Source organism: Ochotona curzoniae, unplaced genomic scaffold, assembly GCF_017591425.1.
Source record: "Ochotona curzoniae isolate NIBS_2020 unplaced genomic scaffold, NIBS_Ocur_1.0 contig_21, whole genome shotgun sequence".
NCBI classification, from domain to species: Eukaryota; Metazoa; Chordata; class Mammalia; order Lagomorpha; family Ochotonidae; genus Ochotona; species Ochotona curzoniae.
Genome location: NW_024465322.1, coordinates 6,672,856 through 6,813,484, shown reverse-complemented (window position 1 = coordinate 6,813,484; position 140,629 = coordinate 6,672,856). Strand labels below are relative to the sequence as shown.

At 48.6% G+C, this 140,629-nt stretch overlaps 2 protein-coding genes across 2 annotated transcripts in view; one reads left to right on the top strand and one right to left on the bottom strand.

The window, feature by feature from the left end:
* The window catches only part of SH2D4A (SH2 domain containing 4A), an 18,702-nt gene extending 4,573 nt beyond the window's left edge, over positions 1-14,129 (top strand). The window contains exons 2-8 of the mRNA XM_040971375.1: positions 1,840-1,999; positions 5,009-5,078; positions 7,979-8,090; positions 9,219-9,408; positions 11,858-11,988; positions 13,383-13,609; positions 14,037-14,129. Of these exons, the coding sequence (XP_040827309.1) occupies positions 1,840-1,999; positions 5,009-5,078; positions 7,979-8,090; positions 9,219-9,408; positions 11,858-11,988; positions 13,383-13,609; positions 14,037-14,129 (983 nt within the window). The remainder of the gene's footprint in view (positions 1-1,839; positions 2,000-5,008; positions 5,079-7,978; positions 8,091-9,218; positions 9,409-11,857; positions 11,989-13,382; positions 13,610-14,036) is intronic.
* Positions 14,130-19,084: 4,955 nt separating this feature from the next.
* CSGALNACT1 (chondroitin sulfate N-acetylgalactosaminyltransferase 1) lies at positions 19,085-75,173 on the bottom strand. Its single transcript, XM_040971306.1, has 8 exons — positions 75,012-75,173; positions 52,043-52,878; positions 35,708-35,924; positions 29,154-29,255; positions 28,319-28,497; positions 27,477-27,571; positions 22,386-22,467; positions 19,085-19,454 (listed from the first exon to the last, which is right to left on the bottom strand). The coding sequence occupies exons 2-8, from the start codon at positions 52,614-52,616 to the stop codon at positions 19,165-19,167; spliced, it is 1,539 nt and encodes a 512-aa protein (XP_040827240.1). The 5' UTR covers positions 52,617-52,878; positions 75,012-75,173; the 3' UTR covers positions 19,085-19,164.
* Between the last annotated feature and the right edge of the window lie 65,456 nt (positions 75,174-140,629).

The window sequence follows — 140,629 nt, the reverse complement described above, 5'->3', positions numbered from 1 at the left end:
CAAGTCCTGGAAACTCTGCTTCCAATCCAGCTTCCTGCTGATGCGAGGGTGGCCCAAGAACTTGGGCATCTGCCACTCCTGCGGGAGACCCAGAGGGAGTTCCTGGGCTTGGGCCAGGCTCAGCCCTGGCTGTTGTGATCATTTGGAGAGTGAACCAGCAGATGGAAAAGATCCTTTTTTCTCTGTCTTTCCCTCTCTCTGCTACTCTGTTTTTTCAAATAAATTCGTCCATTCTTTTAACAACCTGAAAGCAATGCATTTATACTCAGCACACGCAAAACTCTTTTTTTCTCACCCTTCTTAAACAGTACAGTATAACGGTTACATAGCATTTGTATTGTATTAGGTATCATTATGTCATTGAGAGATGATTTGAAGTCTATGGGAGGATTGTGAAGGTTATTCATGCAAATGCTAGATCATTTAATACAAGGTAGTTGAGTGTCCCACAGGGGATCCTGAAGCTGGTCCCCTGCTCTGGCTCCACCCTCATTCCCAGGGATGTCAGATATGAATTTGCTGCCACATCCCAGTACCATCCGATTGAAGTACGGTGGTTTCTTTTCGCTGCTGCTGCCCAGCCTTGGATCAAAAGCGATCAATTCTCTCTCTTTCTGCCATGCCCCCGGTGCTGTGGTTGTCCTCACAGGAGCCAGCCAAGGTGCAGGTGCCGACTCTGTGAATGGTAGCATCCATCCAGGAGGACTCCTGGTGCCCAGCCCTGCGTCTGCATGGCTCAGCCTCATGGGCACCTGCTGTCCCTACTGTGCAGCAGCAAGCGGTCACTGAGGCCGACAGGGGCGCCACCTCTGTCTCGTGTGATACTTTGTAGCCGTGCTTCAGCCCCAGGTTTATAGTGTAGTCCCAGATGGGGGACTGTCTGAGACCTGAAGGAGCACTTGTCTGCTGGATGAGGTGCCGCCGTGTATCTCTGCCTGGTGTTCTTTGTGCTATGGCTCACGGGAGGGTGGAGTCACTCGGCTAGGGTACAGAGCATGACGTGTGTGTGTCTGCGTGTGTCTGTGTGTGCGTAAATGCGCTGCTGACCATAAAGTACAGATGCCATCTGGTTTGAGAACGGGAGAGGGAGGTTCAGTGACTCAATGAAAGTGCTCCCATGAGACCTTGCCATCCTCTGATGAAAGAGCCTGTGTCACTTCAAGGGACAGTCGATACCCTCCTTCCTTAAAGAGGCACCGAGGGTGGCACAGCAGCTAAGACTTCAGGTAGGACCCTCATGCTCTGTATCAGAGTGTCTGGCTCAAGTTCACGTTCACGTTTCTGCCCGTCACAACTTCCCCAGGCGCAAAATGGGCACACACAGAAGCCATGCCCACAGGTCCTTTAAAAAATATATTTATTTTTATTTGAAAGTGAGTTGCAGGATGAAGCAGTAGATTTTCCATCTACTGCTTTACTCCTCAAATGGCTGCAATGGCTGGATCTGAGCCTACCCAAAGCTAGGACTCTCCAGTCTCCACTGGGTGCATGGACCCAAGACTCAAGCATGTTGCTCCACTCAGGGAGAGGGATGGAAAGTGACAAGAGAATAACTGGTGTCCATGTGGAATGCCTGTGCTGCAGATAAAGACTTAGCGTGCTATGCTACACTGTTCCCATGTGTCTTGAGGCAGCTGCGACTGTTGCAGCCACTGCTGGTGCCAGCGCTGCTCCTCCCACCCATGGGTGCCCTTCCTGCCAGAGCAGTTGGAAATGCATGACTTTCCTACGTCCTGCAGGGACCTTCCCTCCCCACTCCCCGATTAGTTCCAGAGACAGGAAAAGAGGGCAGTCCGCACACAGACTGTTTTCTCAGGCTGTCGTGCTTGTGTCTTGCAGAGAATGGCAAATCCGTGCACTGGAGGCTGGGAGCTGACCAGGAGGTGTGGGTGTGGGTAATGGGTGAGCACCCTCTGGACAAGCCCTACGACGTGCTGTGCAACGAGATCGTGGCGGAGCGGGCCCGGAGGCAAGCAGAGCAGGACGCCCAACAGCTCAGGTAGGAGGCCGCGGCCGTGCCAGGGCACTCTGCAGAGAGATCATTGCTGGGATAGATGGTGCAGTGAGCAGGGACTGGGGGAGGCAGGTGTCGCCGGGGCTTGCTCTGCAAGGTTTCTGCATGCTTTCACGGACGCCCTGCACCCTCGTTAATGAGTCTGCTGCTTCCCCACCCTACCCCAACTGTCCCCAGCTCAGAGCTTGGCAGGTGTGTGCTGCCTGCCCGAGGGGTCAGTTTAGAGCAGGTCCACACAGCAGAGCCCCAGGGGTCTGCGAGGCAGGCTTTGTGTACTGAAAGGTGAACAGAGAACCCGGGCTGCAAAGGAGAACCAGGCCCTTCGCGGCTGGCACGGGCTGTGTATGAAGTATGCTGTAATTAAGGTATCCTTGGAGGATTAGCCCCGCTCAGGCAGTAGGCTTGTGGTTCTCATCCACGGCCGAGGTGAAACCGAAGCTGAACCTGGAAAGACAAGGCCAAGTTTTCCAAGACACAAGGTTGGGCAGCAGGGGGAAGTGGGTTGTGGCCAGGAGCCCTACCCTAGCCTTGAGTGCCAACAGCACTCTGGGGAGTGTGAGTTGCTCAAGTGTTTTGTGTGTGTGTAGTGGAGGAGGGAGGGATGGAGTTGTAGCCAGGGTACCTTGGATGGCAGCAGAAGGAAGGCTTTCTTCTTTAAAAAATGGTTTGTAATTCTTCTTTAAAAAAAATGATTTGTAATTAAAAGCCAGAGTTGGGTTAAGCTGAAATGAAAAGCCAGGAGCTTTTTCCGGGTCTCCCGTATGGGCACAGGGGCCCAAGCACTTGGACCTGCCTCTGCAGGTTCATCAGCAGGGTACTGCATTGCAAGCGGAACAGTGAGGGCCTGAACAGGTGCTCCAGTGAGGGATGCCGGTGTGTGTCCCAAACAGTGGCTTAACGGGCTGAGCCACAAGCCAGAACCCAGTGGGGGAGGCGTTTTTTTTTTTTTTTTTTAGATTTACTTATTTTTATTGGAAAGTCAGATATCCAGAAAGGAGGAGAAACAGAGAGGAAGATCTTTCGTCCGTTGATTCACTCCCCAAGCGGCCATAATGGCTGGAGCTGCACCAATCTGAAGCCAGGAGCCAGGAGCCTCTTCCAGGTCTCCCACACACGGGTGCAGGGTCCCAAGGCCTTTGGGCCATTCTTGACTGCTTTCCCAGGCCACAAGCAGGGAGCTGGATGGGAAGCAGGGTCATTGGGATTAGAACTAGCGCCCATAAAGGATTCCAGGTGTGCAAGGTGAGGACTTTAGTCGCTAGGCTGTCACATTGGGCCCTTGGAGAGTCTTTTGACACTTTCAAATTTGGTTTATCTTCAGAAAAGCACCCTTGGAAGCATCTCCACAAGACACAGGAGGCATGAAGTCACAGCACTGCGATAGGCCAGAGCCAGGTAACAGGGAGGCGCCAACTGTCCCCGGGAAAGCAGTCCGGCAGGAGGGTCCGGCCCAGGAATCATGCTCGACACCCATGGCCACGGAGGACGAGAAAACCAAGGTGAGTGGCACTGGGCTGGCCAGGAGTAGACAACGGACTTCTATAACTGGTGGAGAGAGCGCATGCATGGATAAGGTCCCAGGCTTTCTCCAGCTGGAGGATGACAGCCCCAGCTGGTGTCAGGGTCCTGCCGCTCCTGGACGTTTGGGAGGGGGACTTGACTCTGTTAGTACTGGATGAAAAAAGGGAAGCCTTCTCACCCCTGCCTGAAGGTACGGAGGGAGAACTCTAGGTGGGCATCCCAAAGTGTCTTCCCTTGTGACTTGTCTGCTGTGACGGATTCAGCAGCTGTGTCTGCATCAAGGGGACTGTGCATGGCAGCTGGACCAGTGGGTGAATGGACTTGGCCTGGTGGCCATGGACCTTTAGCGACAAGGACAGGCAGAGCACACCCGGCAGTTCTCCCCGTGTTGCGTGGGCTCCCCAGCTCCCTGGCCTCGGGGTTCTCACAGTCCGCCTGGTATCCCCCCAACATGGTGCTGCTGTGTACCCAGGATGGCTGTGAGTCAGGTGCAGTGTGGAAGAACTGTTCATGGAAAAATGTAACGGAAGGTGTGAGTTTCTGGGCTGGCATGGCAATATAGCAGGCCAGTTCTCAACCTATGACATGGGCATCCCATATGGACATGGCGCAGGATGGCATTGCAGGATGGCCCAAGTGCTTGGGACCCCGGGAGTCCTGAAAGAAGCTACTGACTTCAGATTGGCCAAGCTGCAATCATTGTGGCCGTTTGGGCAGTGAGCCAGCAGATGGGAGATCTCTGTTACTCTGCCTTTCCAATAAAAATAACTTAAAAAAAAGTAGGCATGCAGTTTTTAATTTTCATATTATATGGGAAAAAACATGCCATGAAAGACACTGTATGCATTTCAATTATTCCCACAGATCTGATGGCACTGAGCAGGGCACGGTGAGAGAGTGAACCTATTGGATGCTCACACACTGCATTCTATCTCCTTGAGGGGTGGAGGAGGAGCCAAGTGCTCCTGGGGGAAATTTCTGTGCATGGCAATATCTTAGACACTGGATGGCACCTACAGAAAGAGAGGAGGTGACCAGACCTGGCTCCCAGGTATTAACACTAGCATTCCCGGCATGCTTCCAAGTCTGGGACAGAACCAGGTATTGGGCAATGGGTACCAGAGACCAAGGTGTTTATCTGGCCCGAGTCGAGCGAGATGCAGAGAATAATACGTTGAAGGAGGGAAGTAACGCTGATGGCCACAAGTCATCCATCAAGGTTTACCAGGGCTGGATGGGGAGCCTGGTGCACACAGCAAGCCAGCAGCTCCCGGCTCCTGGCCAGGCTCCCCGTGCCTGCTGCCAGTGCTGGAATTAGATCAGGGGATCCAGGTGCCATGGGGCAGGGCAGGAGGGAAGGACAGCGGGAACACACATTAGGAATGTGGGTGCACATGTGAGATGATCTGAAATTGCATCCCAGCTCCCAGTGCTATAAAAATGTGTCTCATTTGATTTTTAGTCATCCTCCAGTTCTTCAAGGACTATTCAGCAAATGCTGGCAGATTCTATCAGCCGTATGAAGGCATGTGGATTTCAACAGGTAAAAAAGACTTAACATTCCATCCTCAGGGGCTAAGTGCATCGCCGCCTCTGCTGCTGGCTCACAGACGAGCTAATTAGTCTCCCGCAGAAAGGCGGTGGGGCAGCAGAATGCAACATCTGCACGAGCTTCAGACTTGGCTGTTCATCTCTCCCTCTTTATCTGGACCCGGGCGTGTACATCTAGAATGTCACAGAAGAAACAGGTGCTGAGATGGAGCTGCGAAGCCCCTTCCCTGGAGGCCCAGGGCAGAGGCTGTATCTTGGATGCTGCATACTTGAGGGGACTGATTGCAGAAAGTGAGTGACAGAGCCCGTGGCAGCAACGGTGAATTCCCGTGAAGTCACATGTGTGCTCAGCGCCATTGCAAGCAGGACCCTCTCGTGCCAGCTGTGCCAGCTGTGCCAATCTCCTGGCAGGTGTTCAGGTCTCTTCCGGGGCCACCAGATGCGTCCTCCATCTGGCTAAGCTGTTGTCACCTCACACCTCTCTGGGAACACATTAGGCAGCCATCGGCACTTGGAAATCACCCTAGGACTGTGCCCCAACCCCCCCAGAAGGTCAGGAAAAGCCAAGAGAAGGTTGTGAATGAGAGGGGGCTGACAGAGGCTTGCATTCCTGTGGGACCATCTGGTGCCATCGGTCGGCTGCCTGCCTCCACTTCAAGCAAGGTGTACACGCTGGAAGAGCTTGCACTTCTGGGCCTGCAGATTAGCCTGGTGAACTTGCATCACTGTAGACCCTGAAGGCATTTCACTGACCCTCTGTCATCTGACGCAAGCTGGGAGTGGAAGTTGCTGAAGGCAGATCCTGGGTCTGCAGTGGACACCGGTCCCCTCAGCTGTACAATCTCATGGCCATCTATTGGACCTTGACGTCATAGGCACTGGCAGAGATGAGTTATCCAGATGTGCTTTAGCACCTGTGGGAGGCTATGTGCTTGCTGTACAGTCCATGCCATGCCATGCTGTATAAAGAACTAGGCCATCGGCCCATGCTGGGGTCCGTGGGCTTTGGAAGGTCAGAACCAATCGCAACACAGGCACCTGTAGGCAACTGTACTCGCCTTTCTGAAGGTAGTAAGGGTGGACTGATCTGTAGGGAAGGCATCAGTAACTCCCTTGGATCCCAGGACTCCATTTTAATAGAAGATGGTAGAGAGAAAGCAAGGATGTGTGTGTGCGCGGGCATGCAAGCATGCAAGTGCTTGAGGCACTACTCGGGAAACTGAGACCCACTTATGAACAAGCAAGATGAAACTCATGCTCTCCCCTCCCCCAGGGAGCTTGTAGTCTGCGGAGAAGACAGATGGACAGGCAAGTAGATGTTCATGGGTGCAGAGAGGAAAGCTAAGGCAGGGAGAGGAGGTGCCGGGATGTGGAGGACAGAAGTGAAACTGTAGCTCCCATCTGAGGGAAGGAGCAGAGGGCACAGTGGGCATTGGGGGAGAGGGTGCTGCTGGCAGAGGGTGCAGCAGGTGTGTGGGGAGCAGAGGCAGGGTGCTCACCACAGCCATGGCCAAGGATGATAGTCAGCTCACGGAGATGCAGGAGGAACAAGAGCGCCATTTCCTCCATTCCTCTGAGACAGCAACCCAACTGTGGGTTCCCTGTTTTGGGGGGACGGTCAGGAGGTAAGGGGCACTTTCTGTGTTGCCTCAACTGCCTCATTGTCTGGTTCTGCAGACTGAGCACCTATTGGCAGTGTGCTTTGCCAGCCTTGGGGTTGCCTGGACCAGGATCTGATCTGGGTGTGCCTTCCCTCCATCCACAGCCTTCTTCTTGCTCTGCCCCCTGGCACTCATGATCCTCAGGTTGGACCACCAGGTTCCCAGCAAAAGTGCTCTTGAAGAGGAAATGATTGGTTTCTGGGTAAAGGATACTAAGGCAAGGTTTTTGAAGATTTCACAATTATGTGGTTTGGGGAGAAAATCCTTGCGGGGACTTGGGACATATTCTCAAGCTTCCCGACTGCTTTGCCAACACAGAGGGATCGGGGCCAGATGTGTGTGCCTCTGGAAGGCTTGTGCCTTTTGCCTGCTTTCCTGCTGGATCTGTGTCATGGACAGGGAGCAGGCTCACAGCATGGTGCACTGTTTAGGTGCTGGGATGACGTCCCTTTAGCCAAGTCCCCCCAGCATAATTTTCTTAATGATTTTCCTCACGTGGATTCACTTTGTCAACCTCAGGTCCTGAGTAGCAGCATTTGTAATCATTTTCGCTTGGCTTTCTAACAGCCTATGTCCTAGTCTGGACCCGTGTGTACATGGCAGATGAACTTAACTCAACCCTCATGTCTTTCCTGCATAACCTTGAAGGTTGCCATTGAGCCTTGTGAATAAGCTTCCATAAAGGATGGCAGATTTTTAAAATGTTATTTACTTACATGAGGATCAGTGAGAGAGATTGAGTGAGTAAGAGTTCCTATTGATTGCTCATTCCCAAAACACCCACAAAGGCTGAGATTAGGGCTTAGTGACAGCTGGGAGCAGGCTCCTATCTGCTGGTTTCCTGCTCAAATGCCCACAGTGGTCAGGGCCATGCCCAGGCAGTGGGGACCTCGCTCCACATCTCCCATGTGGGGCCTGTTCCCTGTGGCCATCCTCTCTGCCTGCCCACGGTGGGCATTAGCAGGAAGCTAGAGCCTGGTGTATGAAGAATGAATGAAGCCAGGTATATTGATGGGGAACCTTGGACACACTTTTAAAGTTCATTAAGCCTTGCGTTAACTAAGGGAGGAAAAAAAAAGATTTTCCCCTCTTAGTACTGAAGGGGGCATGGCCAGAGGGAGGTTCCATTCCTGGCCCAATTGCCAGACATCAGACATTCCCGTCCCCTGGCAGGAAACTCGGCCCACCGGGCTCACCTATGTTTGTTTCCTTGTGTGTGTGTTTCCAACAGAAGAAAGAACCTGTGAAGAAACAGGAAGAAGAGGAGGTCAAAGAAATAGATGAAGAGAGAACCAAGCAGATTTACAAGAACTGGAAGGAAGACTCAGAGTGGCAAGCGTCGTGTGAGTATGGAGGCTGCCCAGCCCCTCGGCCACCTCCGCTGCCTGCAGAATGTTCTGTCCAGGAAGCAGTCAGAGTGGGCCGTCCCATTGTGTCTTAGCACAACACTAGTATCATTTAAAAATTTATGGAGTTATTTTGACAGGCAGAGAGAGACAGAGAGAGAGAGAGAAACAGAAAAGCTATCTTCCATCTGCTGAACCACTCCCCACAATGGCCAAGATTGGGTCAGGCCAAAGTTAGGGACAACAAACTCCATCCAGGCATCCCAGAGGGTGCAGGGCCCCAAGCACTTGGGCTGTCCTCCATTGCTTTCCCTAGCAAGGAGCTGGTCGGAAGCTGGGACTTGAACCAGCACTCACAAGGGATGTCTGGCTTGCAGGCTGCAGCGTAATTAGCTCTGCCCCAGTGCCAGTATCTTAACACTCAATTACTGCTCGATGCTTAGGAGATACTATGGGATGGTAGATTGGCCATCTGTCTGTCTTGGTCCAGTCAAAGCGGTGATGTATGTCTGTGCTGGAGAGCTTTATAGGGAGGAATTGCATGCTTGGGAAATGGTTAGTAACCTTGGAAAACATTTATAGCTCCAGCTTGGAGAAGATAGTAAGTTCCGTAGTTTGAAAAATGTTTACAAAAGGCTATGCATCTGAAGGAAAAGAGCTCAGAAACTTCTAAGTGTTCTTGGGGAGGTGGGATTTAACAGTATTTGATTTTTTCTTCTTGCATGTTCTCCTAATGCAAGATGGCAGAAGCCTGACCTAGCAGCCTAACAGGAGCTGCCCATTCCTGCCCGCAGAGGGCACACAGACTCTTGGTGACCTCCAGCCGTAGCTCCTACCTCCGAGTCTGCACTCGTGTCCCATGAGAGCAGGCACACCAGGTTCACTGGAAGTGGCTCCGACGGCTTTGAGCTATGCCAGCACCTTCTCTGGCCACCCTGTGAATTTGTGTCTGCCAAGCCGTGTTCATCGAGGCTGAATGCGGCTTGTCGATCTTGGCTTGGCTTGCTGGGAGCCCCTGTGCACACTGGAGCCTGACCTGTACCCAAGGGAGCGGGCGTTGCTGAATCTGAGTAGGGCTGGAAAAAGAGTCCCTTGCCGCAGACCCCAACACCATTTTTCTTGCAGTGCGGAAATCCAAGTTGGCCGACGAGAAGAGGCGCTCTCTGGCCAGACAAGCGCGGCAGGACTACAAGAGACTCTCTCAGAGAAGCCGGAGTGGGCAGGCGCCACAGACCCCCGCGAGTGTCCCCCAGAAACCCAAGAGGCCTCCTCTGCCCCCAAAGCCTCAGTTCCTAAGCCCAGCAAAACCACTCAGGTGAGAGAGGCCAGGCTCCAGGCAGGTGGACAGCTTGGTCCGCTGTGTGCTTGGGTGTGTATATGTGTGTGTTGGTAACTGCATTGGAGATCTGTCATCTGGAGGTGTGGTTTCTCATGCTTGGGTCTGTGAGCTTGGGACATGCTCCCATGTGAATGAATCTATTATTAATGTGGTGGTGACAGAGGCCTTTGCCCCAGGGGCCACAGGAAGAAGAATTTGAGAAATGCCCAGAAGAAAGTAGCAGGAAAGCCACCATTCTCCATGTTTCCTGATTGTATGATAATTTTTCTCCCCCGAATAGTCAAAATGTCAAAAAAAAAAAAAATCAAATAGCGCCCTGGGACAAAGTAGAGCTGCCTTTAGCCTTGCCTTGTAAAGCAGACATTCTGGTCAGCGAGGCATGGACACACACACACACAGCATTCCCCCACTCTGCTCAGAGCCCACAGTTATTTCAAGGTCTCTAATGCCAGAGTCATGGGCACAGAGGAAGCACAGAGGGGGACCTGCTTGCCCTTGGTCGTTTACTTGGTTGATGTGATATAAGGTTCCACTTGGGGATGTGGCACCAGCACTGGGTGACCACATTCTGCAGAGGGACCCTGGAGACTGATGGCTTGACTTACGAACAACAAAACCAGGAAGCAGTAAGGACACAGGGTGGCCTACAACATTTTGTTATTCGGTCAGGAAGGTGCCAGGGCACCCCCCTGTGCCCACGCCTCTGCACCAGCCGACACCTCCCACTCCCCCACTGCCCATCAGGATCTCCCAGGGTAGAATGGGAATCGTACTTTCAAGGTGTCTGTTGGCCACCGTATTTGATTGACAGGTCCATGCTGGTGTTATGCTGTGCTGAGTTAGCTCATTTTCCAAGCCCAGGTACTGTGGGACGAGCTTGTTGAGGAGTCAGACTGGTGGGGATGGGCCGGGGGGACCCTCAGCAGTGAGGACCTGGTCAGGGACAGTTGGAGGATGCTTCATGGAAAGAGCTGGGGACAGGCTCCTCTTGTACCTTCAGAGTGCTTGAATTCCGAGGACACTCCAGAGAAAGTATCTGCTCTGGACGCTGAATGTGGGATTGTGTCCTGTCACTGCACATGTGTGCGATGTCCATTTCCCACGCAAGTCCAGTACCAAAGCATGGCTTCCTCCAGGGTCCTTGGAAGACCACGGGGGCCCTTGATGGACGTGCCGATTGCACATGTCCCAGGTCTACCTGTCCATCCGACATACACATCCCATGCAACCGGCGGCAGCACGCACCCTCCTGTAGGGTTCTACGAAAAGCTGTACAAGGGGCTCATGCAGGCTCCTGGCTGCTTTGGAGGGCTGCTCTGCGTGAGCAGGCGGGCTGCCCAGGAGAACTGGAAAATGCCACAGTGCCGCCTTTTGTAGTGGAAATTCGCTCATGTCCCTGAACTTAGACTCTGCTACTGACTTGCTCTCAGAACGACTCTCTGTCATCCCAGTCTTCAAAGGATTCTCTTCCTGCCCTGCATGTTGCTGAGGCTGTCTTTTATAGCAGGACTCAGCCTCTTCCAGGTGTGAGCGAGCAGAAAGCAAGGCAGGGAGATGAAGGAGCGGCGAAAGGGGAGCGGAGAAAGGAGGGGGCATTGGTACATCTGCTAACAGGTTAGAGAAGAAGGGTATCTTTTTGCATTTGATTTCTTTTTGCTTGCAGGTGCACGGTCCCCAGGAAGATAGTACCTGGGGAAGTGTGTTTTACTTGTTAATGCTTGTTTTCTCAAATTTCAATTGGAAGTTAATGGTGCTTCTATAATTTGCAGTAAATAAATGGTGCTTCTATAATTTGCAGTAAATAAATGGTGCTTCTATAATTTGCAATAAAATTAAATTTAAGCCTCTGTGTCAGCACAGCCATGTCCCATGCCAGTCACAACCCTTTGGATGAAGGGGCAAGGGACAGGTTTGCACTGCTGCCTCTTGCTGCCCTTCAGGAGTTTGCTGTACATTGGAAATGTGTAATAGGTCCGACTGCCAGTGGCTCAGCCCTTGGGATTAGATCTGGAATGACATGTCATTTGTCTCTCTCAAGCACCTGTGTGCGTGTGCCTACAAACACATCAGCACACATCTGCACACACATCACCTGGATCCTTGAGGAAGTTCCTGGGGAGTGACATTGAAAGATACATTGATTTTGATGCAAGTAATTCTTGAAGTCTGTGTCTGCCAGGGGTCTTTGAAAAACTCATGAAAGAAAAATACATGCGATGCGGAAAAAAGAAATCTAGGCATGGGGTTTTAGTGTGTTCGCACCCAAGCAGCCATACCTTCCAATTGTGTTTTTCTATGAAGTTTTTGAAGGAATCTGTGTGTGTGTGTGTGTGTGTGTGTGTGTGTGTGCGCATTTGAAAGACAATTTTGTAACTGATGCTCAGATCAGCTAGCCAGGATTCAGGCACCTGTTTACCAATCCCAGGACTCAAGGAGTGATGAGGACGGCATCCAGTTTTGGCCAGGAGGACATCATCCGCTGGTTTAAGGAGGAGCAGCTGCCCTTCCGAGCAGGCTACCTGAAAACCTCTGACACTGTCGCCCCCTGGTTCCATGGTGAGTTTCACTGGGTGACTCTGGCAGGCACCTGCTAGTCCCTCAAGAAGGTGGGGAAAATCAGAGCTCTCTCGCACAGGTGCTGCCCAACAGGATGCTTTCCAATCCTCTTCACTGGGCAGCTCTTCATACGCTGCTAAGCAGGCTGCACCCCCTCTGCTTTTTGAGCAGCTTCCACAGACTCCAATACAAACCACAGCACACATAACACACAGGCTCTTGGCCGACATGCGGTCAGCCCTTGTGCAAAAAACGGGCTGTCCAGCAGTATGCTTTCTCCTAAAGGGCTGCTCTCTCTGTCGGCATGATCCAGCCGCTGAGTCTGCCTTCTCTCCAGGACTACTTCCTTGGTGACTGGGCTCCCAGGTCAGGTGGCCAGCCTCCCTCCTCTCATCCCTGATGACAGGGGCCTTAGGTTTTGTCACAGCATGGAGCATGCAATTGAAACTGGTGGCGGTTGTCCTTTAAAAGTCCCTGTTCCCCTTGAAAGAGCTACTGAAGGCCCAGAAGGCAGAGATGGACCAGTAATCTAAGGGACACCTTGGTGAAAGATATTTGACTTGAAAAATTGTTGTATTTACTTGAATATCAGAGTTACAGAGAGAGAAGGAGAGACAGAAATCTGCCATCTGCTGTTTCACTCCCCAGATGGCTTCAATGGCCAGATTGGGCCAGGCTGAAGCCAGGAGCCAGGAACTTCATCCTGGTCTCCCACAGGGAGCTGTCTTGGATATGGAATAGCCAGGATTTGAACCAACATCCATGTGGGATTCTGAAACTCTAGGAGGCAGCTTCACTCACCATACCCCAGCCTGGGCCTTGAATTACCTGTTAAAGATATTGCCTTGATCTCCTTATACTTCACATCCCAAATGTGACTGGGGTACTGAGCCTATACCGAAAGTCTGGGGAGGGGTTCAGATTCCCCAAGGATGTAGACGTCAGCCAGCGGAGAGAGAACCCCCTCTCCTGCCAGATCCCAGACTCAGATCTCTGTATCCACTTACAGTTTCTAAATGTCCTGCTCTGGGTGCCTGCTGTGCCCGTCCACCCCAAGCTGCTTGGTTTAGGTGTCATGAAGACTTCCCACAGGCTGGCACAGGCTGTTACCTTGAATATCCATGGCAGGGCCTGTCCTCAGAGGCAGTGGCAATTTCAAGGACATAGGAGTGTTCAGGGTTACAAAAGGTTTGTAGCCTTCTGAGTGTAGGAGCCCAGACATTGGAGCTGTTTTCTGCTGCACCCTGGCAGGCAGCAGATGGTCGCTCAGGTGCTCGGTGGGAAGCTGGGATGGGCCGCAGAATCTGGGCTGGAATCCGGGCACCCTGGTATGGATAGAGAGCAGAAGTTCCAGAGGGGGATTAGCTGCCACACCTGCTCTTTCTCTCCACCAGGGATTCTCACTCTGCAGAAGGCCAATGAGCTGCTGAGTACCACGGGTGTGCCTGGCACCTTCCTGGTCCGGGTCAGCGAGAAGATCAAAGGCTATGCCCTCTCCTACTTGGCGGAGGACGGCAACTGCAAACATTTCCTTATTGACGCCTCGGCTGACTCTTACAGCTTCCTGGGCGTGGACCAGCTGCAGCATGCCACGCTGGCTGACCTGGTGGAGTACCACAAGGTGACACTCATGGACACACGCATACATCACTCGCAGCCCTTACCCGCTCCATGTGCCTCTCGGGGAGGGGGGCTGCCATCACCCAGGTAGTAGGAGACCCTTGCTGTGGAGCTCAGGTGGTGGGGGCGTGGGGGAGGCTGAGGGCGTTGAGTGGCATCCCTAAAACAGAGGGCCATCTTACTGCTCCTCAGAAGGTCCAGGAGGTGCTGACCTTGAACTGTGTAGCATGCTCTGATCACATCTGAGAACTAGGGCCTTGGAGAGGCTGAAGGTGTGTGTGGCAGGGATGACCCTCTCCAACTTCACACAGAGCCCCTACAGCCCTGTGGCCAGCCCCAGATGGAAGTGGGGAGGGGATGTGGTCTTAGCACTCTATGCACCTTGCTCACGTGCAGCCCGACCTGCCCCTGTGCTTTGTGATCCACAGGAGGAGCCCATAACCTCCCTGGGCAGAGAGCGCCTTCTCTACCCCTGTGGTCAGCAGGACCAGCCGCCGGACTACCAAGAGCTCTTTGAGTGACAGCCTCATCAGGCCCTCCCTCCTCCTCCTGCTGGAGCCGACAGCACTGGTTGTGCATACGTGTGCGGAGCCAGGATCCTCCTCCCATTCCCACCCGTCTAGGCCCTGCCGCAGAGCTGGTACCTGCCAGTGGGGTTCTCCCTGATACCCCCCACTTCTGTACAGCGCTGGCGCTTGAAGGTCCGGAAAAGTGACTTCCACGTCATGGATACAGCCCACAAGGAAAGAGAGAGAGCACCTCCTTGCAGCAAGTACCCTGCAAAGCCGGCAGAGACAGCACAGCCTGTGGGAATGAAGGTGCACTTGAGAGCTGGGTGGCCTTGTTCTCCCTTGTCTGTGCCAACTTACAGTAAGATCTGCAGGCCACATCCCGTACAGTTCTTCGCCAGCCTTCATGGATGGCCAGGACGCACCTCCCCTTGTGAGAGAGAAGCCATGAATGTGAAGAGCTAAGAAGAGGATATACGGATTTTCTAAATATTCCTTGTGGCTTGAATTGTGTCCCCACCTTGAATCTACCTCCATGAATGAGGCCTTCTTCGGAGATGGGGTAGGGGAAGGTCTTGGCAAATGTAGTCAAGTTAAAGTTATACTGGACTGGGTGAAGCCCTACAACCAACACCTGGCATGCTTGCAAGAAAAGATAGTTGGAAATGGACTGTACACACAGAGGGAGGCTGTGGGACCCGGAGACAAAGGCAGGGTTGACCACAGGTGTCACCCTGGGTCAGCGAGCCTTTCCCAACGCACTGGGAGGTGCTGGAGGGACATGGTGGGTCTTCCTAGAGTCTAGCAAGGAAACCCAGCCCTCCTAGTGTCTTCATATAAGACCCCTGGCCTCCAGAAGCACAAGGGAATAAATCCCTATTGTTTTCAGCCACTTGGTTCATGGTCATTGTTTTGCAGCTACCCCAGGGAACTAATGTAGTTTACATCTTAGATAACCTGACATGTCACTGACCCTTCTGTGGCATGGATCAAAAGGACTCGAGACAGTTGCTGAGAGTCGTGATTTAGACAGAATGCCCATGGGCGGCTCCCGAGGACTCCCAGCACACATCCAATACCTGGCAGCTCCCTGCCACCCACTGATTATCACCCCCTTGCACTCAAAGCTGTTTCCCCCAGCAGGGTTCAGTCTTGGCTGTGGCTGCCAAAATCCGAGGGGCCTGTGCCAGAAGATTGGGGCTTTGGGGATGGGGCGGGGGGTTTCCAGCACACATGGACTGTGTCCTTTCCTGTCACTAGAGGTGCCTTTCAGAGTTTGCCTGGTGCTGTGTCCCCATGGCTGGGACTGTGCTCTTTTATTGTGCTCTTTTATTGTCACCCTGGAGATTTAGCAATTGACCAGGCTCTGCTGGGGACTTCCCCAAACTTGTCCTCTAATAGGCAGACGTCACATAGGGAGGCTGGGCACCGCTGGGGATCTCAAGTTCAGCGGTGCCCCAGGCAGCCTGGTACAGTGACAGTGATGTGTGCACGCCGTGGCTCTGAGACTTGGCCCATGTGGCTTCTAATTCCATCTGAGAAACTCTGAGCATGCTGGGAGGGCACTGTCAGACACAGGGAACATACCATGAAACTCTAGGAATTGGAATGAAAACACACCATTTGTTTTTGAAACCCACATATCATGGCTTCCCTTCCTAACATAGCTTTCCAGAGGCTTTCTGAAGATTCCTGGAATGCATGAGTTACAATAGTAAAAAAAAAAAAAAATTATTTCAAAGGCAGATTTTACAAAGAGAAAGAGAAGGAAAGACAAAGATCTTCCATCTGTTGGTCACTTCTCCAATGGCCACAATGGCCGGAGCTGAGCCAATCCTAAGCTGGGAGCCAGGAGATTCTTTTGGGTCTCCCACATGGATACAGGGGCCCAAGGACTTGAGCCATCCTCCACTGCATTCCCAGGCCACAGATTGGAAGTGAAGTAGCCGGGACATGAACCAATATCCATATGGGATGCTAGCATAGGTGGAGAGTTAGGCTGCTACCCCACTGTGCAGGGCCCCTGGGGGTTTCAACATTTTTGCCCCGTGATTCCCTTACTCACCAAATCACAATCCATGAGGACTTGTGCATTGAATAGTAACCAGACATAAATACTAGCTCCCTTCTCGTTTTTTTTTTAGTCCTTCCTTCATATTAACTCATTTCATTTTTACCATAAGGCGACATCGAGTGACACGCTGACATTCAAGCATGTCGTGAGGGTCAGAAGTGGAATTTGAATCCAGGTTGTCCGGCTGCACCAGCCATGACGCCATCTCCTGGGAAACCCTGACCCCTGATGCAGTTAGACGCAGGGATGGAAGAGCCTCTGCTGTGTAAGAAGAGGGCTGGACCCTCAAGCGGGGGGCGGCTGGTGTGTCCTCTGGGAATGTGTTCCTGGGAGGCAGGGCACACTGCAGTCGCAAGGCCCTGGAAGGCAGGGAGACCTGATGGGCGGTCTTTGCCATTGCCACTTGCCTGTGGTGTAAACACCCCTGCTGACTGCATGAGGAGTTGTAAAGATTGGGTGGGCAGCGCCTGGAAGAACCCAAGCTCTAGAAGGTGAGGGGGGCAGTGGGAACACAGGGAGCATGGGCACGGAGGGGAGTTAGTGGCAGTTAAGATGACAAAGTCCTCCGCCTCAGCCTCTCGTTAGTGTAAACCCCAGCCTGCTGCATGGGGTGGTCGCGGGGGCGGGGACTGCACTGTCTTTTTACATGATGCACAGCGATGGGGTGAGATGCTCCCTTACATGTGCTTTAAGGGGCCTGTCTCCTTCGATGAGGCCATCCCACTTAAGCTTTACGAAGGAGTGGTTCAAAGCCATGCTGCATCCTCTCATCTCCCTCAAGGACTAGGGAGACTCAGCTCTTACCGTGGATGGCTGACCAGCTTCCAGAGTTACAAGGCCCAGGCCCTAATTCCAGGGTCAAAATACTTGGTGGCCACTGGAAGCCGTGGTAGGAAGGCAGCTCCCGAGGCTGGGAGAGCAAGGAGTGGGCACTGGCAAGGCAGTGACTGCGGTCATGCCAGAACCATGTGGAACTGTGCCCTGGGCGACCCAGGATCACCATGGCACACAGAGTTCAAAGTGGTCTGGGACATGGTTTTTCAACTTTATTCTAACACAAAAATTTGAAAAAATCTATCAGTGGTTTGGGTGTCTTATTTTTTCTCCTTGTAGCCCAGCGGTTCTCAACCAGGGTTGATTCCTCCCCAGGGACATCTGGTGGTGACAGGTGGCACTTCGGGGTCAAGGCTGATTGAATGGGGGTGCTCCCGACACCTTGTAGGCAAGTGGCTGAACTGGTCTATGGGACACAGGATGAACCCCTCTCTGCCAAGGCAGGGGTTGCATGCCTCTAGGTGCCAGCAGTGGCCCTAGTGGAAGAACCCTAAGCTAGGCACAGAGATGGAGACTGTAACATTATCACCACCAGAAGACATCAAATGCACAAATCATACTTTATTAGCTGTGCCATACCCCCTTGCACCCATGTCCTGTGTTTTAATTAAATTTGATGATCTACCAGCACAAATCAATACAATGCCTTTTCTTTCTTTTCCCCCCGACATCAACAGCTTGAGTGTTCTCAAAGCTTTTTCAACAATGAGCTGACTGTGGGCAAACAGAAGGCAAGGACTCGAGAGATAATTAGCTCATGCATCTGGTGCTAGCTAATAAATAAATTTCACATGAGTGTAGAAACCGTTCCATGTGAACTGTAGTTTTTGTTTTAAAAATAGTTTCTGACCGTAATAAAAGGCAGTTCCCCGAAGCGGCGCGGGGACTGAGTCGAACTGCTTCCATTTTAAAAATAAGTACAGTCACTGCTCCCCGAGTTTGGGGCAGCTGGACAGGTAGCAAAAACTGTCTGCCCTGCTGGATTCTTCAGGTGGCTGGATTTTTCACAAAATATAGATTTTCTGCAATTCTTCTCATGGAAGCCAGAAGCCAAGAAGAGCACCCTGCTTTGAAAAGACATCGTTTGGTCCATGCAGTACACTTTGGTTTATTTAAACAGGTAAGAAATTGGTCCCCACCTCTCTGGGGGAGGAAGCATCTTCACTGTGACCTGCGTTGAGCTCTGGCCAGTCTGCGAGAGTCTCCGCTCCTGTTAAGGTGGGGCGCCACCTCCTCTTCGGCTCCACGGGCAGTCGCTCCCCAGGATCGGCATCTCCCATTTGCTCTTGCTCTCTGTAGTCCCAAACCAGCCTCCTACGCGTCCAGGGCTCTGCCACAGCTGGGCTGACGGCAGCTCGGGGGACTAGCCCCTGACCTGCCCACTGACCATGACATCCATTTGATGCTGCATATGGAAAGTCTCATACATGCATCCCGAGAGTCTCTTCTGCAGTAAATGCCAGGTGTGTGCCAACCTGTGCTCTCTGCACAAGGTTTGCAAATCAGCAAATTAAATAAGCAGCTACAACTTCCAAGCAGGGGGAAAAAAGTGAATTTTTAAATAAACAAACAGAGATGGTTTATAATGACAATGAGATGAGAGGGGGTGACTTTTGCTTGATTCTGACGGGGAATGACGGGGAAAGGGTGCCAGGTCCATGGCCTCCTTCCTGGTCCTCCCATGCGATCTCCGCTGTCTTCCACTGCCTCCTGATGTGTTAGTATTCCTGGCAACTAGAGCCACGCGGGCAGAGTCCCACTCACGTGGGGGAGCCACGTACTTACCTAAAGACCCTCCTGCCAAATGAGTCTTCATTCATGAATATTTCCATGAGCCCAGAACACAACAGGCCCCGCACACTCAGGCTTCCGGGTTGCTCCCGCACTCACTCTGCCTTTGTCAGATGCTTCGCAGGTGTGCCTACCAGTGCAGGCAGAGTGGAGACTGAATTCCTGTCCCAGGATGCCCAAAACGTAAACGGAATGTGGGAGGGGTGTCCTCCTCACCCGCTGTAAAAGTCTTCTCCCAGCTGCAGCCACTCTGGTAGAAATCGCCAAAAGGAAAGAGGGAGAGAGGACATGCTTGGCCCTGACCCTTGGCCCTGACCGTTCCACCCCAGGGAGGGGTGACCGCGGATGTCATGTCTTCCTGCTGCTCGCCTTCTGTTTCTGCTTGCGCAGGTGAGCCTCGATCTCGTGTCTGAAGACCAGCATACCCAGCTGCCCGTGAGATGCTTCGTTCATGGCCTTGGACTGCATGCACATCTTGTACTGCTCGGGGGTCAGCTCGTCCACGCAGCGCTTCTCGTGCCACAGGTGGAAGAGCCCACGCACGGGTGTGCGCACCACGATGAGGTTGCTGTGCAGGTACTTCCGGTACAGGTGCACGTCCTCCCCGCCCCAGCCCTTGATGTCCAGGTCGAAGCCACCTGCGGGGAGGAAGGTGCTGCTGAGCCATGTGGCCTGCCTGTGGGTGGAGAGCTTTCTGGGAAGAGGCTCTTGGTGGGGTGGTGGGGGCAGGAGATCAGGGTGGGATGAGAAGGCCCACATGGCAGGCAGTCCCCAATCTTTGAGAGGGGAGCACTTGCAATGGACCCCCCCCGCCATGCACCTGCCAGGAGCTCCTGAAAACTAAGGAACAGCGTGGCTTGAGCATCAGTGCCTCTATCTAGAAACCTCCAAATCAAATCCTAGGGTTTCTGATTTGAAATAGCTACCTGCTTCTTTCTTATTTATTTATTTGAAAAGCAAAGTTACAGAGAGGGACACACACACACACTCCCCACAAGGCCACAACAGCTGAAGTTGGGCCAACCTGAAGCCAGGAGCTGGGAGCCTGGAACTCCATCTAGGTCTCCCATGTGGGTGCAGAGTCCCAAAGATTTGGGCTGTCCTCTACTGCTTCCTCAGGCTACAGAGAGCGGGATGGGAAGTGAAGCAGCCAGGACACGAACTGGTGTCCATGTGGGATCCCGGTGCTGACAAGGCAAAGACTTAGCATTGAGCCATCATGCCTGGCCCCATTTATTTATTTTACGCACACGGCACACAGCACTGGCATATCAGAAGCAGACCAAAGTCTGGGTTCTAAATGGAAGCCCAGGGCTCTCTAGGAGGTAAAACAGTGGCCTGTCCAGTCTGCTGGGAGCTCTCATTGTCACTCCATCCATGGTTAGGAACATACATCCAGAAACCCCAAATCTGACAAACACACACATCATCAGAAAAAAACAGTCTATCCCTGCGGGTGCGCGGTGAGCCTAGAGCTTGCGGTGTCTTTGAAGATGCCGATGTCCCAAGCTGGAGTGCCTGGACTCAAAAGTCAGCTCTGGCTCCTGCCTGCAGCTTCCTGTTCTTGGTACCCTGAGAGGCAGAACTGAGAGCTCAAGCAAGGAGGGGTCCTGTCACCCACAGGGGAGACCTGGACTTGGCCCCACCCATTTCTGGACATGGTAAACCACAGGGTACTGAGTCAGCGTAGGGGAGATCTCTGTCTTCCTGTCAAATAAACAAATCCATAAAAGTCTTCTTGGGGGCTGCCACGATGCCGCGCCGAGCTTGCCACCACCTGCAATGCTGGCGTCCCATACGAACACTGGTTTGAGTCCTGGCTGCTCCACTTCTTTTAATTAATTACTTTTTTTTATTGGAAAGGCAGATATAAGAAAGAAGGAAAGAGACAAAGAGGAAAATCTTCCGTCCGTTGATTCACTCCCCAAGCAACCGCAATGGCCAGAATTGAACTGATCCGAAGCCAGGAGCCAGGAACTTCTTCTGGGTCTCCCACACAGATGCAGAGTCCCAAGGCTTTGGGCTATCCTCGACTGCTTTCCCAGGCCCCAAGCAGGGAGCTGGATGGGAAGCGGGGTCACTGGGATTAGAACAAGCACCCATATGGGATCATCAGCACGTACAAGGCAAGGACTTTAGTTGTTAGGCTACTGTGCCGGGCCCAGATGCTCCACTTCTGATCCAGCTCCCCTGCTAAAGTGCCCGAAAAAGCAGCAGAGGATGGCCCAAGTACTTGTGTCACTGCAGGCATGGGGGAGATCTGGAGGAAGCTCCTGGCTTCCTGTGGCCCAGCCCCAGCCGCTGCAGCCATCTGGGGAGCGAACCGGAGTTTGAAACTTGCTTTCCCCGCTCCACTTTCATGTGTAACTCTAGTTATATTTTTAAAAAACCTTCCCTGTACTAAAAGCCAAGGAACAGTTTTTCAGTGGGCATTTTTGCCATTTCGGCAGTTTCCTTTACAGCTATTTCTTCCGCCCTGTCTCTCTCGGGCGACGGCTGGGTGTTCGCGAAGCACCAGCCCTCCGAGGCGGGCGCCTGCCTCTCTGCTGAGTCTTGCAGGACCTGACTCGGACCTGCTGGATTTCATTCTCCTCTGACCCCAGCGACTGCTCTGAGCTCCTGTTGTGTCTGTAGGCGGCCCAAACCCTGGACAGAAGCAAGCCCACAGCTCCTGCGGGTTGTAGAACAAGGAGCCTTCATTCTCCTCTGACCCCAGCGACTGCTCTGAGCTCCCGTTGTGTCTGTAGGCGGCCCAAACCCTCGACAGAAGCAAGCCTGCAGCTCCTGCGGGTTGTAGAACAAGGAGCCTTGGCCTCCATAGAGAGTGACCTGGAGGCAGCAGGACTATTCCGGGGTCCTTCCGGGCTCTGGATACACCCCCCAAAACACTGAGAGCCAAGTCCTGGCCTGTTCCTTCATGGTCATCCCCACTGCTGTGCCAGGGCCCTTCACCTTGGGCACCACCCTGAAACCAGAAGGTCCTGCCTTCTCATGCTCTGGAAACCCACTGGCACGCACATGTGTGTGTGCATGTGTGCATGTGGAACACACATGAGCACATGCATGTGTATGCATGACCGTGCCATGCAGCCATGACTTGCATTGTACACACTATGTGTACTGCCTCTGTGTACATGTGTGTGTGTGCATGCAAACGGGAGCATGTATGACCATGAGCACACATATATGTGTCTAAGTGCACGTGTGTTGAAAGCCATCGCACATTCTGGGCTTGAATGCGTAGTCTCAGAGGTGCAGCGGAGACGAGCCCCGGTCTTATTTGGAGCCAGGTTCCCTTACGGCTACACGTGCAGAAGCGGGCTCTGCAGCCCGGCCCAGCTGGAAGAGGACTCACCAGGAAGCAACGTTGTGGGCCTGAACCACATGAGGGTTTGGGCAGGCAGAAATGCCGCTGGAGGGCCAACATGCTGTGCCCAGCACACCCCACTTGGTCCAGCTCTGGTCCGTGACACAGGAAGGACATTTGTGGCAGGGGGTGAGCACCTCCATCAGAGAGCTCCTGGCTCCGCTCGTGTAACAGGGGCAGCAGAGCTGCAAATCCGGCTTACCTATGTTGATGAAGTCCGACCGGTACTGACAGGTCATCCCAAAGCCGAAGTCTCGCCAAAACCCGGTCTCCTTCTTTATGACCTGCAAAAGGAAGCATGGTCATTGGAGGAGGGGAAGACGGGCCAGCAGCGCCTTGCGCACGTCAGCGAGCAGGGTTTCTGGCAACCAGGCCCCTGGGAGGCAAGATTGGAGTCCTCGTCCAGGCCAGAACCCAGGAAGCTGAGCCAGCCCCTGTCCACATGGGTGCTGAGACAAAGGGAAGGCCCGCGCCCAGAGGAGGGGGGGCGTGTGTGTGGGCGTGTGTGTGGGCGGGAGGGAGGTGGAAGGTGCAGTGGGTCCCGTGGGTGTGGAATGTGGATGGCCACATTCCTGCCTGAGGCATCTGGCGTCTCTACTTTCTTTCCCATAAAATCAAGGGCTGAGCTGGGTCATCCCTGAGCCCTAACACCACGTGTTTATCTCATTACTGTTACTGTTACTCATTACATCTTCCCAAAGCCACAGCCCACGTTAGATCTGACACAGCAGGAGACTTCTGAAGAGGTTCGCTCCCCGCCCAAAATGGAATTAGAACACACACCCGATCACCCTTTAGTTTGAAACAAAAACCTTAATGAAATCTGTGCCCAGCCTTTTCATAATACCCATCATTTTACAAACTTTTGGTAGAACCTTCGAATGCATGCTTTCAAAATTTATTCTGTCACCTACCTAAACCTCTTTTATTCCATTTTACAAAGCGGCTGTGTGAAATGGACTTCTGCAAGACTTGCAAAAGGACTGATGAATCTTAAATTCTCTTGTATTGCTGCCTAGGAAGTCATCTTTACTTGTACCCCAAACTCCACGAGGGCGTCACCTGCAGCATTCCGATTGCCCCCCCGCGGATGAACACAGGCCTGGGAAGGCGTGCCAACCTGGGGGAGGTCTTGGCATCTGCCCCCTGCTCCTGCTTCCCAATGCGGGGCCAAGAAACCACGTCTCCCAAAATGACAGGGCCGTTCTGTTGGTATCAACCGGAGACTCTGCAGGCGGAAACGGCTCCAAGCCCTGCCAGGGACAGGTTTTCTTCACAGCTTTCCCATCCCTGTCTGGCCAGGCACACCATTTCTGTTCAGACACAGCACACCCTCCCTCCATCCCCACCCCCAGGCCCAGGCCTCCCGCTGCCCAGCGACGCTCACATGGCCTCTAAACCCCTAAATGGGAACAGGGCCTAAGAGATGTGCCAGGATCCAAAACTCAAGGCGCATGTGGAATTTCAAAGAGAGAGTTCTCAATGGGGAAAAAAAAAAAAAGACCTCATTGGGGCATGGGAAGAAAGGCGAGATGAATAACAAGAGGAGGGTGCTCCAGGAAGGAGGACTCCCCTGGCAGCCTCCCCGGGATGGTATTCTGAGCTGGGCAATGGGCAACAGAAATGCTTATGCAAGTCCTGTTTCCTTTTTGAATTAGCGGAGAGATTTAGACAAATGGCTGCCATCCCGTGGTTGGTCTCTCCAGTTGTCCCCAACAGTTAAGGGGGGGAGGGGAGGAGACAGGCCAGAGCCTGAAGCCAAGAACTCAAAGCAGGCTCTCGTGTGTGGGTCACAGGGTGTTAGAGCTGGATCTGGGGGTTGGCACTACGACATAGCAGGCTAAGCCTCTGCCTACAGTTCGTGTCCTGGCTGCTCCACTTCCCATCCAGTTTCCTGTTAATGTCCTGGGAAGGCAACCAAAGATGGTCCAAGTCCTTGGGACCCTGCACGCCCATGGGAAAGCCAGAAGAAGTTCCTGGATCCTGGTTTCGAATCAGCCAAGTTCAGGCTCTTGTGGCCATTGGGAAGAAGGATCCAGCAGATGGAAGATCTCTCTCTTGGCAAATCTTTCAAAATAAAAATAAAACAAAAACAAATGCTGGACTCTGGAGCTGAGCCTGAGCTGAGGCAGGAACCTAGGCACTCCAAGAGGACGCCAGCATCTGAACAGATGAACTGAATGCCCCTAAGAAGTTGACTGTAGGCCTGGCTCAATGGTTCACTTGGCTAATCCTCCCCTTACAAGCGCGAGGATCACACAGGGGCACTGGTTCATGTCCTGGCTCCTTCACTTTTCCAGCTCTCAGCTTATGGCCTGGGAAAGCAGGGGAGGACGGCCTAAAGCCTTGGGACCCTGCACCTGCATGGGAGATCTGGAAGAGGCTCCTGGCTTTGGATTAGCTCAGCTCTGGGCACTGCGACTGTTTCAGGAGTGAACCAGCAAATGGAACAGCTTTCTCTGTCTCTCCGTTTGTCTGTAAAACTGACTTTCTGAATAAAAAAAACAAGAAGTTGACCCTAAAGCTGACAAGGCATGCCGGACTTCAGCTCTTTACAGAAACTGGCTCACACGGCACAGCACTCGGAGCAAGGGGCAGCTTGCTATTGCAAGGCTGTGTCCTCACCGCCGCGTCCAGAGCTCTGAGGGTTCTGTTCACAGAACGTGAGCAGCTGGCAGAAGGACAAGCCGCATTCCCACCGACACGCTCCAACCTCGCCATCTCTCATTCTCCCTGTGGTCTGCAGGGAGTCCTGCTTTCCGTTCCCCAAGTGCTCCAGGTCCCTAAGCTGCACTCTCGCACTCTGTCCTGCCTGGCCCATCCCTGTCTGTTCACCAGGATCGGTGCACCTGTCATCTAAACCACCCCCCCACCCCACACACACCATGTGGCCCTTGACATGGCTGCACTGGTTTCCTTCCCGGGTGACACTCCTGACCTCTGAAACCACCTTGCTGGTACACCTGCTGCTGTCTTGGCTGGTAGCCTGCATCCACCGCCATCGTCAGTTCGTGGCTGTGGTTTCATCCGGATCCAATATCTCCAGTATACAGAATGAGGGCTTCTTAGCTGCATGCGTGGGGAAGCAGAGCGATTTCAAGCCCGAGTAAAAAGGCATGCTTCAGCGGGAGACCCTGGCCCAAGGGACACAGCACAGGCCCGGGACGTCTGGGAGCGGGGGGCTGTTAGAAACGGACCACCGGACCATGTGGAGAAAGGACTTTGCTGGGGTCTCAGGCTGAAGCCTGGTGCACCCTGAAGGTCCAGGGCTGCTACACTAGAGGAGGAAGGAGGCACCAAACAAAGCCTGTGCTTGAAGAGTGACTCAGCCCCATCCGCAGCCTGCGCTTGCCCGCTGAGGTCTCCCACCACCACAGAGCACCACCAGGCTAGGAGGTTCCCGGAGGCCTGGCCCCTGCTCTGTGAGCCGCACAACCGACGGGGTGGGGCTGGTGGATCATTAGGACTGAGATGCAAGGCACACACCAGCGTCTCCCCCCAGGGATGTGGGGAGGCGGCAGCACGCTCGTCTGCCTTAATGGCGCCGACTTGGCCGGCTGCCCGTGAAACAATCTGGACTCTGCAATAAAATAAATAGCACATACTCCGGCAGGGCGTTTCTTCCCAATCCAATGGATGTCTCCCAGGAAGGCCGGCTGTGATCTACTGGGCTGCCTGCGCATGGGGCTGGCGGATGCGGGCCTTGCCTCCGCCCGGGATGCCTGTGTATCAGGCCGGCTGATCGGGGGTGTGCCTCCCACCCTGAAACCAATGTGTCCCGAATGAGGGCTTGCATCTTCATCTCGCCCTGGGTAGTGCCGATTCCACAGCAGCTCCTGACACTGGGACCCCTGGGTGCCCTTAACCTGTGCCGAAACACACACCCCCGCCCTGACTTAGGGTCTCTGAGCCCTCCACTTCCTCATCTGGGGGGCCGGGGAGTGCCAGCCTGGGGAAAAGCCTCACCAGCGCCCTCTACTGGGATTAGCTTTGGCTGTTTGGCACAGCTGCGCTTTCTGAATCAGTTAAGAAATGAAGTGCAAGGGTGCGTGCCAAGTTCTTTGCTCAGGTGTGGTGGCGTTTTCCATCTGATAATGGGCACAGGCGAGGGCACCTTCAATGGCTTGTGAGAAAAATGGATTTCAGAATTTTTAGGGACTGGCATTGCAGTGATGCGGGTCAAGCCTGTCAGCTGTGCCGTGGCATCTCCTGGGATCCCTGGTTTGAGTCTCGGCTGCCCCCTTTCTGATCCAGATCCATGATAATGTACTTGGAAAAGCACGAGAGCCGGCCCAAGGGCTTGGGCCTCTGCACCCAAAGGAGATCCAAATGGAGTCCCAGGCTCCAGGCTGCAGCCAGATCCAGCCCCAGCTGCTGCAGCCATTTAGGGAAAGAACCAGCAGCTGGAAGCTCTCCCTTTGTTCACTTCCCTTCCCTCTTCTCTCTTCTTCCTCTCTACTCCCTTCCTTCCTTCTCCTCTTCTCTTTGTAACTCTGCCTTTTCAATAAAAATGAAATAAAATAAAGCTTTACAAAAATGTACAAACCAAGGTTATTTGATGGGACAAAAACTTTGGGAAATTCAAGCAATATTTTTTCACAGTACACATTTTTCACAGATTAAAAAAAAAAACTCACAAACATGAATTTCACATATTCTTGCCGCACCGTAAGCATATCTTTTATTCCATGTTTCCAGAAACTTCCTAAAAATTATTTATTTGATTCAAAGGCAATGTTGAGAGGGAGCTTTCAGACCCCGTCTCACTTGTTTCTCTCTCCCAGCTGTGCACAGGGGCCCAAGAGCCTGAGCCATTTTCTGCTCATTAGTGGGAGCTGGCAGAGGCTGGCGCAGTCAGGACACAGGCCGGTGTCCCTACGGGAGGCCAGTGTCACTGGCGGCAGCTTAACCTGTTGTACCACACGACCATCCCCTTCCATGAATTTTCTGGAATGTTCTTAAACCTTCCCTCTCGGCAAGATTTATTGACAATAGACAAAATGTTCTTTGTTTATAAAGGCATGTATACCAGTTGCCCCCCCCCCAAAAAAGAGAAGAAAACCACAAAGGTGTGAGATGACCTTCCTGTATGATACCGTCCCTATAGATTTATCTCGCACTTTCAATGAACACAGCACAAGAAGCTGAGGCCGGGTTGTCAGCTAAACCTCAGGACCCAGAAGGGCTTCGACTGACCCCTGGCTACCCGCTCTCCATTTGCCCTGATGGTCAGGTGTCCCTGAAGGAAAGGCATGCCACAGACACACCCAGACAGCTCAGCGCGACCACTCACCAGCTGCTGCTCCAAGGGAGGGATTGCGTCATGATGGCCATAGATGATGCCCGGGTTGTACTGACTGAACAGCACGGGGTAAAAGACCTTTTTGCCTGCAGATTGGGGAACAAGACATCCACAGTTATGGCACCTGCTCCAGCCTCGGGCTTGCGGTGAGCATACGCTGCTCGGTACAGCCCCTTCTTCTGCAGAATAAACGGCAGAATAAACGGCAGAGGCCACAGTCAGCCCTAACTATTCCCAACCTCCTGGCGCAGGACCACTGGACACAGGCCCACGAGAGGCTCTGGTCCTGGGCATCCCTCGGTAGCCCTTGGCCTTGACGACATTAACTCTTCAGGTGCCAGCACACAGACAGTTTAGATGTTTCCAGGCTAGCCGCATTGTCTTGGGCAGCACTAGTCCCCTAGGAGCGGTCAGGGTCACTACTGCCCATCAATTTGCTCAGAACTTCTGCGTTTCAGGAGCTGCCATGGCCATATCAACTATAACCCAGGCCTGCCCCAGGCTCAGGCTGTGCAACTAACTCAAGCTACCAGTTCTTTCCATCCATAGCGCATCCTAGTCCTCTCCTCTAGAAGGACTTGGGGGCAGCTGTCCCAGGTCCAGGCCACAAAGCTTTCTCTTGTGAACATTCACCCAATGTGACCTCCCAGCTTGGACAACGAGCCAGGAACATGAACTTGGCAGATGGCCCTGGAAGTAAGGAGGAGGTGGTGGGAGGTTGATGAGGTGGCGGAGCGGCATCGGAGGAGAAATGGAAGGCATAAACTCGGGCTGCTGACAGTGGGGGAGTTACTGGGATGCACTGTGAGAGGGCACTGGGGACAGACGGTCACCTGGCTGCGTGTTCAGCCTGCACGTGTTGAGGAACTCGGACGTGAAGTAGATGTCGACATCGCAGAAGAAGAGCAGGACGTTGCTGCCCTTCCAGAAGCGGGCACCCACGTCCAGGCCCTTGCCCCGGGAGAACTCTCCGTTCAGCTGGATAAAGGTGAAGTTCCTGAAGTTGGCGGCTCTGGGAGGGAACAGCAGGCAGGCAGAGTCATTCACTGACGCTTGCATCGCAGAAAAAAGTCATGGCTAGGGCCCCCAGCTGCTACACAAGTCACCATGCTTATTCGCTAAAAACTCGCGTGGGAGAGAAGGTATCAGGCATGCCCAGGAAGGCTCTGGCACCAACTACAATTTCTGGTTTGCTATTTCTCCTCCCATGCTGCAGATGGCGCTGTCTTCTCCAGAGAAATTATCTGTGACGCTGAAAAGCATAAACTGACCTCGGAAGAGATTTACCTAGCATCTCCCCTGGCATGCCCGGAGAGGAAGCCAGGCAAAGGGCTCCAAGTGTCAATTCTAGAAAAACAGTGCCATTCAGCCATCAGCTGAGCCTTGTAGGCCGCAGTGTCCAGCAACACCCCCTTTTCTTGCCCATACTCCAACTTCTGTCCCACCTAGATGCTTCCCAAGGGGGCAGAAGCCTGCTTCTATCACTGGATATTAGGGCCATAGGCTCCGTTTTTCAAAGGTGGGCAAAAGTCAGCCTCCCCCCAACTCCATCTGCCCATAGCATTAAGGAAAGCCAACCCACGTGGAGGTCTCTGCCCTGGGTACATCTTCTCCTGAGCTCCATGACCATGACGCACTGCTTTGTGCCAGCTCCCACGTTGGACTCACCTGGAAGTGTTTTCAAGTATTCCTTTAACTTCATTCATTTCTTCTTTCCCAAAGTAAACAACGGTGAGATGAATCCGCCCATCCTGCTGGATGCACATCTCCCTGCAAGAGAAGCCACACGGCCATCGGCCTCCTGTTTTCACACGTACCTTTGCTGCCATGTACCAAAGGGGCGTTGTAGGACACCGGGATGGAGACCCAAGATGGGGCTGCTGTTGCTTCATCACAGAGCATCAGGTAAGCAAGGTCGTGCAGATGTGCAGTTCTGGGCAATCAAAACTCAGATGCAAAGAATCATAGGCCTAACCTGCCCCAGGCCAAGGAAAGAGCAGTGAGTTCTCACTTCCGTAAGAAGCTCCCGGAGTACAGAAGACACACAACTGGTAGGAGAGTCTTCTACTCTTTGAGTAACGTGATCCACATCGAGAGGCAGACATTTGGCATCGAGCCTAAGCCACTCTTTAGAATGTCTGTATGCTGTATCCTAGAGCCTGGGGGCTTGAGGCCACCTCGGCTTCCTGTGTGGCTTCCTGCTATTGTGTGCTCCCCAGAGGGGCATCGGGCAATGGCCTGGGCATCCCGCCACACATGTGTAAAAACCTGGATTGAATTCCTGACTCATGACTTTGGGCTGCCTCTATCGCAGTTGTTCCTGGCATTTAGGGAGTGAACCAGGTCAGTGGAAGATTCCTTCTCTCCTTCTCTCTAAGGAAGAAAGAAGCCATTGAGATCAGCTTTCCAAATCTGCTCGATTCAAGATCATGTTCCAGGGAGCTCTCTCTCCCCAGGGGAGTTGTTTCCACACGGCCTGTGAGTCCAGTGAAGGGGACGCCAGCTTCTTCTTCTCAACCCCAACAGGGAGCTCTCCTTCACGTGGGGTGAATGCCAAGGGTGGACATCTTTCACGTGTGTCAGTCCTACACTCCCCTTGTCACATCACTGGCGTGGGAACGGAGAAGCGGCCCAGGTTGGGGTAGAAGGGTTTGAGGGGAATGGAAGAGGGACTGTGCCACGCGCCACAGGTTGCTCTCTCTTTGGGGAGCTCAGAGATAACCAAGAACTTCTTTCTGTCTAATCTAGACTTCTGTCACCAACAGACCCCAGCCTCCCTGCCCCGTTCCAGACTCATTTCAGTTCCCAAGATCCTTCAGTCACTGCTTCAAAAATATTCTCAAAAGTATCCGGAATCATCTTCAAGGTTCTAAGACAAACAGGAATAGAAGTCAACGAAACACAAGTCTGAGATTTCCCAGACACTGCGTGAAAATCTCCTGAAAGCCTGGGCAGGTGAAGAGAGAAGAGTCAAAGAAGAAACAGCAGAGAACATTCTAGCAAACATCCAGGCACATCTGAAGGGGCTGGTTCCCCGTCCAGAGGGAAGTTGTCAAAACAGGAGCTGCGCTAACTTGCAATGAACTGAGGAAGAGTTTTGTAAAGCCACGAAGAACATTTTCCGTAAAAATCCGCCCCCCTTCCCTCCCCGTGCCCCACCCTGGAAGAGACCGAGAGATAAAGACCCAAAGATGGATAGCTTTGTAATAGAGGTTTGTCCGTCCCTCGCCAACAGCACACAATCAAAGAACAGATGCGCCTGAAAGCAGGAACTTGGAAGCCACGAGAAAATAAGCAGCCAAAAAACCCGAATGTGAGGATGGTTTCCAAGGCAAAATGAGGTGATGTGAAAGAGCATGAGCAGGTGGGGCTCGGCCCACACAAGAACACCGGGAAAGCTTGGTGGGGAATGGAAAGCAAAGCTTTTTGTTTTTTTTAAAGATTTATTTTATTGAAAAGGCAGATATACAGAGAGGAGGAGAGACAGAGAGGAGGCAAAGTTTATTTTGGTGTGAAAAAACAAAATCAAAATCTATCCCTGGCAGGAGTCTTGCACAAGTCAGTGGAAAATGCTGGTTATGGGGGAAAATGAATGCATTTTGAAAAGTTTTACATCCAGGGAAACGTATTGTTCACGTTCACGAACTCATGCAAGTTTCCCTGTGTATTCCTGGACTGCAATAAGGGCCTCACGGGAACTTTCCCTCTTCCCAATCACAAGAGTCTGCGGGGCCTAAGAGAAGTTTGTGGGACATTCTGGGGAGAGGAAATGTCACGAGAGGCTCCTGAGGTTCCCCTGTGAGCTATGGCAGTGACAGCCAGGGCAGAGTGCGCATGTTCAAGTGGCCAGTAACCCAATCTTCACAGTCTCACAATGCTTAGGAGGCCCTCTGTACCAGGAGCAGAGCCAGCTGCATCCCCTCCAGGAGGGCAGTGCGATTTGTGATTCTTACTCAGGGAGATGATGATATTCAAGTGCCGGTATCTTGATTCCTTGTAAATTCAGGCCCATCATTTACTATGGACCGGCTCCTAATGGCAGGCCCTGCGTGGTCTGAATAGCATTCATCCCCATGCTGAAATGCAATTCCCAAGAGAACAGTACTGAGAGAGGGGGTGGGCTCTGCCCTCTCGCTGGATGAATGGCTCTCTCAGGGAACTAAGTGAGTACTCCCAGGAGCGAACTCCTGCTGTTGTGGGACTGGTCCAAAGAACAGACGGAGACAGAGAGCCTTCGTGTCTAGGAGACGGTGCAGCTTGTCTCCTCCAAGCGCAAACAGGCTGCCTTCCCTTTCATAGTAAGAGACGAAGAGGAGGTCACCTTTGCTGTGCCCTCATCTCTGACTATTGTAAGGCCCGATGTTTCTGATGGGGTTTGATGATTTCTGCAAGTCCCACTTTCCAGGTACGTCCGTCCCCTTTTCCACATGGTCATAGAGTTGAGCTTTACCAAGCTGGATTTGTTAAGTTTGCATTCTTCTGGGCCAGTGCCATAGCATTCTCTGCCTATGGTGCCAGCATCTCATTGAGACATGAGTGTTCTACTTCCTACCGAGCTCCCTTCTTATGGCCCAGGAGAGCATGACCCAAGTCTTTGGGACCCTTCACCCATGTAGGAGACCTGGAAGAAGCTCCTGGCTCTTGCCTTTGGACTAGTCTACCTTTAGCCATTTGTACCCATTTGGGAAGTGAACTGGCAGGTGGAAGATCACTCTCTCTCTCTCTCTCTAAATCTGCCTTTCAATAAAATACATCTTCAAAAATTGTATTCGTTTATATAGGAATAACCTTTAAGGTTTGTTGAGATGACTACAAGAACATCTCAAAAAGTTTACGGAAATTAAAAGATTAACTTCTTTGGGAAAGAGAATTAGAAGTAGAAGACATTTAGAAATCTATGCCACGTCTTTTCATAGTATACATTTGCCATGGAATTGTTGAAGATCCCTTATCATTGTATGATAATAAACTGAGGGAAATGAAAAAGCTAACGAACATCCTAGCCATGTACTTGGGGCAGCCAGGAGCCACTTCTGTCCCCAGGAGCCAGGCCCTGTTGCTCACGGCCAGCACCTTCCACCTGCCCATCCAGTCTGCTGAGCCGTTCTCAGATCCCACGTTCCCCAGGGGGCCCTTTGTGTCTCCTGACCAGGTCGGCTTTCTCCAGGGAATGCCATGTCCAATGTCTAACCCTTCTGTCCACAAAGATGTATTTGTCCTAAGGCGTAGACGGGTGAGCCTTTTCTATGTGAGTAATGATGCCGGAGAAAAGGGACCTGACACTCCCTCTAGCAATCAGCACAGAGCAACATGTCCATACCAATACCTCCACCTTCCGGAAGGTGCTGCGAGTGACCTACGTGAAGCCACGTGGGCTCTCGGATATCAGGATACGTGGCATGACATTTCAGAGCAGCAACACTGCATGGCTAATGTTCTTGGCAAATTAATCTCAAAAAGTCATGATTGTAAGTCATGTTCCCAAATGGTAGAAAATGGCAAAATTCTTGTTTCTAATAAAGGGACCTAATCAGCCACTTAAATAAACTTCACAAAAAGGAAATCAAGCGGAAAACACACTCAGACTCTTGCTTAGCCTCAGGTGGGTCATGGCTCCAGCGACAGCCTCTGGAAGTGAATGCCACTGTCTGATGATACCAGCCTGGACGCTGGTCTTTAGGGAAAGGCCCATGTGTTCAAGGCCTGGTTCTCAGTCTGTGCAACTGGGAGAAGACAGAGCCCTTTGGAGATGGCAATTGCTTGGGACCTCCTTAGGTCAAGGTCACTGGGGGTGGTTTTCTGGAAAGATCATTTTGTGCAATCTCCAGAGCGCTTGTGAGACAGGTCCCCACTCCTCCTCCCTGCTTTTTGGCCCCCCATGTGGTCTATATACTTCTGGCCATCACCTGGGATGTTCTCTGGACTTTTGACTCCCAAACTGCATTAAACAAACGCCTCCCTCTTTCCTAAGCAGCTTGCATTGGGCATTTCATTGTAGTCATCCACAGCTTACTGACGCCTGGAGATCATGCCGGAGGTATGGAAGTGGCTGAGCTGCTGAGAGCTGCCTGGGAGGAACTCAGGAATTCTGCCCTCAACGCAGGACCATGGCTGGCCCGTATCTGCTGGTTCACCTCCCAGGTGTCCACAGAGGGAACTGGCAACTCCACCCACATTTCCGCTTAAGCCATTGCTGCAGCCCTTCATGGTGTGTGCCGGCAAGAAGCAGTAGGCAGGGGCTGGAGTTGAGACGCAAGGCCAGCCAATGCTACGTGGGACAGGGAAACCTGTCTTCATAATGTCAGATACATTCTTTAATTAGAAACAGAATGCAGAGCACATCTCATTTTGCACTGAATTATTCCTAGCTAGGCAAAGGAATAATTTAGTTTACAAGGAGCCTAGAATGGTGTCGCCTAATGTTAATGATAGCTGCATCCAATCGGTGGCACTCAGATTGGGTTTTAAATCAATTTCTTCATGCTGTTCTACCTTGGTTACACAGCATAGTGTCACCTCCCCAACTAAAAAGCTATGCCTAATTGTGAAAGGCAAAATTAATCTCTCACTGAGTTGTTAAACTATAAAATGTACAGTAGGTCTGTAGAAGTTTGGAGAGCAGAGATAAAGACGGATATAAAAGTCACACCTGATGTCACCTTCAGCATCCATGGCTTCATCTTCATGCAAATCTTGTGAGGAAAAAGACTTCATAAAGATAACATCGAATTAAACAGCCTCCTGGTTTCTTCCCAGTAATTTTACAGTGGTATTAATTGTGCTTAAATAGTTAATGGACTGACAATACCTGGGGTTTTAGGTGTGAACTAAGACCCTGTTTTCTTTTCCCGTCATTTACTCGGTTCACACCCTCCGCGCCCTCTCTCCGCCCACGAACGCTGTGCCTACTGAGCAGGAGGCTCTCACAGGCCCTCTCGCCTGTCCGTGTCTCAGCTCAGCTTCTGGTTCTGTGTTAGCAGTCTGCACCTTCCACAGAGGTGGGGGCTGTGTCTATTCCTTCCTTCCTTTCTCGTTCCTTCTTTCCTTGATTCTTCTCCCTTCCCTTCCCTTCCCCTCCCTTCCTTTCCCTTCTCTCTCTGTCTCTCTCTGTCTCTCTCTGTCTCTCTCTGTCTCTCTCTCTCTCTCTTGCTTAAGAGGGAGAGGGAAAGAGGAAAGAGGAGACAGATCTTCCATCACTGGTTCACTCCCCAAATGCCTACCAGTTGATGCTGGGCCAGGCTGAAGCCAGGAGCCTGGAATACCATCTGGGTTTCTCGTGAGGGTGACAGAGCGCACCATGGCAGGAAGCTGGAGTTGGGAGCAGAGCAGGGACCAGGACCAAGACACTCAGACTGCAGCATCTAAGCTATGGGACAAACGCCAACCCCAGTGCTGTGTTCCTCAACTTCAGCGCACTGGCTGACCCACAAATCATCCCTTCCAAAATCCCACCCCGCCCTTTTTACTGCTACACAGCAACATACAGACGGATATTAAAGTGAAGGACAAATGTCCTAGAAGTGCTGTACTGTCAGAGAAAGAGAGAGAAGCACAGTTCATTTGCTTATCTTCACCCGAACGGCTTATAAGCCACTACTCTGATTTCCTCAACAATATCTCCCTACTAGCTTTTTAAAAAAAAAATTGATACTTTATACTTGTTCACGACCACCTGTCTTTAACAACTACTTATATTCTTCATGATACTATGGAAACAGACGCACTTATACAAGGGACTTCAAAATATATGTGGAAAAATGCACTTAAAAGTCTGTGCCCAAACTTTTCAAATCCAGCTACAGTTTTTCCCTAAAACACATTTTCCATGAGCTTTTTGAAGATCTGTGTATTTCCAGGAGCACCTGTTCATCCAGGCCCCTGGGTCCATCACACAGCGATGTGGCCCTACACCAGAGACAGCACCAAGCCCAGGCTGGCCAGGGACAGGCCTGTGTGGTGCAGCAAAACACTGCGCCTCCACCCGGCCAGCTCTGGGCAGCTTCCCAGACACAGTCACCTTCTCCATCACACACCTACACCCAGCCTGTCTGCAGCCCAAGTCTCCTGCTGTGACAGTTGCCTGGGGCAGCCATAGCTCCTGCAGTTCTCATGGGGTGGCATGCTGCGGTCCCAGAGGAGACAGGGAGAATGCAGACAGCTAGGCTGTAAACATTGGGACCAGGGGAGGGTCAGACCCTGGCAGACGTGTGGCTGGCCCCCACCTGAAGTTCTGCATGAACTGCCGGAACTTGTCGGCCCTCCTGGCCAGCGGCACGATGACATTGATGAGCGTGTGCGCCATGTCTAGCTTCTCCTTCTTCACCTTCAAGATGGGGCCGAAGGGGCGGAAGAGGACGAGCCGTCGGAACTCATGCTTGTGGTCCCCTCTGAAGGTGAGCTCGTACAGCGTGCCTTTGTCCCTCTCCGTGCGGTAGATCCCTGCAGGAGAAAGAATGAAGGATGGCTTGTAAACATTCCTCATGGATGCCGAGTGCTTTGTTGGCACCCAATACTTTAAAAAAAAAAGTTGTGTTTTTTTTTTTTATTAAAGGTGAAGATAAAATCTCTACATCTAATAATTATCAGAAGGCTCAAAACAGCACTCCTTAAAACTAGCAAAAGTGAGGTTGTGCACAGTGGGTTGAATCACCATGTGTGACAGAGACAACGGTCCTGACCGCCCTGTTACTGCGTCAGGGTAGAAATGGTGGCCCGGTTACTTGGGTGGCTGCCACCTGCGTGGGAGACCCAGATGGAGGTTCCTGGATCTTGATTTTAAACTGGCATTGGCTTGGTCTTAGTGGCCATTTGGGGGTGAACCAGTGGATGGAAGATGCAGGAGGCCAAGGGCTGGGTCATCCTCCACTGCTCTTTCAGGCCATTAGTAAGGATCTGGATAGGAAGTAGAGCAGCCAGAACTCGAACCGGAGCCCAGAGAAGGTGCTGACTCTGCGGGTGACGGCTTACTATGCGATGCCACAAGGCTAGCCCCTTTATTTCTTTTCTTTTTAAAAATTATATATTCACTTGAAAGACAAAGAGACAAAAAGAGGGACTGGAAGAGGGATGAGAAGAGAGAAAGAGAGCTCTACTTGTTTCACTCCCCCAAATGGCTGCAATAGTCAGGGTGGATCAGGCCGACACCAGCAGCCAGGGCCTCTATCTGGGGTCCTAACACTTGGGCCATCTTCTGCTTTCCCAGGCCATCTTCGGCTTTTCCCAGTCCCTTCTCAGAGAACGGGCTCTTTTCCTTTTTAATTTTGTTTTTTACAGCTTTGTTTTATTTATTATTTGAAAGGCTGAGCGACACAGAAAGGGAGAGACAAAGATAGCGTTCGTGCCCGACTCATTCCTTAAATGGCTACAATGGCTAGAGGTGGGCCAGGCTGAAGCCAGGAGCCAGGCGCTTCATCCAGGTCTCCCATACGAGTGGCACAGATCCAGGTACCGGGCTACCTTCTGCTGCTTTCCCTAGCTCAATAGCAGGGAGCTGCATCCGAAACGGAGCAGGTGGCACTCAATGTTTAAGGGGATGCCAGCGTTGCAGGTGGTTCCTTAGTTTCCTGTATCACAATGCTGGCTGGGCCAGCCTTAGGGGTGCACCTGTGTGACTGAACCAGGCTGCCCAGCCCCTGACCCTTGATGGCAGCAGCCTAACCCTTCTGCACGTGGCAATGAAGTTACAAACGGCTGCTGGCAGCTGAACCTGTAGATGAAAACGTGCGTGGGTGGGTGGCTTGTTTTCACAGGAGTCACCCTCTTTCCCAGCACTGTGATAAGGATCACGAACTTTCAAAGACGCAAACCCACACGGCTGAAAATACAGACAGCGAGACGCTCAGATCTGTCCCACGAGAGGGACCTCTGTTGGCAAAAATCCCAGGAAATGGGGGAAAATTCTACCCAGTGATTCCTCTAACCACGGGGATGGCTGTAACCTTTGTGGTACCCGCAGCATCCACCCAACATGACGGGGGCATGCACTGCCAAGAAGGCATGGGAGCTGGTGGTTCCCCGTGCAGCTTTATGCAGGGCTGAAGTGGCTTGCTCACGGCTTCCCACATACCACGCTAGGCTTCAACCGTCATGACCTCAACTCTTCAGCACAGCTTCCCCACCCTCTCATTATTTTAATGATGTCTTGTAGATCTGATTTTAGAGCCCTTGATTTCACCTCTTTAAAATACAATTTACTTAAACCTCTCTTGCAACTGCATCCACCCACCCTCTCTTTTTCTGTCTCTCTCTCCCTCTCTCTCTCTCTCTCTCTCTCACTCACACACACACACACACACACACACACAAGGAGGCACACCCACAGTCAAGTCTTTTTCCAATACAAAGGACAGCACTTAAGGAATCCTTTTGCCTCCTGCTTAAAGCTCCAGGGGTGATGGGGTCTAGGAAAGGTGGAGTCGGAAGGGGAGGCAGAAGCATCCTGGGACAGCAGTGGTCATGATGACCCTGTGAAGGGCAAGTGCAGGAAAATTCAGCCACGTGGGTGCCTTCCTGGGAATATTTGATGAAATGGTGGCATTTCACATACTATGCAAATTAGAGGTCAAGATAAGTACTTCGGAGATAGCTCGGATCTGCTCAGATGCCTGGCTGGCCCCTCTTACCCCCTTCCTGTCTCCCACAGGTGCTAAAGGCTGCTCTCCAATTTGGTGCCCTAGCTCTCTGTACAAGCACCCCACTCTGTCTCCCAGGGGCCACACTCTAGAACTTCTACGGGGGTAGCGCACCTGCTGCTACCCACAAAACATCCTTGTAGTCAGCCCCAGAGAATCTTCCTTCAGTAGCAACAGGCTCACCCAAGGGCAGGTGCCTCTGTCTGTCTTCAGCTCCAGACCTGGGGAAATCACGATTCTCACGAGCCTTACTCAACACGTGCCGGCACACAGGCAGTGGTGAGTGGTGCATGGCCAAACCCCGACCTCCTGCCTGCAAAGTGTTTTCTCTTTAATCTCAGGAGGTCCGCTCATGCTCAGGCATTCTCAGCTTTCCACATCAGAGGTCCTGACTCTCCCACATTCCCACACAAGCCCTGGTGCTGCAACCCTCTCCCACCTAGCCCCTGCCTCCAGGCCCCATAAACCTGCCTGAAGAGCACCTCTCAGCATGCTTTCCCCAGCTCGGAAGCCCCTGACAAGCTGCTCATCACCCAAGACACAGGTCCTGTGTTCACAGCACGTCATGCTCCTGCCTCGTGTGATGCTGGCAGACAGAAGAGCACACATAACTCCTCTATAGAAACTAGGGCTCTTGTGTGCTATGGCTGGGAATGTCCGGTGGCACAGCCACCATGGAAAACAACTCCCCAAGCAGCTGCAACAGCCAGAGCTGAACCGATCTGAAGCCAGGAGCCTAGAGCCTCTTCTGGGTCTCCCATGTGAGGGCAGGGTCCCAAGGCTTTGGGCCATCCTCAACTGCTTTCCCAGGCCACAAGCAGGGAGCTAGATGGGAAGGTGGGCCACCGGGATTAGAACCGGTGTCCAAATGGGATCCCGGCTCATGGAGGCGAGGACTTTAGCCACTGAGCTACCATGCTGGGCCCTCTTGCAACAATTTAGGCAGTGAGGCAGTGGTTGGAAGCTTTGTCCATCTGCACATCTATCTGTCTCACACTGCATCTATTTATATAAATTATATAATAATAGTGGCAAGATGGGATTCTTTAGGACCATCCCTCTACAGTGCCAAGGAGAAGATGAGAACAACAAGAATAAAGCCACATGGTTTAGCAAGAAAGGAGAAGGGTTTGAACCCTGAAGTGGCAGTGAAGATGAGGGGAGGCGGGAAGAATTCAGAGCCTGGCATGTAGGGGAAAGGGGCTTACTGATTCTGTGATGGGTTAAGTTCTGATGTGATCTGAGAAGTGTGAGTCAGCCTGACGTTCAGACGCAGACACCTGTGTCCAGGCTGCCTTCCCACGTAGGTGAAGACATCAGACGGGGTGCGTAGGAAGGGGTTGCAGGATCAGAAGAGGGAGCCAGGACATTTAAAAGTTTTCCACACTCTCGCATGTAGTGGTGTACTCGCAAACAGAGGCCAAGGTGTGTGGATAAAGAAACATACTGCACAAACACAATGAAATACTGCTTAGCCTGGAAGCCAGGCCTCTGCGCACGTTTCTCCCTTGGGACTGTCTTGAGTCGGGCAGACCCAGACTACCACCTGTTCACAACCCCAAGTGCAGAGATTCTCTCATGCATCTTCAAGGGCTGTGGTATGTGTGTGTTCAAAGAAACAGCAAACTATTTCCATATTCTAAGAAAATGAAGGTTAGAAAGATGCCTCCCTGGACACAATGGAGTCTGAGGGGGCAGGTGGTGAGGGCAGAGGCGATAACAGAAAGAATTTCAGAACAGACATCCGGGAAGTCAGAGCACTACCAGGCTGCTTTTCTCAAGAGTTGCAGGACTTCCCCTCAGGACCCAGGGGAAGCATCCAACAGGATGTTTGGAAAAGCAGGCAGTGTATTCCATAGGCTGTGCTAAGGAGCAGGTGTTAGAAAGTCAAAGTCTCAGCTATTGTTTTAGGCCAACCATTAATCTTGCCCATGCACAATTCCTTAAGTAACTTTCCACCAAAATAGAGAAAGGATATAGAGTCTGCAAAAAAGTTCATAGAAAATGTGTATGAAAAACTAGGCATGAATCTCATTGGGGAGGGGGGGGCACTAGACTAAACTTATCTATTAATTTCATCTTTTTTTCTATGAACATTTTGAAGGTGCTTTGCACAGCTAAGTTGAAATCTGCATTGCACCCGATGGGGTGTGTTTTGCAAACCACATTCACAAATGTTATCTAGATAAGAAAGTACCAGTTAAAAGCTCTTCGCTAATTTCCTTTTATAGATGGGTGAGTTGATGTTTTGGAGTAAGTTAAATAAGTAACTGGTCCAAGTTACTTGTTCACATGATATGCAGGCTGATGGAGATACGGAACTGTTGCTTTCAGAGCAACACCCTGGTAAAGCTTCCTGCAGATTAGTGAACCTTGACATCAGAAACAAGTCTATAACTATATTCTGTTGACTTCCTTTTTTTAAAAGGAAATCATTTGTTTGTTGCAAAAGCAGTTATATAGAGGCAGGGAGGGACAGACATTCTCCATCTGCTGGTTCATTCCCTAACTGGCTGCACTGGTCTGACCCAGGGACCTGGAACCCAAGTGGACAGCAAGGGCCTAAGTACTTGGATCACCTTCTCTGATTTTGCAGGAGAATGAGCAGGCAGGTAGCAAGTAAAGCAACTAGTCTTGAACCAGCAACATTATAGGATTCTGGCATCACAGGTAGTGTGTTAATCTGCCTGGACTGATTTTTGATAAGAGGAAATCAAGGGACTGTCACTGGTATAGTGGGTAAAGGGACACGTAGACACCAGTTCAAGTCCCACATGCTCCACTTCTGATCCAGCTTCCTACTAATGAGCCTGGGAAAGCAGCAGAGGCTAGCCCAAGTGTTTGGGCTCCGGTTCCTAGGGGGGGGAGACCTGATAGAAGCTTCTGGCTCCAGGTTTTAGACTGGCTGTGGCAGCCATCTGTATCGTGAACTGTACATGAAAGATCTCTTTCAGTCTCTCCCCCGCCTCTAATTTATCTTTCAAATAAATAAATCTTTAAAAAGGGAAATAAAGATGTCTCAAAAATTAACATCAACTTTCTCTAAGGTGTAACAGAAAACAGTATGAGAACTTAGCTCCGAGAATAGGATAATTTACTGATTTGGTTCAATGACATTAATTGCTTTAGGATACAGGATGAACATTAATATCTATTTCCACATAGGGCTATTGTGAATATTAACTCCATTAATCCATGCAAAACAAACATGCCTGGTATACAGGAAGTCCTCTATGATGCGAGGAATAATAAGCACTCTTATTGCCATTATGATGATGATGTCATTACGTTTTGCTCCATTAATCATTTAATGTATTACTGCCCTTAGTCAGACATGTCAGAACTAAACTGGGAGCACTTCCCTCGCTGTACTGGCATTAATTAACCACGCTTAAAAACAGAATCCCATGACTCATTTCTTAAAGTTGCCACTGTGAGCCCAAATATCTGATATCACAAATTAACATACATAATACCAGAGTCAGGCTGATGCTTTAGCAATGTCATAATACGGTTTGTTTACCAGCTGTTGCTTGGGAAATCCATTTCCACTAGCAACTGAAAGTGCCCCTTCTCCTCATAGACCATGACCTTCCATCTGACTGTTAACTACCCATCCAGGTTAGTTACAGTCTGTATCATGTCATACTAAAAGAGGACTTTCCAGACAGTGATGGCCAACAGCCTATGCCAGAGATTTCCAGTTTAATCCTGGTTCACACTGACTTCGTAGCAACTTCAGTAAGATAGCTAATGGCTTAGGGTCCTATGCTGTGGTCATAAGAACTGGGTCACAGCATACTTTCAAAGCATCAATATTAACTGTTTTGTGTCTCAAAGAAAGCCATTAATTGCATCTCTTAGAAGCATTGATTTTATTCAATGGATTCATCTCATTAGTCAGTGGTGGAAAGTGATTTCAACTTTACAAATAGGTTTAAGACTGAATTGACTGGCAGTTTGGGGGAAAACTTGTGTGTATTCCTGAGGAAATTCTAAAATATAGCAAAACCAAAGCAAGCTGAAGATAACAAACATAATCCTAAACCTACAAATGGATCCCAGCATGCTACCACACAAAATATTACTCTCCCTGGACTCCTCTGTGCCAATGGAACTAAGATAACAGAACCTGGGCTAGGTATTGTGTTACACCAGTCACTGCCACTTGTGATAATGGAATCCCTTCTTGAATTGCCGGTGGAAGTCTTGCCTGTTCCACTTCCGCCCCAGATGCCTGCTAATGTAGCATTTTTGGAAAGCAGTGGAAGGTGGCCCAGGTGCTGTCTTAATAGCTGCAGCATGGGTGTGTGGAATTCCTGGTGGGCAGAGGTTCAAACAGTATATTACCTGACACACCAAGGTGCTCACCACAAACAGACATAACATAATGTGTCGTGGTGCTTGTAGCATCAAACACATGCACCGTAACACAAAGCCACCCAGCTTCTGCCTGGGACAGAGGGATGACCATTTCTGGGATAGGACTCAGATCTTCCTCAGAAGAAAGTTCCAGGTCCACTACACACACACACACACACACACACATACATACATGGATGAGACCCCCCCACCAAAGTTCCCACAGTATTAACATAGCTACAATGAATCTTGCCTAGAAAACTTAAGTGCATAATACTGGATTCCTATTTTAGCCACTAAATCAAGAGAATTTATAAAGACCTCTTGGTCAAGTACTCATTGATAGTTATTTTTAATTTAATCTCTTAGTAAACCCTAAAATAAAAATGCACTTCGGTTATATAATTACTTGCCATTGTAGACATAAACTCTAACACACCAGTAATTATCTTAAGCCTAAGTGATCCATATGTACCAATTAAAGAAGAGAAGTGGATTTAAACAAAAAAAAAAATACTGTTTACAAGAAACTCAGTTCAAAACCAACAACATAGCCAAGCTAAAAGAGGAGGAGGATATACCACCTAATCACTCACTTTAAAAAGAAGTGGTTATGGGGTCCCTGGGATGGTTGGGAGGCTGGGTGGGGCTTCTTCCTTTGTCTCTCCTTCCCCCAGATACAGGAAGGAAAAAAGAGCATGTGGAAACAATGGTCTTACCTACTTTCCTGTCCAGAACTATTGGGGTGCTGCTCTTACCTCTCCCCTTCTCCAGCTATGCCTCTAGATGGAGATACTCTCAATCCATGGTCCTAAATGGCTCCTGGGTCTGTGGAACTGAGAACCTGCATTTTTAATTTTATCTTGAGGTTTTGCATCCCAACACCCCAGTGTGGTATGGTACGATTGGCTCTCTGTGCTGGGCAGCACACCGTGGGTCACGTCTGTGCTGTGGGATGCCATTTTCTCTACTTCCTTCTCTCGTTCCCTGCCATAATCTTCCTTCTGCCCCCAATGCTCCACTAAGAACATTCTAATCCATTCCTCTTTAGAGAGCATCAGTGACTTCCTGGAGATAACTTCTAGTAGCTTCCTAGAGGTAACAGCTTCTCACCTCGCTCGATCTTGCCCCAGCAAGATCATGCCCACTTGCTTTCTCATCTTGGCTTTCGAGGTGCCTGTTGCCCCTGGCATTCTGCCTCCCTCCCTGGCTTCTGCCATACGGGCTCTCCTTCAGAACTACGTCCCTGTGCCCATCCCCGAAGTAGGATTATCTACATAGACACAGCCTGAGGTCTCTTCACGCTACAGTTATTTCCACACAGACTTTCATCCATCTTCCGGTTGAAGCTTTCAGCAAAGCCCTCATAAGTCCCTGCTCCAGATGCAAACCCATATTCCCACGGTCTGGGCCATCTTCCTGAGCACTCGCACCTCTTGCAAATGCCTCTTTTATTCCCGGGTCGGTCAAGGGAATCCCCTGTTTTTCAACTCTGTGATTTTCCAGTTTGGCTGATGGCTATTACCTCTGCCAACTAGAACAGAAGCTCTGTAAGTCAGGCTCTAGGCCTGGGTTTTCACTTGTGTATTTCCAGTGTCTGGTACACAAGGCGTGCTGGTGATACTGTGGGATCAGCAGAAACCCCAGGCTGCCTCCCCCTCAGCACCTGTGTGAGCCAATGCAGGGACTCACAGTATTCCTCCAAGGAAGCCCAGGCACAGAAATCTTTTAATCATTATTTTGGGAAAGAGGGTCAGCCTCCACTCAGATGCCAACTCCAGTTTTTAGATAACACTTGCCTTCTGAAAGAATTAACTCCATTTTTTTTTCCCAAACTGACAAGCCTAAAAAGTTTAAATTTTATTTCTGAAAGCTTCTGCCGTAACATTGACTCATGTTCTGCCCCTGAGGCCCATTCATCATGTTAATATCCTAAAATATAGCGCTGCTGTAGAAAGACAAATAATCTCACTCCAGCCAACATCCCAATGAAATCATCTCGCATCCCAATGGCCTGAAGTGATGAGTTCTCGTTCCTGCTGCTCTTGCTTAGTCAAGCCAGATCCTGAGCCAATGAGTGTCGGTGGCCACCTAGGGTCCAGGACGGGGAGGTCCCAGGGATACAGTTGAAGGTAGAGCAAGGGTCTGCCCAGCACACAGTACTCCAGGTGCCAAGCCCCTGGTGTGGAGCCTGAGCAAATGTCAGGGGTGAAACTGATGATGAACTCGGAGCTCAGAAACTCAAACCTAACAGCCATCAGTGTGATGAATGCCAAATCAATAGGAATGATGAGTAAAGTGCCAGGGAAGAAATATCATCATCAGGCTTTGGAAGGCTCCACTCCAATGGAAACTGTGGCCTGGGCAAGGTTGCCATCAGAAACTTGATAAGATGCTGGCTTTGTGTTCAATGTTCACAGGGGTGGTTTGACACCAAAGCGCCTTCCTTCAGGTCCAGGGTACAGCCTCCCCTAAACTGTAAAAACACTACAGAGATCCCCCAGTCACTGTGCTTTGTGATCAAAGGTGGCTTGGGTATTTCAGAGTAGAAAAACGAGAAGGAACAATCTCACACTGCCAGGCACACCACAACAGACTTAAGTACAGATGGAAATTCATTCACAGTCAACATGCCCCACGTTATACACTTCTCAAAAAATGAATTCTCATCCAAACACTCTCTATGTAGAAAACCATGATTAAAATGCTACAGATACTTCCAAATGACATGGGTCACCATAATATTAACACAGTTAAGAGCATAATGCCAACCTATGAATGAAATGTGTCAGAACTTCCTTGTTGATAGGGGCCAGCATTGTGCTGTGGCAGATAAAGCCACCACCACCTGCAGTGGCAGTACTCCATGTCAACACCCAGCTGCTCTGCTTCCATTCTAGCTCCCTGCTAAAGGCCTGGGAAAATCAGCTGAGGACGGCCCAAGGGTTTGAACCCCTGTCACCCACGTGGCAAAGCTATATGAGGCTCCTTGCTTCTGGCTACGGCCTAGACGACTGCTGTCTCTTGTGTGCCTTCTGGGGAGCAAACCAGCAGATGGAAATCTCTCTCTCCTTTGCTCTCATTCTCTCTGTACCTCTGTCAAGTAAATAAATAAATCTTAAAAATCTGTTAAAGAAAAAAAAAACCTTTCACTGAAAACATTCAGTTTATAGTAAATGATGTATTTACTGGAGATTTGAGAAAATCCAGTGTTTATTTCTGAGGGTATGAGGAGCTAGAAGGAAGGAGACTTAGGCGGTAGAGTTAGGATGCTTTGGGATCAGGGGTTTCCTGGGACACCCAGAGTGCCTGATTCAAGTGCCAGGCACCACATACTTCCAATCTAGCTCTGAACAACACATCTGGGAGGTAGCAGAAGCTGGCCCAAAGTACTTGGGTCCCGTCACCTACCCATGTGGGAGACCTAAAAGGTGCTCCTGGCTTTGGCCTGGCCCAGCCCCGGCTGCTGCAGGCTTTTAGCAGGTGAACCAGCAGGTGGAAGGTATTCCCCTATTGCTCCATCTTTTAAATCAATACAAATAAGGAAAAGACACTGACATTTCTCTCTGGGGTAATATAAAAGCATCCAGGCCTACCAACTTTCAGAGGTTCTGGCTTTCAGTTCTTAGTCTGTGTCTCAAAAGAAAAGTTCATTACGATTCTTCTCATCACCCTTTCCTTTGGTTTCAGAGGACATCTTCCTCCTCTCTCAGACCTGTGCTCTAGTCCACACCTCCATTAAATGTTCTGTGATCATTAACCTAATTAACAGCCACACTCTAGGCACTCTGCTGGTGTGAGACCTTTAGGGTGTTATATGAAATGACCCCTGGTCTCAGCGCAGTGTGGGGGGAGGTGGTCCCGCTTAGTCAACGAACACAGAGCACAGATGCTATGGACCGGAAGCAGGCGGGTGCACTGCGCCACCCGCTCTGCCACCTTGTACCTTGACTGACTCCCTAGACAATGGTATCTTCCCCGAGCCCTGTGAAGCATGCTCTGACATGAAACTCAAATCAGAAAACACTCCTGTAGCCTTTTTGCTAAGAATACCTGGGCAGCCAAACTGGACCACTATGATGACACAGTCACACACTAGCCCAGTGTGTCCCTACCAACGCCTCTTCCCACACGGGTTCATCAAAGGACCGACTGCCTCTGTGGACAGATCACTGCATGGACCTGCTATCTTCATGGCAGTGACCATCTGTCACCACCTGATATCCCCTCGCCAGAACATCCCCCAACGTCTGTGATTTGGGGATGCCAGCCAGCGCCAGTCAGAAGGCAGTCCCCATCCGCAGCCCTGCTCTCTCAGCTCATTTCCAAACTCCTCTTTGGGTCGCGTGCAGAACACTGCTAATTTTAGCACTCTAAATATACAGCCCAGAGTGCGGACTGAGCTGTAAATGGAAGGCCATGGATGCTGGAGGCTGTGGCAGCTCACCCTGGTTTCACACACTGACTGCCGGGTGTATTTTAGGAAAAGGAAAAGAGAGGGGACAGACAGACTAGTGATACAAAAAAGGCTATTATGTGTGTCTTTTTTTAGAGGAGAAAGGAAGAGGCATTCTGCCCTCTTTCCTCTTGCCATGTTCATTGGTAGCTCACTGAAGGACACCTGGGAGGGATACAAAGATTAGGAGATGCCACAGGAAGGGAACACTGTGTTCCCTGCCAGGTTCTGCCAGGCCTGGTTCTGCCAGGCCGGGGGCCACAAGCACACAGAGCCCTGACATCTTCTGCAGGGGCCCCTGGAAGGCTGCACCTGCTCCGACAGCCTCCACCACAGGGACCAAACAAACCATCCTGACAACGGCAAACATGGGGTGCAGGCTCCAAGGGGTTCTGCTGAAAAGGCGTTCAAAAGATTTTCTTCCTAGAACAGGCACAGCTACGCAGGTGGTCTCCCCCAGCCTGGTTATTTAGACACTGGTTAAGCCTCAGTTGTGACCTGCAATTTATTATTTCCTTTGTTTTCTTTCTTTCTCTCTCCTTTTTCTCTGTAACTCTGCCTTTCAGATAAATAAGTCCTGCAAAAAAAAAAAAAAAGAAGGAAAAAGAAAGAATTATGGGGCAGGTGAGAGAGAAAAGGAAAGGCCCATCAGATTGGAATTGTATCTATGAGCTATGCTGCATTTATTAAAGACCAACAGAAATACTAAATCTCTCTCTAGATGGATAGATAAATATAAACTAGGTTGTTGTAAATGACAGTTCCCCACTGTATGTAGTACCCTAAAACTATCCTATTATCTATCTAATCTACTATCCAAGGCTCCCCTTGTGTGATGACAATGGACTTTCCCACATCTGGCTTATTTCACGGATTACAATGTCCTCCAGTTGGTACAATGCAAACCAAAACCCTCCGGAGGCATCTTCTCATCCTGGTCAAAACGGCCAAAATCAGGAAAGTAAAAACCAAACAAAAACAGTACATGCTGGTGAGGATGTGGAAGACAGGGAACCCTGACATATGGCTCATTTGCATATGAGAATGCAAATTCAGTACAGGCATTACAGAGACCAGGATGGGGATCCCCCAGAACCCTAAAACCAGAGCCAAACAAAACGCCAAGAGCCCATCGCAGGGGAAACCCCTGGCCTCCCCTGAGATTCACTGGCATTCACAAGGACCAGGCTGCAGGAGCGCTGCAGGCTTTCAGCAGCAGAGGGCATGGTACATGGTGAGACATTCGTCAATCATTAGAGCAGGGTCCCTCTCAGGCTTCCCTCTTGGCATTTCACGTGTGTCTGTGCTGTCCACCGATTCTCAGAGGACATGACTGATTCTAAATAAGTTTGTGACATTAACTGAAGGGCAGCCAAAAAACACTCTTAGATTCCATCAGCTCTCTATGCAGCCAATGAGTCTGCCATTTTTCATCAAATTCCGGTGCAATTTCATTGTGGGCAGAGGTTACAGAGATTAATGCTTTCATTAAGCACAGAAGGAAGGCCAAAGCACACAGTGTGCTATTAATAAACTTTACTTATTGACCATAAACATATTCATAATTCAAGGAAGTTTGGTCATGAACTTGAAAATGAATAATGTGTTTACACTGTAATTTTATAGGAACATTGGTAACTAGTGAGAATTCTTCAGAAAATATCTAGAAGTTTACAGGATTTCAGAAACAAAACGCAAAGTGCATCGGGGGCAGGGAGCACCTGTTTGGAGACGCACTTATGTTGCGTGAGAACACCAGCTCCATCCTAAGATCAACCACACCTGCCAGTATAGAAATTCAGTGTCTCCTGAGTGGATCAGTATCCCAGAGGAGTCAACTTCCTGTCTCCTCAACTATCTGCACGTTCTGGTCTCCATACTCAGAATGCACCTGCTATGAGTTTTCTGGGATCTAATACGAAGCCCCAACCTCCTTCCGGAACCAATCCATTTGAGCCAAGCAGGTCAGGGACCCTGCTGGGACCCGCTTGCTGACTGATGGCAAGCTTCTCCTGGGTCCTTCCTGATGCCCCCCGTCTGACTTGGTCTTGCCCTTAAGGCTTTCCTGATTGGCATATTCCACTCCAACACCAGCTGGAATCCCAGTAGTGTTCCAACTTGAGGCTGTCCCCTCCCTGTGCCTGTGCCTCCAGCTGACCAGTGCCCATATGCTGAAATGCTAAGCCTCAAAGTAGTGGTAGCATATTTGGAAAGTGGTTTGCAAGTTCAAAATTCATAGCCCTGGTCGTCAGTTGATGATGACGGCAAACAACATAAACAGATAATTTCTATAATTTTTGTCTGTTGAAAATTTTTATAGTGAAAGGAAGACTCGGGTCTTCCTTCCTTCAGCAGTTACCCCACCTCTCTGCTCAGTGTGGGTGTCCACATCAGAGGCTTATGATTCAGCATGCAAGTAGTGGGAAAGGCCTCTTCTTGAGAAAACCATCTTACCAGTAACATAAACAAACCTCTGCATTAATGGCCGTAGAAGCCTGGGACGACCACCCTTCTTCCTCTATACCTGGTTGGACAGTCAGTGGAGATCAAGGAAAATGAAAATAAGAAGCCTCTTCACTCAAAAAACTATGAAGCATGTCAAGGTCTCCTGTGACACTGGTTCTTGAGTCCAGCTTGGGATGCTTCTAGTCTCAGACTCCTGCTGGAGAAGGGCGGGGGCCTGGATTCCCAAGGCACCGGGTGACTTTCTGTGATGCTCTGCAACAATCTGCTCTACGAAGTGAAGCCTCAGGTGTAGACTCCTAGCTCTACATTCACACGGACAGCACGGTGGCGGTCATTCCAGAAGACCTTGCCCAGGGATGCTGCCCCACCCACTTACACACCACTTCCCTTGAAGATACAAGATGAGAATTAGTTGTTAAAGATCTTTCTTATTTACAAGGCAGAGTTGCCAAGACAGGTACAGAGAAAGAGAGAGAGAGAGAGAGAGAGAGAGAGAGAGAGAGCGAGTCTTCTACCTGATGTTTTATTCACTCAAACAGCCACAATGAGTAGGGCTGAGCCACAACAAATCCAGGAGCTGGGCACTCAGTCAGGATGTCTTCCATGGTTGGCGGGGGCCCAGATGACTTTGCCATCCTCCACTGCTTTCCCAGGCGCATTAGTAGCAGGGAGCTGGAGTAGAAGTGGAGCTGGTGGAAGCTGGCTTCGATGTGGAATGCCAACATGAAAGGCAGCATCTTAACCTGACGTATCACAGTGCAGGTTGAGCACCATGAGGCCTGACATCCTCAGGCTGGCCCACCTACCGGCAAGTCTGATCCTGCCGTTTCCCCCAAACATGTGTGGTCACCCACTGTGCACAATCGCACACTTCCTTATCTCAGTACCAACATCTGAGTGTTTGCTGTCCTTATCATAATAGTCAGGGTTCCCACAGGTGTCCTGTTTTCCTGTAAAACTCTGGGAGTTTTAACCTGAAGCCTTTCCATGGGATGCTGTAATATTGTTCCAGCTCTTGGCCAGTGGAAAATAGATACAAAATCGGTTTCTCTGGGGTCGTGTTCACAAACATCAATTAGTTATTTGAGAGATACACTTTACAGTCTAAAGGTCTCCATCAAGTGTCAAACCATTACAGAAGGCAGATCTCAAACCAGACTTTTACCACTCCTTCTTTCTCCTTAACTAGGGACAGATAAAGAACTGTGAGCCAGGATTGAAAAAGGTCCTTGAAAGCAATTTAGTCCAACCACTTCCCTGAAGAGAGAAACAGGAGCTATAACTTCAGGCCACTGTTCATCCAGTTGATGATAAAATGCCTCGAGTGCCAGGAATCCCACTTTGCGTTCAAGTGTCACTTGTCAGAGGGACTCCTACAGCTTGCCCTTGCTGGTAGCATCTCCCACAACGCCTCACTTTTAGGAATCAAGACCATCTTCATGATCATGTGTTACTGACATGAATCAAAGAAATGACACAAGCCATAATGCTTAGGACAGCTACATCCATCTAAAAAGGTGTAAAGGGTTTTTGTGATAAAACACAGCGGTGTGGACTCTTACCAACCCTGGAGGACACGACTGGGTTATCTGCCTCGAGCTGTCTGCAGTGTGTCCACACCTCAAGCAGCACGGGCAGCTGTCACAAGAGGCTCACATCGCAGAGAAGGGGCACAGGGGCAAGAGACTGACACCTGCGCTGTGTGAAAGAGAGGGCTTGTGGATCCTGATACGGACACAGAAGAGCAGGCAGATGTTGAATATGCAGGCAGAGTGAGACCCTTAGAAGCAGGTGGCGCTGTGTATGTTGGTGGCTCCAAATTGCACATGCCGGGGGACAGTGGGAATGTGAATTTTTTAAAATAATGTGATGATCTTCCCCAAGGATCAGCTAGCAAGGCAATCTATGTGGAAACACTTCAGAAACCAGAAGCACAAATTCATGTTCTGTCCCATCATCATCTTCTCAACCCTATTCAGAGCTCACCATGTGTCTCTACAGGTGGAGGCAGGGTATACCACACCTTTGCAGTATCTCATGAGAAATGGGTTAAAACCTGCACACTCAAAGCTTACTCTCATTAAAGACTTTTAAAGATGTATGCATTTATTCAAAAGGCAGAGTGAAAGAGTGGGGGAGAGACACAAAGAGAACTGTGTCTGCTGGTTCACTCCCCAGGTGGGGCTGCAACAGCCAGGGCTGGACCAGGCTGAATTCAGGAGCCTGCAACCCTATCTGGGTTTCCCACATCGGTAGCAGGGGCCAAGACTTATTGAACTGGCTCTAAGAATCTGAAAGATCATAATACACCAAAAATATTCAGCTTAAGTAAAAAAACTAAATATCTTAAGACAGAAAACTATTCAGAATCGAGGCCTAATTGTGGGCAGACGGGGTTTCTGATGTGTCTGCCTTGCCTACAGCCTTGGGAGATGGTGGTCTCATGACCCACAGAGGAATGGGGTTAGATGAGCATACCTGAATTAGCAAGAAACAGATGTCTCTGAAAAATAAAAAATCTGCTTCTTCCTACTGGGCACCAACCATGCCACAGCCCAAGAGGGCTGATGTGAGCAGGGACTCAGAGTGGGGACCCCAGGGCACCTCCCTTGCTGCTCCCGCCCTTGCCCACATGTTCGCACCTTCTATGAAGTCCTGGGCCGTGTAGGGCCTCCGATTGGGGCCGCTCTCTGCGGGGTTGTTGAGGGCCTCCACTGCCGACTCCACCGCTTCCACCAGCTCATCGCGCTTGTCCTTGCGCACCGGCTTCTCCTCCGGGTGGCGAGTCAGGCCGGTCTCCAGCTGGTACACCTTCTGCAGAGTGAAGCTGTCGAAAGGCACGGCGGCGTACTCAGTGGCCAGTTTGACGCCCGTGTGCACCTCGGCCTTGTCCACTTGCGCGCGCAGGAAGGCCAGCAGGTCAGGGCGCTGCGGTGGCGGAGGCGGCTGCTCCACGCGGCCCTGCAGCTCCTCCTTGAGCTGGGCAATCTGCCGCTTGAGGCTGCTCACGTAGTCCCGGTGCTGCTCCTCCCACTCCTGCAGCGCCGCCTGGTAGCCTTCCTTGCCCGTGGGGCCATTGGCCCTGGGAAGCCCCAGCCGCTCATCACCACCCTTGGGGGTGCAGGCCAGCATGTAGAGCACAGACAGGGCACAGCACAGCAGCACCAGCAGCAGTACCAGCCGGGACACCCACGCCAGCACCCAGCGGCGGACCATCGTCACTCAGGAGGCATCCCCGGGGGGTCCGCGTTAGGCCTCGCAGGAGAGTGGATGCCGGGGTAGCCATGCGCGGGCTCCATCCATGTCCTCCTTCTAGAATGAGCTCCGGGCCCTGGAGTGAAGCACGCCGCTGCACAGCTCTCCTTGGGAAGCACTCTCTTCCTCCAGGTAGCAGTCTTGCAGGAAGCAGAACCTGTGCCCGTGCACCTGCATTCCTGGCTGGCCTAGTTCTCTTGTGGAGCCTCAGACAGGGGCGCACCTGCGTAACAGACAGAAAGGGGCTTGATGAAGAGGCTGACGCCATGACCGCGGGTCAACACACCTCTCCCCGGAAAGTGCTCCTCCTCTGGAAAGTGCTCCAGGAAGACAACCCGATACTGCTCGGTGTAAATCAGAACGCAGAACATGGTGCGCACAGCTGGGGCGATGCACGAAGGAGGCAGGGGAAGGAGGCAGACACGGCAAGGTGTGAACAGCAGGTCCCAGGCAGACTGCTTAGCTTCACACCTTACGTGCATCGTGTACATTCTGCAACACAGCCAAGTACGGGACAGTTCAAAGGGAACGAGCAAAACTTCAATGACCTTGTAATTACAGTCGGGGGGGGGATGAGGGGAACCTGTCAGCCAGGGAGTGCCCAGCAGGAGTGCAGCAGCTCTGTGAGCCTGCATTGTATTCACCTGTGTGCACCCCAGAAAGAGCACTGGGGTTCCCCAGGCTTTCTAATGAGGGGCTGGAGGTCGGCATCTGTGAACTCAAGGTGTGAGGGGGTACAGTAAGAAGGCATGAGCGGTAGATGTTCCAGCTCACCCTCCAGGTGTGTGTGTGCAAACACAGATGACGCCATCGTGTGTGTGTATGTGTGTGTGTGTGTGTGTGTGCAAGGGAAGCTGAGGGAAGTCCAGAGACCAGAAACACCGTCATGCCAGGCTCCCACCCCAGGCATATCACCTCTCCAGGCTCACTGCCTGCTCCTCAGAAGTTCTTAGGAGCCGTGGCAGAGCCGGTTAAACCACCTCTTCCGATGCCAGCATCCCATATGAGCATCCATTTTTAGTCCTGACTGCTCTACTTCTAATACAGCTCCCCGAGAATATGCCTAAGAAAGCAGTGGAAGATGGCCTACGTGCTTGTGCCCCTGCAGCCACGTGGGAGACCCGGGGGTAGCTCCAGGCTCCTGGATTCAGCCTGGCCCAGCCCAGGCCATCGGCAGGCATTTGGGAAATAGACCAGCAGATGGGTAAATAAATCTTGGAAACTCTCACGTCCATCACAGGGCCTTTCAGACTCCACTGCTGACATGCTCAGTCATTGCCATGATAACTCAGTTCTTCTTTGCGTACTTATCATCCAACCCAGACATCCTCATTCCGGGCCAGCAGTCATCTCAGCTTTAGCTTGGCTGTTCTGTTTACTAACAGGAAAAAGGGCCGGGCTTCTGGGCAACTCAGCCCCTGGGAGGAGAGAGAAAAGGGCTCCCTGGCCATTCTAAGTGAAAGACACGAGAAGTGGTAACAGGCACCCTTGTGGTTATCTGAAAATTCACCTGCTATGCCGGTGCCCTCACATGGGGGATGCTATTTTGTGACCCAGCAGAAATGCATCTTGCAGAACTGCTAGCAAGATGGTGCGATGCTCAATTTCCCATACAACTTCAACGCTTAACCTCTCCTCTCGAGTATCTCCCTTGGCCCAAGGATTCTTCCTCCAATAGTTTAGAACAATACATGATTATTAGTGCTCTGTTGAAACTGCGTGCTTTAGCCCTAGAAGCCTTTTTTTGCCTGATGAAAATCTTGAGATTTGTATAATTACTATAATTCTGTGATTAAAAACATCTCAGCTTTGTTGTTCAGGCACCTTGCTGTTTTTAATGAAATCTCTCATACGCACTCCTTACAGCTAAGTATTAAATTAATGAAGATATGTTACCATATTATTCTGCCACTTAAAAGACGTTTGCTTTAAATAGGTTTTCATTAAAGGCAAAATAAGCAAATTAAAAAAAAAACAATATGGAATGTTCAACTTGATTTATTTATGGTGCAGTCTTCTTAACAGTTTTAAATGGAATAACTGTTTGTGCATAATATGTTGAAATTATTGGCTAACTGAAGCAATTTATTAAGATTCTACTTAGAGAAATTACTACAGTGGCCAGCATTGTGGCACTGCGGGTAAAGCCACTGCCTGCGAGGCCAGCATGGGTGCTGGTTCGTGTCCGAGATGCTCCGCTTCTGACCTGGCTCCCTGCTCCCGGGCTGAGAAAGCAATAGAAGACGGTTCAAGTGTCTGAGCCTCTGCAACCCGGATGAAGCTCTGGGCTCCTGGCTTTGGCCCTACCTGTAAACCACGGCCTTCCCTGCTATGACCTCCATTTTGTCTGCCTCCTGCTTCTCTGCTGTTTCTTCTAAGGCAGCCTCTTTTCAGACCAGATTGATTTTGCAGATAAAGACACTAAGACAAAGTTAATTACTTGCTCAAATGACCCTTCAGCTACATGGCAAAAAAAACAAGTATCCCTGCTTATATTTATTAAGCTTTCTTTGAAAGGCAGAATGCATTAGAAATCTTCCATCTGCTAGTTCACTCCCCAAATAGCTGCTAAAACCCCGGACTGAATCAGGCCATAGTCAGGCGCTGGGAACCCAGTTCTGGTCTCCAGCTATTTGTGGTATGACTTGCATGAGCAAAGCTAGAATCGGGGCTCAAACCTAGATATTCGATAGAGTTAGGGAGTGGGTGTTCTAATCAGCATGATGACATAAGGTTTGAAGGAGTTTCCTCAGCTGGAGAGGGCGAATGCTGGCGCAATGCCAGTATTGCCCAGATGTTTATTTGCAAATTGGCTCACTGAGGAGTGAAAACACAGCAAAGCACAGCTTTGGCAAACACCCCAGAGCTTCAATCGGAAACTCAGACAAAAGACGAAGAACAGCGACCACCACCTGCACGGCAGACACGCCCAGAAAGGCACGCGAGCTGTGAAGCAACCAAGGACATGCAGAAATAGGACAATGCACCACCTGTCACATGGGCCTGCCCCGCCACACCGCAGCCTCTTCACAGCAAGCACACCGCCTTCAGGGCCGACTGCGGACCCTGCCAGACCCACACCTCCTTTGGAGCACACGGTCCTAATTGCAGAGTTGGCAAAATTGCTACATCAATTTTTCCTTTTTTAAAGCAAGCTGTTCCTGCTTTTGCAGACAGAGTTCAGACTAAAACATCCACTCCGGGAGGCACCATTATCGCTTTTATCTGCCCTGTGATGGACACTGGGAACCTGCAGAAACTTCAAAAGCGATCCGTTTTGAGCAAAACACATCAGGAGGTGATAATCAGGAGGAAAAGAATTTCTGATTTACGTAAGAACTGCAGTCCACACCCTGGTCTGTTCTCGGCCAAACGGAGCTTGTTTTTCCTTCCCAACACCCTTCTCTTGCCACCGATTCCCATGCCCAATACATGCTGCCAACCCTTACCTATTAGGCCACATGTATTCTGAGGCCCTCCTGTGCCTGAGCCCTGGACCCTGAGACCTCCCTGCTGATCACACCAAGCATCAGCTAACACCACACCACACTAACATCAGAACCCACGGAAGGCTGGTGTGACGGTGTAGTGGCTTCACCTGCCATCTCTAACACCAGCATCTGATCGGAGTGCCAGCTGGAGTGTCAATCACTCCACTTTCCATCCGGCTCCCTGCTACTGCACCAAAGCAGTAGAAGATGGATCAAGGAACGGGGCCCCTGGGGATTACATGGGAGACCCAGATGGAGTTCCAGGCTCCTGGCTTCAGCATGGCCCAGCCCTGGCTATTGTGGCCTTTTGGAAAGTGAAACAGCAAATGAAAGAGCTTCTCTCTCTCTCTCTCTCTCTCTCTCTCTCTCTCTCTCTCTCCCCACCTCTCTCTCTCTCTTTCTTCCTTCCTCTTTGCAATACTGCCTTCCAAATACATCTTCAAAACGCAAGAACTAGCCTTGCACTGGCTTTTTATAGTTTTATAAATCATAAACCGATTGTTTATAGTTATATGAGGAAACTAGGGGAGGAATACACAGGGTCTTTGTAATTTCCTGCAAACCCAGGTGACTCACTCTCTCCCTATATGCCTGTATATTGGTATCTATATCTTTATAAGGAGGTTCAACAAGTCAATGAAAACATTGGAATAAAAATGTGCTATACATTTTCCATTAACTTTCTACACAGTTTCTATTTATTTCTCTTCATTTTACTTGAAAGGCAGACAGACTAGCAGAGAGATCTTGCATCTGTAGGTTCACTCCCCAGATGTACAAACCAGGAAGGGCTGGGCCAGGCTGAATCAGGAGCCGGGAACCCCACTCAGGTCTCCCATGTAGATGGCAGAGTTCCAAGCAATTGAGCCTGCTTCCTCCCAGGCTGTGGCATTAGCAAAAGGCTAGGTCTGATATGGAGGAGCCAGGACTCGAACCAGGCTCTCTGACATGGGGATACAGGTGTCCCAAGCATTGACCTGGCTGCTGCACTCCAGGCCCATCCCTCCATTAACTTCCTGATGCCTCCACGTGGCTGTCCACGCAGAGACAAACAGATACGGGTAGATCTGCACAAATTCCTGTAGCCCCAGAATGTAAGATACAGGGAAGAGACAGGACTGTGACGTGGTAAGTAATTACCAATGAGGAACAAAAATAATCGACGTCTGAGTCGGGACAAGCATCCTAAACTATACAAGGTCACGATCGCGCTGCCAACCTTGGGGGACTTGCTAGAGCTATGTACAGAACACAGCAGGGCCCCAGCCTCAACCAACAGGAAGAGAAGAAACTCATCAAGCAAGAGGCAATGCTGGGGGACCTCCACTAAGTTACTACACAACCGTGGACTTGGGAGGTCAGACTTCAGCGTCTGCAGTGTTGTGTGTGTCTCAGTCGGGGAAGCTGACCTAATTCCGGCTCCCATGTCGGGAAGTCTGTTTTGGACACAGCCCCCAGTCCTGTTCTGCAAATGAGCAGTCAGTCACTGGTGTCTCCATCTGCCCGAATCAAGTCCCCACACTTGCTCAAAACTCAAGAGACGCAAACGCCGAGTGACTGCGACTTCAAAGAGCCAGCCTGACACTCATCGCGACGTCCTGTTACTCTGCTGGCAGACGGACACCGTCTTAACCATACAAGGTCACTCTGACATCACAATACACAGAGATGAAATAAGCCTGCTTTACAACTGCGCAAACACACACACACACAAGTCAGTAGGTCACCTACAAAATACCAAACATCTCTAGGTCACAGTGACCCGCAACTATTCCTTGAATAATTGCAACTCATTTTAGCTTCCCTCGCATAGATAAAGGTTTATTGAGGATGCTGGAACCTCAGGTGGAGGCTCATTCTGCTATACTGTGACACCAGATCCTGTTCCTAATTTTTAAACTGGGTGAGGTATGTGGGAGTTTCCTATCTGTAACTGCTCCCATCATTCACAAAGATAACAGACTTTGCACTCATGGCTTAGTTTCCATGGCTGTAAATTAAAAAAAAAAAAAAAAGCTATGAAAATTTACTATAATTCAGTTCTTAAACCCTTGTTTCCCCAAAATTGAGGAAACGATAGCATAAAAGGGAAACAAAGTCAAACCATCAATAAAGAAGCAAAGATGTTACAGCTCACCCCACAGACACTCCTGGGCAAAGGAACATGTCCTTGGCATAAACACTGCACTCTTCTGGAAGCAGGGGGGCCACTGCCCTGGACCCAGCTCCCAGGGGTTTCCGCCCTCCGTGGCAGCTCACCTCACACACCTGAGGCCACGCCTCGACCAGCCCGAGCATCTCAGCCCCCGGACGCAGCAGCTCCTGACTGAAGCTGCCAGTTGTGATGCAGTGGGAACATGCCAGCGACATGAACACTTTTCGACTGTTTGCAAGGAGCTCCTAACTCTTCACAAAGATGATTTTCTAAATCCTCATGGGCAGGTGCTCCAGTGCTGGTTAAGATGCTCGCATCCCACCCAGGAGTGCCCAGGTTCAAGTGCCATCTTTGCAGCTTCCTGCTAAGGCACACCCTGATTGGCTGCAGGTGATGCCTCAAGTACTTGGGACACTGACATCCACGTAGGGATGAGTTCCAGTTCCCAGTTCCTGGCTCCAGTCTAGGCCTGGCCCTAGCTGCCGTGGTCAGGTGAAGCGTGAACCAGCAGATCAGAGCACGCTTACCCCGTCGCTCTCTAATAAACAAATCCAACTTGACCTTCAACACAAAATCCTCGTGACAGTCCACTAAGGGAGACGGATAGCCATCATCTTTGCAAATGGGAGAACACAAATTCCCCAAACACCAGCTTTTTTAGATTCTGGTAAAAGAGTTTGCCAGAACTTTTTTACCCACACGAAAGCAGATGTAGTTCAGGTGGAACAAAGATGAATTTTGTCATGTGGGTCTGATATATCCCGGCCCGGTGAGGAAGCTCTCGGCCAGAGGGCAGAGTGCCCAAGGCATCCCCCAGGAGTTGACAATGCCAAGGAAATCTCCGTCTACACTCAGGCTCCCTGACTTGGACAAGCACAATCAAAATTCACAATTCATCGGCGCCTGCAATGTCCTGTTCCCACCAGCGCCTGCCAAGTTACCGACCTTGACTTTCTCAGGGTAACACTTCACAGGCTCTGAGGCAGGAGGTGGGAGCCTCACCTCCCCAGCAGTGAAGAGGGGGCTTCATCAAGGTCGCGTCAAAAGACACACTGAGGGGGCCAGCACAAACACCGCATTGCCTCTGGAAGTACCGCTCACACTGCATCTCGGGGTACCAGCATCCCTTGTCACATTGCGCCAGTCCTGGTTACTCTGCTTCCAATCCAGGTGTTAATGTACCTGGGAAAGCAGAGGGAGGTGATGCTGGTCCCCGGGGCCCCTGAACTCACAGGGGGCGAGGGAGGGGGGAACCTGGATGAACCCGGCTTTGGCCCCAGAAGTTGCAGCCATTTGGGAAGCAGTGGATGGCAAATCTCCCCATCTGCCTCTCTGTCCTTCTACCCTTCTTGGTCTTCTGGCACACACCTGGCTATGTCTTTCCCTATGTCTCTGACCATATGTTTTCTATCATGCATTTCCATGCATGTTCTCCCCTCCTAGCAGGCTACGAGCTATTGCAGAGCAAGGAAGGGAGCCAGCCGGTTAAGTACATCAACAGCATCAAGAGGTCACTCCTCTAACACTGGGTTTCAGTAATTCTCGCTGTGGGAGCACAGCGGAAAGGTTGAAGCACGCCTTTCTTCAAGGAATATGCCACCTAACTAGGGAGAAGAAACAAGAGACACGACAAAGCCCAGAGGTTCTTAAAGGGGCCAAAATGCGGACATGCTAGCAACTGTTACGACAAGAAAGAGAATCGTCAGTGCCATAACAAAAGGGGGCTTCTTGAAATGTCCACGGCCCTATCACTGACCCCCCCCCACCCACATACACACACATACACACACCAACAACTGCTTTGAGATCTCAGAGGTAGCATGTAACCTCCTTCCTTTCAAAGGCTGAAACGTACATGTTAGAGTCCTGGTTCAAGTTCCGGTTACTGATCCAGCCCCCGGCTATGGCAGCTGGGGGGCAGCCGGATACAGCTCAAGTGCTTGGGCCCCTGACATCCCTATTAGAGATGAGACCCCCATGGAGCTCCTGGCTGCAGCTTTGACCTGAGCCTTGTCCTGGCTGTTGACTGCCACCTGGGAAGTGAACCAGAGGACAGAAGCCATCTCTTCTCTCCATCCCCACCTCCACCCCAAACGCGTGCTTTTTAGCAAACAAATCTTTCAAAGGATAAAAAGTCTTAACATTCAAAAGGAAACCTAATGTGAACACCCAAGATGGAAAAAAGCTCACCTTTCCACATAATACTAAGATGCATTAGAGCAATTACATAATAAAGTAACAAATTCCTGGGAAACCCAATGTGCCTCCTGGATTTGCTCAGGAGAGGACGCCTCACTTAGGACCCTTAGAAGCCATTACACTGTTACACAGGGGGTCAGAGCTGAAATGAACAACCTTTGGCAGGACTCAAAGAAACAGAAAATCGAATCAGAAGTGAAAAAGTTCCCAGGTGAACTAAACTTTTTCATACGCACCTCAAATTGCACAGGGAATGACTGTTTAAAAGGGAATTTAAAATGCCTGGAAGACACCAAGTCACAGTCATAAGCAGTTTATTGGGACTAATCTTGCATCTGGCAATATGTTTTTCTGTTCAAGTGGGGAGTCGTAATCCAAAGGCACTGGTGACTATCAGGAAGTATTTTGTATTTATCCCTTGCACTTCACAATATTTCCTCCCCAAAGCAGTTTCAAACTCCTGGAGGATGACAATGCGCACACGTAGGCTGACATTGCCAAGTTCAAGGGAACAAGAGCTCGGAGCTGGCAGTGAGGGCCGGGGTGTGTGAGAAAGAGCCCGGCCACAGTGCCACACCATCTGGGTGGGGGAGAGATGAGTCAGGAGAACAGATTCTCTCAGACTTCAACACGTCCAACCTATTTCCAACGGATCAGCGCTGTACTATTCAAGGGTGCACCAGAATCCAAGAATTAGGAGGGAAACAGTGTCGCCTAGATTTAATTTTACAGATGAATTACTGAGGGTTTTCAGCTCTCTGGAAGCATGCACACACACAAAAAAATATTTAAACGTGTTCTACCTCAAAGAAGGATTCATCATCCGAGACGCCCCTTAGACTAATTCCAAAACTAATGGCCCGAGATAACTTCGTAATTTACAACTTCTGTTGCAAGGGCGGCAGTGAAAAAAAATGGGATAAAGATGGATTACTCTTTGAACTAGAGCTCTCTGTAATGGGTGATTCATCAACTGAGCTCTCTTGATTAGAAGATTTAGAAAAAAAATGCACATTTTTATACTCATTTTCAAACTCACAAGTGCAATTAAATGTTCATTAATAACAGCAATGAAATTTCCAACATTAAAAGTCATTTAAACAAGGATTAATAGACTCAGGTTAATCAACCGAAGGCTTTTTTTTTTTTTTTTTTTACTTTTTTACTTAGTAGCTGAGCCAAATATAATACTGCAAATACTTGTCTGGAAATTTACAAAGTAAACATCACTCCAACTCCCACTTGGTCAATCATACCCTTGTACTCAGTCTAACGTCATACACCATGTTAGGCTACAACACCAAAACCCAGTGATGTTTAGTCACTAACGCAGAAGAACACTGGGCAAAATTCATGGGGAAAAGTCTCAGAAAGCCACACATAAAGTGTGCTCAAGCTGAAACAAGAAACAAAAAACAAAAAGCTTACAACTAACATTACACTTAATGGCAAACAAAACAAACCCTAAAGACTGCCCTTGTAAGACTAGGAACAAAGCAAGGGTGTCCATTTCCACAATTTCTATTAGATGTCATACTGGCAGTTTCAGCCAGGGCAATAGTTAAGGAAAAAAAAAAATACCATGAAAGGCACATGACTAGAAATGAAGAAGTGAAAGTGTCCTTAGGTAGAGATGGTGGGATTATCTAGATAGCTGATCCCTAGTAATCCACCAAATAAATGAGCTCAGCAAGGTCAAAGGGCAGAAAATCAATATGCAAAAATCAATTGCGCTATGTAAACTACGGATCTCGAGTGATTTCAATGCGACGGGGTGGGTTCCTCCGTTGTAACCAATGCATTACTCTGGCAAGGGGACACTGATCTTGGAGGAGGGGAGGTTGTCCATGTGCGGGAGAGAGAATACTTGTTAAATCTCTGCCATGTCCTAGATGTGGAACTTGTAAAACTTTAGGGAAGAAAGTTTTAAAAGGAGAGAATCTTTGGGATCTGAGACATTGATCAGGCATGGAAAGCATGATCAATAAAAAGTAAAGCTGATAAATTACGGCCTCGTCAAAATGACAACCTTTTGTTCTGCCAAAGACCAACAAAGCGAATGAAAAGACGAAAATGATAAGTTGTGGACTGGGGGAAATATTTCCACAACAGCCTCACATCTGGAATACATAAGGAACCTTTAACGTTCAACAGTAAAACAAACAATCTGACTAGACAGAAGATGTTTCACTGTGTGGAAAAAATCAGTCCAGAGACGAAAGCAAGTGGTGCAGGCTGAAGACAATGCAACGTGGCGAAAGACAGTGCCACATTGGCTCATGGAGAGAAATGAGTGGACCTGGTCTCTCTTGGTGGGAGGCAGGCCTGGGATGGAGATGTGAGAAGAAGCAGGTGAAAAGGGTTAGGTATAAAGTGACCAGAGAAAGTAAAGCGGGGAATTCACAAGCAGGGCCAGCTGACGATGACTGTGACAAGATGGGCAGACATGGGAGAATGTGCATCGCTCCCTGTGCACCTGGCCCAGGGCCAGGAGCAGCTCATTGGTCCCGGCTGCTTTGCCTGCTGGCTGTCCCCACGTGGTTTCGACGCCTTCTCTGGGCTTCTACAGCTCACTCTTGCCTACAGACTGGTGTGAGTGTCTGCTCTCCCCGCCTGGAGGGTGTGCCCCTGCCCTGCCCCCCGCCCCCCGTCCCCTGTCATCCTTCTCTACCAGCTGGATGACAGCTGGATACACTTTCTGACAGACTCTGTGTTGATGAGAAGCTGGGCATTGGCCTACTCACCAACTCTCTGGGTCTTCACTATCTGCATTGGATGCGTTAATGTGTGCAACAACATGCCTTTGTGTTACTGCAGTCAAGCATGAGGTGACTGATGGGGGTGTGTGCATGCGTGTTGGTGAAAATACCCCAAATCCAGTTTTCACACACATTCAGGACACAGCAGCATTTACCATCATCCTCACACACGATACATCTCTGGACAGACCCAGGCTAACCTGCGAAGCACCTGAGGCTGAGAGTGCTGGAAGCAGCTGCCTACGTGTCTCACATGTAACCAGAGGATAACTGAATTGTAATTCAAGAGCATTTGGCTCATGAAGTCTTTAAAGAAATAAGGGTACAGCATCTTCATCAAATGAGGACACTACAGAAGGCTCATGGAAATGGAGTTAAACGGTGATTTGGGTGTAAAACATTTTTGGTCCATGGATCTGGGGTCTTTAAAAAGTTGGAAAAATGTGTCTTAGAGAACAACTCAGCATATGTTTCAAAATTGGGGGGCAGGCGCACCAAAATAAACACCCTCTAACTCCATTCTGCACGAACTATCTACAGCACCCCTTCCACAAGGAGTTCTCCAACGTGCCCATCTCTGCCTCCTGACAACCTTAGGACACAAACACAGTCTGAGGTTGACAAGGGGCCAGAAAAGCCATCACACCGTCAAGCACCACCAGTACCAACTCCAGCCTCAGCATATTTTGCAATCTGTTTGTGAAAGTGAAACGCAGACCTGAGCAGGAAATGCCAGCACTGCCTTCCTGCCAGGTGGGCCCTGGCCTGGCGCCTGGAAGCCTTTACCAGAGAGCTCCACATTACTGATGAGGCTGTTTGTTGTGCATCGGCAGTCTGCATCCACAATGCGATTTATGGGGAACACCCACCTTCTTCCTGCCAGCCTGGCATTTGCAGGGGCTGATGCCACACAGTACGCAGGGTACTCTCTCCCTAATAAAAAGCCCAGTTGCTTAGTCTCAGGTGGGTTCCCCTGGAGAACCCACTTTTGCAGCAGGATCAGATGTGATCTCCTCAGCACAGGAAGCTGCACGGGGGCTCCTCGTAACTCCACCTGCACCTGTTAGACTCTCTGCCCTGAGTGCTGCTGCCAAGATGCCCTCGTGCTCGTCTGTGTCCTTCCAGTGCATCCTTGAACCTGTGCCTGGTCGGGGGCAGCGGGACAGGGGGAAACTCCACCCGCCCCTTCCCCCAATCAAGCAAGACTTAAAACAAAACGGGATACATCCCACAGATGGGATAAATAGTTTGTATTTAGTAATTTCCCTAAGGGGGGAAAAACAGAGTCCCAACATGAAACCCTGCCACCTCAAGGTGGAGTTTTAGGTGAGAGCCCTGAAGATGCTGATCTTCCTCTCACCGAATTCATTACCACTCTGGAGCAGGTTCCTGTCACTGAGACACACATCTATTAACTTTTCTTTTCTTTTTCTTTTTTTTTTTTTTTGTACAGCTTGTTCTCTGGCTATTTAGTGCATGGAGAAAGAATCGTTGGGTGGCCACAAGGACACAGCTGTCAAACTTTCAATTTAGACAGTAATCAAATGAAAAATCTGCTGCTCGCCAGAGGCCACTCTACAAAGCAAAGCCGGCCGCTGGGAAGTGCCAATGCTGCAGAGACAAGAATTGTATTTTTCTCATCCAATCTCTGAGGAAATAGGATTTAATGAAACTTACCTCCTCTAAAAAATATTGGGAACAAATTAAGTAACTTTTATCAGTAAAATAACATGTTAAAGTATGACAACTCAGATGGACATGTAATGTAAGCATGTTCTCTCCAATGGTAGGAGAATGCACAGACAGCTTCCCAGTATTCTGGAAGAGCAAAATGCTACTGCTTTGCTCTTTTATTAGCATAAAAATACACAAAACTTGGGGCCCTGCATAAACTCAACTGACTAATCTTCCTCTTGCAAGTGCTGGGATCCCATATGGGCCTAGTTCATGTCCTGGCTGCTCCTCACTTCTCATCCAGTTCCCTGCTTATGGCCTGGGACAGCTAGTGGAGGATGGCCCAAGTCCTTAGAACCCTGAATCTGCATGGGAGACACAGAAGAAGATTCTGGCTTCAGCTCAGCTCAGCAATGGCCATCCCAATCATCTGGGGAGTGAAATAGATGGAAGATCTTTCTGTCTCTCCTTCTCTCTGTCAATCTGCCTTTCCAATAAAAACAAAGAAATCTTTTTTAAAAATACACAAAACCACACTAAAGCCAAGTTCATACAGATATGTACCTGTCTGAATGACCTCCTTGCCTGTTTAACCTCTTTGACATTCTGTACACCCGAGAGGTGGTGAATGCTGATCCACATCTCTGGGATGCGTCCGTGATCACAAAGGACGTGGCTCACCCTCCACCTGAGGACAGCAGCTGCCAGGAACACAGCAAGCCCAGCAGCAAGGAGACCACAGAGAAACAGACGGGAGTTGCCAAAGAGCTTCCAAAGACACAGAAGGAAGCCTGGGAGCAGCTGTCCACCCTTCAGACATTTCCCATTGCCAGGTCCAGGGTGGGTGTGACCTACATCAGCTCCAGGGTGGGCATCATAACCCACATCACAATGGGCTCCTAGAGCAGTTCAGCAGCACACAGAAACCACGCCCATGTCTCCTTGGAGACTGGACACAGGCTCATCTCCAAGGAGACTGCTAACTTCATATTTCTGGACTTGACCAAGTGTCCCCACTGGGGATCTGCAGACAAGCACGCAGGTGGCTGCAGTGGTCAGTATCTGCTCTGCTGAGATGCAGGAGGTGAGATGAATGGAATTTCAGAAAAAGGTTTATTCTATAGGATAATTCAGACTATTTCTACAGAATCATGAGCCATTCTATCAGAATAATTCCACTGAATAGCATTTAATTGAAGGTGTGTTCTATGGAATAATTTATGCACTATTTCTAAAGACTAATTTGACCAATCCTATAGACTGATTCCTACTTAATGAATACTTCTTTTTTAAAAAGATTTAGTTATTTGTACTGGAAAGGGAGATTTACAGAGATAAGGAAAGACAGAGTGAAAGATCTTTCATTTGTTGGTTCACTCCCCAAGTGGCCACAACGGCCGGAGCTGAGCCGATCCAAAGCCGGGAACCAGGAGTTTCTTTCCAGTCTCCCATGTGAGTTCAAGGTCCCAAGGCTTTGGGCCATCCTCGACTGCTTTCTCAGGGACAGGCACAAGCAGGGAGCTGGATGAGAAGCAGAGCAGCCAGGACATGAACTGGCACCCACATGGGATTCTGGCGCTTACAAACAGAGGATTAGCCAATTGAACCATTGTGCCGTCCCTCCCCTACCATGAAGACTGACTGATTGATATGTATAGGAGAGTGAGAGAGCAAGAGGGATATCTCCAGGTTTTCCACGCCCTGGTTATTCCTCCAATGTCCAAAACAGCTGGGGCTGAGCCACACTGAAGCCTGGAGCCTGGAACTCCACCTGCTTGTTCCACACAGGCGGCAGGAAGCCACGTTCTTGGACCATCAGCTGCTGCTTCCCAAAGTGTGCATCATTAGGAAGCTGGATCAGCGGTGACAGCATAGCCGGAACGGAGGCACCCTTCTCACATGGGACAGGCATCCCAAGCAGCAGTGATGGCTATGTTCCAGTGCCTGCCCTCAACTGAAGATTTAAAGTCACAGACAAGCCTTGTTGATTAAAAACGGAAAAGGAAGCCCAGAGAATTTCCTCCCAGCCTCATCCTGAGAAAACAGCCCCTGCTGGCCTGAGACATTTTCCCTTGATAATAACCGGTGCTGAGGAAGCATAGAGGCGGCCGCTGATGTGCCAGTTCCTGGAGGGTGAGTGTCCTGACAAGAGGGCGCCTCCTTGTTCTGTATTTCTCCTCAACGTCTAGACAATGTTCAAGCTTAACACACACTCAGAGAAGGTTCTGACTGAATGAACTGAGAAGTCTTCAAACCTAACAGCCACTCAGAGGACGTTCCAGATGAATGAAATGAGGAAATTAAATATAGAGAATATTTCAGCATCACCGTCTGTCCAGGTTCATCCAGGCCACCCTAGGATGACCGTCACAAATAAGTTGCTGCGAGTCCAGATTCTAGCACCAACACCACCAACACCAGCCAGGGATGTGAGGGCATGGATATGTTAACTAGCCCGAACTGACCATTCCCCACTGTAAACACTGACACGTGAACCATTTATGAAGATGCCCATGTATTACTTATTGATTAAAAATAACACCTAAAAGAGTAAAAAAAAAAAAAAATCAAATTAAAAATCTTAATCGGAAAAATAGGCAACCAAACAACAACTAAACAAAGTTCATGGAAGGAAATAAGTCACATGATGAAGCTGACCCGCAGTCTGCTTTTCTTTCCCTCGGTTTTAAGAGGAGCAGGTGAAGAAAGACTAGGAAACCTGGTCTTCTTTAAAACAGCAAAACAAGACACACAAGAAACAAAACAGATCATGAATACAGACAACAGGAAGACCGATGGCGTGTGACAGTGTTCCGAGTCCAGACAGCCCAGCAAAACTCAGGACACAAAGTCGCCCCAGGAATGAGCAAATAATAATGTTAGCGCTAGAAAAAAAAAAAAAAAAGAAAAGAAAAGAAAAAAATTTTTACAGGGGAAAGACTTGATAGAGTTCACATATTTAATGCAGTCACAGAAGAGGTATATGTAGATAAATCCAGTAGATTTATTTTTAGGGTTCTTTACCAATTTCTACTTTCACTGATGGCTATACATCAATACAGGGGAAAAACATTTTTAAATCACATTCTGATAAATCACTTAAATATGCCTTTAAGTCATGCCCAGAGGTTTCCATTTCAATAGGAGGTTTTTCACTACTCCTCCCTTGCCAAATACAGCAACAATGTGCCTACGCAGATCCAACACGCTCCCACTCTAACCGTGCCCTTCAACGGCAGTTATCATTACCACACACATTGATAACCACACTTCCTAGCCCTACCCCTGCCTGGACTTCTGTGGAGGGCCAGGAAATTTGTGAGCGTGAACCTCAGCAGGGCTGTGAGGCTAATGAAAGACGACTGGTCATCCTTTGCCGACTTGCAAAAGACAAGAATCAACAGCAGCTCAGACCCAGAAGTGCCTGCCTCCTGGCTTCAGATTGGTTCAGCTCCAGCCATGGCAGCCACTTAGGGAGCGAACCAACAGAAGGAAGATCCTCTATCCCAACATAGAGAAGAAAAGAATTGCCCTTGCCCTCTGTTAGCTATTAATCAGTTTACCTCATCTGAGAAGATCTGTGGTGAGAGAGGCTTAGAGGACTTCCTGAGAGGAAACAACACCCTAAATCGCAACGAATAGAAAAAAGCATCTAGGAGATGAACGGCTTCACAAACTCAAACTAGGATGCAAGAGGCCAAGAACGCTGTGCTGAAAGCCTACTCAGCGCCTGCTGGTCTTGCAGCACAGCCAAACTCTTGCCCGAATATGTGACTGAAGTCAGAGCTCTAACTCCCTGTGGATGGTCCAGCCCTGAGCACCACCTTGAAATGCATATAGATGTGCATCCTGTGCAGTTGCATTTACAACAAAAGAATATCAAAATAGTAAAGCCTAAAAAGTGAAACTGAAGGGATCTTGAGTGAGAAAATACAGTCACCTAAATGATATTATTCAGTTTAGCCACCGTCCAGTAGCTAACAGAACGGCCCCCTCCAAAAAAAAAAAAAAAAGTGAAAAGAGATAGTGGCTTAAAAAAAACTGATAGAACAATAGAGAATGAATGGGTAATAAAAAGAACACGAGTGAACGCCACACAGAGAAATGCCCACAGAGTGAAAGAGGATCCTGCAGGTTTCCAAAGAGAAAGCAGCAAGCAGACACAGGGTGCACACTTACCATCAACAACGCTGGATGCCAAAGCAGCGAGGGCAGTGACTTCGAGGTTCCAAGGGAAAAGCACATAGACGGATTTATCAAGTCAATGCTACCAAGGTAACTAGCACTGGGCAGGCAGCGCACGCCACAGAAGCTGTGAGAGGGAAGTTCAACAAGGGCCAAAATGCTCACCCTGGAAACCAGAACGGAGTGATGCCACCTCTGGGTAATGAATAGTACGAGCTATAAAATACAACTGCATGACTTAAGTGGCTGAAATGGAGGAACTAAAAATTGCATCAGTATGTTGGGCAAACGAGGAAGGCGAGATGGCAGAGTACGGCAGGAAATCAGCAGACGGTGCTCAGAGCTGATAAACCAGGAAATCAGAGCACAAACACAGGCCTCTGAGACAGGATGGTGACTAACAGAAAAAGCAGTTATACAGGAATTCAACGTGTTCCCTTCGGCAGGAAGGATTGGGGGTAGGGCGGCACGAGACACAGGAGACACCGCTTGTCATCCTGCACCTCCTGACTTCGCTAGCTCAAGGTACTTTCTCAGAATGTTAGAAACAAACTAACAACCTGTTCAGCAAGAGGCAAACGGGTGGGACTGGTGGTTGACTTGTTGCTGTGCTGAGTGATCAGATGGGTGGGTGGTGAGGTCACAGGCCATGCGCACAGGGCAAGATCCGGGTGTGCAGAGCTGAGCAGAGATGACTCCATGAATGACACGGATGCACACCTCCAAAGCCTAAGGTGGGGGGGTGGGGCGGTGGTCCTGGGCTGGAGATGACAACTTGGGGCTGAGAACCAGGACAGAAAGGGACTGCCCAGGAAGAAATACAGTGGGATGAAAAGGAGACCCGGATGAGACCCTAAAAAAATTGCCAGTGTCTAAGACTGTTAGAGAAGCTCCAGGGTGCATGTTGAAGAAGGAAAACCACCACCCCCAAAAGCAGCCCCAGTGTTTCACAACTGCAAGCCGCCCAGGGGACTCTCTGACCCAAGTGTTTGGAATCCATCCAACACGCTAAAGCACAATGCCCGACAAAGCTCACACTTGGAGGACAAGACCTCAACACTGGCCCATCTGGAAATACCTGCGACTATTCAACTTTATCTCAGCGCCACCAAGACCATTTAGGGCTCCTGACGACATGGTGGGGGCTGGAGAGAGTGCTCCTGACCGCGTAGGGAGGCTTGGAAAATTCAGAAAATGTGTATGATGAAAACAAAAATGCACGGGTTTGGAATTTTTTTTAGTATCGAAAATAAATGTTTTAATCGCGTGAAGTTGTTGAAGTCTCCTGGGACAGTGTCATACTGGACTGAGCAGGCACCTAGAGCCAGGCTGCAGCAGAACTAAGAAGTACCTCTGCCTCCACCCATATCTGTTGACAAAACCCAAACTTCCATCTTCCTCATAGGCACTGCCTAAGAACACGGGATGTGTGTTTAGTAGGATCAACCTGTTGAATACGCTACTAAAAAATGCAACTCGGTGGAAATACACTTGACTGCACGCATTTGTTCCCTTGGTAACAGTCGTGGGGATAGTCACAGGGGCAGAAGAAGTGAAAAAAAAAAATGAGTCTTCCTTTTGCCTTCAAGTTCCCATTCTACAAACAGCCACCTCGAATGCACAATTCCCTGGGAGTTTTTCTCTCAAAGATCACTTTGTGCCACAACACTGCAAGTGTTCAAGACACTTGCATGAACCCAGCGCTTCTCACTGAATAAAATCCTATTGGCAAGGTGCAACCCTTTTGTTCTACAGAGGGAGAGGATGAATGACAATCAGGACCCAGGAAATCCAATGGACTTGTCTTTGACATCAACGTAGAGTCAACATTCATTGACACCGCGCGCAGCAACAGCAAATCCTGACCAACAGCATGGTGCTGGGGTGGATTGAATGAATTGGCACAGTCAGAACTCAGCATTATGGGGACTGTTCTGTATGCAAGTTTCCCTCTGCTGGAAGCAGACACAGAGTAATAGATTCTCTTTTGCACTCTTCCTGGATAATTTCTTGAGTGCCAACACCAGAGCTATCACAGTCGTATTAATGCGTCATCTGTCTTGAAGCAAAATCTCAAGTCAAAAAGCTTTAGAGATTTTCAGGTCAATGCAGAGATGAAAGGGAAACATTCTGAAGTTTCCAGCTGCAAATGAAAATTGAACCAGCTGCGGGCAGTGACACCTGCAGGCAGGTGTGCTGTAAACAGACCACACCTGCACAGACAGATGAGTCATCTGCCTAGTCTCTTAACCTACACTGGAACACCCTTCGGAGAGGAGAAGCAAAATGAAATCCTGGAAAAGTAGTTTCACATGGGGGCAGTGAAGAGATAGGAGTTAACTGGAGTTAACTGTTGGGTGCCTGAAATTTCCCCCAAGACTTACACTTGATTCTCCTGCAAATCTTACTGCTCCCGACTTTAAGATACGCAAAAGGCTTTCATGGGAAATAGGTCAAAACGTTTATGCAACAAAACAAGCTTATCTTTTAATTCCATTTTTTCATCAACTCTCTGAAAGGGCCTCATGTTGTACATCATTTACATCATATTTTACTTAGAGTTCTACTTTAACTTAAAACACTTGTCTTGCACGCTACAGAGTGAAAACTATTTTTAGAAAACAGACTGCTTAATATGAATGACTCACTGCTTCAACTATTAATGCCACGGGTTATCCAAAATGAGAAAAATTCTTTCCACACTGACATTTAATTTAGAGATTGGAGTGGAATATCGAATCAGCTTGCAATCCAGTTATCTTAAAAAGCATGCTTCACCAACAGTTTTAGAAAGATAGTTTGGAGAAAACTTTTTCCATCAGACCGTTTATATAAAGGAATCATCATTGTTAGCAAAACTGAAAGCATTCTGAACATGACTTGAATTTTTCTAAAGGAAGATAATTTCCAAATATTTAACATTCCCTGGACTACACACATGAATAAATAATTCTATTTCAACGCTCAATGCTAACTTAATATTTTTAACTCCTCGGAGAGTTTCAGAATGAAATGAAATATTTCAAGGTCCAATTTTTAACAACAAAGATGACATGAGAGAGGAAAATCAGAAACTCATTTCTCATGAATGTAGACAAAAAAAGACACAAAAACCCTACCGAAAAGTCTAGCAACCAGAATCTGGTAGTCATCATACTGACCCGAGCGATTGTTTCAAATACTCAGTAGGTCCAAAACGTATAGAGAGGAGGGATTTCTCAAATAACAGTCTGAAACAGAAAAATCAGACGGTCATGGGAACAAATGCAGAAAACACATCTGGGGGAAGGAGAGCACTCAGGATTTGAAATCCTTAGGAAAGAAGGTCACTTTTCTCCATTCGATCACCCAGCAGAAGAAAAACACTACAGCAAGCATCATACAATGGTTAAGTACTGAGAAATTTCCCTTGGAAATCAGAAGCAAGAGAGGGGTGCCCGCCAACAGCAGACCCATTCAACCTGAGCCTGAAGGCTTGGGTCGGAGTAGTGGATAATCAGTGTCAATAATATAATGTAACAAATGCAATCCCAATCAAAATTCCAAAACCTTATTTAGGGGGATTGGGATTTATCTATCAATTGATGAACAAGAAAATGATGTACTAAGATTCATTAATACATAGTAACTCAACCAGTACAGAACGTTATCGGAATACACAGGAGCAGAGCTACACCTGTAAGAATGCAGAATGAGTCACAGAGTCAGGAAGGACAGTCTTCAAAAGGCAGGATCACGGCCAAATGCAAGGAAATTAATTCAGCTATTTTTAAAACATTATTTTATTTTGGTAATCTTTACATAATTGACTAGGGCACGAGGGGTCAAGGGCTACAAGAAAGTGGGTAATACCATTGTTTCCACATTAATATATTTTTTTTCCCTGAATTCAGCTCTTTCCATCATAGCACACAAACATTAATTTTGGATGGTCTCTGCACCTAGGTATTAAATGCTAAACACTAAATCAATGAAATTTAATACAGGAAATATCTTCATAACATTAAGATGGCCAAGGATTTCTTAAACAAGGCAGAAAAAAGCACCAACCTTGAATCAAAAAGGCAGACCCACACATGACTCCATCAAAGTTAACATGTTCCCTGCATCATGGGAGTTAATACAAGCAAGTCACAGTGGGAGATGTACTCACACAGGATCCAGGATGCACAGGAGCGTGGCAAACAATGCAAGTAAGAAGAACACGCAACAGCCTGTGGGAGCCCTTCACCCAGCAGGAATTCACGGCCATGGGCACAAGGAATTAGGGTCAGCTGCACATCACCCATCATACGTTGGTCTTCTCGTGTTGGAAACGGTGACCTCTGCCAGTCAATCGGCAAAACACTGACAACAACAAAAGTTTTAAAATATGCTCCTTTACGTTTTCTTGGTGGATTTGGCACAGCTAGGAGCTCATTACCCGGGAGATCCTGATCCAAATCAGAGTGCCTGGCTCTAGCCCTAGCTCCCTGGCTTCCAGTTCAGCTTCCTGCTAACACACACCCTGGGCAGCAGCATCAGACGACGGCTCAAGTGCTGGGGTGGGTAGGAAACCTGGATTGAGTTCCTGATTGGCCTGGCCTGGCCTGGCTGCTTCTGGCATTTTAGGGTATGAAGCAGTAGATGGAAGATGATTAGCATTCCACCCCACCCCACCCTCCCATGTTACCACAGAGGCACTTCCCTTAAAAGATCTTGCTATAAAAGTTGTCTTCCCAAATGACACAGGCAAAAACTTCCACTTTGCATTCACCATGGGATGATGTTAAGAGAGAAGAACCCTATTTTAGACTCGTCATTAATTCCGGGAGGAGAACCACAGTAATTTTCAGAATAGCTTAAGGAAGGAAGTGAGAAGCAATAGGACTCATGAGCCTCTCCTAGGTGGCCAGGTTAAGCGGTCACCTCTGATTCCAGCATCCATATGGGTAGTGGCTTGGGTCCCAACTATTCCACTTCCAATATAGCTCCCTGCTCATGGTATGAAAAAAAAAAAAAGAGCAGGAGATGAAAAAAGTGTTTGAGCCCCTGCTATCCACATGGGAGACCCCCATGGGAGACCCACATGGGAGACCCAATGGGACACCCCAATGAAGCTCCTAACCTCCAGCTTCAGCCTGACCCAGTGCTAGCCACCACGGCCACCTGGCCAGTGAAATAGTGGATGGAAGATTTCCGTCTCTCTCTCTCTCCCCCTTCCCTCCTTTGTAACTCTGCCTTTCAAACAAATATAAACATTAAAAAAAAAGAGAGAGAGAGAGAGAGAGAAAATACCTCCTGGAAAACTAATGTGATGATGACTAAAGCACAAATTATCAGTAAACAAAATCTCATTGGGATAGTGGGAGAATCCTTTTCTGGGTACATACTACTCAGACTGTGCTCAAACTGGGTAACAAGGTTTAGTTGTACACCACAGATTATTCCAGTTCTCCGATCTAATTCTATCTACTCAACTCTCAATAAAACTGTTACATTACCCTTTGGGCTAGATCATGCCACAAATCATCCTTTCCTAAGCAAAAAGAAGAAAATGGGGTGGCAAACGTTCAAGGTGGCATTTCACTGGGACTAACAAAGGTTTGCACACTTCCTGCTTTAGGATGCAATGCGTTATGATACTTCACACCGGCATCTTCCCCAAAGTCTGGAAGACACAAAGGACACTATTTTTCATTCTGTCACAGAGAGAAAATAAACACCCCCTAATGAGATCAGAGGATGCTTGGAAAAGCTTGAAGAAAAACCAAATTCAAAAGGCAAGTTTATTTTGCTGGAAACAAACATTTAAGCCTCTCAATGTTTTTTTTCATAACGCGCATTTCCATAAACTTTAAAAAGACCCTTTGTACGCACACCTTTCAAGGATTTTACACGAAAGTAAACTTACCTCCAGACAACTGCCTTGGACCTAAAAAAAAATTACATTTAAGAAGAAACGCAAGATGATCATACAAAGAATCCAGAATTGGAATTTTCCTTTCCAGTGCTGGTGGGAATTACACAAAAATGACAAACTCACAAAGGACAAAGGATGCCACAAACCAAAAACGACTTCTCTACCCCCCACTAGCAGATCATTCATCTTCTGGGTGTAGTATTGTGGGGTTTTCTTTCATTTCAAGACACACACACAGACACACACACTAACAGATAAGCAGACCTGGTTCCTCCTCTTCTCACCCAGCAAATAAGTCCCCGCCCATTTCTTGATTCGAAATATCCACCTACTGTCTGAGTAACCAACGTGTTGAGCAAACACAGCTCCTGGAACAGGATGAGACAAAATCCTCTTCCTCTCCCTTCTGCCTCCTGAAAAACCCATCAGTGGGGTGTGGCCTCTGCCTGCTCTGGATATGGAAACTCTGGCAGGTGCCAGGGCCTCTGTGTTCATGCTCTGGCTGGGGCGAATCACCGAACTCATCAGACACTTCACAGCCTTCAGTGCTTGACACCCCACCTGTGGCCACAGTCAGCCAGTGCCCACGGGTGCTGCTATGCAAAGAACAGGGAAGGGGAGTCACAAGGGTCTTTCCCAGACCACTCCCACCATAAACCAACCATCCATCTCCTCTGGCACTGGCAGATGTCTAAACCACTTTCTTCCAGGGCGAGCTGCTCTCCTGAAACCCAGGACACCCTCCATTCAGGAAGCCCCTCCAACAGGTACATGCATGCATCATAGTACCTGTGTTCCCTGGCCACAACTCCCACAGCTCCTGGGAACCTGGGATTCGTTTCTAACCTCCCTGCACCTGTGGTCCTTTAGGTATTCCAACCTCACCAGACAGACCTGAGAAGACAGGCTGCTTGTTCTCTCATGGGCAGGAACCTCCACAGACTCTGCCAAGGCACAAAATGTGCCATTTCTACGACCTGAAGCCACACCAATGCCGCGAGCAGCCTGTCTTTCTTGGCCTGAAGCTTAAGGAATCAAGCCTGTGCCCAGGGAACATGGGATTGTGCTCTGAGAGGGCCAGCGACCATCCTGCAAGGCTCAGGGTTCACAACCTCTTCTTTCACAACTCCGCTGCCCATAGTCTGGCGGATTCAGAGCCATGAACTGGTTTCCAAAACAGCTGTCTGCCAGCTAACACTTCCACTGGCAGCAGGCCTGTAGTGGACATGCAAATGGAAAATCCCAACACAGCCCTCCTCTGCAACCAGAAACGGCTGAGAAGGCTCTGCCCACAGAGGCATAAGATAGTGTTTCACTTTTCCAACAAGTGTTCCTATGAGCTGCTCTTGGTGTGTCCTCTTGGCCCCTGGAAGCAGCAGCCTCAAGCCTCCTCTGTTCCTAATTATTTTAATTTTTTTTGGCTATTCAACCAGTACAGTATGGCGCTGGTGTTGTGGAGCAGCAGGTAGGATATATTCTTTTTTAAAATTTATTGTTTATTTTTATTGGAAAGGCAGATTTACAGAGAGAAGGAGAGACAGAAAGATCTTCCATCTGCTGGCTCACTCCCCAAGTGGCTGTCAGAAGGCCACTTGCCATGCCAACAGCCCGTGTCAGAGTGCTGCTTCGGGTCCTGGCTGCTCCACTTCCAATCCTACTGCCTGCTAATGCTCCTGGGAAAACAGCAGAAGATGGCCCTCTAGGCCCTGCCACCCATGCGGAAGACCCAGATGGAGTTCCTGGTTCCCGACTTTGACCTGCCCACACCTGGCTATCTAGGGGAGTGACCCAACACTCTATCAGTTCCAGAAGGTCCCAGAGAGTCATTTATCTTTATTTCGGTCTCTCCTGTTGCTTTGTCTTCCAGATAAATGAAACTTTGTAAAACAAACAAAACAAAACAAAACAAAACAAAACTATTTTCAACAACACTTACGAATTATTTTTCATTTAAAAAGTGAACCTGGGGGCTGGTGTTGTATCTTAGTGGGTAAGTTACCTGCTGTATCCCCCTTGGGCGCCAGTTCATGGGTTGGGTGGGCTCCCCTTCCCATCCAAGTCCCTGCCAATGTGCCTGGGAAATCAAAAGAGAATAGCCCAAGTGCTTGAGCACCTGCACCCACATGGGAGACCCAGATGAAGTTCCCGATTCCTGGCTTCAGCCTGGCCCAGCGTTGGCTGGCTCAGCCATCTGGGAAATGAATCATTGGTCTCTATATTCTTTCAAATAAATAGAAAAATCCTTAAAAATAAGGCGGGGGGAAATGGGGAGGGCAACTGAATCTGAATGAAGCTAAGTTGCCACCTGTGCCTACCAGCTTACAGAGACAGGGAAATAAGTTAAATGGCACGACAGGGAGCAATCTGGTAAGATGTTGTTTTACTTTTTTTTTCTGTAGAACAAATGAACTGGCTTTTCCATCCAAACCCACATCAGGAAGGAAAAAAAGAAAATAAAGGATTAACAGCATAATCTAAAAGAAAAACTACAATCATCAAAGGCAAAATACAGACCTTCTCCCAGGCAGCCCCCAACTTCCAGGGATCCGCACATACAGACAGCCCACTGGGGACACTGTGCAGTCCCACGCGTGAGTCCTAGGTTGTCTGAGGGGATACAGGCCTTGCTTCTCATCAAGAGCCCCAGAACAACAGGATAACAACTATTGGCAGAGCCCTGACATTGTATTACAGACACGATGCAGAGATGGCTTAAGGTATACGGGACAGTCTGCTAACTTTCTTTACCCTCTCCCCGACCCCACCCCCTCAGGCAGCCTCTCTAGTCCTGAAAAATCACACTGGCATTCTGTCAGTTGGATCATGCGGACCACTTTCTTGTTGTTCTGGGTCTGTGTATGTGCTTCCACAAAGCTCTTTTCCTTCTTGCCTGGAAAATTCATTTTCAGTATACAGGCGGACCCTGGCCAATGCTTCCAAAAGCCTTCGCATCCAGCCTAAATATAAGTGCCTCTTTTACACTCTTTCATAATTCTTATGACTTTTCCTTTTTAAGTACTTAAAATAATATATAATCTGGGCCCGGTGCAATAGCCTAGCAGCTCTAAGTCCTCTCCTTGCACGTGCCGGGATCCCATATAGGCACCGATTCTAATCCTAATGGCCCCGCTTCCCATCCAGCTCCCTGCTTGAGGCCTGGGAAAGCAGTTGAGGATGGCCCAAGTCCTTGGGAACCTGCACCCGCGTGGGAGACCCGGAAGAAGCTCCTGGCTTTGGCTCAGCTCCAGCTCTGGCCATTGCAGCCACTTGGGGAGTGAATCTGCTGAGGGAAGATCTTCCTGTCTGCCTCCCGCCCTCACCAGCACACGAGTAGCCTACTGCCAGTTGCTAAGATCCCCAAGGGCCGGGGGGAAGCCCATTTAACTTTCTACAATGGCATCAGCTTCTGTACACTCGAGAATGAAATCATAAAAAGTTAGTGGAAGAACACAAACGATATCTATTAATGCTCTCTTTTCCTGAAATAAACCCGATTTACAAAGAGATCACATTAGGATATGTCAGATGTTCACAGAAGGTAGAATGAAAAGATAATTTTGGCGCACAAAAAATTTTTTTGAAATCCATGTCTGGCACCTTTGGAAGGATCTTGAAAACTGCATATTATGAAGAAACTGCATAGATTTCAACATTTTGCAACTGAAAAAATTTTTTTCTTTTAATTCCACTTTTTACAAGCTTTGTAATTTTTCCTTAATTTGAGAGGTGCACAAACATACAAACGTGCACGTGGGCGCAGGTGGGGAGGAGGGGAAGAAATATAGAGAGATCCCATCCGTTCATTCACTTCCCAGATGCCCTCAATGGCCAGGACTGGGCTCGACTTGAGCTGGGAGCCAGGGACACAATCTTGGTCTCCCCTGCTCTCACGTGAGCAGCAGGAAGTTAGCCACTGGACTTGCTACCACTACCTCTTACAGTCCCCATTAACAGGAAGCTGAGTGAGGAGCCAAAGGGAAGAATCAAACCCTGGCAACTGGGACATGGGCATGTTCCTTGGTGTCTTAACTGTTGCCTAAACATCCATCTCTTTAATGTGTTGAAGTATCTTCCGGTGTACCTGCTCCTGCTTTCCTGGATTTGAATTTTGTTTCCGACACTTTCTCATCGTCCCTTTCTCTACCCACGTCATGTCACTGTAACTATTATATTCAAGAAAATAAAGATGGAAATCTGGAAACTAAGTGAAAGAATCCGGTCAAAATGCATAAATGAATTACAAATTCAATATACGGCTCTAACAGACAGACACAGTCATAGATGGGTTTATTAAAGAGAGAGTGTATTGGTAGAAAATATTGAATTAAAGCAAGAGTGAAAAAAATGGAAAATATATAGAAGAGCTCTGGTCACATATGAGACATGGAGATAAGACCCAACATATATGCATAAGCACAATCTCCGAAGAAAGGAATAATAAGGAAGAGGCAATGGCTGCAGAGACAACCGCCTTGGACCTAAAAAGAAAAAGAAAAGAATCCAACACCTTTGCTGAAAGGCTGACTACTCCAACCATCCAAACCTACAATGCACACGATTAGCCACACAGTGTAGCAGAGGTTGAAGAGTTTCTGTTGCTTATTGACCCCAAAACCTTGACACTCTAGCTTCAAGATCCTGAAAAGCAACATGTCCTCTTGCTGTCATGCCAGAAAGCAAGCATCTGGCCTCGAGAGTGGTCCATGTGCTGAAGAGCCAGCCAATCAGACGGAACAATCCCCCACACGGGACACAACGATGGGGTTTAGAGACAGACATGACCCAACCGCAGCCAACAACAGTCAATCTGTGGCTACGCTGAGAAGATTGAGAGGCAGGCTCGCTCTTCAGCTGGATCTAAGCCTGAAGATGCCAGAAGCCCTTTCCACAACAGGTTCCTGAAACTGGAACCAGCAAGAGGAGTCAAGACAAGTGGAAGCTCTGGATCCAGGCTTTCTGGAAGCCAATTACCACCATCTATTTCTTTCTTTCTTTCTTTCCTTTTAAGGATTTATTTATTCTTTTCATTGAAGAGAGACAGAAAGCTCTTTTGTTCGCTGGTTTACTCCCCAAGTGGCTTCAATGGCTGGAACTGAGCCGACCTGAAGCCAGGAGCTTCTATCTGGGTGTCCCATGAGAGTGTAGGGTGCTGAGGCTGTGGGCCATCCTCTACTGCTTTCCCAGGCCACAAGCAAGAAGCTAGAAGGGAAGTGGAGTAGCTGAGACACAAACCGGTGCCCACATGAGATCCTGGGGCATGCAAGGCGAGGACTTTGGCCACTAGGCTACTTTGCCGGGCCCACCCCATCTATTTCTATAAGCCAGTATGTTCCCTTTGCACCTGCGCCACCGTGAGCTCAGTCAGGAATGTTCTCAGGTAATGTGCTCACTCTGCAGAACAGCATTATCAGAACAGGTCCCAGTGCGAGGTACCTCAAATCATTTCTCTGCTGGAGGTCATGGCCGAGGTGTCAGCCAACAGCCAGGTTATGCCAAGAGGGCAACCACGGACAAGGACGCATGCTTTGGAGGGAAAAAAATGTGAGTTGCATTGGATTCAAAACTGAGGCTTACCTATGGCCATCAGACAAGACCCCAGCATTAAAGGGAAAGTGAGGAAACTGACTGCATTCTCTGATTACAAAGATGCAATTCAAGAGCCACACTCGGTTTTGATTAAAATGATCATCAAGTACCATAAAGCCAGTGACTCGGATAATGGCTCTGGCTCGGGGTCGTGTTCATTTCCAGCCCTTCTTCTGGGCTTAACGAACCCCTGGCATCCCCAGCTACTTCCCACGATGCACAAAGCCTCCACCTGTGGGGGAAACAGCCAACAACGAGCTGAAGGCTGCATGGCAGAAACCGAGCAACAGGAAGGACAAGCCTAAGGCTTTGTCCTAAGGCTGTCAGCTCTTCCTCAGTGTGTGAATGGACTCAGGCTGCCGAGGCTTCCGTCCTGCAGCCTCCGTGCAGCCTGCAGCTTTGGGAGTGAGCTTGCTCAGCTGCGGTTAAGTGACACAGAAGCAGTTCCAGCCAAGCCCAAAAAACCTGCAAGATCAGTAGATCTGGTTAGCATCCTCCTTAGAAAGACTTCAACTCAAGACAGCCCCTGTGACAGTGACAAAGCAAGGAGTGAAGAAACCAGGTCTGCCACCTGCTAGCCTCCTGGCCTCGGAAAAATTGCTCTTTCTCTCTGCAGTTTTCTTCCTCTGCAGAGCCTGAAAGGAGAATGAACCACTTCGCAGAGCTCACGATGAGCAGCTGATCCTGGACCCCGAAGCTTAGAATCTTGTGCCTCCCAGGTAACACACTCTTCAGCATTAATAATAAATATGCTAATAAATACCACTCAGCCAGTGCTTCACGGCTGATTTTCACGGAAACATGTCAACCTGAAAAACTTTTTTTTTTTTTTCTTGCCAGAGTAAGGCTTAGCTTGGAATTTGAATGAAGAAAAAGCTTGGGTTAATGTTTAACTTTGGCTTAATATTTATTTTGCTAATGTTGGCTTTATATCACACGGTGTTACTCTACTTCCTCCAGGGAGTTATTTATGCCATTATAAAAGCATGGCTAATGCCACTAAATTCTAGATAAAAGACACACTGCTAATGAACAGCATTAATTGCCTGTTCCGAAAGCAGGAAGGGGGGAAAGTCCCCAAAAATGTATAATCTGGGCCCGGCGTGGTGGCCTAATAGCTAAAGTCCTCACCTTGCACACACCAGGATCCGATATGGGTGCTGGTTCTAATCTTGGCAGCTCCACTTCCCATCCAGCTCCCTGCTTGTAGCCTGGGAAAGCAGTAGAGGATGGCCCAAAGCCGTGGGACCCTGTACCCACATAGGAGACCCGGAAGAGGCTCCTGGTTCCTGCCTTCAGATTGGCTCAGCTTCAGCAGTTGCGGCCACTTGGGGAGTAAAATCATCGGACAGAAGATCTTTCTCTCTCTCTTCCTTTCTGTATATCTGACTTTGCAATAAAAGTAAATAATTTTTTTTTTAAAAAAGAAAGAAACATTTACCAAGACAACAAATAAAAGCATTCTATAAGTCCTGGGCACACAAATTCGCCTTCCCTTTATCAGCTGGTCTTGGACTATACAATAGAGATGGTGGGAGCTTCAGCTGGAAGTCAAACAGCCTCATGGTGAAAAGCAGACTTGCTGAATACTAACTTCACTATAAATAAATAAACAAAGGGATGCCTAGGTAATGCCTTCTTTGTGCTCCTAAAGGGAAGAAAACCACTGGGTCACATCTCAGACGCTGAAGTGCAGACGCCGACCCTGGCGGCCACATATTGAGTTCTTGTTCCAACCACAAAGGAACCCACATACATCCAGGAAATCAGAGGTGCACTTCACAGGGCCACCAATGCTATTTTTCTGACCATCCATTTCTTCTTTTGTCATTTGTTTTAATTTTCACTTGAAAGGCAGAATTACAAAGAAAGAGAGAAGACAGACAGAGAGAAACATCTTTCACCTGCCGATTCCCTCTTCAAATGGCTGCAGTGACTGGAGCTGGGCCAATCTTAAGCCAGAGGCCTCTTCTGGATCTCCCACGTGGGTGCAGGGGCCCAAAGACCTGAGCCATGCTCGACTGCTTTCCCATGGCACAAGCAGGGAGCTGGATGGGAAGCGGAATAGCCAAGACTTGAAGCAATTCCCATATGGGATGCCTGAGCTGTAGGTGAAGGCGTACTATACTACCCCACGGCATTTTCCCCTATTCATTCTTTTGTCTTAACGTTGTCCCATAAGTTAGACATCAAAAAGTGAGACATCTCCCTTGAGGGAGAAGATAGAGCAGCAAGGAAGGCAAGAAGAGACAGACTTTGTTTCAGATCAATGCATGGCCCCCATCCTTCATCACATTCCACCACCTTCCCCCAGAAGAGGAAGAATTGCTTCTCACTTCTCATTTGCACTCATACAACACTCCATTCATTCATTGCACCCATGCTGAGCACCTAGTAGGTGCCAGGCATCATACCAGACTTGGGGAAGGTAAATACATATCCAACAGGCTGCGTACTCTCCCAAAACTCCAGGTTACGGACTGGTATAATGGTTAAGACACTATTGGGATTATCTTGGAATGTCTGGGTGGGGACATATCTTCCACTCCCGATGGCATCTTTCTCTAATGCTGAGTACTGAAAGTAAGCACGAAGAAGCTACACCTCAAAGAACACCACAGTGAACAATCACAGCAGGTCTGAAACATACAAGGATGCCACAGGAAGCAAAGACGGGCAAGCTCGCAGTGAGTAAACAGAGAGCCCACACTTAGGAGCTGGTTCCTGCCCAGCGAGCAGAGCCGTCGTCCAACTCCAGGACCAGACATGAGTTAGGATAGAATTTTCCAAAGCTGGACTAAGAGTTGTAATTCCATTTTGCTGCAAAATAAATTATTGTGAAAGTCAGATGCTCTAAATCATGTGATGGGATTTAATGTAATCTTCAACCTTTTTTTTTTTTTAATCCCTCCATCAGAGCCTCTACTTCTTGGCAAGGAGGATGGGATAAAGTGAAAAAGCACATCTGCAGACACAAGGAGCCCTGGCTACAAACTTCCAGCTGAGATGCCCCGGGCTTCAGCCTCCTCACTCATCCACAACATTCTTCCAACACCTCCCCCACCAGCTTAAAATAGATTATTTGCTTTCTGCTTTTTGAAACCAAAAATTCGTATTTTAATTTGCCAATAAGTGAAGTTTTAAACATTAACCATCAGTGACTTTAATTCATTAGCCACCCTTGAAAGATATTTTTAATTTTAATAGCTACTAAGAAAGAAAAGACAAAACCCAAAACCTCAAAGTAAATATTACCCCCTTTAAAGTGAATATTTGAGGAGCCAGCAGGTTCAATATCACTAAGCACACCCATTGTGGCACAACCAATCACAACAAAGTTCTCATTCTGTAAAGGGGAAACTGCACCCACTAATACAAGTCCCTGGCCTCCTCCCCTCCTGCCAGCAGCCCTGGCTACCCCCTGACCTCGGGCTGCTTTCTGCTGCACATCTGACCGCTCTAGGAGGCCCTTTAGTTGGGGTCATTCAGCAAGCTGTCCTTTTTGCGACCAGCTCCTTTGACTTAGCATAAAGTCCTTAAGATGCATCCAAGCTAACCCCGACAGCTTAGCTCAGAGCACACATATCCTGTACCATCCTTCACTAGCTTTAGACTGCCTCTCTCTTGAGCCATTTACTCTGTTTTTTGCCATGACTGCAAAAAGATCCGTAAGGTGTTCTAATGACATGATAGGTGCCGGGATCCCATATGAGCGTTGGTTCGGTTCGTGTCGCAGAGGCTCCGCTTCCTATCCAGTTCCCTGCTGGTGGCCTGGGAAAACAATCAAGGATGGCCCAAAAACCTGGGGACCTTGTACCCACATGGGAGACCCAGAAAAAGCTTCTGGCTCCTGGCTTTGGATAGGCTCAGTACCAGCCATTGTGGTCACTTGGGGAGTGAACTAGCGCACGGAAGATCTTCCTTTCTGTCTCCCCTCCTCTCTGCATATCTGACTTCTCAATAAAAATAAATAAATCTTAAAAAAAAAAAATTCTACATGTTGTCCTCTTACTACCTCAGGGCTGTCCATAAAGGCAAAACTATGTTCAATCCAATGCTCTGACCCTTTCACTGTCATCAGTGTAACTTGAAGTAAAAGGTGAGAAAATGCCAAATCATACCCAAGTCTGTGTCCAGTGGTTATGTGGCCGGGAAGGCAAAGAATACCTTTGAAATGATGCATGAGGAGTGGTCCACAAGTTCATGGCTACGGTAGGGTATGAAAAAGGCACTGATGGATTTCAAACTTCTTGTACCCGCAAAAACTCAGGTTCCATTCCACCTTCCCTGAACTTTCTGCAGCCCCTTCGTGCATGCCGAGCATAACTCTATTTTCATTTTTACATCTGCTGAATCATTTCTAGGGAAAAGTAAGAGAGAACGGCTTTGCCGATGGAAGGAGACACATGTCCCACTTCACACGGCATACCAGTTGCATTTCAACATTTCAGTTGGGGGTGCTTTGGCCAAAAGCGTATGGCCTTGCCAGATGTAATGAAATATCTGACTGCAAATACACTTGAAATTACGGGTTACCAGGGCAGAACTAAAAAGAACGTTCCAGAGATTTGCATGCATCCCGAGACTAAAGCCAACCGTGGAATCAACTGGAGGTACTCCTCTCAACATTTCAGAAAGCATGCTCACGCTCACGGGTGTCCTGCGCTCTCGGGAAAGAACATTCTTCAATTCCCTCAACAGTTCTATTCAAATAACAACTTCGCAGCATGCTCAGAATTATGACATCCATAGGATCACGGGACACATATTTTAGAAAGTTTCATATTCTGGCCTGGCTTCCAGTAGGTGAAAATTTTGAGAAAAGTATTCAGTCCCTCCTCTAGTGACAATACTGGCGGATGGCACTGCTCACACGCAGCAGACAGAGATGCTAGACTCAGGGAAGTTATGTGAACATTCAAAGCTGAGGCAGGCGCTGAAATCTTGAAATAATTGCGTCTTATCAAACTGTCGATGGGAAAATGAAATTTTGGACACATTTCTGACAGACTCAGGATACGGAACCCAAGTCACATTTGAGTCATTCAGCATTCAGAGACTTGCTTACCTAGAAGCAGAAGAAAAACGAGGTGAGCGTGGAGTTACTCCATTCTGCCGAGTGGAAACCTCCTGGGCACCTGCCGGGAAGCAGGAAATCTAAAACACAAAAATAAACAAATCCGTGAAGAAGGAAAAATAGCAGGTAGCCTCCCCCACTTCAACCCTGGGAATTTCCACGCCTTAAGTCCATGTAAGTTGACAAAATACTGTCAACCCTTTAGGATACAAAACAGAATTTCTCTGCAGGCAAGAGAGAGAAATTCCCCCTCCCTAATTTAAAGGATACAATACAAAGGATCTGCTACAAAGAGAACTGAGATGTAAAATAGAGTCCCAGAGGGGGGTGTGCGGGAGCAAAGGGCAGCACTTTCACTTGTAACTGACAGTCCCTTAGACGCCCACCTGGTGAGCCAGGGGCGCCGCGGGAGCAGGCACACGGCACCTGGCTTGGCCTTGGCAGAACCCAGAGCTCCAGTGAGAGCGCCCTGGCCAGTCAGCGCCCTCTGGGCCAGTCAGTCACTCAGGGCGCCCCTGGCCAGTCAGCACGCCCGGCTCGGCCCTCTCAGCGAGAGGGGAAAAAAAGTTCCTGGGAATGAGATGTTGAAAATGGAAAATTCTCCTGTAAGTTCTCAAGGGAAAGCAGAGGTCCGAAAGCTTCAGAAGGCTTGGAGGCAGCCCAGGCTGAGCGCCGGGAGTGCTCAGCGGGGACGCGCGCCTCTGCAACACACACAAACACATCCTGCCCGCGTGCACGGCTGCAGCCCAGCTCCCTCCTGGGGACTTCTCCCGCAGGGCGCCACAGCCACTTGCCAGGGGCTCAGCTGCGTTCTGAGGGTGGCCTTTCCCTGAACCCCATATGGGTACCGGTTCTAATCCCGGCAGCCCCGCTTTCCATCCAGCTCCCTTGTGGCCTGGGAAAGCAGTCCAGAACGGTCCAAAGCCTTGGGACCCTGCATCCGCATGGGAGACCCAGAAGAGCTCCTGGTTCCTGGCTTCGGATTGGCACAGCTCTGGCCATTGAGGTTAGCTGGGGAGTGAAACATCAGACAGAAGATCTTTCTCTCTGTCTCTGCTCCTCTCTGTATATATCTGACTTTGCAATAAAAGTAAAAATAAAATAAATCTTTAAATAAAGTCTTTAAATAAGCATAACTACATATTACTGCAGTGTACCAAACTGGTTTAGCACTGCATTTTGTGTAAGTGCATACTATTGCCGTATGTTGAAGTGTACACTGCTGCAGTGTGTGGAAGTGTGAGGGATATATTACAGCAGTGTGAAGAACTATGTATTCTTGCAGTGTGTAAGAATATTACTGCAGTGCGTAGAGTGGTGAGGAAAAGTACTCCAGGATGCAGAAGTACATATCTGCGCGGTACGTACGGTGAAGTCACCCCAGTATGTAACTTTCCATTATTGCAGTGTGTTGAAACGCACGGTGCCTTTCATCCCCACATGTTCTCTGCCAGCTCCCCACGGCTTCAGTGCTGGAGTGGGCTGCCAAGCACCTGGGCCCCAGCTCAGGGCCATCTCCACTTCCCCTGCTCTCACAGCCCACTTCTGCCTCTTCTGGTTTAATTAGTCTGTGTCTAAACGGAATTGCCATTGGCAGAGGGGCGGCAATGTCAAAGCGTCATAATCACTCGAACCTGAATCGGGGTTGTTTTCCATCTCTGACAACAAAATGTTAGTTAGGTGCCTGCAGGCCAGAGCTGAAATGAGTTTATAATTTGCCTTCCAATGTGAGAACTCTCACGTTCTCCTTCAAAACCATTCACATTTCTTTCCTCTTAGCATGCGGAGGATGGCGTCGGAGACTGAGTTACTGGCCTGCTCTTTACTGATATCCTTCCCTGCCAGCTAAGTACAAAGAGAAAAATCTACATAATCCAAAAGCACACTTGTTCCAATAATGAAAACAAACAGATCAGCAGCTCACATGGCCACGTGACTAGGAATCACATAATCTACACTTCTCAAGCCAGCAAACTTGCCCTTCACAGGTTTTCCTATACACAGAGATACGCCTCCGCTAGCCTTGGAGTGACCGGCACCAGCAAGGCCCAACCACAGCATCAGAGAGCCTGTTCCTCCCCAACTCCTCCAGGAAGGTGAGTCTTCTCACAGTTCCAAGCCCTGACTTCCTCCTGAAGCCAGAACAGCTAGCAAGATCTCCTTGAGATTGAGGTGGAAGGGGAGCAGCATCATGGGAAATGACAGGTGACCCGCAGTGCCCCAGGGAGAAGCAGATGTGTTCAACAGGACACAGACCCTGTGAGAAGAAAGGCAGGCATGTCACGGCTCAACCACAATGGCCCACACCACGGTGTCAGCTCTTTACACTTGAACTCCGTCAGTGCCCATGATGCTTTAGACTCAAGCATCAGTAAGTGGGAACATCATACACAAGGAAAAGGTGCAAAGAATCCTACGCAGGGGTCCGCACTGTCATATAGTGGATAAAACTACTGCCTGTAATGCCAGCATTCCATCTAGGCACTGGTTTGAACCTCAGCTGCTCAGCTTCCAACTCAGCTCCCTGTTAATACAGAAAAATAACAGAGGATGGTCCAAGTCCTTGTGCCCCTGCCACCCATATAGGAAACCAGAGTGGAGTTCCAGGCTCCTAGTTTCGACCCTAGTCTCTTTCTTTTCCTTCCTCCCTCCCCCCCTTCCTCTCTCTCTCTCTCTCTCTTTTTCTCTCTCCTCTGTCACTCTTGATTAAAATCAATCTAATAAGAGAAGAAAAGATATGGGTAATGGCTAAACACACACACACACACACACACACACACACACACACATCCATGGACAAATCTTGTGAGAATCCAAAAGGCATTAAGAATGTGCTTATAATAAAACTAAACCCAGGAAAGCCATTGTGGGTCCCTACAGAAGACACAGAATCTCACATTGAGCCATCCAGAAAATTAACAGTAATATCATCAATGTAAACACCGTGCCCAGCTCTGAGACTCTGCTATGCAGTGCCCAACGTGTCTGTCCCCCTTAAGCTGTCACTGAGGGCAGGAATTATGGAAGAGGTAAAGTGGCCTCATGTGCGTGAGTCGTGCAAGGACATGGCAAGAGAGCTTGCTGGAGCAGCGAGGGGGGCATCTGTGGAAAGCTCACCCATTTGTGGGGTTGTGGGTGTGTCCTGGTTGGGATGCTAAGGTCCATAGTCTGTCCCACCCACACACTGATCAAGCTTGCCATACATGATCCTGGGCAGTCTCCCAGGAAATAGCAATCAAACATTCTGTGGTCAGTTCCCTCATATCTCCATCTAGCAACCTGTGCTGCTCCATGTTCAATTGAAAAACCAAAAATTTTAGCAGATAAATGTCAAAAAAAATCAAGAACGCAGTCAGCCCAATGGCATGAATCTGCCCTTTCAGCTTCGGCCAGTTTCGACACTTCCTCATTCTCCTCCATGTAAAACCTTGAAATCATTACTCCATGGATCTGTCAGATATATCAGTGTCCAACACGTGAAAAAGAAGATGAGAAAACCTCTTGGTCGTGCGTGTGCCGTATCCAGGCACTGCCAACTCCCTCATCCCTGGAGAGTTCCTTTATGTGTGTGCAGAGAGACTTGAAGCTTTGTATTTATGTGAATCAGGGGAGAGTCTTTGGAAGACAGAACAGGGCTAGGGTAAGGGACACTGCAGACAACATCTAAAGTTATCTTTCTCAAGTGTTTGTTTCAGAAAAGCCAATGCCCTTGGGTGCTATACATGACAGATCCCATGTCAAGCACATTCTTAACACATTCCTTCCACGTTCAATGATTTCGCAGCAAATGGAATATACTGGGGACAACTGAGTCATGACAAGTCCAAGAGTCATGACAAGTGCTGGTGCTGTGGCGTAACAGTACCAGCGTACTGCATGGACATGGGTTTAAGTCCTGATTGTCCTGCTTCTGGTCTAGCTCCCCACTAATGTGCCTGGGAAAACAGTGGAAGATGCTCCAAGTGCTTGGGCCTCTTTGCCCAGGTGGAAGACCCAGAAGAAGCTCCTGGCTCTGGCCTGACCCAGTCCTGGCCATTTGGGGAATAAACCAATGAACAACAACAACAACAACAAAAATCTCTCTCATTCTCTCTCTCTCTCTCTCTCTCTCTTTGTAACTATACCTTTCAAATAAGTAAATCTTTAAAAATGTTTTTAAGAGTCGTGACTTCTTCCGCCCCACCCACAAAATGGTTACTCTGGAAATGGTTACTCTCAAAATTTCAGACACAAACTAAACAAGAAGAATCTGTTGCTTATTATTAATCCACCCACTGAAACAAGTCATCATTATTTTCTTCCACCTCAACCTCTGTCTCTCTCTTTGATAAATAGAGATAAAATCAGATAGTAATCTTATGTTACTAAATTACCTGCAGTCTCTTTTCCAGATATCAAGGCCTTGAAGATATTCACTATTTCCCTTATGCTCTGGTGTCTCCCAGGCTGGGCAATGGAGTTCCTCAACTTCCCTAGTTGAGTTATCTTTGTGGTGCTTACAGACGAACTGTTAGCGCACACAATACAAGCTTGGCTCCAATCACACACTCAGGAGAGATACAATCCTACAATGTAGAACGGAAAGGGCAGACTGACAGACTGGAGAAGGGTAACTAGTCCTTTGAAAAGAAATAAAATTCTTCTGTTGCCATTAGGTGTGAGACCAACAACGCACAGTCCCCTAAAGCAGATCCAGTTGCTGTGCCTTCATCAGAGTCTGAGGGCTGCAGCCACACTCATATGGCAAGCGTGCACTCCACCAGCCACCCCCTTCCAATAAGTCCTGGTGGGCTGACTCTGCTCCTCTGAGATGCTGCAGCTGCCCAGTGGTGCTGGACACTGCCAGTGATGGACAGTGCTACAAGCAGATCTGCTATGCCCAATCCTGTTCGGAGCAAGAGATAAGGCTTTTCATCTGAGATGGGTTAGAAGGAGACTCTAGACAAGGTCTCCACTTCTGTGTCTGTTTCCAGAGCTATACAACAAGGACATTGGAGTAAACTGGTTCTCAGTGAGGCAGAATGGTCCATCTGTCAGGTTTCCACTCTTCTGTGTGTAAGAAAATAGGTAACAGGTGCAAAAAGCTATAGACGGATGATGAAGAGTCAGGAGAATATTTTGACTGAAGAGCAGGTAAAAGAGGTGCTTAAAAAGGAAGTAAGCTATTGTAACACTCAAGGTTACGGATTGCCTGTGTCCTGAGGTCTTTGCCAAACTCACTGATAAAGAACCGTGGCTCTGTCCTTTAACCAAACGCCGCTTCTCATCATGGTTTTTCTGTCACAGCTGGCTGGCAGAGCTACGCAAGTGCAGCTGTCTGTTCAGCAAGTCAACTCACTCCTCCACAGAAAGCCACAATGATCAAGAATAGCTACCACACAATGCAATACCCCAGACAGCAGGGGTCCCTCTACAGTGTAACACAAAGAGGATGAATTACACACTCCACCACCTGACCACCGCAACGTGGAAAGGGCACCAGCTCATGGTCAGCAACACCAGGTCTCTAGGAAATGCAGGGAATGCCTCAAATATTTGGGTCGCCGCCATCCGCTTGGGAGACTCAAATTGAATTCTTGGCTTCTGGCTTCCCAGCTGTTGTGAGCATTTAGAGGGGAGGGGGAGAAGGAGGTGAGCTGGCAGACGGAAGATCAATCTTTCTCCTTAAATAAAATACAGAAATAAAAAATATATATATTATATTATATATATTATATATATTATATATATATAATATATATATAATATATATATATATTATATATATTATATATATATATATATATAAATATATATATTTTAAGAGCACTGCCAAGTCCTAGTTCTGTCATTAAGCCATTGTGTGACCTTGGGCAAGTTACCTGCAAAATGAAAAGTCTGAAATACATCCTCTGCAAGTAATCTTTCAGAAGAGAAAGCATGTTTACTTTTCAATGTTCTACATAAAAAAATCTATGTGTGCTACTGCAATCCCTGTAGAATCTTTAAGGTCAGTGTATACATCTTCATTATGGCTTGGTTTTTAAATTACTGCCTTCCCCGGCTCCTCGGGCCAAGGGAACACTCAGGACGGCTGCCCAGGACACAAGGCTGAGCTGCAGGCCGAGGGCAGTGTGTTTTTTCCACTTTCTTTTACCATTCCCACTGGCTACCTCCACCACTTCACTGCCAAGTCTCCCTACTGCTGGCACGGAGATCTGATCGATAATATTTATGGTGCTGGTGATAAATGAAGAAATTAAATCTTTCACAAAACTCAGGCAGGCATTTGGAATGGTAGTTTGTTTGGTTGGGTTTTTTTTTTCCTTTTTCCCCTCACAGACGCAGGAATATCAATATTGGAGAGATACTATGATGATGGCGAAAATCATTTCAAAAATGGACTTGCCTCCTAAATGGTCTCTTATTACCTTGCAAATGTATTGCTTTTGCTGCATCCATTTTTCAGTTGATTTCATGTTATGCTCCAAGTGCAATGGAATTGAGAACATATTGTCCACATTTTCAAAAGAAGACTATAACATTAACAGAATAAATATTTCATCACAAAATTGAAGATTGTATAAATATTTACATAATTGAATTTTCTCCATCTTTTGGGATAGGCCAATGGGAAGAGGGCATTTTTCTTTTTGTATAAGGAGAAACAGGGAGATAGAAGAAATTTGAGTCCCCAAGTTCAAATAGATGAATAGCAATAATGCTTTTAGATACCATTTATAAGAACCTGTGTGTACAGAATATAAACAGATGCTACCCTCAGGGGCTCCATGTATACCAGACCAAAATCAAATGAAAACCTCACATGTTCAATCAGTAAATATTTTTAAATCATTAAAGTATATTTTCATTCTATACTATGGCCAGCCAAGCAAGGTAGGGTTAAAGAATAAAAAATATTATGGAGGCACCAAGCAATGAAGTCTTGGTGCATATATCAACATGGATGCCAATGGTATGGTATGATGAAACCAGGGTATTCAAAACAATTGCATGCATGCCTGTGGGACTCCATTCCTGTGACATCCTAGTGTTTGGCTGGGGTTAGGGGGTTGGCATATGGGGAGGGATCCTGAGGATCTGGAATTGGAAGGGCTGATGACTCAGGTGATAAGCATTCTGAGAATGTGTATGCTCATCTCCTTGGATTTGGGTGGTGGCTTCTTCTGTCAAGTCTAGTGCAATTGGAGGACTTAAGTTTATGAGTTCACTGTATATTAATTCTGCCATAATAAAGGTATGGCATTGAGTAAAGAGATAAAAGTACAGTAAGAAGAAGTGAAGGCAAGGAGTGGTTAAGCTTGTGGGTAATTAAGACAGCTATTGCATGAAGAGCTACAGGAAAAAAAAAAAATGAGGGGGTGGGACAGAATTGCTTTTGACCGTGTCCTTTGGTGAATGAGTCAAACCACATGGTCCCTTTGGTAAGATAAAGAGTTTAAACTAATTCATGTCTTTATTTTTAATTACACAGATTTGGGGCTCCATTATGATATAATTTTACACGTGTATTTAGTGTATCATGGTCAAACCAGCTTAGTTAGCACGTCCATCTACCTAACGCATTAAGAAAATGTTAACTAGGGGCCCTGCACAGAGGCATAGCAGGCTAATTGCCCACCTGCGGTGTCAGCATACCATATGGGCACCAGTTTGAGTCCTGATTGCTCCACTTCTAATCCAGTTCCCTGATCATGGCCTGGCAAAGCACACGGGAGACCTGGAAGAGGCTCCTGGCTCCCAGCCTCTGACTGACTCACCTCTGACCATCACAACTATTTAAGGAGTGATCCAGCAGATGGAAGATCTCTACCTCTCTGTGTGTGTCTCTACCTCTCTATATATCTCTCTATATATATATCTGTATATCTGTATATCTAGTCAAGCCACAAGAGGGAGCAGATGAAGGCTACAGACCACCTATGGGAAATACCTGCATGAAGCTACCAGCCCTGACTGCACCCTGGAATACAGATGGTTATATTTATTCCTTAGTCTATATTCTCCAGACAAATATACATCACTTCATAAGCAGAAGACCAGCACTATGGCATGGCTGCAGCGTCAGCATCCCATATGGGTGTCAGTTCATATCTGGGCTGCTCTACTTCCGATTCAGCTCCCCGCTAATTCACTAGGAAAGCAGCCCTGCACCCTGCACTCCTGGCCTCAGCCTGGCTCAGTCCTGCCATTGTGGTAATTTGGAAAGCAAATCAGCACATGAGCTTTCTCTCTCTCTCTCTCCCTCTCTCCTTCTCTCTCACACTTTCTCTATGTGTGTGTTTGTTTCTCCTCTCTATAACTCTTTCAAATAAAGTAAACAAATAAACAAAATATTGATGCAACTTGGCTACACTATTCAAAAATCTGTCTCCTATAGAGACACAGATTTGCCCAAATTAGAAAAAAAAATGTGCTAAATTCTCTAGGGTAATTCTGAGCAAGTAGTTCCAAAAATATTGTAAGCCAAACATTACAAAAATAACTTCCCAAAGATTTACAATCGAATCATTTGCCTTCCTTCTAATTTGCATGATCTGACATGTTGGATAGCTAAAAATAAACTACTTATTTATGTTAGCATGCCATTTATTTAATATCTTAAAAGAAGAATATTGGAAAGCTTTTAAAAGAGAATCTTAAAAACCGTCATATCCCTTAATGCTGAAAATGAGATTTGAACTTACTTTTTCCAAAGATGTACTTATTTATTTGAAAGACGGAAATACAGAGAGAGACAAATGGATGTTTCATCCACTGGTTCAGTCTCCAAATGGTTGAAAAGGCCTGGGCTGGGCCACACTGAAGTCAGAAGTCAGGAGCTTCTTCTAGATCTCCCCGAGGAAACTCTTCCAGCTACTTATTGGTCCATTCTCCAAATGGCCACAATGGCCAGGACTGGATCAAGCTAAAGCCAGGTGCCTTGAACTCCATCCTGGTCTCCTACATGGGTAGCAGGGGCCCAGGCAACTGAACCATCCTCTGATGCCTTCCCAGGAGCAGGGAGTTAGAGCACAAGTGGGACAGCCAGAAAAAAGAAAAAGAAGTAGCCAGGACTCGAACCAGTGCTCACACGGGATGCTAGCATGCTGGAGGTAACTTAACCTGCCCTACAACACTGGCCTCTGATTTTGTTATTGTAGTGAAATAACCAGATCATAAGACATACTGTGAAGCTACCATACAGAACATGGTGAACTGTGATTGTAAGATGTGCATTACTACAATGAAACACCTGCAGTGTCTGGCTTACAAAGAGAAAAAAAAGTGTATTTAGTTCACAATTTTAGAAGCTGAAAGTCCACAGAGCATGACATAGGTTTCAGTGGAAGTCCCACAGCAGATGGTGGGGGAGAGACCTCCAGGCAAGCCAGGAAAGAGAGGCTGGGCTCCCTCGTGGGCTTTTATATCACCCTCCACAAGAATGCAAGAGACCCCGGAGCACTGCATTCCGAGGGAACAACCTCCATGACTCAAGGATCCCCATCCCCACCAGGCTCTACCTCCTTCCCACCAGTCCCAGCAGCTCCCAGGAGCATCAACCTGCGAACCAAGCTTTGGGCCTTTGGGAAACAGTCCAACGTTCAAAATCACAGCATAAACTTCCAAGACCCTTAGCAATCAGGGTTTCCAACTGACCATTTGTCTAGAAGCTACCATCCCGAGATTCAAAATGACTCTCCTAAACAACTCTGGGACAGAGAGGCTTACTAAGGGTCACTACAGGAATAGGTAACAGACAAGAGAAACATGAGACTTAAAGCTTTATTTGAAGGGTCAAGCATTGGGATGCAGCACGTTAACCCATCCCTGGAACTCCTGCACTCCACGTCGGAGCACTGGTTCGATTCTCAGCTCCCTCACTTCTGATCCAGCTCCCTGTCAAGGCACCTACAATGCAGCACACGCTGTCACAAGTACTTAAGACCTCTGCCACCACTTGGGACACCTGAAGACTGAGTTCCTGGCTGCTGGCTTCTTTCTGGCCCAACCCCTTCTGTTGTGGCATCTGGAGATGAAATCAACAGATAGAAGATTCATTCTCTCTCTCCCTCCCTTTACCTTTCAAATAAACCTTTTGAAAAGGTACAAGTTCAGGGCCTGAGCAGTGGCTTTACAGACTAATCTCCCCTTCTCCCTGCCCTCCTCCACTAGCACCAGGATCCTATAAGGGCATCAGTTAGTGTCCTGGGTGCTCCACGTCCAATACAGCCCCTTGCTTATGGACTGGGAAAGCAGTGGAGGATGGCCCAAAGCCTTGAGAACCTGCACATGCATGGGAGATCCAGAAGAGGCTCTGAGCTCCTGGCTTCAGATCGGCTCAGTGCTGGCCATTGAGATCACTTGGGGAGTGAATCCGTGCAGGGAAGAGCTTCCTCTCTGTCTCTCCTCCCCTCTGTATATTTGACTTTCCAAGCAAAACAAATAAATCTCTTTTCTTTTTTAAGGAAAGAACTGGTGAGATCCCAAACAGGTGTGAGGACTGTATTTCAGTTCCTAACACTGAACCACGTTGGAGTCCTAGATTTGATAAAGTATTTTAATTATGGAAGATGTTACCATTGCAATGAAGACACCTGCAGACTTCCTGTAGTTTGCTTCCAATTTCTTATGAGTTGAAAATTGCTTCAGTAAAAAAATAAAATATAAATAAATATCTGATGTTTGCTGAGGACTCTCTGTACACACAACGTTTACCACACAATAAAACCCAGATCTTGGCAATAGATCCTGTGTGCGTCTCATTTCACAGACGTGGAAACAGGGTCCCGGAGAACTCATTAATTTGGAAGAACACAGTGGCTGAGTCACACAGGTGGCAGACAAATCCAGGGAGTCCAGCTCCAGAGCCCTCAGTCTTCTTCAAGAAACAATATTTTGAGGAGAAAGAAAGAAAAATCAAAATGACAAAAGGTCAGGATAAAAGCCAATAGCATAGAGTAAAAGAGGAACTGAAAAAAAAAAAACCAAACAGAAAAGATGCAGAGAATTGAACAGAGCTGTGAGAGCTTGGGAAGCAATCCTTGCTATACATTCTAGTCCACCGCACTGGAAGCACCTCACAGCAGAGAGCGAGAGCGAGAGCGAGAGAGAGAGAGAGAGAGAGAGAGCGAGAGAGAGAGAGAGAGAGAGAGCACTCACTCCCATCTGCTGATTCACTCCCCAGATGTCCGCCATTGGGCTGGGCTAGGCAGAAGCCAGCAGCCAGGAGCTCCAAGTCCCCAACACGGATGGAAGAGACCCACCAACTGCAGCCCTCACCTGCTGTCTCCGAGAGTGTACATGAACAGGAAACTAGAATTGAGAGCTAGTGTGGGGCAATGAAAGACAAGCACTCCGGGATGGCATGTGGGCATCATAACCACTAGACACTCAAGGAACCGAGAGTGAACCTGGCCATTCATTTGACCCAAGACTGGACGTGTGCAGCAGGTGCAACCTGAGACCCACCAGACACTCAGCACACATTCTCCGCTTTACCTTGGGCTGCACATGGAGGAGCAGTGGCCATACCCAGGTTATAGATAAGCAATGACAGAGGCCCTGCCATCATTCAAGGCCACCGCACAGCTGCACAGGGGAGGGAATGAGGAGATTCAAGCTCAGCATACTCTGCCTTCACAGCCCAGATCTTCCTGCTGCATCTCTCTCTCTAACACACACACACACACACACACACACACACACACACACACACACACACACAGATAAACTTGGAGACCTGAAGGCTTTGTGGCCATCCTAACTGGCATAAAACTAGACCAGCGCACCAAAGTTATGTTGGTGTCAGGGTATACTCCATGCATCTCTACTAAACCCTTTTTTTAGGAACTCTGTTAATCCCAAGAGTTAGCCTAGGCCTCGGATATGTCATCTGTTTACAGCACAACCATGGGGGAGGACAAAGTGGATTAGAGAAGCCACAGAAAGAGAGAAAGAGAATATTTATGTGCCTCTGGCTCTGTAAATGAGAAACTCTGAGCCCCGCAAGAAGCCAGACCAGGGCTAAAAACTGGCCAAGAATGCAGAGAGCTTCTGGGCAGCCGGCGGGTCCACCTCCTGCGGATTTCCCAAGAACACTACTGCAGTCCAATGAAAGGCATGACAAAGCACATGCCTCAGCAGGAGGAACTGTTTCCAGCCAGCCTGGCAGGGCCCCAGGGTCAGAGAGCAGAGGCAGTTCCCGTATGTGCCCAAGTGCCCTCCTCGGTCAGCTGTAGTACTGGCATGTTGCTCATGTGCCACAGCTGATGAAGCAACAGACTGACACACTGTGATGAACCCCAGTCACTCGTTTACCTTAGGGTTCCCTTGGTTTTGACAACTAGAAAATGGTGTGACGTAACAAGCAAATCCCCCGACTTGCAGCACAGACATCCCACGCGGGAGCTGATTCATGTCCTGGCGGCTCCACTTCTGACCCGGCTCTGCTTACGGCCTGGGAAAGCGGCAGAGGACGATCCAAGTGTTTGGCCCCTGCACCTATGTGGGAGACGCAGTAGAGGCTCCTAGCTCCTGGCTTTGGATCAGCTCAGCTCTGGCTGTTGCAGTCACTTGGAGGGTGAACCAGTGGATGAAAGATTCTGTGTGTGTGTGTGTGTTTTCTTCTCTCTTAGTAAAAAATCTACCTTTCAAATAAAAAAAAATTTTTTTTTTAAAAAACTGGTGTGCATGCACTCACTACTAGCATATTCCTATTCTTTTTCTTTTTTTTAAATCACTGAACTATATCCCATGGTATGGACACATCAGAGTGAGCGCATCCACTGCCACAAGCATCGATGAGCAAGCAGCTCCCTTAGGCAAGCACCAAGGACCACAGCCAGAGCTTGAAGGCTTAAGTCTGTCCGGCTGATGAGGAAAAGGTCCATCTGCCTCATGGTGAGGGCGCAGCATCCTGCAGATCTGAATTCTGCCTGCTCCACAGCCACCCCAGTGTTTGGCGATTTCAGCCCTTCTAACTCTGCACTGGCAGCATCTTGCCGTTTCAACCCCAGTGCTCTGTCCAGCTCTCTAACATGAAGAGGACACTGCAGCCAACTGCCAGGAATCAACCGAGATCTCAGAGACCGCCCCCTGAAACAGAACGCCTCCCTCGGGAGGACCAAATTCTCTTAAACCATTCGTTGCTATTGTCAAAGGCACGACTGGAATGATTTAGTGCCTGAAATACTTGCAGCCTGGGAAAAAGAAAAATCAAATAAAAATGTGCCTCTTCAGCACTAAGATAGAAAGACAAACTTTGAAAGGGATGTCACACCTGAAGTCTAGAGATTAAACAACAGCCAAAAGGCTGCCTTTGTCACACATAGGCATTTCCTTTGACATTGCCGGGTTTGACTCCATTTTAGCGAGCTCTCCCCGAACTGGAACAAACGTCAGCCTGTCCTCTAGTTCTCTGCACTATTTTTAAGACATGAAAAGGTGTGGAGTGGGGCAGAACTGGGTTTTCGCTCCTTCTGCACTCTGTCCAGATGTTCACTCTCTGTGGAAACTGGAGCGACACAGTCATGGGAAGAAGCTTTGCTGTAGAACACTGCATCTGGCACGGCTAACATTTCCACTCAAGGCCATGTTCGAGCTCTCCTTACTCCCGGGCTGTGCTCCACGCCTGCACGTGGCTGTAATACTTTAGATGCTCATCTACTCCAACGATGAAGCACAAATGAATACACTGACAAGAAAAGGGACTCAATTTCCTGTTTGCCAAACGTGAACTTTCCCAAGTTGTGACTTCGTCATTGTTAAACTTGGCAATCCAGTTACACAGCACATTTGCCTCAAAACGTTACCAGAAAGGATCATTTTATATGTCCTTCTCTTTCTTAACAGTACTTTTTAACGATGCAGTAGAGCTGGCATTGTGGCTCAATAGGCAAATTCTCCCCCCTTCTGGCACCAGTAGTCCATACAGGAACTGGTTTCTGTCCCACTGCTCCATTTCCCATCTGGCTTCCTGATTGTGGCCTGGGAAAGCAGCAGAGAATGACTCAGTTCTTGGGACTACACATTCATGTGGGGGATCCAGATGAGGCTTGTGGCTCCTAGCTCCTGGCTTCAGATCAGCCCAATTCTCATTGTTACAACCATTTTAGGAGTGAACCACCAAATGGAATAACCAATCTCTGACTCTTTTTCTCTCTGTGATTCTGCCTTACTTTAAAAAAAAAAAAAGATTATGTTTTATTTGAACCAATTTGAACTAGTGTGATGGCTCAATGGTTAAATTCTCACCTTGCAAGTGCTGGGATCCCATAAGAGCCCTGGTTTTTCCTGGCTGCTCTATTTCCCATCCAGCTCCCTGCCTGTGGCCTGGGAAAGCAGTCGAGGACAGCCCAAAGCCTTGGGACCCTGCACCCATGTGGGAGACTCGGAAGAGGTTCCTGGTTCCTGGCTTCAGATGGCTTAGCTCCGGCTGTTGTGGTTGCTTGGGGAGTAAATCAGCAGATGAAAGATCGTCCTCTCTGTCTCTCCTCCTCTCTGTATATCTGCTTTTCCAATACAAGTAAATAAGTTTTTTTTTTTTAAAGTTATACTACAAAGGACTGAAATATGTCCTTTCCTTACTGTTCCCCCCGGCCAAGTTTCACACAGCTAGAAAGCCTGACAGCCTCAAGGTCTCTGGAGACAGTGCCTCTGGTGCCTGGGCTTCAGTGAGGCTAGGAGGCGGTATGCTCTTGAAGAGAGAGGTGCCCCAGGAAAAAAGACACATCCTCTCTCTCTCTCTGTCTCTCTCTCCCCACCCCCCGTGAGGATGCAGAAGGTAGCCACCTACAAGCCAGGAGGAGGGAGCCCTTGGGGAGGGCTGGATGGCCCACACCCTGACTTTGCACCTCCCAGCCTGCAGAAGTGTGAGCAGAAGCATCTGTTGTTGGGGACACCCTCCCCTCCCTGCCCAGTTGCCTGTGCAGCGCTTTGTTCAGGCAGAACCCCAGCAGTGTGAGTTAAGGACGCAGGTGCATGAGTTGATGGTAGTATCTGCTGATGCAGTGTTGGGGACCCTGTGGGGCAGGTGCCTGAACACAAACTAACGTCCACATCTCCTCTGCTTCCTTGCTGCCAATAATGGCTTAATAGGAGCTGTGTACTTCCTGCTTCTCTGTAGGACCCTGCATGCCAGGGATGGCTGACAGGGTAGAACCAGACAGACATGCTGTCCTGGTCCTTCTTACCAGCTTGCCCTGGTGGAAAGGACTCTGGTCTGCGGCTGGACATCTGGCTGATCTACAAGGTCAGTGACATCTGGCACGAGCGAGGCAAGGTATCCTGGGCAGCACCTTGTGCCCTCTCCCACGCCCCCACAGCATCTTTCCATTCCTTGTACAAGGTGCTGTGAATGGATCAGAACATAGCTGTCCAAACACACGCAGCTGAAATGAGGATGGAGCCTTGATCTGCTTGTGGCCTCTGACAGCGGGCCTGGGGACAGGACTTCGGGTCATCGAGAGGCTGGTCCTCACAGGCTGGCTGTTCCTGCCAGATTGGGCCTGGTTTCCCAGCCTCTGGTCCCTCGCACACTATGCACCTGCTTTGCCATTTCCAGCCTCCATCAGATGCCAGATGTCGGGGCTGCCCAGTCTGGCACTATGAACCTCATACCTGCAGATAATCTCAAAATTCAACAGTTTACCCTCCTGGATCACATTTTGATAGAACCGCATTTCCAAACACCTGTGCAACTTCCAGGACCATGGAAACCACTCACGGGCACTTGCCACGGTCTTTCACCTAAAACCATTAGAGTCAATCATTGTGGTTTTTTTTCTTCCTTCCTTCCTTTCTTTTTTTTTTAATGACTCACCCATAGATGCGTGTCATTACACTCCATTCCCTAACAAACCCTCCTTGTCTTTTTAGGACTCCATAGAAGGGAAAATTGGGAGCAAATGTAAATATGCCCCTAGTCTCTTCTAAAAGTATGCAATTAAGGAAGGCCTACTGATTTCATTTGTTTGGATAAATTTCCAGAAGTGGAATGGCTGAATCATTCGGTGGATCTGTTTTATGATTTCTGAGGAATCTTTGTATTACCTAGCATAATCCATTAGCCCACTTTCCCAGGATCAATGGACTGGGGTACCCTTTCTCGCCACAACCTCATCATCATATATTAGTATGTTTTTGGATGACGGCCATTCTAATCAGAGTGACGTGAAACCTCACTGTGGTTTTATTTGCATCTCCCTGCAGGTTAGTGATCTGGAGTCTTCATTGTCTCTTGGCCATTTGTATTGAGCTCTTTGAAAAATGCTTGTTCATATCCTCGGTGGATTTTTTTTAAGGTTTATTTGTTTTTATTTGAAACTCAGAGCTAGAGGAGAGAGAGAACATCTGCTGGTCACTCCCCAGATAGCCGTAAAGCCAGAGCTGAGCCAGGCCAAAGCCAGCGGCTGCGATGTTCTTCTGAGTTCCCCAACTGGATGGCAATGGACCAAGAGAACTTGAGCCATCATCCACTGCTTTTCCTAGGCCATTACCAAGGAGCCGGCTGGGAAGTGGATCAACTGGGGCTCAAGTCAGTTCCCAGATACAATGCCAGCACTGCAGTAAGCATCTTTTTTCTCTGCGTAACAACCCTGGCTTCCTATCCCTTTCTTAATTGGACTGCTTGTTTTGTTGTTGGGTCTCTTGAGCTTCTAATACATCCTTTATTTTTAACTCTTTATCAGGTATAAAACTCTAGATTTTTTTTTTTTTCCTTTCTTTAGGTTCTCCCTTTGCCATGTCGAAGTTTCTGAGCTTTGATGTAATCCCATTATGCCAGATAATACGTAGATTCCTCAGGAATCGTGAATCAGGTCCACAGGATGAAGCAGCCATTTCACTTCTGGAAATGTATCCAAACAAGTGAAATCAGTATATAGAAAGAATTTTCTGTACCCCCATGTTTATAACAACTCAACTCATGGAACCAATCCAGATGCCCATCAACTATGGACCAGATGCAGAAAATGTGGAGTATACATGATGCCATATGCTCAGCTTATACAGAGAATGAAATCCTGACTGGATGCAATTACAGGTCATTGTGTTTAGTGAAATAAGCCAGACACAGAAAGACTAAACATGACATGTTTTCTCTGATTTGTGACAACTAATACGCAGAGTACAAACAAATTGCAGTGCGTATAAGAGAAACTCACATTTTGGGATTTGATTACTGCTTACAGACCTTGTCTATACTCTTGAACAACAGCATTTTGTTTTGTTTATATAGACTGGTGATCATAAAAATAATTCAAAATATGTCACTGTGAAAAGTAAAACAAGAAAGAAGGTATGGAAGAGAGGGTGGGGGAGAAAGTTGGGATGAAAGTATTACTATGTTCTTAAAACTGAGTACATGAAATACATGAAAAGTTGCCATTTATATAAATAAAATTAAAAATAAAGAGGCCTACTGTCCTAGAAAGACAATACTTGACTTAAAGTGACCCTACCACCAAACAATCAACAATAACGAGCTTTATGTCCCACAGGGAGGGGAAACCAGGGCCACAGCAACCTTGCCCTTGCTACAGAAGGGTTAGGCTTAAACAAAGAAGGAGAAGTACTGGCTATAAAAAAGGGTCGGAGGAAATATGCCGGCTATTTTTTGAATCAATGGGAATTTCACCATTTTTTTTTTCTTATTCCTCGCCACACCATCAAGCACTAGCAGGAAGAGGGCAACGGGCTGTGAGAGTACATTACATCACATCCGAAGTAGTGTGGCAGGAGGCAGGAGCGACATGTGACCAGGGCACCCACGCTTGGGCACGCTTCCCAGCTGGAGAGATAGGGAGTGCGGAAGTGACATGAAATAGAAGACAAGCAGCAAGGGCCACAGCATCACATCACACTAGGACAGGAAGCTGTGATTCTAAAATACGACCTTTTTATCTGACAGAAAGAGCTAGCCAGCTCTCACCCACAAACTGCCTCCCCAGTGCCCACAGATGGGGCTGATGTGGAGAGGCCAAGAGCTCCATCCATGCCTCCCACACAGGGAGGCAGGAATTTAAGTTACCTGAGCCGTTACCATGGCCTCTTAGGCTCTGCGGGAGCTGGAGGAAGCTGGGATCAGCAGCCAGGATCAGGCATCGAACCCAGGCACTCCAGGGAGGGGTACAGGCCTCTCAAGGCTGCCCTAAACACCCACTCCTTGGTCTAACATAGCTGGTAGGCAATGACAAGGAAGAGCGGACGTTTTCCTTGACAAGGCTCTAGGTGGTGCATAAAGGCTTTGATTGACTCTTTGACACCCTAAACAAATGGCAAAAGATCAAAGCTTTTCCTCGATTTATAGTCATACAGCTATTTGCATTACCTGGATGTAATTCTTACGGACACTCAATTCTTAAGAATGGAGCAGGAGTCCACAGGCTGGCAGCAGCACTGGACCACAGGTGGCCAACTGCCCGGGTCTACATCACAGTATCTCAGGGCAGCAGAAGCAGCGTACAGGGCCACCTAGGATCAGATGTGGTTTGTAATTAGGCAGAAGGCAGAAACAAACAGGGTGCTGTCCACAACAGCAGTGCCTTGGCAGACCAGGCACTGAGAATTCACTGCTGCCTCCGTCAGCTTCCTTGTTTGACACAATTCCAACAGAATTCCTACATTTACTGTATTTTTTAAAATATCGATTTGTTCATTTTGAAGGTCAAAGTTGCAGACACAGAGAAAATAAGTAAACAAACCTCCTGTCCACCAGTGAATTTCCCAGATGGCCATAACAGCCAGCACAAGAACAGGCGGAAGCCAGGAGCCAGAAGACCCCACGTGAGTGGTACACGCCCAAACACTTGCGCCATCTTCCTCTGCTTTTCCCAGGCACAGTAGCAGGGAGTGGGGTTGAAAGTGGAGCAATCATATGGGCACCCATCTGGGATGCCAGTGTCACAGGAGGCAGCTTTACCCGGTAACACCACAACACCAGCTCCTTCCCACCCCTGCCCCCAGGAGAGGTGAGAATAAATAAGGAATAACAAATCCGGGGGAAAGGTTTGGATTCATATAAAGTGAGAAGGCTAAAACCACTAAGCTACGGAAAATAACTGTAAGGAGAAGAAACACAAACTCCAACAACTAAAAGGTTGTAAAAGTCCAGTCATGAACAGTGTCATTCCAGCGCCAACGAGAAACATCTCTGTACGACAGAACGGCACAGGAACACAGCCTGAGATCCGGAGGACGCCGGTTCACGACGACTCAATGCCAAAACCCTGTGCGACACAGAAGCCTCCTTCAGCAAACTGCTGGGTCATCCAACTCCTCAGGGGAGGAAAATCAAGTCAGAGCTCTCCAAAGCAAATTCAACGTTTTAAAAATCCTATTAGAGGAGCTCGAAGAAAACACAGTTATTTATTTATCATTTTTCCTATGTGCAGACTGTACAGTAAGAATCTCAGACATAAAAAACACTCCACTACCTAAAAATTAGAATCTCCAAATTTTTTTTTTTTATATTCAGTAACACAGTATACACTATCAAGTATGGGGCAAAGTAAGTTAACATAGGAAAGATTGGTGAATTAAATATCAAAATAAAAACAATGCCAATAACGACTAACTAGGAAATATTTTCAAGAAGCATAATGGAGGAAAGTATCAATGTCCTTAATATCTTAAGAGCCCACACAAACTGCAAGAAACGTAGCAGACTTCAGCAGCTGGCACCATGGTATAGTAACTTAAGATGCTGTGGTGCCAGCTCTTTGTAGTTATGAAGACCCAGTCTCAGTGGGGAGTTAATCATAATTACAATAGTCATAATGTGCGTTGATTGTGTTAGGATCTCAAGTATCCAAAAAAATGAACCCACATGTCCACCCCAGGACCGAAAGAAAAGATGACAGTAGCTCAAAATACGAGCAGAATAATGGAATTAAAACTAAGTTAAGTATGGAGTCAAAAAAAAAAAAACCCTTTTGAGATTATGCAGTGTTTTGGGAAAATGCATTTTCCATAAACTTTCTTATGATTGCTTATGATTGCTCCTTTGGCCAAAAAAAAAAGTTACTAGTAGTTTTCACTATAACCATCCTAGAATGTAAGGTACTACAAGGCTGTTATTTTATTCTGTGTATATTTCTGATTTTGCGTATTCTCTACAATTACTATTTGTGAATTTAGGGTGTGAACCATTAGATGAAAGATCTATTTTTCCTTCCCTGACACTCTGCATTTCAAATAAATATTTTCTCAACGTTATTTTAGGATTTATTTATTTGATTGAAAGAAGAAGAAGAAGAAGAGGAAAGAGAGAGAGAGAAAGAACTTTTATCCACTGGTTCACTTCCCAGATGCCATAATGACCAGGGCTGGGCCAGATGGAAGCCTGGAGCCAGAAGCTCCTTTCTGGTCTCCCAGGTAGTTGCAAGGGCCCACCCTTTCACACTTTGCCGAGGCACATTAGCAGGAAGCTGCATCAGAGGCAGAGTAACAAGGTCTCTAACCGGAGCCTAAATGGGATACCAGCATAGCAGATGGTAGCTTTACCTACCATGCCACAACACTGGTCCTTAAAACATGTTTGTTAATCAGGAAAAAGTAAATCCTGAGACAGCTCCCGAGTCAAGCAAAGCAGTGAGAGAGTTAAGGCAGATGCTGAAACTGATTCTCAGCTCAAATGACAGAACTGGAAACGTCAGGCATCGTAAGACTATGTATTACAAAACAGAAATTGTTCTGCGCATCTATGAGACGGAGATTCATCCTAAACGTACCCAGCTCTTAGCCCAGCATGCAGGAAACCCATATTCCTGAGATCCCTGACGAACATCAGCAGGGCGCTGCGTACAGGCAAGGCCTGGTTTACATGTTGCTAAAAGGATCTGTAGGCAGCCAAGGGAAATAATCTACAGCCCTGACCTTGAAATGACAGCACGGACCATCTCAAGCATCACGGTCCAGCAGGACCAAGTCTCCCTGTGGCAGGAGGCTGGGAGACAAGATCTCCAGTGCCTGAGCTTAATGCTGTGAACAAAGCAGACATGCATGGGGGAAAAATGAATGAGCCCAGCAGTGTGACATGAGGCTGAGGACACAGAAGGCACTGCAGCATCTAAGGACCCAGAGGATTTTGCCCAACTCAAGACCTCCAAAATGCTGAGTCCCAACTTCCTTTTGGCAGAGATGGAGGTGCTAGAGTGGGGAGGAGGCAAGAGTCTAGAGCCCCACAGGCAGGACTGGCTCAGCTTCAGCTGCTGGCAGGTGCCAACTCCTTGGCCCAGCACTTCCCAGGAGGTTTAAGGTGTGAGACAAGCAAACATAGGCTGCCAAGGAGGACGGTACCCACAACCCTCTTTTGATAGGCTGGACCACAGGTGTCTACCGTGCCTCCCAGATACCCTGGGAGCTACTGAAACTTCTCTGGCTGACTCCCACACCCACGGGGGCTAGAGTGCTGGCTGGGTGCTGCCAGGGTCATGGCACAGGCAGAGCAGGAATGACACAGGAACAAGCTGACCTTCCCCTAGCCCGGGGCAATGCTGGACTCCATCGACTAGGTCCTAATCCAGGCTTCACACACCTGGGCTAAAAGGGAAGGGCACTCAGGAGAAGGAATCTTAGCAGAAAAGGAAAAAGCACAACCACACAAAAGGATTGGCAGGGGAGATGGGGGAGGGGGAGCTAGGGGTGGAGATGGAGCGAGTCTCAGAGGAAATGCGATCGATCTCGTAAGTGAAGGCAGAAATAACTAGAACTAAATTAAGAGTGAGCCACCAGCGAGGCTAGGACAAGCCTACTGAGCAGCAGTTGAAAAGGAGATGTTGGATCCCAAAGTATGCAGGAAATTGGGAGGGAATGGGAAGCACTGATGAAGACAGAAATCAATTTCACTCAGCAGAAAGGCAAGAGTAGAGTTACAGAAGGATGGTCCCTGGTATGCTCCAGGGACCCTACCCACAAACCGGGTCAGGGAGAGGCCCAGCTGCCACTCCAAGCCAATGAAGGATCCCTAGGAGACACTGCCCACCTCTCAGTGAGAGAAGGCGAACATTGAAAGAGACACTGAAAAGTACTAGCGACACTGGCATTGGCCATGCTCACATCGAGGGAAACTGGACCAGGAGTACTAACGTGTCCTCATTGAGAAGAAATGGCTGAGCCACAGAGAACACAGTGGATGGGGGTGGGAGGAGGTCTCAGCCACTTCCTTACTCATCTGCACACCCCTGTTCTTGACCGTGACAATGGCCCTGCTCAACACACCTGCGAGCGAACAAATATCTCCTGGTTGATGCTGGTTACTCAAAGGTCCTATGCGCTTAGCTGCCTTCTGGCTACTTACTTCTCCTCAGCTTATCTGCATATTTAAAAAGAGCTTTCAGGGACCTGTGCTGTGGCAGAGCAAGTGAAACTGCCACATGCAGTGCCAGCATCCCATACAGGCACTGGTTCAAGTCCCACTGCTCCACTTATGATCCAGCTCTCTGCTTACAGCTTGGGAAAGCTGCAGAAAATGGCCCAAGTCCTTCAACCCCTGTTCCCACATGGAGACCTTAGGAAGGTCCTGGTTCGTGCCTTCAATCTGTCCCAGACCCAGCCATGGCAGCCATTCAGGAAGTGAATCAGCAGATGGAAGACTCTCTCTCTCTCTCTCTCTCTCTCTCGCTCTCTCTGAAACTCTGGTACTCTGTCTTTCAAATAATGTTTTAAAAAGAAATGGCTCAGTAGCCATATCCCAAAAAGCAACAAACACCAGCATCTGGCTAGCTTAGTGGTTGGAATGCCTGCTTCTTGCACACCCCGGGAGGCAGGCAGCAGGCAGGTGGCAGTCATGGCTCAAGCAACTGGCTTCCTTGAATCTTGGACTGTGTTCACAGCTCCCAGCTTTGAGCCAGAGCCCTGTGGCCAGTTAGGAGTATCTGGGAAGTGAGCCAGTACGTGAGAACGTGTGCTTGCTCACAGATAAATGTATTTTTTAAAATAAAACTGGGCATCTTGGTTCCCCTCATAATTCTCAACCCAGACTACAGTTAGGTCTCTTGAGCAGTGTTTTGAACTCTGTAAAATTCAGTGGTTAGACTATTTACAAATGAGCTGCCCAAACTTTGCTAAACAAAGATGATGGGGTACTAGGGTGCTTGTACAAGCCTTGGGTCTTATTGAGTTGGGGGATTACATGAATATTTGGAAGTATTTAAAGTACACTGTGTCACCCACACCCTGAACAGAAGCGCCATGGTTGGCTCTGCTAGCTGCAAGAATCTGTACAAGGAGTCGTTTGAGTTGAAGAAAAGAGGCTCTCTGTACCGGTGGAGATTCCAGAAACTGACGCAGCAGAGAACTCTGCCAAGCCCAGACACCCTCAGGAGCATCCGAGGGGTGGAGCCCTGGTGCAAACTAAAACCAAATACGCCCACTCCCGCTTGACACAACCTGCTCTGTCTCGATAGCTGAAGAGTCAGGCGTTAATGGGCGCAATGCCAACTCGCTGCATGTCTCGCAGCCACTCACAATGCCACTTGGTGGTTCCGTGGTTCCTTCCAACCCCTAGGAACAGTGCTGCCTCCCCATCCCTACCCACCGACCCATCCCAGGGGATCCAGAAACCTCAATCCAACTTCCAAATATGTCTGGGTGCTTTTCCTATTCCTCATCATGGTTTCATCAGGCCTGAATCAAACTGTCATTTTGTTCAAACTAGACTCGAGAACAGGCACTCCGACTGTGGGCAGGAGGACTGGGTCACTCCGCGGACACACCTGACCATGTCTAGATTCCAATGGTACCCTGCAGACATGCTGCCCGAGGCACACGGACCTCTGCACCAAGGCTTTGTGCCATGTTGCAAGAATGGAAATGATGTACAGGCTCATCAAAAGGAGGCTGAAAAAAAAAGTGTTATCCACAAAACAGAACTCAAAAGAATACAGCAGCTGTGTAGTGGCATGGCAAGCTAATCCTCTGCCCGTGAGGCTGGCATCCCACGTAGGCACTGGTTTGTGCCCCAGTTGTTCTACCTCCAATCCAACTCCCCGGGAAAGCAGAAGATGCCCCAAGTCCTGAGCCCTGCACCCAAAAGAGAGACCCAGAAGAAGCTCTTGTGACTTAAAGTCGGCCCAGCTCTGGTCATTGCGGCCATTTGGGAAATAAACCAGCTCATGGAAGATCTGTGTGTGTGTGTGTGTGTGTGTGTGTGTGTGTGTGTGTGTCTTATCCTCTCTTTTGGCAACTCCTTCTTTCTTTCAAGTAAAATTAATAAATCTTTTAAAAAATGAAATGAATGAAATGAAATCAATGAAATGAAGCAATCCTCACATTGCTAAACACAAGCCACATACTGTTAACTTTAAAAAGCAAGATATTTCAACACATAGAGTGCTACTACTTCTGCATAGCAAAGACAAAGGCATCGAGACGTGTATAAATACAACAGGAACAGTGAACCCTTGTTGACTGTATCCTGTATGCCAAGAACTTGAGCTCGGTTTAAAGTATGGATTATCTGACACCCTCATCAGCAACTCAGGGTATTCCCATATTGCAGAGGAGAAAAGTGACGTACAATGACATTAACAACTTGCCCAGGGTCACAAAGCTAGCGGTCAGAGATCAAACCAGCTGACTAGAGTCTACTTTCTTAGCTGAGATGACATAGAAATTCTCAGTGCACCCGCCTGTGGCAGGGCCCATAAGAAGCTGAACAAAAGAGGGACCACCCCCCCCCCAAAGGACCATTAGGTTTGGAAAGGGGACTGAAGGAGACACCCTTCCTTGAATCTTTAGATTTCTGGATACGAGCATAACCTAAAATAATGAACATAACCAGTAGTTCTTTGCTCTGCTTGCTTGGGTTACTTGGTCAGAAGTATACTACGAAGAGTGAAATGTATTAAGTTGTTCCATTTTAAAGAAATACAGCTTTCTTCTATATTAGTTGTCCTAATTAATTTTTTTTCAAGGGCTTATAAAGTGGGAAATGTAACTGCGTCCCACACAGAACACATGGCTATGAGGATAAGCAATTTCTGAACTATGGGAGGTGGTACAAACACACACACACACACACACACACACACACACACACACACACACACACAGCATTCAGGTCACTCATTAGTGAGAGATGAGGTTGCTCACTTATTACCTACTATCTAAATCTGTCAGCAAACTCTTACAAGTTTTGGATTTTGAGTCTACATAAAGGAGAAATGTGATGCACCCCAGGCAGCAAAGCAAGTAACAGCATACTTGTTTTGACTCTCATGATCTACCTCCCAACCATAACAGAAAATTTTCCATCATAAAATATAAAACTGTATCGTCATAGTCTCTAAAACAGAATGAAAGTCCTGTGAGGTAGAATCTTATATTTTGTGTGTGTTTTTCAAAACACAAAGTCAATAGCCCCCAGGTCTTATTAAAAATGTAGAGCCTCTTTCAGGGCATCTGGGATGGAATCCAAAACTCTGCCTTTCCCCCATGCTCCCAAGCTCGTGGATGGGCAGAGGGTGTATTGAGTAGCAACATGTTAGACAACGAGTGGAACTAAAAACAACTCTAATCCAATCAATCCAGTGGTGGGAATAACGGTAACCATTACGCTCAGCCCACTCTGACGCCTTTGAAAGCAAGGCCAGGAGACAGGGTTGAATAGATTTGTGCTTTCCCTTTAAAGTTGCCAGCAGCGTGAGACTAAGTGAGAGAGCATACCTGTCGAGGCTGTGCTTTTCAATTGGGTCAATAATTCCAGATGGCCTTCAAAAGATTCAGCAGGGGTGGTTGGTGAAGAAGAGATGGAAATGAGCCTGCTATTGAACACCTCAATGAGCAATCCTGAAGCACCTGAGTCTTTGAGACTTCATCAGAATTCATCCAGTGAGTGCCAATAACCCACGCAGCAACCGGGGAACACCAAGCAGACGCTGGCGAAAGGGTCAATGTGGTACTCCCTCTCCTCCAGTAGCTGTATCTTCCATGTGAGACGTTTGAGCACTGTCACCATGGGAGGCGAGAGGGGCTCTCCCAGAAAACAGAATGTACAAGCAGGAGCCTGCAAGGGACTGGGGTGTGCAGAAATGCAAAGTGAAGACGCATACCCTCTGGGCTGAGGAGGGAGCAGTGCAGCCAGGGCTTTGCTAGTGGTTTCAGCAAGGACATTAGCTTTGGCTTCATGCATGAAGTAACTGAAAGCAAGGCAAGACAGATGGGCTGGGTGCATACATCAAGAGCAGAGAGAGAGAGAGAGAGAGAGAGAGAGAGAGAGAGAGAGAGAGAGAGAGAGAGAGAGCAGCATGCTCCCAGCCCCTAGCACACAGTTTCCAGCAAGTCCTAGGATCAAGTTGCTGGCCCCAGTTGGAGGTTGGATAGGTTGAACTCCTTCCCATTTACAACTGAAGCCAATGAAGATCACCCAGAGAGGAATCACCACAGAATTCTAATAGTTGGCAGTGCCTGGGGAATGCCAGCAGAGAGAGGGGAGCGGCGAGGAGTAGCTTCAGACCCAGATGGACAGTGGGGCTATGCCCTCTGAGGTTAACGTTCCCTCTGGCCCTTGATCATATCACCTGGACACGATCTGGGATTGGAAAGGCAAATTTTCAGAACAGAGGTATTTTATTCAGTGTTTCATTTCCAAAAATGGCTGCAAAGGCTAGGGTTCAGATCGTTGATGCCGGGAGCCAGGAGCTTCTTCTGGGCCTCCCACATGGGTACAGGGGCCCAAGGATTTGGGTTATCCTCTGCTACTTCCCCAGGTCACACACTAGGAACTAGATTAGAAGTGAAGCAGCTAGGACTTGAACCGGTACCCACATGGGATGCTGGCACCCCAAGCAGAGACTTAGCGTGATATGCCACCAAGCTAGCCCCAAGAGCCAGCATGGTTTTCCTGAAAAGGGTCAGATGATATCTAGGCATTGTCCCTGAGTCACAAGTTCATGATCCTGATAAAACTCTATATCCAAAATTTTGAACATGACTGATGGCTCTGAATTACAGAGTAGAGGAGACCACTTCTATCTCAATGTTGGGTATTCTAGCATCAAGAGCAATGCAAGGAACTTATCAGACTCACGTGTGACTCTACTCATCAACTTGACTATCCACTGACCAGGGCCATCTATCCACACCCAGAAACAGGTGCCTGTTTACCTGTGACTACCTTCCTCTGTATTAATATCCTGGATAGAATCTCCCTTGCCCGCCCATCCCCTCCTCCTACAGAGCCTGTGTATTTTCTCCTCTCCAGTGTCTTCAGCGGTCTGCCCTAGCTTCACTGTTGCTCCTTGCTCTTCTACTCAAAATACTCTGTGTTAATTGCATTGTGACCCCACCACTCTCCTGCAACTGTCTGCTAGAATCAATCGATGCTTCTCGCCTGTTAACTCCCTTGGCTCCATCTTGAACGACAGAAAGTGCTGACTTTATTTCTAACACACTCCCCGCGTGGTTTGCCAGATGATCCAAGATTCCAAGGTCTATTGCCTCTTGTACTTCTCAGCTTTCTATACATGCTACTCCTGTCTTCCCTCACACATTTCCCTTAACAGGCTGCTGTTTGAGTCTGTATGCCATGTATGTTAAAACTCACATAAGACAGCATGGAAGGTCGTAATCGCATAGCTGTCATCAAAGCCATGATAATGAACTATGCATGGGGGAAATCCAAAACCCTAGCCCTTCTCACACCTGCTCTACCAACCCACACCCACATCCCACTTGGAGGGAACCACATCAACCCCCATAGCAGATGGTCATGTCCCATCCATCTGAGCCTTCTCGCAGTTCTCATCTCTTGTACCTCCCAACACCAGTAAGGCCTGTGCTCACAGCAGTACAGGCTGACAGTCACACATAGGCAACCACCCTACACCCTCTGGGTGTCAGAGGCCCATGCTCCTACCCCTCTGCACACATGCAGCCAAACTCCCCGGCAGCTTCCTCCTTCATAGCCTGCTGTGAGTTCCAGGGTCCTGCCCTTGGCCCTCATCCAAACCCGACAGCCTTGAGAACCGTGCATTTCCTCTGGGCAGCCGACATAAACATCCAATGGTCCAACCACCTGCTCAATCTCCACTGAGTGATCTGGGAGTAACCAGAAAGGCTGGCGGTGCTAACTGGCATACCTTAAGTCCCTCCCTCATCTGCAAGAGAATGCTCCCTCCTCGTGACAAAGCCATTCTTGAAGCTTCACCCACATGGATGCCACAGAGCCCCTTGGGGGCCAGTCAAGTCCCACCAGCCCAGCTGTGCCCAGTGCCTAGATCACATACCCTGGCTGCTTCTGAGGACTTGAGACCCTCCACATCATGACATGCACTTGAGTCACTGCATCAGAAACAGTCACAAACCCTTGCGTTCCAGCTGCCTCTCCAAGCACAAATTAAACAAAGAAACTAGGAACGTTCACTTCTTCTCCTAGGAGCTGACTTCCTGTAGGTAGAGTCACAGGCTTCGCATTGGTAACAGGAAGGGGAAGAGCTGAAACACACTGGAAGTTCAACATTTAACATCAGACCGCATGTCACTCACTTCAAGAGCTCCATCTGCGCACATGTGGGGTCCTGGAAAGAGGACACACCTCTGTAGGCAGGGTATCCTAATCCGCAACGGTCCTAACCTCCTCATGGCTAAGGGGCCAACGCAACTGATTTCGCCCATTTCCCTGCTTTTAAAAATGGGGGATATTTGTAGGAGCCTTAAAGATTTAAGCCAGGTAATTTCTAAAAACAAAAACCACTACCAGGTAAAATTTTCCATATGGCTCCCAGCAATCAACATGTGATCCAATTCAAGACTTGAAAGAAAACGTTTCTCCAGTTTTATCAAAGAAAAATCTAAGGATGGAAGACAATCCTAAAGAAAGGAAAATCATCAGGTGCATTCATTCATTCAGCAAGTTGAGTAAGATATATTGAGTAATAAAAAGAAATTTTAGGGTAATATATTTTTTTAATTATTTGAAAGAGAGAGAGATACAGAGATGAAGAGAGAGAGAGACACCGAGAGATTGATTCTCCATGTGTGGATTCACTTCCCAAACACCCACAACAGCTGAGACTAGGTCAGGTAGAGGCTGAGCCAGGCTGTAGCTGGGAGCCAGTGACTCTGCTTCTCTCACATGAGTGGCAGGAATCCAATTACTGAAGCTATCCTCTCCTGCCTTCCAAGGATCACATTAGCAGGAAGCTGCGATGGAGAGCGGGGCTGGGACTCAAACCTGGGTGTCCTGAGACGGGATGCAAGCCAGTCAATCAGAATCTTCACCTCCAGGCCACAAACACCCAGGCCAGGACAACATTAGATTTTATGAAACCCTCGGGCCTTTGAAAACCTGTGATTAGTAGAAGTCATTTTCCTAGAGTGAGTTTCCAGAGAGAGTTGACTCAGTCAAGCTTTCACAGCTCCTCACGAGAAGCCAGATTGGCCAAGGTGCCCTGCACTTCTGGCACCAGGACAAATGCCAAAATTCTGAGCCCTTTGGACAAAGAATATCATCACACAGAGGCTGGGCCTGCCTGTCCGACCCACCTGCATGACAGGGCAGGGCATCCACGCACCACCCTCACCACCTGCCGTTTTCCAAGCTCTGCTGGGCACACTCACAGTCTGCTATTCAATGGCATTACTGCAATGCTGAACAAAAATATTTCCAAGGACCTCTTGAAGGCTCTGGAACGTAGATCAGGCATAAAAGATGTCATTCTCGGTCTGAGCATGAGGATGAGATGGAGCCAAAGCAACTACATTGGCAGTACGTGGCAGCCATGGTGTTGAGAGAAGGCGGAGCCACTGGGTGAGAAGTGGGGGGCCTCGGGGTGTCCTCTCAGAGGGCGGAATGTTCTAGTTAGATGTTGAAGACTGGGTCGGATTTGTTGGGCAGAATGAAGAGGAAATACACACGCTGCCCTGAACACTGTCCACCCCAGTGATGACTGTCACAGCCCCAAATGTTCCAGAAATGCACTCCCCCGACAAAGGGACAGGATTGTGTCTCCTACTGACCACAAGACCTAGAAGGTTGGCAGAAAAATCATGCCTAAACTAACAGTGGCCCACCTTGGTTCGAGATTTATCACAGGCTAGACACTGTCCTAGCTCTTTTCCTCAAAGTCATTGTTTGCTGTTCTAATTCCTACTGTCCCTGTCTTGTGGGGAAATGGTCATGGAGTCCAAGACTTACACTCGGTCTCTTTTCACAGGCCCTGGAGTTTAGTTCTTTTCCACAGTTCCATACACACCTCTAAAGGGCTCACTATGCCCTCCCATAATCCCAGCAAGAGACCAGAGAGAATAAGAAAACGTTCTACAAAAAAAGAGAGGAAGGCAGAGAGCAGATCAGATTTAAGAGCATTTTTGGGCACCAGACAGGCTCGTGGCACAGTCCTGGCCCTTTCAACCATGCAACCCCAGGCACGTTCCTTCATCTCCCCGAGCCTCAATTTCTTCATCCATAAATTGGGGTAATTACGCCTTACAGGATTGCTGATGAAGGGCAGAGGCAGGCCCCAACCCCATCATTTCCCCATCGCCCTACAGTGCCACATCCTGTGCAAGATTACAGTCTTTCAAAATCCTGGAGCTGCCAGTGCTTTCTTGTTGCCAGCTGCTCTGAGGGCAACCAGAGCCCCAGCCCCGCAAGCAGAGCCTCCTGCTCCCACTTGCATCTGAAATGCCTCAAGTTCTGAGCCAAGGGCTGGGCTGCCATCAGGACATGCCTCCAGGGCTAGGCAGGCCCTCCTCTGGCTTGCCCGCTTCCAGGCCATCCCCACCATCACGGCTCAAGACACAGCAGGTAAGAATTACCAGCCCCCAGGTAAGGCCAGCTGGCTGTGGCATGCAAGTCAGCACACTCCTTTGCTTCTGCAGCCAGGTGGACAGCTCCTGGGCCTCCTGAAATGCTCTCATTCTACACACATACACAGAGAAACAGAGAGAGCATTGCTTAGGTTCCAGCATCCTGGAGCTTCCACACATACACAGGGTGTTAGTCCCTCAGCCTTGCTTCAGTCCTACTTAGAACATGTGAGTTTGAGTTGCCAGGCCCAGGTCCTTAGCACAGGACTGCGAAGTCCTTCTTTGGACTCACCATGCTGCATGGAGAAAAGCTAATTCTACAAGGAAGGTAAAAGTCAAAATGGAAAAAAAAAAAAACCCTAGGATCTAGGGGCTGAAACAAGTCTGCCAGGGTCAGTGTGCAATTACAGTCACACTGTTAGGCATAGTTTAACTAACACAGGCTAACAGGTGGCCAGCACTGAAGGAGATGTAGGGCTCTTCATGATCGCCTGTGTAACGCTCTCTGGAATGACAACAGGGACAGACACACGGACTGTTCACTTCCCAAGAACCTCAGAAAGACAGGTGCCTAAAGGAGCTGCTGTTCACACAGAAGCCTCAGTGCCCTCTGCCTTTCTAGGCAAGCTTCCCCAGCAGCAGTCTCTGTGTGCAAATGCTGTCTCTTCTCACACAACCTGAACTTGGCAAACAAGCCCATCCCACCATTCTGAGATGAGAGGCTAGATGACTACATTGCGTCCCTCAGTGGCAACTCCTTCCCACTCCTATTTGAATTTCTCACTCCACATCTTCTCCAGCCCCAGCTGTTTTCACAAATTCAGTAACCACAACTATGGCAAGTGATGTCTGTCTCCAACGATCCTACTGATGGGAAACCCAAAATTAAAGGCAAATTAAAAATGTGAGAATGGGAGGTATCGTTGTGGGGACTGCCTGCAATTCTGGCATTTCCCCATATGGACACGGGTTCATCTCCTGGCTGCTCCACTTCCTATCCTGCTCCCTGCTAATGGCCTCAGAAAAGCAGCAAACGATGGCCCAAGTATTTGTGTCCCTGCAATCTCACACAATGCTCCATGTTCTAGAACCAGCTGGAATATGTCTCCCACTCCCTCTTCTTTGCCACCCCTCTCCTTCCCCCTACCCCTCATAAAAACACCCCAGCAGTGCTGCAGCTGACAAGATTCGCATCACCCAGTCATTGACAGCAGCCTAAACATAAGTTAACCGCTACAAATCACGGCATTCCACGTAACAGGAAAGCTCCCTCTTATTCTCCGATGTTGTCTTTCCTGGTTGGGAACCTCTGGATCCCGGGAGGAAACTGCGGTGTTTGCAGCATGCATGCTCAGGTGTGTGTGGCCAACACGCTCGAAGGGATGCCTTTGTTTCCCTTTGTTTCCAGCCTTTGGCAGGAGCAGCCAGCTCTGGAAATATTACCATTCACTGCCATCTACAGTGAATGACCACTGCCTTGGCATTAGCCATCTGCCACACCTCCAGTCCCCTGCACCTCTAATGACCACTCTCAGAAGAAAATGTGGCTAATCCCAAAGGCAGACACACGCATCTGTTTACACACTCAAGCATACAATGACAAGAGGAAGAAAAGAGAAGGAATGGAAATTTGGGAGGTGATGTGAAGAGCGATACGGAAGGAGCTGCAAATGCTTACAGAATGTAACAGCCAGGCCAGGAGATCTCACCACCTTCACTTCTACAGAGAGAGAGAGGAAAGATAAAGCAAGACAGGCTTTTAAAAGTAAGCCAAGCGGTCAGTATCCTGGAACTGCAGTGACAGCTGGGACAACGGCATTCCACATGGGTGCCAGTTCCAGTCACAGCTGGTCCAGCTCGGATCCAGCTCCCTGCTGAGGGAGGGCCCAGGACCTGGGCTTCTGCACCTAAAGGGGAGGCCTGCGTGCAGCTCTTAGCTTCAGCCTAGTCCAGCTGTGGCCATTGCAGTCCTTTGCTACTAACCAGCAGACAGAAAATCTCTCTCTCTCTCAAGTAAATAAATTCCTTTAAAAATGTTAAAAGCAATCTGCACAGGAAAAAATGGTCTTGCCAAGTGTAGGTTTCCATTTTTGTTTTAATTCCAAAACAAGCAACAAAGGGAATGTCACAATCTCACTGCCTCCTTTATAAACTAGGCAAAGAAACAAGACGTTTCCCGTGCCCTTCCTTGGCTCTTTCATCCTATGGTGCCCTGCAGTTGCTGGAGGGCACAGCTGGGGCAGCCCTTCAGCTTGTTTCTCCATAGACACAGCCCTTAGACACACGCACACGCACATATGCTCAGATATACCACACACACAAATGCACACTCACAGATACACCTGCACACACACACACACACACACCCATACACACACACATACACAAAGACGCTCACAGAAATATACCCCACACACATACACACACACTCACACAGATGCCCCTCCACATGCAAATACACCACCCACACTAACACAAATCCACCCCACACACACTCAGCTACAACCACATAAACACAACCACAATGCATGCATACACACAGATACACCCAAAGCAGCAGATCGTGACCCAAGCGTCTCAGCCTCTAGACCCACATAGCAGATCTGGAGGAAGCTCCTGGCTTTGGACTGGCTCCAAGTCTGGCTATTGTAACCCTCTGAAGAATGATCAAGGGATGGAAGACCTCTCTCTGTGTCTCTCCTCTTTCTGTAATTCTGCCCTTCCAATAAAAATAAATCAGTTTTAAGAGAGAGAGAGAGAGTGAAAACAGTAGATGCTTTCTTTGTTGCAAACATTTTTGACACCCACACACAGTATTCTCATAACACGTATTTCCGTGAACGTTTTGGGAATCTCAAATGTTCAAATTTCAGAAATCTTTGCACAAAATAAACTCGCCATGGTGTTCCCTTGCCCTAAACTCACTGCTTGGCTGGGTCTCTGTCTCGCACACTTGCAAGCCCCACTGCTGGGAGCTCATGAACTACTTCCAGCTGACCTCCATGGCCCCCTCTCGTACCTCTCACATCACCTGATGCACACCAGAACCTCAACGTGCATGTATTGAATTGAATAATCCGTTCCACAAAAATCCTGCTGCCTAAAAAAAAAAAATCAATTTATATGCCTTGAATTAAAAAAAAAAAGTGTATGATTTTAAAAGCAGAAGGCGACTGCAGCCAAGTTATATCCTGCACATTTCACTTGGGTTTATTAGTTTTTGAAATATTAATAAGTACATGCCATGAAATATATATGTGCCTACATATAAAATGCCTGGCTTCCAAGGCACTTAAATCATTTGGCCCCGGTGCAATTCTTATGCCACCTAAGAAGGGTCAGAGATATGACTTTTATTTGTACACGTGAGAAACCAAGGACTATTCCACTAACAAGTCTGCACTATCGGCTTGAGGAGCAGAACTGCCTATGTACTAACTGAAGACAAGAAAAGCAGAAAATAGAAACCTTTCCTTTCAGGCAACTTGTCATTCACTTGCAGAAGGCGACAGCACAGGAGACAAGCAGAGCATATGTGCTTCCCGCATTTCTATGGTTTCTATCCTAAAATAGAGCGAGCCAGATCCCACTCGGCTCCAGCAGCGACAGCAGCTTTGGCCACTTGGCTGGCAACCTTGGCAGACCTGGCTCCCTGCTGCCCACCTGTGTGCCCGGCACAGCACGCATGCACTACCCACCAGTATCAGGGCAAGTCCAGCAGAGACGTGGCCAGGGAAGTCACACAGAAGACCATTCAAAGACAGCAGGGCTCATGCTGATCTTTGAACAAAACACACATGATTTGTCACGGTGACCAGGAAAAATACAGTGCAGGAACGAGGGAGCAGGAGCAAGAGCTGGGAGGGGAGTGTTGGCGCAGTTAGCAGAGGACCAGGAGAGGTAGCTGAGAGACTGTGGGATAATGAGGCCCGGGACAAGCAACTGATGTGAGGACAGGCTCAGATCCAACAGCGGATCATGCACTGACCCCAGACCGGGCCATGGTTTTCAGATCTGCCCTGGGCGACACTCTCAATCAACAACTGGCAGGTTTCAGTTCAGCCCATGATGGTCATTCAGCCACTTGTCATATACAAACCCCTTAGGTCTTTATCAGGAATTCATGTGCAACCACATCTTCATATATTTTGAAAGAATCATTTTACTCATTTGAAAAGCAGAGTTACAGGGAGAGAGAGAGAGAATCTTCCATCAACTGTTTACATTCCAAACGGTCCTAACACTTAGGGCTGGGTCAGACTGAAGCCACGTCTCCCACATGAGTGCAGGGACCCAGGCATCTGGACCAATTTTCACTGCTTTCCCCAGAGCATTTGTGGGGAGGTAGATCAGAAGTAGAGCAGCTGGGATTGGAACCAGTGTCCATATGGAATACTGATGTCAACACCCAGTATGCCATAACACCAGCCCTGACCACATGCTTTTCCCCCTACCAAAATGATTAATGATTCTTACTAGAAATATGGAAATTCCAACATAGTAAAAATACATATACAAATGGTCATCCACATTACAACCCAGTCACACATCCGTGATTCATTGACTCAATACATGCAGCTTTTATTAGGGTCTGCTACACCCAGGCACTGTTCTGGGCTTCTGGGACACCTCGGTGAACAGAACAGTTGAAGCACAGCACAACTCACATCCTACGAGTAGGGTGAGACAAGAGGCCATGATGCAATGTATAAGCATGTGCTGCAAGATGCTAGAAGGTGGGAAGTAGCCGGGGGGGAGCGGGGAGGGGCAGGAGCAGTTGCAAATGTCACGAACGCAGGCAAGCTGAACTGGGTCGAAAAGGAAGTACTAACAGACAGAGGTCATCTTGTTTCACAGGTTTTTTCCCCACTTATTATATGATGAACATCTTAAATGGAAGCCATTAAGTATTTTGCAATATGATCTTTCATGATGTCAGGAAATTACATCTCACGAATATGTCATGTTAGTTTAAACTGTTAACCCCATAAACAATGTTTCTTAGGCTGACTACAGCCAACTTGATATTCATAAATGCATTTCGTTAAAAAGTTAAAAGAGAGACTAGCATTGTGGCATAGTAGGTTAAACCACCGCCTGGGACTCTGGCATCTCATCTGATTGCCAGTTCAAGACCTGATGGCTCTACTTCCCATCCAGCTCCCTTCTAATGCACCTGGTGAGGTGGCAGAAGACTGCACAAGTGCTGGAGCCCCTGCCACTCACGTGGAAGACCCTGATGGCATTTCTGGATTTGGTCTGGCCCGACCCCAACCACTGCAGCCATTTGGGGAGTGAACCAGTTGCTGAAGATCAATGGATCTCTCTCTCTCTCTCTCTCTCTGCAATACTGTTTTCCAAATAAATAAATACACATTAAAAAGAAAAAGGCCAAAGGAAGGATTTTGAGCTTTACTACCACAAGGAACTGCTAAATGTTGACCCCGATTTGAACGTAACACAATGAACACAGATAACCCCACAGCATCCAGTGCCCCGTCCACACGTACAATTACTTCTTATGGTCTACTTTCAAAAAATCAAAATCAACCCTGAAATAAAAAGAGTTCTGAAGAGGAGGACCATACAGAATGGGGCACGTGGAGTGTGTACACTCGTGACACACACGAACAGCACAGGGTAGCAACACCTTGCACGCTTCCTGTCTCCCTGCCCAGATTACCCCCAGCCTATGCACAAACACTGCTCTGCACCACTCCATCAGCTGCTCTGCATCCAGCCCTCCCAGAGAAACATGTCCCTGCTTGCCCACAGGTGCACCAGAACTGCTCAAGAGCACAGCACACAATACAGACCCTGGCGATTAATCAATGAACAACAACAAAACCCAAAATAAAGGAGGATTCGGAAAGCACCCTGGCTCTCACATAGCTGGGGAGATGTTCCTCCTGCTGCAACTTCCTGTCACTGAGTGACAGGTGTGAGTCACATCTCATGCACACTCAGAGTCCCAATACTGGCTCCAAGATTCTTCCCTGAAGGCCTGGAGGATGCTGGAAACGCTCCCAGGCAACCCGGACAGGACACCATTAACTATCTCAAGCAGGCTACATGGCATAGTGAGACCATGCAAGCAAACACGCTCATCACTTACATTCTCTCTGTCACTGAAAGGTGGCAATGGTCTAACAGCTGACCCTTGATGCATCCATGTGAAGAGGAACTAGAAGAGTTCCTCGCTTTCGGACACAGCATCATGTAGACATGTTGCCCTCAGCCAAGGAAGTCTTCACACTGCCCTAATCACTCATACCAGACTTGACAAACAAGAAAATTCCATGCTGTGATAAAAACAGAAAGTGAATGGTAGGCTGCATTCATTCTCAGAAGCCAGGTCATCCCCATGGCATTCGACTGAGCAAGCAAGGGGAGTTGTGAGCGCACAGTTCCCCATTCCATCTTTCATGCCCTCAGTGCCTGGTCACAATGAGGTTAAAGTTGCTCCAAACAAGGTGGCCCCCCGCTGGCTCTGCCACACTGTCTCATCCCCCTCTCGTCTATGTCATGATACACGGTCCAGAGGCAGCTATTGTGGTACAGGGGCTTATGTGCATCCCAAGCAAAGAGCCAGTTCAACTCCTGGCTGCTCCACTTCCCATCCAGCACCTTGCCAATGCTAACCTGGGAGGCAGCAATGATGGCTCAAATACTTGGGCCCCAGCCAGTCAACACGGGAGACCTGGATGTCATAACCATTTGGGGAATGAATCAACATATGGGAGACTGATCTTCCAGTCTGGGGAACAAGGAGAAAGGTGACTGAAAAAACATGCAAACCTTGTCAGGAGCAACTGTGATAACTCTAGTTCTTGGGTCCCTGCAACCCACGGATGAAAATCTCAGTAGATCTGCAAGCTCTTGGCTTCCACCCAGCTCAACCATCGCAAGCAAGCACGGAGTAACCAGGGGAGGGTCATGAAGGGGAGAGATAAGGGAGGGGATGACAAGAGATGGGAAGGGAGGGAAGGAATTAAGACCACATCTAAATACTTGAACAAATAAAGCTCTAGAACTAGATGAGAACATCTTTGATGTTGTTTTCATCTTGGCATGCATTCGAGAAACCACCCACACAGAGGGAGGAATCCAGAGAAGATAATCAAGAAGAAAGACATGACTGGCTATGTGAAACGCTGCTCCCGAGTCCACTGTGATTCCAGTGATCCTGTGAGAGCCACCACATCCCAGACAAGACCTGTCGGGGACAAAAGCCAACATCAAGAGGACCCCAGAAAGAGAGGCAAGGGGCAGTGAACTCACACGTTCAATGGGTTCTGCAGCAGGAGGAGGAGAACTGGAGTCTGCAGCGGGTGTGTTCAGGTGAGAGATGTTACTGCAGGCAGCAAAGAGGGGAAATGAGACTGCACATTTGAGGCCTAAGACAGACACGAGATGGTGTGCATCCATGGGGAGCACTGGCCAACAAGCAAAAGGCAAGTGCAGAAAGATGCCTCCAGCCTGGGATTCTTCAAAGAGCTTAGCAGCTGTGCACAGAAGATTCTAGAAGGCACCAAGAGCAGGACTGTGAAAGCTCTGAAAGCTGAATCTCACACTTTGGCTTCAGGTGGGGCAGTCACCGACTGTGTTCTCAGGCGCCAGGCACCAGATAGAAAAAGTGAACAAATGAGCCACAAGGGACTGTCCCTGCACCCACAGCCTGCTTGGAGGACAAGGCCCAGGACTAGGGCCAGTGACGGAATTGTGGATGGCTTCAGAAAGAAAAGCCTGGCTGGGCGGATTCCCAGGCAAGACCAGGAGTCAAACCCAAGATTGTGGAACACAGTGCATCGAACCCTGCTAAAATTTTTCCCTTTAACAAAGAGAAGAAATTTTACACCTGTTGGCCCATTTCAGAATGGGAAATATGTTCCTCCAGAGAAATAGATACCCCTGATGCTTCTGGTGTGGCACAGTGGGTTGATCCACCACTTGTACATTAATGACCTACATGGGGCAAGCACTGGTTCAAATCCCGACTGCTCCACTTCCAAACCAGCTCCCTGGTTTAGAATGCACCTGAGAAAACAGCAGAGGATATCCCAAATGCTAAGGTCCCTGCAAAGACATGGGAGACAGAGGAAAGCAGAGGAGGGTGGCCCAAATCCTTGGGCCCCTGCCACTCCCCCACTGGGAGATCTAGACAAAGTTCCTGGCTCCTGGGTTTGGACCAGCACAATCCCTGGTGACAGTTTGGGGAGTGAACCAGTGGATTCATGCATTTCTCTGCATTTCTATGTTTCTCTGTGTGTGTCACTCTGTCTTTCAAATTTAAAAAAAAAAAATCTGAAAGAAGAAAAGAAGGAAGAGAGAGGGGCAGAGAGAGGTGGCAGGCAAGAAGAATGCCCTGTTAAGGAGGAGACACAATGAGAGCCAAGAGAAAGAAAATCGAAAGGTCAGAGAGAGTCAGGGCTTAGTCATCCTGGAGAAGGCCAAATCCAACGCTAGCAGCGTTCCACGGCCACGCCACGTAACCCCGGCAGGGGAGGAAACAGCCTCCCATTTGTTACACAATGGGTAGAACACTACACCAAGTTCATCAAGTTCCAAAACACATGGGTTATCATTCTATGTCCAGGAACTCTTATGGGTAAGGAGGTGCGGCAGCACTGCAAAGATATTTTAAAAAAAAAGTGCTGAGAATTCAACAATCTCATAATAAGGCACCAGCAGGGACACCAAGATGGAGGATCCCATGACACCTGGGGTGACCTTTAAACCCTAACAAGCCATGGCCCTTGTGCCCTGCCCTGAGGAGGACTTCAGCACACACCCATCATCATCTCTGTCCCCACAGAGTCTGGCCCTGTCCCCTAGAAAGGAACCAAGCAGGGCAGGGCTGGACAGGGCCCTGGCACCCGACAGCATCCCATCTCAGTCTCCTTGCCCTCAGCAGAAAGGAGCTGGACAAAGACCACAGAGCCTCCCAGCTTGGCAGGGGCCTGACTAGTCAGCTGAGAGCAGGCTCGAGCCATGGATTTCCCTGAGTGCTGGGCACACTCGGCACTTGCCCTGAGTGTCACTGACATCCTCAAATCAACAGCTACTAGAGCTACGAAAGCTCATTCAGAAAATCATCACTGGGAGCCAGAAATGCCGATTCTCTATCGAACATACGAGCAGGAGACAGGTGCCTGCATTGGCCCACCAAAACCATGTGCCAGCCTTTGCATTAGCATGTAAGATACCACTGGGGACTCCCCTGCATCCCAGTAAAACAGCATGGGGACTCCCCAGCATTCCAGTCACAGTGCCTGGATGCAATGCCTGGCTCCTGCTCTAGCTCCTGTTCTGGCTCCCAGCTCCAGCTTCCTATTCATGCAGACCCTGGCGGACAGTGGCAATGGCTCCACTAAATAGCTTCCTGTCACCCATGGGGGAAACCTGGGTTGAGTCCCTGGCTCCTGGAGCACCCCCAAAGAGGAGAGAAAAAGGACAGAGTAAATTATGGAAATGACTGTGGAAGTGCTCCTGACCACTACTCCCTCTTGTTACTGTCCCTTCTCTTTCAGTCTAGTCTCAGCACAGCACTCTAAGCCCACCACATCCATGCTACTCCAATCATGTCACCTTAGAGCTGTCCCCAGCAGGCCAGAAGCTGGACTTCCATGCCCACCAGGCCAACACAACTTGCACTTAGCAAGCTCTCCAAAGCCCATCACATCACAAATCTGCTGAATACTGTTTAGCACTCAGCAAAGCCCAGACTCATCACAATCAGCCCCTGTCATTACGGGTACCAGAGCAGCCTCACTCTACCCACAGCCCATCAAAGCCTTTCATTCAGAAGTCACAATTTGGCTCAGTTCAACGTTCATCATTGGCTCCTGGAGCATTGGGGTGATTTTCAAACATGTCTCCAAGATCCCTGATACTCAATGCATTGCCTATCTTGTCCTCTCATCCTCAAAGCCAGGCTTGACCAGGAGAACACAGCAGAATGGATACTAGCCTTGACCATTACAGCCATCTGGGGAGTGAACCAGTGGATGAAAGATCACAGCCTCCTGGAGTGTTTTATATGACAATGCCTGCAGTCCTCACCAAGTGGGCAAGCCATGCTGAATCTTGGAAATGGATTCTCTATGCCTCCTGTTGAGCCCCTGCAGCAGCCAACAGTCCACAGAACAGCAACCTGTCACACCAAGCTGTGTCCCAAACTGCCTATTCCTGAACTCAAGAAATGACTGCTGTTACCCTGAGCCACTGTTTGGGGGAGGGAGGTTTGCTAGTGTAGCAATAAAAAACCAGTGATATACAAGCTTATCTAAGGCTCTGGCTTCTACTTACAAATTCTAACAGAGAGACGGCTGTGTATTGTTGTTAAGTAAGATTTATGGGGAATAAAATTCCATCATCTGCGGCAGCATGCATAAGCCTGGGGGACATTATGTTAAGTGACGTAAGTCAGACACAGAAAGACAAATACCACATGTGCTCAACTTCCACAGACAACCTTTAAAGAGTTGATCTCATAAAAGAGAGTGCAATGGTAGTCACTGGAGGATGGAAAGGGAAAGGGACTTTGAGAGAGGATGATTAGGGAGTTAAGAGGTACAGCTGGGCAGAGGAGTCACTTCTCTTGTTCCAGGATTGAACTCTAGCTGACAAAAATGAACTGTCCATTTCGGCATAATAAGCAGAGGGGACATTGCTTGGTCCTAACACAAATGATAAGTATTTCACTCAGAGGATTTTCTGATTACCTTGAATTGGCCACTGCACCCCATACATGGATGGAAATACCACACTATGCTCCATAAATAGGTAGTTACTATGTGTTCATTAAAAATTCCCAAATCTGTTTAAGACAATGGTCGAGGCAGGTCACCCATACAAAGTGAGCTCCTGTACTCAGTCTCAAAGGACCAACCAAAATGGGCCACCCACGTTCAAGTTCCAACCCGGACAAAGCCAATGATTCAACCTACCAATAAAGCAAGAGCAAGACGAGAGCCGAGTCTCCTATCGGGCCAGTTTCCCTGACATGAGAAAGAAGTACCCTCTGCTTTTACCCTTGCAAGCAACATCCATCTTGTTCAGTCTCCTTATTCCTATCCAAGCTAACTTCTAAGATTCACAGTTCTGCAGAGCCTGTGGGAAGGTTCTGTCCAACTCTTTAAATGAGAAGCTGCCCATTCGTAAAACCCAAGCAACAGCCAAATCAGTCTTCAAATGCCTTGAGATGGGGCTTTTAATCAAATCCATACAGAGAGGAAGGCAAGATGAACTGCATCTATTGTCAAGTAAAGCTGTTTTTAAACCTTTAATACCCGGATGAATTGGTTATATTACAGTAAATTTATCAATTTGTAAGTGTGATTCATAGATTTCTCCATCTGGGGGTCCTAATTTTTCGTTTGTGCAGAGTGGATAGGGCAAATGCTGCTGTGATGTGACAGCATTCCTCAACAGCCGAAGGGCTTGCATCCCTCCCATTCAGAACCCGGCAGCCTGCTAACAAGAAAACACAAAGACCTCATGAGAGGAGGATTTTTTTTTTAATTTTTTCCACTCCAAGCATCACCTAGACCCCCCAACAAATCTGTTTAAGAATGCATGCTTGGAAGCCTGCAGACTGCAATCGGAACACTGAAGATGCTCTGGATGAATAATTAAAATGCAATTCCAATCTGGCGGGCAAGGAGCAGGTGTGCTTTGCACACTGGCTTAACCTCTCCGGGCTCCAAGCCCAGAGCTTTCCTCAGTGCAGTCTGAGATCAGAGTGAGGAGCGTTCAACGCACACGAAGGTCTCTGGCAATGGTCATATCAACTATTCAGGTGTGTGTCTGTCTTTAAAGACTTATTTATTTTTATTGTAAATGCAGCTTTACGGGGGGGGGGAGGGGCGGAGAGAATCTTCCATCTAGTGGTTTCACTCCCCAAATGGCTGCAATAACCTGAGCTGGGCCAATCCAAAGCCAGGAACAAGTAACTTCCTCCAGGTCTCCCACATGGGTGCTGGGTCCCAAGCACTTGGGGCCACTCTCTGCTGCTTTCCCAGGTGCATCAACAGGGAGCTGGATTGGAAGTGGGGTACTCACAACTCTAACTGGTGCCTATACGGGATGCTGGTGCAGCAGGCAGAGGGTTATACCACTGCATTGGCCCCTAATGTAGTTTTTCCGTTGTTGTGTTTGTGATGTTGTGTTTTTTTAAATCTTGGGGGTTTTTTTGTGTGTGTGTACCAAATGCCCACACCCTCAAGAAGAAGCAGTTACGAGCTTGTAGCCAAGGACTTTCCTCTGCCAGGCAGTAGACCCCAGCATGCAGCCTGGCCCAGGAGGAGGACGGTGTACCAGCCTCTGCCACTGAGTGGGGCTTCCAGATTCCACTGCCTCACACCCTCCACAAGTGGGATAGCTGGGTCACATGGAAGATCAATTTTCAGTTCTTTTGGCACTCTCCATACTGACTTGCATAGTGGTTATAGTAGCCTACACTCCCACCAACAGTGAAGGAGGGTTCCTTTTTCCCACATTCACGCCAACACTTGAAGTGGGAGGATTAGCCAACTGAGCCAGTGTGCCAAGCCCTCATGCCAAACATTCTTGCAAGGGTAACACCATGAGCAAGTCTTAGCCTCCTGCGTCTCACCTGGGCTCCAGGTTCTGCCTTGCCATCAGCTTGTCCGGCGGCCAGAGTGGATTTCACAGACTTTCTTCTCACCTGGCCTCAGCATCTCTCTTGTAAGGAGGAGTAGACATAGTAATGTCCTCACTGGGTCCGCGGCATTGCTCTGAACCTGGATAACAGCTTAAGCCCAAGGTAAAATTACTGCGTGATGAGCTGCAAATGCCAACTTCCAGATGAGTAGTTACACTGCAGTTACATTACAGCTCGGGAAGGCTGTGAGTTGATGGGAAACAGCCTTGTCAAGACAAAGGCACATGGGAGATTTAGAGCAGCCTCCAAAAGCTGCTACAGGTTCACGGGACATTAACGCACACTTCTTTTGGGGGCGGGGAGTCAAAAGCTTTCTCCTTCACCATAGGAGATTTTGTCCCATTTGTCCAAGATGCAGCTGACAGCATTTAAACAAGAAAAACAAGCATTGCCCCTGCATGCCACTTCACTCCATCAGAAAGCCATCCTGCCTAATGAAAAATGATGGCGTGGTTAAGTTTTAGTCCTAGTGCCTGCCTAATAATAATCGAAGGTGAACAAAAAATGCTCTCTAAATATCAATGTTTAAGGACTCCATAGACAAGGGCCTATAAATGCGTGTGTGTGTGTGTGTATTGTAGGAAGAGTCACTATGGCTACTGCTAGCGCTCAGCTCTGCCTTCTTCCATGACATCATAAATATTCAGGGATTCTGTGACCCCAGGTCACAGTCTTCAGGAATTTGGGAAGCCAATGGTAGAAAAGCTTCTATCTGCAAACCCCTTTATGGCTCACATATCCTCCACGATGGCCCTCTAGAGCGAGATGTTGCCATGCAGCTCACGTCACCTGCCTTCTCAGCAGTTGGCTAACCATCCCACTTATCCGAGGTCCAGGAATAGGCAAGAGGGATGCGGCACTGGGAAGCACTAACTGTTCAAGGCTTCACCAAATGTGTGTCTCACCGAATTAAATACCCTGCCTAGTTCCCATTCATGACTGTAATAACAAGAGTGCTTCACTTCAAGAATACGTTGGAGGCATACCTGTTTTTTAGGATGTATTTATTATTTCTTTGAAAGGCAGAGTTAAACAGAGAGATCCTCCATCTACTGGTTCACTCCCCAAATGGTCCAGCTTCTCTGATGATATCAGGTGGTCTCCAACCCTGACTTGCCACCCGTCAGCTGAGTGACTGAGCCGAATCCATCCTCATTGTAAACCAAGGGCCATAGCAACAGTACCGCCCCCGCAGAGGCTGCACCTGCAGGGCTGGTGTAAGGAATCAACTAATCCCCACAATGCATTTGGAGGAGTGAGTAGGATGCACGAAGCACATACAGGGGCTTCTCAGCATTATGGAAAAAGCTACAAGGGAGCCAGTTCTTTTTTCCTTTTGTTGCTTATTTAAGAGGGAGAGAGAGAGAGAGAGATTCCATATACTAGTTTACTTCCCCCAATGGTTACAACAGCCAGGCTTGGGTTCTGGCCAAATCCAGGAGCCAAAAACTCAATGCACACCTCCCACATCAATGCCAGAAACCCAACCACTTGAGCCATCATCAAGTCTGCCTTCCAGGGTCTGAATTAATAGTGACCACAAAGGAGACGGACATGTAAGAATCTGGAATGATGTCAGGCCTCTAGCTTTAGTGAAGGACAAATGGTGAGATTGATCACCGCGATGAGAATTCTGGTAGAACAGGACTGGTGCAGGAAAGGTCTGGACCAAGCTTGTGAGCAGGCAGGGGAAGTAGAGACACACACCTGCAAGGTGCATAGCACCAAAAAGATGAGAAATCTCCCACCTACTGCTTCCCTCCTCCAAATGACTGTAATATCCAGGGCTGGGCCACATAACATCCAGGAGCCAGGAACTCCAGCCAGGTCTCTCTCAAGCACTTGAGGAAGCTTCTGCTGCTTTTCCACATGCATCAGCCATGAGTTGGACTGGAATTGGAACAGCCAAGACACGAACCAGAGCCCATGCAGACTACCGTTGTCACAGGTGCTATGCACCCACGCAAGTCCCCCCAAAGCAACATATTCTAAACCACGTCATGCAGCACACCATTCAGACCTGCAGTGAGTCAGGGTAATTGTACTCAGTTCTCCGCGGGGAGGGCCCACCTCCCAGTGAGCTTTAGGAAACCGCTCAGCTATTTGTTTTCTCCCCTCAGCTCACACACACCTCTCAGTAGCCTCACACCTGTGTGCAGGAATACCCGGCTGCCTCTCCACTCGATCTTTCCTAGTGGTTCTCAGCACCTGGATGTGTCCGCAACACCTGATTGCTTTTCCCAACCACCACTAAGAACAACACAGCATGCCGCACAAGGATTTCCTAAGATTTGAGTGAATGGGTAAGGATACTGTGAATCAACTACAATGAAAGGGTAATTATGCGATTGAGTTTATCTGTCCCACAGTCTTTCCCTCCCTCTCTTCTTCCAAACCCCTTAACTCCCAGAAATACAAGGCAGTAGCGGCTGTGCTCCTGAGAGACACACATGAATTGCATACCCACGGGGGTCCCTGCTGCATCCTTAGATGGAGGGAAAACCTTGGGTTTTATTTTATATAAAAATAGATTTCTTGCAAAGAGGCATCATCTCACACCTGTTCACACAGCTATGACAAAAAAAAAAAAATCAAAAGCTAACAGGTGTCGTTGAGGACTTGGAGGAAAGGGAATCCTTGTACATTATCAGTGGGAGTGCAAATTGGAACAGCCATCACGGAGAACAGTATGGAAGCTCCTCAAACACTTAAAATAGAACCGCCATATGATCCAGTCATCTCCCTGCAGGCTGTGCAGCCAAAGCAACAGGACCACTAGCTTACAGAAGGATCTGCAGAGCTGCGTTTCCCTAGAGCATTCTCTGCAATAGCTAAGAGTCAACCCAAGCACTCACAGACAGATGAACCCATAACGAAAACAACAGTGCACCTGCGATGGGTATGGAAACACAGCAGAAGGCGAAGACGTGGTGACACACGGATGGACGCGGAGGACACACAATGAAATGAGTCAGCCACAGACCAAGTTCTGGGGAAATGTGGATGACGGGAGTGGAGGGGGTACAGGGCAGAGTGCACGTTCTTCAAAGCGTTTTGCACGAAAAATTAATTTCTCTTAATTCCACTTGTCCAAGAACTTGTGGTCTTATATCATACGGTCTCACTGACACGTGGGATCCAATTCAAAGACACGGGGCAGAAGGGTGACCCCAGGTGAGTTTGGGCAGCGAGTGGTGCAGGGTACAAACTTTCAGGCAAGGATGAACGCGTTCTGCAGCCTAGCAGTGGGCTGATTCCGCTCACCGATATCCTGTACAATGGAACCATTCCAAGAGAAGCGATGTCAAGGATTCTTGCCTCAAAAAAGAAAAGCACACAACGTGGAATGACGGATCTATCAAATAGCTTGATGGTGGTAGTCACGCTCCGATGTATAAAAACAGCAGAGCGTCACACTTCACACCTTCAGATGCGCATCTTATCAACTACATCTCATCCAAGCTGCAGAGAAGACGACTGGAAAGGTAAATATTTAACTCACAAACGATACTTCTTGGGCTCCATCTTGAGGATGACTTAACTGTACCAAGAAGCACGCCAGAATTCCGGTGAGTCAGGGAAAATTGGAAGCAGGCTGCCCAGTGTCTAGCACAGAACGTATCTGATGCATCCATTCGGTGATATTATTTTTTGAGTGTCAGATCCACAGAGAAAAGGACAAAGATCTTCCATTTGCTGGCTCACCCTTTAATGGCGGCAACGACCAGAGCTGGACCAATCCAAAGCTGGGAGTTTCTTCTGTGTCTCCCTTGTGGGTGCAAGAACCCCGGGGCTTGAATAATCTGCTGACTTCTCAGGTACATCAGCAGGGAGCTGGATCAGAAGTGGAGCAGCTGGGACTCGAACTGGTGCCCATTTTGGATGCCAGCGCCTTAGGCGGTGGAGGCTAAATCTACTATTCTCCACACAATGGCCTCTACTGGAAGAATGTGCAGAAAAAACAATCCTAAAACCAAATCAAACATTAATACACATAGGCTGCTACAGCCCCGATCTGTAGGATGTATAACGCAGGTAGCGCACAGCATGTGCCAACCAACCTGGCGGAGAACTGCCTGTTTGCACAAGGTAACCCCAGTTTGTTTCAGTGAGTGTTAACTCAGCTTTGTCCAGCGATGAACAGAGTCAGTGTGCCTGGGGTAACCCTGTTTAACCTGTGCTGACTGTCACCAGCAGAGTTTCCTCCACATCCTCAAAGGAAGTGTGGCTTCTTGCAAGGAAAGCTACTGGTGCAGGTCACCTGTGACCTTAAGGAATGCGCAGCCACCCTCCATGGCTGACAGTACACAGCCACTTGGTCACCAACCACAAGATGCTGAATCGAGTTTCGCAGAGCACCTCTTGCCAGCTCTGGATCCACAGATCTCGCAGAAGAAAACACTCCCTAATCTCAAACTGCAGGTAAGGAAGACGAAGCTTATTGGGGTGGCAGAGGGGACAGCAAGCAGTAGCTGTAAAATGTGGGCAATGGGACACGGATCCTAGGAGGCGAAGGCGTGCAGCTCAGCACCAGACACTGATATGACCACCCAGCCCTGCCTCACACATTAACTGATCCTCCCCAGGGCCCAGCACTCAACTGGTTAATTCTCCTTCTTCAAGCACCGAACCCCATATGGCACCAGTTTGTGTCTCAGCTGATCCACTTCCCATCCAGCTCCCTGCTTATGGCCTGGGAAAGCAGCAGAGGATGCCCCAAAGCCTTGGGACCCTGCACTTGCATGGGAGACCCAGAAGAAGCTCCTGGCTCCTGAACAACTCAGCTCCAACCATTGCAACTATCTAAGTGAACCAGCAGATGCAAGATCTTTCTCTGGGTCTCTCTCTGTAAATCTGCCTTTCCAATAAAAATAAATAAATCTTTTTTAAAAAAGTCCTCCCCAGGGCAGTTCCCAAGCTACAACTACTTCACACAAGGGCAATGAGCAAACCTTAATGACTTGGGATAAAGGAGAAGCAGGGGACCCAGGGAAGGCTGGGAGGTTCCCGTCCTTCTGATCTGCAGAGCAAACCTGCAGAAGGGACTTCAAAGGCAAACCACATGAGGCTGAACAGGCTCTGGCAGTGCCAACAGTGCCAGGTGTTCAAGCTGGGGAATTCCTGGATATCAGAGCACACGACTCTGCATCCAAAAAGAAGGCCCGACAAAGCATCACAAACCGTGCCTTTTAAAGCCATCAGCTCCTGATCTATGCCATCGCAGCAAACCACAGGAGCCAATTCATTATCTGAACATTTCCTCTTGTGGCATGGAGGGTGAAATGGTGCCCACTTATGAGACCACCATCCTTGCTGCTCTGCTTCCCACCCAGCTCTCTGTGAATGCGCCTGGGAAGCTACCAGAGATTGACCCAGGTATCTAGGCTCCCATCCAAGCAGGAGACTTGGATGGAGTTCCTGGCTCCTGCTTTGGTCATTTGAGGAATGGACTAAGGGAATGGAAGATAACTTTTTCTCTCTCTTGCTCTGCCTTTCAAATAGATGGGAGGGAGAGAGGAAAGGAGCAAAGGAGGGAGGGGAAAAAAGAAAGAATGAGGGATGGAAGGAGAGGGAAGGAGGAAAGAAGGAGGAAGGAGGGAGGGAGTAGAAAGAGAAGAGATTCCTGGGAGATTCATTCACCCCAGCAGTTAAGTCATTGCTCATGACTCTCCCACACCAAGGTACCCGGGTTGGATGCCCATCTTGCTTCTGGCTCTCACTCCGTGGTAATGCAGCCCCTGGGGGCAGCAGGGACAGCTGAAGTCGTCAGGTGCCTGCGACCCACACACAGCAGACATCTGCACGGAGTGTGTGTGCGCGTGCTGTCCAACAGGCTTGAGGTTTCATCCCTCAGGAAGACTTCCAGGAAAACATGGCTGGCAAAGCAGCTGACTGCATATTCCTGGAAGTCCTCTATGACTTCTGATTTCAAGTGTTTGGTGGGGGGGAAGTACCCCCAAATCCCAAATAAATGAATTCTAATTTCAAGCCCCATATGAAGCATAATTAAAAATTAGCACAGCAGGACTACAGAAAGGAGTGAACTAGGCTCATCATACACACTGCAGGAAGCCACAGGCAGCTGTAAGCAGCTCCGTGAGGAAGCCACCCGTAGTTACACTTGCACTTTATAACACTTAACACGGAGCCACACGGCCACCTGCCAGCAGGAAAGGAAGTAGCTCTGCTTAACCAGCCTGCACCAGGCTGGGAAACTCAGCAAACTCGGACAGAGGAGGGTGGGGGAGAACAAAGGATTATTCCATTTGTTACATTTGAAACAGGCTCAAGCAAACAGGAACATAAGATCCCAGGTATAGGGATATAAGTGCTCATGGTGTTACTCTTTCTTTGTGGTGTGTGTGTGTGTGTGTGTGTGTGTGTGTGTGTGTGTGTGTGTGTGTGAGAACCATGTTTGAAGGCTAAAAAGTCTTCCTTGAACACTTCTTGCATAATGTGTTAAATTGGGCAGAAACCTGTAATTACTGCTTCCCAGCACTGGGTGCCAGTTGGAGAGGCAACGCTCTAGAATTCATCCTTCGCGTTTCTGCTCCTGGTATATTTATAGCAGAGGGCCCTGGAGGATGCTGAGTTGATTTTTTTCTTCTTCTTCTTAAGATTCACTTCATTACTTATTTGAAAGGCAGGGGGACAGAGGAGACAGAGACACAGAGAGGGAAGAGAAAAATCTTCCACCCACTGGCTCACTGCTCCTATGACTGCACTGGTGCAGACCAAAGCCAGATCAGGAACTCCATCCAGGTCTCTCTCCCATATAGGTACAGGGGACCAAGCTCCTGGGCCATCTTCCATTGCTTTTCCAGGCATAGCAGAGATGGAGTTGGATGGGAAGCAGAGCAGAGAGAGTTGGATGGGAAGCAGAGAGAGAGCTGGATGGGAAGCAGAGAGAGAGAGAGTTGGATGGGAAGCAGAGCAGACGGGACTTGAAACAGTACTCAGCTAGGAAACGCAGGTGACACCAACAACCCACTGCTCCACAATGCCAGCCCTTGGGAAATTATTTCATCTCAAGATGGCTTGCTGTGCATGTTCCTCCCATATTCAGTGACATCACTGCCTTGAGCTCCATGGCCAATCGTGGCCTACGATTACGGCTGGGAGAAAAGATGGAACCACACATCTCCATAACCACAGCAGCCATGAAGCAAAACCAGCTCTGGGGTCCCCAGCCCCTCCAACAAACACCCCTGCTGTTGTTTTAGAACTGCCTGGACAATCCGTAGAGGTTTCTGCTTCCTTACTTAATGATTTCAGTGTAATTATAGTTCTGAAGGCCACGTCCTCCCATGTGCTAGGTCAGGATTCATCCGGGCAATGGTTGGGTTGTGCTAGAGTTCAGGGGGAGAAGACGCAAGGTCAAAGCTGTAGAACTGATATTGGCCTGGGAGACGTATATGCATCAATTTTACAGGAAGGCAGGGCCAAGAGATGCAGCGAACACGACAAAGAGATGCTAATAGGTCTGACCGTAAACTGTGGGGAGGATTATCTTAGCAAGTGAACAATGCTGAACTACGTCACCTGTGCTGAGTGGCCGGAAGGAACAATTTCGACCCCACAGCTTGCATCTACTTCCAGGAATGTCACCGAGGAAGCCGGTGCTTCTGCAGAAGCTTTTAGGGGACACAGCCCTCCGTCAGCATGACTATCACATTTAAACATCCCTATTTTCCAGAAGCTTCATGGCCACATGTATCTTAGGCTATAAAAAGAATGAACAGCAAAGAGGAGGCAGGAAAAAAAAATAGTCTGACACCACGCAGACTGCCACGGTTGGAGAACAGGAGGGCTGAGCTGCTCACAGCCACTGGTGTCACTTCTATTCCAGGGTGATGGGTGACAAGGAGGGGTCACCAAGCCCCCGTGGCCTGCTGTGTTCCACTCCGCACAGCTGGCGAGAAGGGTGGGCACAGAGTCTCCATTAGGGCTCACGTTCCACCCGGAGGCACCTGGCTCCCATTCTGAGCTCCAGCTCCTTGACTCCCCCTGCCCCATTTCCCACCCATGAGAGGCCACTGCAATGGTACAAGCAGCTAGGTCCCCACCCTTTGCACGGGAGGCCTGGATGGAGCTTCTGACTCCCAGCTGCAGCCCAGCGCAGGCCTACCTGCTTGCAAAGTCAGATATACAGAGAGGAGGAGAGACAGAGAGGAAGATCTTCCGTCCGATGGTTCACTCCCCAAGTGACTGCAACGGCGAGAGCTGCATCAATCCAAAGCCGGGAGCCAGGAGCTCTACTGCTGAGTTGTTCCAAACCCAGGAGCCAAGAGCCTCTTCTGAGTTTCCCACAGTGGCGCACAGTCCCAAGGACCTGGACCATCCTCTACTGCTTTCCCAGGCCATCAGCAGGGAGCAGGATCAGAAATGGAAGAGTCGGGACACAAGCCAGCACCCAAACCAGGGTGCTGTAGGTGGAGGATTAGCCTACTGAGCCACCGTGCTGTCCTCTGGTAGTAAAATGTCTTAACACACCATCTGCCAATACCTACAAAGTCTCCCACTGGAGTGAACAGTGAAGTTTTGCTCAGAAAAAAAAAAAAAGAAAGAAAGAAAGAAAGAAAAAAGTGCTATCATTCAAAGCTGAAGTGACTCTGGTTTCAGTGCAGTTCAATGAGAATATTGTATTTACATTTCGATCCGCTTCAAAGACATATTTTTGTCCCCTGCAGCTTCTTTTCCTAATTGCTGAAGAGAAGGAACCATCAGGGTCGAGAGCACCTGCCCCAGCAATTCACAGCCACACAGGCTCTGACGCTTGAAGGTCCCCACCAATATTTTACAGAGATGAGTGCGTTAACCACCTCAATTAGCTATTGGCAGTGCATCTTTACCTAGTGAAGAGCTCCCAACCTCTCGTGCTAACTCTGAAAGGGAAATGTTCCCTATTTACGCACAGCAAGGATGACCGTGACAAGATCAAGCAGGTGTTGAGGCCACGGAGTCTCCTATTTGTAGGTGCTGTGTAGTGGTGCTGCTGGGTGCCTGGGCCCACACCACACACTCCGGCTGGCACCCCTGTCTGGTCACTTCACCCCTGGGCGTGTACGCCCAGCAAGTCACCCCTCAGAGAGGCTGGGCTGAGCCAAACGCACAGGGCTGGTCCTGCCTGGCTCAGCCATTTTTCTTTGCCAGGGGCAAATGATGGCCTGAGGACAGATGCGATCCCTTCACCCAGGGGCACAGGAGTCCTGAGGATGTCTGGGTTTGTGTGTGTGTTTAGCATTTAAATGTGATAATGAATGAAAAGCGAACCAATTACTAAAATAAACAAAGAGAAAAAGTGAAAGGGGCTAATCATGGAAGAAGCGTTACGGATCACTGACTTTACGCTTTGATTAGTTTCATGGTAATCTAACGCAAGGTGCTTTTCTGAAGGAGAAAAAGAAAGGGTAAAGAAATGTTTATCTGGAAGCTCAAGGGTAGTGACCTTCTCAGGTCTCAGGTGAGCAAGAGCAGAGAAAGAGAAAGGAGCATCTCAACCCATCCAGTCCTGAACCCAGAGGAGCGCAAGGTGCAGGGGAAGAAGCTGACCCAGTAGGTTTGTTTTCTGGTTCAAAGGCACAGAGGCCACGGGTCACGGTCAGTTACTCCCATCCCATACTGTAACTTTCTTTCTGGACAAAGTGTCTTTTTCAAGAAGCTTATAATTAAGCCTAATGATACACTGGCACCATATAATAGGTCTATGCATGAGAAAATTCTAAAAAAAAAAAAAAAGCACTTTGGAAAATTCAAGTGGCTAGTTTATAGGTCTATAAACAGAACACAGTTCAAGGTTAAAAGGTAAACAGTTGGTTTGAATCAGAGCTGTAATTTAGAGCTCCCCTTTTCCTTAAAAAAAAAAAAAAGATTTATTTATTTCACTTGAAAGAGTTATAGAAGAGAGGGAGGGAGAGAGAGAGAAATCTTCCACGTGCTGGTTCACTCCCCAGTCACAACGGCCAGACTGGGATGATTCCAAAGCTGAGAGCCAGAGCTTCTTCCAGGTGCCTCAGGACACCTGGCCATGAGCAGGGAGCTGGATGGGAAGTGGAGTGGCTAGGACTGAAAGCATCGCCCTGGTGGGATGCTGGCACCACAGGTGGGGGGTTAGTGTGCCACGCCACCACTCCAGCTCCTGGCTCTCCCTTTGCACCCCGAGAGTCTGCCTTTGCTGGCAACAGAAGCATGAACACAGCACCGTTTCTTTTCAGCGGGAACCCCACATTTCCCATTTGTAATGTTCAAAGACCTCCTGGCTCTGAGGTACGCTAATGCTGCAGTTCCCTGGAGAGAGAAGCTTCTTCACGGAGCCCTCATGATCTTCACCAACTTCCAAGAACCTGAGCCAGGACTCTCCCAGCAAGCCAGGCCACCAGTGCCCTACAGCTGCCTGGGAAAGCTTCCTGTTGCCATGGTTACCACATCATCACCATCTTGCCCAGCTTGTAGCATTAAGTACTGGTTCCTTCTCTTAAAAGGAATTTATTTTTGATGTATTTGGAAGTCAGAGATAAAGAGAGAGGACACGAAAGAGAGAGGTCCTCCATCCAGCAGTTCACTTCCCAAATGACCACAGCAGCCTTACCTGGGCCAGTCCAAAGCTGGGAGCCACGAGCTTCTTCCAAGGACTTGGGCCATCTTCTGTCACTTTCCCAGGCCAAAATCAGGGAGCTGGATGGGAAGTGGAGCATGCAGGACACGAAGCAGTGCCTATGTAGGATGCCAGCACTGCAGGCAGAGAATTAGCTTGCTATGCCACACAACAGCCCCAACAGGTCAGTCTTAAAATTTGGGGGGGTCAGCATTGTAGCACAGCTGGCTGTTCCATTTCCAATCCAGTTCTCTATTAATGTACCCGGGAAGGCAGCAGTGAATGGCTCAGGGATTTGAGCTCCTGTGCCCACGTGGGAGACCCCAACGGAGTTCCAGGCTCCTGGCTTTTGCACCCATTTAAGAAATGAACCTGTAGATGGAAGATCTCTTTGTGCCCTGCCCTACCTCCCACTCTGTTGCCCTGCCTTCCCAAAAAAAGAACTGATTTTTAAAACAAAAGAAATAAATAATAATAATAATAAAACAGAATGTGAACAAGAGTGACGGAGGCAGCAACTTAAACTATCCTAAGCTAATCTTGTTTGCTCAGTTCTTGCATGGGGGCGGGGCGGGGAGGGTGCTGCTGTGAGCCGGGGGTAGACTTTTCGTCTCGTTGGCAGACTCATGCTAATCTGAGTGTGCGCGCACACACACACACCCCTCATTGATTTCCAGCCCACATTTCAGCCCACGAATAAAGTGCTATTCATGCCATGAAGGCGCTCCTAGCCCCTGCACAAAAAGGTAGCTTGTTCATTCATTTCTCGAGTTTTAGTGCTTTCTTACGACGCCTACCAAAAAAAAAAAAACTGTGAAAGTTTGTAGGTGTGCGTGACTCCTCCGCTGTGGGAAAAGTGAAAAAAAAAAGCCCTTGTCTCAACTCCCTGAAGATTTCAGCCGGCTGGCCCGAGCCTAGCCCTTCCGAGAAGGTGA

Bases quoted from the DNA above. Each gene is read 5' to 3' on its own strand.
- CSGALNACT1 (XM_040971306.1), bottom strand. From the start codon at position 52,616: ATGGTCCGCCGCTGGGTGCTGGCGTGGGTGTCCCGGCTGGTACTGCTG. The intron at 35,925-52,042 runs GTGCGAACATGT...TTTCTCCTGCAG, and splicing joins GGCCCAGGACTTCATAGAAG to GGATCTACCGCACGGAGAGG. The intron at 19,455-22,385 runs GTAAGCCGGATT...TCCTCCCCGCAG, and splicing joins GTCGGACTTCATCAACATAG to GTGGCTTCGACCTGGACATC.